The sequence below is a fragment of the Podarcis vaucheri genome (assembly GCF_965113315.1).
Source record: "Podarcis vaucheri genome assembly, chromosome: 3".
NCBI classification, from domain to species: domain Eukaryota; kingdom Metazoa; phylum Chordata; class Lepidosauria; order Squamata; family Lacertidae; genus Podarcis; species Podarcis vaucheri.
The window spans coordinates 34628807-34772985 of record NC_138761.1 but is presented as its reverse complement, the minus strand read 5'-3'; the positions used below and the strand labels follow the sequence as shown (position 1 = coordinate 34772985).

Below are 144179 nucleotides of genomic sequence, written 5' to 3'. Positions count from 1 at the left end.
ATTTATTGCTTTATGATCGGTTCTGTTTTATGTCATTACATCTGCTGTACACCGCCCAGGTATCCTTTGAAAGAGGAGCAGAACGGAAAGGTGTTAAATGAAGGTGCTCAGGCGACAACCACAGTGTTACTCAGCCACGGTTCATGGCTAAGCAAGAATTTGAACCCGGGGCATTTTGGTTCCATTCCAGGACTCTGTTCACATACTGACTTTCCACTTGAGGTTCTTGTGGACCAATTCAGGCACACCAAAGAAGAGTGGAAATATTTTGTTTGCTTTATCCTGGCCTAACATATGAGCTGAGCTTTGAAGGGAAAAGCACATGGCCGTACAGGGAACTGGAGGAATGGATACTCTCTGGAAAGTCTGGTTGGCTTAACAAGCTCTGTGTCACCACTAATGTTTTGTGGGGGAGAAAGCTGGCTTCTTCTATGCCAGCTTGCATGCTTGGGCAAGCAATTCCTCACATACTGAAAATAAGCTATAATTACCATTGCTTTCAGCAGCTTTTACTTTTCTAGGCCTAGCCCAGTAATTACCAAAACAGTAATTGCAACTTTGCTTGGTCAGATTGTCCAACGTCTGAAATGCTCCCCGCCCTGCCCTTTGTCTCTCATCTTGTTGTGTGGCCCGTTCAAATTCCTGTTGGAGGCTTAAAGGCCAACACAAATCAAAGAGGCCCCATTGCATTTCACTCTGGCTTCTTAAGGGAAGTTCAAGCACGACGGGTGAATCTGTCAGTTTTGGTTTCTCTGTTTCAATTTTTTTACAATCTTAAATTAAATTCCTCACATTTCCCCTTCAGACTGATTTTTTTTAAAAAAGTCATCATGAAGAGTCATCAGCATTTTAGTGCAAAGCTCCCCATTTTATGTACTTTTGTCAAAAACCCACACATTTTTGCAAGCGGTTTCCTCTAATATAATGCATTTGTGTAAGTTGTTTTCGTCAATATATGCATTTTTATGCACATCCCCACCCCACCCCACCCCCACCCCCAGTAAATGCATTTTTGTGCGTTACTCGGTTGGAGAACTGCACTGCAAAATTCAGAGTAGTGTGAATGTTGAAGATGGCTATGTTTTGGTTCACATTTTGCTTCAGAAAGTGCAAATTGCATAGGTTTACTTTTAAATGCAGTATGAACTGAGCTTCTTCCCCGCACCCCAAGGCAGAGAGGAGGATTCCTTCTGACAATATGGCCAGCTGCTGTGTTAAGTTCCTCTGAGGAAAGAATGCCTCTTACCCAAGAGCCCTTCCATCTAACTAGGGTGTATGGGGTGGTAAACGTCCTTTATTCAGGTTTAGTACCAAAACGTATCACAAGGAAGAGCCACACTGAGGATGCATCCACAAAACAACTTTAGACAAGTGGCTTATGGAGGGGGAAACCATGGGGAACAGGAACTAAAAGAGCAATGCCCGTGAGCCAACTGAGGTAGTTCTGGTATGGCAACTTAGAAAGGCCATTATACTACAGAAACCACTCTACATGTTATTATTTCACATGTTCTGAGACTGGTCCAGGATCTGAGGCTAACTTTGTGTAATAATAATAGGGGTTGCTCGTGCGTAAGTTGCCGCCTCTCCTGGCTATGTTGCCTGGTTAAACCTTTTCTGTCTGGACAGCCCTTCACTTCGTGGCTGTTTCAGTCGCTAGCAGAATCCGTCAGTGGGCGTTTCTTAAACCTTTTCCAGCATAAAAGCTGTTTGACGCCAAGTCTCCTCCTACTCTCCCTGCGCGGAAGTCTTCTGCGCAGGGAGGGTGTGGGTAGCGGAGGACCCGTGCTCTCCCCGCTGGTCTCCGGCGAGGAGTCCTGGAGCCCTCTCGCCGATTCCCCCATCTGCCCCCCTTTATCCCTGGTGTCACGCTGATTTCCTTCCCCCGCTGATGAGCTGCCTCTCTCCCTGCTGGGCCCTTCTCCAGCATCACTTGGGAGCCTTGCCTCCGCCTCTGGCTCTGATGTCAGTTCCCTGACACTTTGTTTTGGTTTTGGTTTGTAAGTTTTTATTTATAATTTTCATTTATATAAAAACAATTATTCAATCATAATTTCAAACTCTGGCTCCATTCCCCCTCTTTCTGTGGTTCTTTACATTTCTTTTCATCTTCCTACATACTCCAAATTATCTCAACATATTCTTTTATATATCTGTTCCTGCATATATCCCATACATATTTTGAAACTGCAGGTTTTTACATTAATCCCGACAATGTCTTAATCTGTTTACAGCTTGATTGTAAATTCTCAATAAACCATTTCCATTCCTTTCTTTTCTTGATTTCTTATTCTCCCCGTAAGTTTCACCATTTCTGCGTAGTCCATTAACTTCTGTATCCATTCTTCTCTCGTCGGGGCCTCATCTTCCTTCCATTTTTGGGCAAATAACATTATTGCAGCTGTGGTTGCATAAATTTCTATACTGTTTAGGTAGTTCTGATCCCACAATTTCCAAAAGAAAGCTTCTGGGGTTTGTTTTTTTAAAAAATAAGTGTTATCTTAAACATCTTTTTCAGTTCATTATATATCATTTCCCAGTACAGTACGTTTTAACCTTATGGATCTGAGGCTAACTTTGAATCAGACTAAACTATGGATGGGGAACTTGAAGCCCCTCCAGATATTGTTGAACTCTATCTCCCATCAACCCCAGCCAGCATGGCGAGCCGTCAGGTATGAATCGAGCTGTCATCCAGCCAGATCTGGAGGGCTGGGTTAAATGCGGCGTATATGGGCACATTCAAATCTGGTTCAGCACAACCATTACAAACTTGCCACAAGAGCATTGCCTGAACTTTCAACTTGCCCCAGCCTGATCGGTCTCCCTCTCGCTTTGCTCTGTGTGGAAGCATCCCTAGTGTTTGACATTTTGAGAGGGCTGCCAGGGATCCTCATGAATTTTGAAACAAATTGCCTGTATGTGATGGGTGACAGCTTTTGTAAACATTTCAGAGGTGGCTCCGGAAGGCCCCCTGACTCTCTTCCTCCCTACCTCCGCCGAGGCGGTGCCTCCCAGGTCCCTCCTTCTCTTCTCATCAAGCTGCGGTCCAGAGACAAGCAACTTCTCTCGCAGCTGGAAGCGGCTGACTAATGAAGATCTGAGAACATTCATCAGCTCCTGCATTATGCAGCGAGGCTCTAAAAATAGCGAGTGGTGCAGGTCTGAGTCCAACTTTGTCAAGAGAGATTCATACGCCAGATTCAAAAAATGATTAATCACTTGGTGGCCATGGCAACAGCCATCGCTGAGAGAGATAAAGGGGTCTTGGTGGAAGGGGCAAAGGTATGATAACCATCTCTGAGTCCAGAGCTGCACTCCCTTACCCCGGTGTCTGCAAACCATGAGTCCTATTCAATGCTAAGAAGCAGGCTTTTAAAATGGATGAGTGTCAGTACCCTTTGTGCGCAGACACATTGACTCTCCCCAGTCACTGAGGAACCAGAATATACAGGCCCTTCCTACACGCGCACACAAAATGATGCGTTTCTGTAACTGCAGCTCTGTGACACAGGTTACTGTTATAACTGCTTTGCAGATGGAGAACAAAGGTATTTCCAAATGAAGCCTCTTACCTGGGAGGGGGAAATGCTGGTTGATGTGGTTCCGCCCTAAATCAATATTCCCATCTCCACATAACGGAAAGAGCAGGCCTGACTTGCTGTGTGTGTGTGTGTCGTGCTCTGGGTGTAATAGCAATGGCTCAGTGTTTTGTTTTTTTGTTTAAGTGTGTACTGGCAATGTCTCATTTACATGTGTTCAAGGCGCATGCGAACGCACATGTGCATATCACCGCAAACCCACAAGTGGCATGAAAAGGGGGGGAAATGGCCCTTGAAAGAGCATGAAAATGGCAAAAATTATGCAAGAACAGCGTCTAGCAATCCCAACAGCCTTTCTAAGTGCAATACCAGGAGCCCTTGCACCAACCTTTGAGGCCTGTGGAGAGTTGGAGCTTGAATGAGGCAGTTGGGAGGGAGCGACTGCTATGTTTGCAGGCTTTTTCAATGGTGTTCCCAATACAGTGGTACCTCGGGAAACATACGATTCAGGTTACATACACTTCAGATTACACACTCCACTAAGCCAGAAATAGTGCTTCAGGATAAGAACAGAAATCGTGCTCCAGCAGCACAGCAGCAGCAGGAGGCCCCATTAGCTAAAGTGGTGCTTCAGGTTAAGAACAGTTTCAGGTTAAGAACGGACCTCTGGAATGAATTAAGTAAGTACCCGATGTACCACTGTATACGCAATTTAACTTAAATGTGCAGTGCCTCAGAAAGCAACCCCTGCATAAATGGGGAGTTGCCTGTACTGAAAAGAACGAGTACACACATGATCAATGAAGGAAAAGGGAGAAGGATAAAAAATGGGGGGGGGGATTCAGCATGGTGTGGAAGGAGGAAGTGTGTTAAGAATCTTTCTGTGATGTCACAGACATTTAACCAAAGGCATTCACAGCAGTAGGACAGCCATATTCCACATAGCAACAGCAGTGTAATAATTACCCTTTACCCTGGCCTTTGTCACTTAAGAGTTTTGTGGTTTTCGTGAGACCACCTCAATTGCCTGATGTATTTTCTTTGATTAGTTTTCCATTGTATTATTGGATTTTAATATTGCATGATTGTAACCCACCCTGAGACCTTGTGGTGAAGGTTGGGTAAGAAATCTCTTAATTAATAAATCATGCTTTTTTAGAGCAAGCGTTGCAACTTCAACAACAAGAGTTAGCAGTCTGAGTGCTGGTTCAATTATGACCGTACAGCCTTCTCGAGTAAATGTCAGTCTCCTTTGCTGCGAAATGAAATAGAAAGTTAAGACTGGCCATTATGGACAGCAATTGCTCTATTCTGTGCTTACACGGGAGGTCAAACAGGGTCAGTTCCATTCTCATGAGAGATGGATTTCATTTTGCTGTCACTAGAAAATCAAGACAAACCTCAGAAAAGAAAGGCTAAAGAGCATTTGATTCAGCTTGTTCTAAAGATAGGTTCAAAATGAAAAAATCCACCTTCAGGTTTTCAGTTTCAAGAACTTCAGCTTTTTGGTTTATGTTGGGGGTTCACTTTGCTGTGTTTGTCCACACACACACTGACAGCTGAACATTTCTTCTTCTGCCAGCTTGTTTTGTGTGGCAATGACAGTTATAACCTTTTCAGAATTCTTTCTCGGTGCTTTCTTTCTTTCCGAAGCTGGGTGAGAATGGGCCGATCAGTGGAAGGAGGGGAGCGGAATAGAAAACATTCAAGTTAAAAGTAATTGTGAGACAGCTGTTCCATGTACCTTTTACAGGTTGGGCAGTCTCTCCTTGCCCCCCCTCGGATGCCGGAGTGGCTTGAACAATGCAGATGAAATTACCAGCTCCTGGAAATGAAAGGTTCCCGTCTCCTGTAAAATGAGCACTTCAAGCCACAGTGTGTGCAGCGGGGACCAGACACACAGAGAATTCAAATAGGCCCCGGCTGCTCAATCCTATTAAACCATAATGAAATATAGTGTATCCCGGGGAAGTTGTTGACAGGAAGCGCCGTACGTGACTGGGAGCCACGGAGCACACATTAGCCCCAACAGGAGTAGAAAGCGTGAAGAGCAGGAAGGGAGAGCGAGGGAGAAATGGGAAATGAGGGCGACAAGAAGGCAAGATGCTAATGAGAAGGTGGAGAGGAAGGCAGAAGGGACGTTGCTAACAGGAGGTGGCAGGGCTGAGATAAAAGGACATAAGAAGAACAGCTGTTCTGGACATGCCGCCCATCAGCTCTATCTGGTCTCCTGTCTCCAAGGGAAGGGAGGGCATGCGCAGGAAAAGAGAGCTCTTCTGCCTTTAATATACAGTGGTACCTCGGGTTAAGAACTTAATTCATTCTGGAGGTCCATTCTTAACCTGAAACTGTTCTTAACCTGAGGTATCACTTTAGCTAATGGGGCCTCCTGCTGCCACTGTGTGATTTCTGTTCTCATCCTGAAGCAAAGTTCTTAACTTGAGGTACTATTTCTGGGTTAGTGGAGTCTGTAACCTGAAGCATCTGTAATCCGAGGTACCACTGTACAGGGATAGCCAACATGGTGCAGTCCATATATTGTTGGAGTGCAGCTCCATTAATTCCTTACCACTGGCCTTGCTTTTGCGGTACCTGTGTGTGTGTGTGAGAGAGTGTATATATATCCTATATCCTATATTTATTACTATGTAGTGCTTATTGTTATGAATTGTATTTATATGATGGTTTGGGTTTGGTTGTATTTTATGGATATTACTGTATGTATGTATGTATGTATGTACACACACACACACACACACACACACACACACACAGTTTATTATGTTCTATGTTGTCAACTGCCCTGTGGTATTTTGATGACTGGTGGTATATAAGCTTTTAAATTAACAAATAGTAACATCTGGGTGGCGCTATATTGGCTATCCCTGCTTTTAAAATTACAGGTGACTAATAGAGGTGTTAGAGGGATGTGGGTGGTGCTGTGGTCTAAACCACAGAGCCTCTTGGGCTTGCCGATTGGAAGGTCAGCAGTTCGAATCCCTGCAACGGGGTGAGCTCCCGTTGCTCGGTCCCAGCTCCTGCTAACCTAGAAGTTCGAAAGCACATCAAAGTGCAAGTAGATAAATAGGTACTGCTCCGGCAGGAAGGTATACAGTGTTTCTGTGCACTGCTCTGGGTTTGCCAGAAGCAGCTCAGTCACATGACCCGGAAAAACTGCAGACAAATCCCGGCTCCCTCGGCCAGTAAAGCGAGATGAGCGCCGCAACCCCAGAGTCGTTCAGGACTGGACTTAACTGTCAGGAGTCTTTTATCTTTAATAGAGGTGTTGCTCTTCTATATTCTGTCTCTATATGACCGCCTGCAAACATTCCTTCCGCTTCACAGAATTGAAAGTTTGGGAGTCCTGTCCTCCTCTGCATTTGATGAACATTCACAATATTCATCACAAGGATCAGTATGCCTATGGCAAATTTCCTACCACCACTGCAGCCAAATTGTCACTGGTAAATTGAGTGGCCTACGTAATTTTGTTGAGGACACTACACTTGATGTCATGGACAACCATATACAAAATAATGTGGGTTGATGCTGTGGCCAGTCAGATTCAATGGCAGTGAGGGCAACTAGGGTGAAAAGAAAAAGATTTATGCAAAAAAGAATCGCTACCCAGAGGAACAAAAGGGCATGCTAAATTTTTATTCTACTGGTAATCTGTTCAGATTTTTATGGTTCGTAGCCGGTAGCCATTACAATATAATCTGTTCGGCTTTGTTGAACATGCAGATTCTGCAGTGGGCATCAAAAATTAAAGACTATTTGGTAGGGCTTCTAGTCATAACAGCACAGGCTCCTAAAAAGAGTCAGTGTTGCGGATCTCAGAGCATGGGAAGCAAGCAGCATGTGAGAATGCATGGGAATTCTGCATTCTAAGTACACGTGATGTCCTTCACATCCAAGGTGTGACGGGGTTGTGGGTTCGCACCACCCAGCCCCTCAACCAGCCACATGTTTGACCTGTGAGAAATGGCCACTGTGAGAATGAGTCTTATGCACATACATATGTACAGATATAGAGCTACAGATATACAAATGTATAGATATACAAATGTACAGAGTACAGATATACAGATATAAATGTACAAATGTACTGATATATACATCTCTATGTACACAGGGCCCCTTAATACGGTGGCTGAACATGTGGTTGTTGTGGGGCGGGCGGGCTGGTGTGCATGTTGGTGATGTGGGTGGGCCTATGCCAGGCATAGGCAAACTCGGCCCTCCAGATGCTTTGGGACTACAACTCCCATCATCCCTAGCTAACAGGACCAGTGGTCAGGGATGATGGGAATTGTAGTCTCAAAACATCTGGAGGTCCAAGTTTGACTATGCCTGGCCTATGCTGTGCAACCTCATAACACCTTGCAATAGGAGCCCTGCTATTGACTAACAGATCAGATGTAGGGAACCTGTGATGCATCAGATGTAGCTGGACTGTAGCTCTATTAATCCCTGGCCATGGGCCATGCTGATTTGGCCAACAGGAGTTGAAGTTCAATAATGTCTGGAGGGCCGCAGGTCCCCCTGGAATAGTTTACTAAATTTATCTTTGTTGAAAATATAGACCAATTCCAGACCATTGCTATTTTGTGGGTGGATTTCAGTTAGATAATAGCAAATTCTATTTGCGCAATTAAAGTGTGGAGTCTATACTTTTGTGCAATAAGCCCACTTCCAATCTAAATCAGACTTTTTGCAGTAAGGAAGGTGATGGGAAAATTCACTGGGATAAAAATTGCCTGCTGTGACATCACATCACTTCCCCACAAGAAAATCAGAATGCATGCTGAATAAACAGCAGACATTGTATATAACCTCCGCACAAACTTTGTGCAAATGAATCAGGATGAATGCTCAATAAAAATGTCACCTCAAAGAAACCCGAGGCCCAGCATATAGTACTTGCTTTAAAAGTTATTGTTTGTGTCATTGGTGATCATTATTCTCATGAAATATTGTAAAGGCAATAAACATAATCAGAGCTGTCTTTCCCATAGGGTTTAGTGGTGTGTTGCGCCAGGGCGCTGGCCTCTCAGGGGCACCCCAGCAAGTGGGGGAGCTGTGCGGCTTTGCCTCTCCTTTCCCTGCACGCCGCCAGCTTCCCTCCCAAGCCTCCTCGAGAGGAGAGCAATCCCTGCAGAGGCTTAGGATGGAAGCTGCGCCCCACCAACCATATGGCTGGGGGGGGGGCGCACAGCTTCATTCCCAAGCCTCTGCAGGGATCACTTTCCTGCAGCTGCATGGGGGAGAAATTGCACACACACACCCCAGATGGCTGGCAGTGCGCAGCTACAGCCACCCCAGCACTATCCGTGGTAATTTGGGGGCGCTGGGCTGATATTTGCACCCTGGTGCCACATCTGCTAAAGACAGCCCTGAACATAATAAATAGGTCGTGAAATGAAGTACTTCTTTTCTGCAACGGAGCCTTGAATATATCAGACAGTGAGTCTTTGACTCTTCCCCCCCCACCCCATTTTCTCAGGGCAATCTAAAGTGGCACACATGGATAATAACAATCATCACAGCCAGACTTCTGCTTCGGAGAATATATTCAGCTACTTTTTCAATTGGGCTTATTCAATTTAATTTTACCTCACTCATTCAAAATGAGGGAAAGACCAAAACAAATTATTATTTTTTAATAACGCTGGATGGAAAGTGAAGTCCAAGCGATGGCAAATATATCAAAAACAAATGAGTTCCGTTTACATCCTGTAGGCAATAAACAAACACGGGTTAAATTTTTATGGCCTTTTAAAGGGAACTTTATGAGCTTTTAGGGAGCAGCAGTATAATTTTAAGCCAGTGGTGGTGGTGACAATATAATATGAAACATGTGTACCTGGAACATGCTGCTAACATTGTAATATATTATTATATAAAACAGAGAGAGAGGAGCACAGAGTTGTATCCCACACTGTGTGCTTCAGGTTCCATTCCTACAATGGGACCTCTCCTTCTCCTTCCTCCCATCACCTGGCATGCCCTTGAAATCTGCCCCTCAACCCCTCTGGAGCAGATTTTGAGAGTTCCCAGAGGGCTTCAGGGGAGAGGAGAGGAATGGGAATTTCTGTTGTGGAAGTGTGCTTCACTAGCAGAACAGCAACATTGGATACTGCCCAATATTTTGTCCCGTTTGATGGTTCCATGTGCCCCTTATTTTCTCAGTCACGTTTCTTCACTGGCCTTACCTTTATGAGTTTATCCAGTAGGGAGAAGTTACCAGAGTGGCTGCTCCCTCGGGAAGAGATTGGCCAGTAATCAGACAGAATGGGCTGCATGTGGGAAAAGGTGGGGCTGATGAAAGGCTTGCAAGGCTCCTCCTGAAGCAGGGTTTCTTTTTAAGCCAGAACTCACAGGAACTCAGTGCCAGCACCTCTCAGTGGGTGCCACTGCCATTATAAGAGAATTCATATTGATTTATATATATTTGTTACTTTGTATTAATGTAACATTTCTATATGTAACTGCATTTTTGTAATATTAAGAATAAGTTGTCTGTTGCTGCTTCCGTTTTTTCTGCACATTTTTCTGCACATTAAATGGTATGTTGTTGTTGTTGTCATCCATCTTTCCTGAGAGTCAATGGAGTGTGCCTCTGGGGGTGAAGCCAAACCACTGTGTTAGCAGCAGTGAATTGACTTCCCCAGGGTGCGAGTCTGGGGAGTGTGTATGGAGGTCCTGGTGCTATGGAGATTAAATAATCAATTAATCAATCAATCAATTCAGGGGGGAAAGCTCATCTGTTATCTGAGAGTCCACTCCTGAATAGTGGGATGATGAGGTTTAGAAACTTGCTTTCTGGAAACATTTAGAAATCTAAATTCTGCTTTAGTTACCAGATTTCCTGTGCAATCCAGTGTAGTTTAGGGGTGGAGATGAATAGCTCAGCTCACATTTGCTTTGCATGTTTTTCATTTCTGCAGCATTATTCTCATGAGATCCACAGAGCTGATCACTGAGCCCTGAATTCTAAATATGGCTGTCCTGGATGAGAACAGCATGCATTGTCCCAAAGAAATACCTACAATGTTACTAACAATAGCAGGCTTTGGCTCAAAGGTCATCATGCCCAATGTCTCCCACAATGATGATAGGTTGGCCACTGTCCATGACATTGAACCATGTGCCCGATGAGAAAGAGAGATTGGACAAGATTATCTCAGAGGCAATCTTCAAGTCCTTCATTTGCATGCAGACTAAGTCTAGCTTTTCCTAATGCACCTACTCAGCTTATTCTGCAATTATAGAAAGATCGTGTTTAATGCTAGATCACTGTTAAAAAAGAAAAAAGAAAAAGCACTCCTGAATAATCTGTCCATTGCCTAGTGTCCAGCTTTTCTAGCCATAAATGACCTTGAGCTGTGGGTTTCAGTTATTAGTTTTCCAAATGTATTAATAAAGGACACAGAGTGGAAAAATATCTCCACATGACTGCAGCATTGTTTGCTGATGATGATATATTTGGCAGATTCCTGCTCTGCTAGAGGTTCATAAAATAGCCACTGTTGCTGTTGTTTTCTTTCCCCCTCTGTGGCAGAGATTGTAGCATGGAGAAGTCAAAAAATGCTACTTAGAAATTCACGTTAGTAGTACCCACCCATCTGCATGTACTCTAACTGGGACATTGGTTTTCCATGCTGTGCAAAAAGCCTCTGGCCAATGTAACTTAGAGCTGTGCAAGTCAATCCTATGTAAGTTTCCCCAAAAGTATTCAGTGGGGTTGTCTCCTTAGTAAGCATGTTTAGTATTGCAGACTTCCTTTCAATATACACTCAATGGCTTAGCATTTTCTCTACAAGAACACCCCCCTTCTATTGATTTGATCATCTCAGAAACCTCATGAATTGCTTGTGAACCCAAGACCAGAGTAACAGGATTTGCTAAGGCCGTCAGAGTCTTTTCTCCAGCTATTCCTGACTTGGGCAGATGGTGACTGGGAATAAGACCTTTTGCAAAATCTCATTCTTGCATCCCCTAATGCATTGAGGGTGAAGCCTCCTAGCCAAAGCCTGACATCCTTCACTGTGTTGGCCCCACCCCTCATCAACCACATGTTGAACACAAAATTCTGCAAAGGGAGGCCCATGTATTTGCTGCTGTTCTCTTCCAAGTGACAGTCTGAACATGGCAGGGGTCCTGATCCAAGGAAATAATTCAGGTTTGAGCAAGCAGAGGCTAAACAGAGCAAGATCTAGGCTGAGGCCAGGGCTTCTGATTTAGAGACACCCTGGACACCTTCATGTTATACATGTAAGTGCCCTTCTACCACCTCTTTAACAGTCATGGTTTCCCCAAAGATTCCTGGGAACGGTGTAAAAAAGGTGTGTGTGTAAATGGATATATTGATTGATAATCTGGCTGTTAAAATTTCTCTCTCTCTCTCTCTCTATATATATATATATGAACAACTCTGGCTTACAGGCCCTGCGGAAAGATGTCAAATCCCGCAGGGTCCTGATCTCTTGGGGCAGAGCATTCCACCAGGCCAGGGCCAAGGTCGAAAAGGCACTTTGAGAATTGCTGGGTGGAGCAGTGCGCACCGCTACTGGAGAATATATGTGTATTACTATGCAGATGTGGGCAAAGAGGCATGGTAACAGCATGAATAACGTAGCCAAAGCTGCAATCCTGCACATAATTGCCTGTTAATAACTCCCATTTGGTCTCAACAGCTCTTACGTCTGAGTAGTAGACATGCACCATTAGAATGACTTACGGTAGTCCTAATTTTTAGAACTATACACACTGCTTCTCGTGAGCATTTCCAGCTCTCCCAAAATATGCTCCCCTTTCTCAGAATATCATTTTTTAAAATCGCTATCGTTTAAATGGCCTTCATGAGTTCTCATTCCCTGTCACCCTCAGTTACCATATTTTTCCATGTATAAGATGCCCATATGTATAAGACAACCCCTATTATTTTGAACCAAAAATTAAGAAATCAATATTTTAAACAGAGCATGCCCCACCAAGCATGTCAAGCTTTTTTTGGCAGTTCCAGCAGTTTCTTCATGAAAGCCACAGCAAGGCAATTTAAAAAACATTGTCTTAAACATGGAAAAATACAGTATATCGTGACGTAACTATATCTGATTGATTGTATCAACTAAAATGATCCTAGATAGGAGGGTGGAGGTTGTTGGACACTAGTAAGCAGGAATGTGTGCCCATTCTTTAAACAAAAGAGCATTAAGCATTTTCTACCTCTGGCCAGCAACAAACCAAAACAGAACCAGGATGATTTGCCAGAGCTCTGATCCCACCGTCAAATGGCCCAGGACCAAATCCCATTGCTGTGGATGCTGTTCACCAACATCACCCTCTACTTTGGATGTTGACAGCACTGAAGCCGGAAGATACCCCATAGGGTGGGTGGAAAGTAGACCTGGAAATACTGGTAGATCGGAGTGATTTGCAGTAGGTTGCAAAGGCTTCCTGACTCCCGATTGTTTAACAACAACAGCAACAAAGTGACCCTTCTCCTACCCTAAAATATACTGCTGAAATGGAAAGAGGGGGAAAACACCTTGGGCAACAAAGCTTGCGTGAAAGGATTATGAGCTCCATTGAATTGCAAAACTCAAAACAAACTCCTGGGCTCAGAAATCTTTAATTCTATGACTTTGGTAGATCTTGAGATTCTTGTAAAAACAAGTGAAAGAAGCCTGAAGTCTGCCCACGGATGGTGTAAGGGACTGGATTTAATCCAGGGACCACCAGCTGCTGGTGTAGCTGCATTTCCTTGCAAATACTGAAAGATTCACTATTCAACCAGGAAATTGCTCATATGTTGATCCTTTGTCATTTCATTATGGACCATTTGTTATTCTCCCACCAAGTTTCAGTCATCTAGTCAATGATATCCCACAGCCTCCACACACAATGAGCAACAAACAGCAGAAACCAACTGTTAGCCAGGAAATCCAAATTAGTCCAGATTCTACTGTTAGTCTGAATATAGAATGTGTTTGAAGCTGATATGAGTAGTTTGGGAGTGATTCATTAAGTGCTGGTGAGTCCAGAGCACTTTGTGTAAGGTAATAATGAAGGAAAAACAACCCCACTCTGCAAAGAGTTATTAACCACTATGATGGAATCAAACAGGCTTGAATGGAGCTGAGTAATTTTCAGCATATCCGCACAGAAAAGAATTCTTCTGTTTGTTTTCTTACCATCTAACCTACCGGAGGATACAGACAGAATGCAAGGAATGAAAAATAGGATCTGTGGCTAAGGCACAGCTGTTGTGCTGTTCTTCTTATTATTTTTGCCACAAACTTGGGACAAGTTCACACATGAAAGCTCATCATACGATGACTGCATGTGTGAATGGGCCATCAAAAACAACACATAACTTATTTTATGTTATGTCATTTACAGCATTGTGATATATCAAACACAATGGCAATTCCGTGCAATCGGTTCATGCATTCAACTGTCTTCAGGGGGGTGGTAATCAAATGATACATCCATATGTCAACTGTCCCTTTTTTGCAGGCAATCATCTCTTGTAACCAGTATTTATTTATACCATAAACACACACACACCTTTGGGTGTTCTCTGTTTTGCTTTAAAAAAATTTTTTTTAATGTTATTATTGAAAGAAATGAGATATAGAAAAGAACACAGGTGCTGCAGGAGATATGAAATCACGTAGGCATGATTTTGGAACTTTCTACAAAGCTATGTGCATATGAATATCTGAACAGTTGCTGAGAAGAAGAGGAAAGAAAAAGGAAGATGGATCCATCTTGGGCAGGATGGCTGCAGGATGGCTGGGAGAGATGCCTTGGACTCCAAGGCTGCACTGCTGTGGGGTAAAAGCCCCTCTTGAAACGACCATGCAGTAAGATCTGGACTCCCTCCATGCAGACTGAAGGTGTAAATAGGTGAGGAAACCAATTTTTTTAAAGCTACGGCAGTCTGCAATGTGTCTCAGTTCTCCAAAGTACCACAGACCCTGGAACCCCATGGATTTTTGCCACTGCACCCAACCTTTGTAACAGTAACTGCCAAAAGTGAAGAACAGAGATGCAAAGACTTTGGGGGATAATAGGCTTATGCTATCACATCCATTGACCTACATTTCTGGACTGAGCTAAAACCATTCTGAAAATCAAGCGGCTTCTGGCAGAACTTTGGGTTGAGGCCACTCTCTGCATCTTCTTCGCCAGTTCCTGTTCGACCTAGCTGCTTGCGCACTGTGTTGTGAATCACATCAGGTGACACAGACGCTGTGACACACATACACACACTGCAGCTCACAGAAAAGTGCTAATATGAGTAATTATTGCAGTATGTCACTGTGCTATTTAAAGGCTGCTCACCGTGTGCCAGAAAGTGCTCTGTGCAGGGTTTTCATTGCAAGTGTCTGCCAAAGCACTTCCCAAGGGGATAGTGATAAATATAGATAGCAGAGAGCCAGTCTGAAGCCACTGGAGTGAAGAACAGCTAAGCACATGCCTCGGGGTCTGCAGAGCTCATAACCCAAGAGATAGTTAATGTGCCTGGCTCGACTCCCTGAAATGTTTCGGAAGAGTCTGGCAAACTCAAGTGATGGATTTTTCAGGTAGCCTTTTGATATCGTGTAATACCTCAATCTGGAGAGTCAGCTCTCATAGGCATTGCTACCTTTGCCTCTAGTCCCTGATTAATCATTTCTTTCGGAGCCATGAAAATAATATTTTCGTAGCTTTTTCTTATGCCATGGCTCATTGCATTCCATTGTCACAGGCAAACATATGACAAAGAAAGCTGACCAATTAAATGCACCCTTGCTAGCACTGTGGGGAAGGGCCAGCAGTGCAGTAGCAGGATACCATATAACTCTGGTCCTGAAAGATCTTCATTGGCTCCCAGTATGTTTCTGAGCACAATTCAAAGTGTTGGTGCTGACCTTTAAAGCCCAAAACGGCCTCAGTCCTGTATACCTGAAGGAGTGTCTCTATCCCCATCATCCAGCCTGGACACTGAGGTCCAGCGCTGAGGGCCTTCTGGCGGTTCCCTCATTGCGAGAAGTGAGGTTACAGGGAACCAGGCACAGGGCCTTCTCAGTAGTGGCACCCACCCTGTGGAACGCCCTCCCAGCAGATGTCAAGGCAATAAACAACTATTTTTAGTTTTAAAAGACAACTGAAGTTTTTAATGTCTAATGTTTTTAATATTCAGTTGGAAGCTGCCCAGAGTGGCTGGGGAAACCCAGCTAGAGGGGTGGGGTATTAATAATAATAATAATAATAATAATAATAATAATAATAATAATAATTACTTGTACTGCATGCAAAAAGTCCCAGGTTCAATACCAGGTATATTCAAGTAGCACTGGGGGAAATCCCTTGCCTGTAACCCTGGAGAGCTACCACACAGCAGTAGAGAAAACTCACAGCACAGAGCTAGATGGAGCAATGATTTGACTTGATATGAGGCAGTCTTCCATTCCAATCCATCTAAGCAGGAATGATCCTGATTTGCACATAACACCTCAGTCCTGGTGGATTGCTGGTTTTGACTGACTAAGCATATCAAGTACAATGCTTCAGCACCAGTGTTTTGTCTCGAGGAAGGCTATTGCTCCCACATGAATACCAGGCAGTAAGACGGTTGCACTATATTGATTAAAACAATCACTTAAGGATATTAGGTGGAAAGAAAGAATGATAAAGATAGAGAGATCACCTGTGCCTCTTCTGGTTTGTCTAAGTGACTTATTGGGGTCATCCAATGAAACGGATTGGCAGGAGATTCAGGACAGACAGAAGGCAAAAGAGAGTTGGTGATGCCACTGATTTAAATGGCTTTAAAGAAGAATTAGGCAGGTTCGTGGAGGGTATGTCTAGCAAAGCCAAAAAGTCATGATTGCTTTATGTACCTCCAGGATCAGTGGTAGCATTCCATAAAGTTACTGGAGAAGAGAGGACTGTGACCTTCGTGCCTTGTTTGTGAGCTTCCCATAGGCCAGGGGTTGCCAGCAGTTTGGAAACAGGGAGATCAATTGGAATTTTGAAATAGTGCTGTGGCTCCATATAGGTGTAACATAACACAAAATGGCAACTGTGTCTAAAACAGCCAAAAGAGAGAAATGCGTGAGCATGGCCTCACCCTCCATCAGTGGGGGAAGGAACCTAGATCAACCACCACCAACAGGGAATACTCTTTGCACCCTTCCTCTGTTCAGAATGGGACAGTGGATGTCCAATCCTGGCATCCAATGGAACGTTGGCGTGCTTAAGTGGATGTATTCAACATAAGAGAGACTGAATCAGTGCAAACAGGCACTGAGCAGGAAGATCAAATGGTCTCTCATGCACTGTGGATTTTTGATGGGATATATACTGAGACCTTTTGCAGGCACCATAGGAGGAGCAGGGCTCTTCTTATGTTCTCGTATGTCACACAAGAGCACCCATCCTTGATGAGTTTTTCCATCAACAATAAATATTAAAGGCATATGACTGGAGTTCTCTTCAAACCAAAGCATTAGAAAATACATAAGGTTCCGTCTTTAAAACGCAATGAGTATATATTAACAGCATTCCAGGGAGCATTTAGAACTAAGCAAACACACAAGCACACACCCATTATTAGAAAAACTGTCTGCTGTTGCAGTTTTTTGTTCCCTTATGAAGAACCCTTCTCACCTGTTGACAAACTCCCATGGGAGGCTGACTGGTTGTTACTGCTTGTTTTATTTAATCATCCACTTCTGTGAGATGGGAAACAGGAAGAACAACTGATTTTAGGGCCTTCTTCCTTTCTCGTGACCTCTAGAGGGACCATTTCCACCATTCATTCCAGAGAGAGTCCTGCTGTAGGTAATGGAAATGGGCAATGAGAAGAGATAGCCATAAAAGTCTTGGAAAAGTCTTACAAGTTGGAATTGCAGGTGTAGAAGACATGGTAAGTTCCACTGCAGACAGCAGGGTGATGCTCCTCAGACCCATGTTAAATATGGCTCCGGTGAGTTCCATTTTAGGAAATGCATTGATTTAAATCAAGGCCACTGTCAAGGATCGGCATCCTGTTATGGGGCCCATTAACAACAACACACCCTTGAACGACTGTGGTGAGGAGATAGGCGCACTGAGGGATGGGGTTTCATGCAGTGTGTCTTGACCCTCTAAAACCTGAAAATGACACTGAGCAAAATTTTAATTTTTCATTCCTGTCTTACAGATGAAAGACACTGGTTTCATGTTACTTTTATCATATATTTAATTTGTGTGGGGCTGTTGTTGCTATACACCTCGGGTACCTCGGGTTAAGTACTTAATTCGTTCCAGAGGTCTGTACTTAACCTGAAACTGTTCTTAACCTGAAGCACCACTTTAGCTAATGGGGCCTCCTGCTGCCGCGCCGCCAGAGCATGATTTCTGTTCTCATCCTGAAGCAAAGTTCTTAACCCGAGGTACTATTTCTGGGTTAGCGGAGTCTGTAACCTGAAGCGTATGTAACCTGAAGCATATGTAACCCAAGGTACTACTGTAAATAGGGAATGTTGCTGGGCTCCCATCAGTATAGTGAATGGTTAGGGTTGATGGGAATTTCAGTTCAACAACATCTTGAAGCCACAGGTTCCCAACCCCATATTAGGGAACCAAGGTGTTTCCTTTTGTCCTTGAAATATAACAGCATGTGTTTAACATATAATCATCAGGATGCCCACTGCGTTGTGGAATGTACATGGCAAACACAAGTGCTTATATGATTAGCAGAACTTGGGTTTTGCTTTTTGCTTGGTCCCAACCCTCAGAAAATGTGCCTCTGCCCCCTCAATGCCCTGTACAAAACTGAGCTTCCAGGCCCTGGTTTTTCTAGTTGTTGCTCACTCTAGGGTCACAAAACATGCCAGTCTTTCCTTCATAAGAACACAAGAAGAGCTCTGCTGGATCAGGTGAAAGTCTCATCTGGTCCCACACTCTGTTCTCACAGTGGCCAAGTATATGCCTTTTGGAAACCTATAAACAAGGCCTGCTCTTTCCTTACTCCTGAGGTACAGGGGCATACAGATTGGTACCATAGCCAATGATGACACATGCAGTTCCTGGGACTAAGGGAGAGCTTTCTCTTTTGGGGGAAAGGTCCTAATTTGCTCAGACATCGTACATTTACCTTATCTTCCATCTCCGCTTTCACACGGCTCTTTCCCCACCCAATGCTGGCAAAGCAATTCAAGAGGAAAAGGCAAGCAGGCAGATATGTGGAAACATTATTATGTAAAATGACACAAGGGCACAGGGGGATTAACACAGTTCAGTAATGTATTATAGTGTTTGGTATGTGGGAAGCAAATTACAGAAAATTTATTACCCAGATTTTCCTGCTTACTCAAACTTTTCCTACAGAAGGCAGTTTTGGGCAAAAGACCAAGAAGCAGAGAGGCCTGAAGCTGAATCTTGTTCCAGGTTTCTCTGAAACAATCAAAAACATGACATCCCCTTCAAACCACTCAACTTTGTTTGTGTTTTCACTCCCCCCTCAACAATTATGGTATAATTATGGGTCCTTATAAACCGGAGGTGGGGAACCTGTGGCCCTCTAAATGTTGTTGGACTCCAGCACCCATCAGCCCTAGTCCAAGGTCAAGGATGATGGGAGCTGTAGTCCAAACTGCATCTGGTTGGTTGCATTTCCCTTGCCACTGCCTTGTGAAAAAGCAACAATCTAGACACAAGTGATCGATTCTTTGGTCTCATTTCTGCAGTGCTATTTTTCTAGAAAAAGAGGTGTCGGGACTCACCATGAACACCTCCCTCATTCTCTTAGAATAGCAATGAAGGTGCCAGAACTGCATTCATGTGAGTTCCCCCTGGGGGGGAAAAAGCAGCCCTGCCCTTCTGAGAAATTAGAACCCACAGTTCTCCTTTCATCTTCTTTTAGAATTATAATCAGTAATTCCAGGGGCAAATACTCCAGTTCTATATTTAGAGATCACCAGCACTTCATGAATATCAAATTTGTGCTGTTGTTCTCTGCATACAAAGATGAACATAATTGTTAATTGTTATGCGAAATGTTAGGGAAACAGGTTGGAATCCCCCAAACAGGCAAAGAAAAAGATGCAGCACAACCACTAACAGAGTAAAGATATTAATACATCCTCATCCTCATCTGTTTATTTCTAAAGCATTCATATCAATGGCTGCTAACTCGTAACTCTCAGAGGTTGGGGTGGCATACAATAATAGATCTCTTAGGTATCATAGGCCAGGGTAACAAGGCAGTGGCTGGTGCCCGTTGAGGCTGGTAGGGCAGAAGGCAGGGAGCTCAACAGTAGGTTGAGCCAGAGCCAATGACAAGCAGAGCCAGCTAATTCTAGTTTTGTTCCCATCCTTCTCTATGCTGCGTTCTACAGGGGCAACTCTGGCATTAAGCAGAAAGAAGCTGACAGGCAACACCACCCACAACCTGGGGACTGGATGAGAACCAGCCTCTACTGGCATCCTCAACATACAGTGAAAACCAATGAAGGTGCCAGACGCACTTCTTTGGGGAGTAAATTCCAAAGCTATGGGGCTGCCACAGAGAATCTCCTTTCATGCCCCCCTGAATTTTTGAGGGTGGTGGAATTACAACCCCTCTGCTGATCTTAACCGATGGGGTCTGTAGGGATGAAGGGCTGAGGGATGGAGGGCTGTAGGGATGGAGGGCTGGGGGATTTCATGGCTAATAATCCCAAAGCACTATCAGGTTTTGACCATGAAACCAGGATGCAAGACCAGTGAGAGGGCAACGTGTTATTGGAAGCATAGTAGCAACTAGCTATCATTGTAGGGAAAATATTTGTTTAACACTGACTTCAGTGACTCTGAAACCTTGGGACAAAAATAGCTGATCCCAACAGTTTACCAGGAAAAGAAAGAAAGAGTGAACTGCTTTGAGTGGGCCTTGGAGTTATTTAGCCTTTCACCTGTCTCATAAGCTGACATATCTTTCTTTTTAGGATGACATTGGGGGGAGGCAGTGTTGTAAGCGAACAGCCTACTCTTGGAAGAGACACGCTTGTTTGACAAAACCTGAATTTATCCATGTAATCCTTCCTCACATCTCCACAGCCAGATTGGAGCAGCCGGTGGAAAAAATTCCTGTCTATTTTCAGAAACAGATAAAAGCATTCAGATTATGAAGTGCAGATCTCAGCTCAAAATGGCTGGAAAAATCCATTCAGCACCCCTGTCACTGACCCCCATGGCCCCTCCAAGTAATGAATTTCAGTAATCCTAGCTCCCTCCCCTCCTTTCTGGCAAGCTTGCCTCACACTCATCACCACTCCCGGAACCGCTTTATGCACCCAACATCTGCAAAATGTCATAGTCCTGTCATAAGTGTTTATGCTGCGAGAGGATGAAGCAGGGAGGTGTTTTGTAAAACAGCTGGGCTTGCAGATATTGTTTACTAATTGTTTTGAATCCCACCATTCCTCCAAAGGGCTTGGAGTGACATGCCTGAGGTTTCCAGGTGGTCTCTCATCCCAGGACTGCCCAGGCCTAGATCTGTTTTACTTCAGACTACTATGCAGTCTTGGTTTTCCTACTTTCTCTGTTGTCTTTTTAGAAGAAGAAGATAAAGAAGACATAACTTAGCCTGAGATCCTATTTCTAGGATCAATCCCGAAAAAAAGCAAGGGTGTGTTTGCCTGGGTTTTGCTGAATATGCTGGTTCAGCACCTGAGGTTTCACAAGGAAAGTGGATGCCATCTGCCCTGTGGGAAGGAAGGCTGGCAAACAAAACAGCAGGGCCTGCTCTAGTTGGACTGCTCCTCACACAGCACTACCACCCAAAGGGCCAACATTGCATTTAATATCATTTCTTTGTTTTGGTATTTTGAAACTGTAAACAGCTTTGGATGTCTCAGGAGGAAGGCAGTCTATATAACTGCAATACACAAGATTCAATCAGTAATAAAATGACACTTTCAGCCCTTATGGCAAATTGTAGGGCCAACCCTACCGTGAGGCACCTGCCTCAGGTGGCAAATGCCAAGAGGCGGGGGGGGGACAGATGTATGCCTTGCCCTGCATCCCCTGCTGCCCTCAAGTTCTGTGGGGAGGGGGGCTGCCAATTGCCAGAGTCAAAGGAAGATTCAAGTGCCAGTCTGATAGGTTTTTGTACATGGAATGTGTGTGGTGGGGAGGGCACTATCTTGTCATTCACCTCAGGAAGCAAAACATATTGTTCCACCCCTAGCAGATTGGGTAGAATGACAAAATCAACATAGATGGCACAATCTGTCCAGAAAAATGATGCTCAAAATGTAGTGCAAGGTAGTGCTTCCTTTTCTGAGGTAATGCTTTCTGAAGGAGGAGGTGGTTCATTCCCTCCTTTAGATGATGTTCCTGGTGTCGGAATTGGGGGTGGAAAAGCCAGCTGGCTCAGCCCCAGCTAGAGCGTCTCCCCTCTCGGCTTTGCCGCTGCGGATATCCATTGACCTCTGCTCCTCCTACGTTCGTCAGCAACTCAAGCTGCAGTGCATACTTGAGCACACATTACTCAGCAGTGTAAACTGCACAACAGATGAGGCTTGAGGCTTGGACACGTACTAAACTACGCATTTATTATACATAAATCAGGACAAAGAAAACATGGCATCTCTCCTTGCCGTCTTCTTGGAGAGAGACTGAAAAGAAAAGCAATACAGAGAGGAAGTTCCGCTCATGCCAGCAATCTGTGCTGGAATGTAAACAGACATATGACATGCAACAATCCACATATCTGCAGCAAAAGGTGGAATGGAATTCCCAACATCTGGACCCAGAAGTGCTTGGCAAAAGTTGACTGAATGCTAACATCCCTTTCTTGGGCAAAGTGCTTGAGGAGCTGATGTTTGGATGAAACATGCCTCTTTCAGTCTGTCTTCAAGTCTGGTTTAGGGACCAAGGGACCCAAACTGTCCTGGTCAGCTTGGCTGATGGCCTTAGTTGCAGGAGAGAATGGGAAATGCAACCCTGATGATTCTCCATTACCTCTCAGCAGTTTTTCATACCACTGAGCGGCCAAGCTATCTTTCTAGACCGCTTTTGGGAATTAGAAGTTGGGGGTATTGCTTTGTGGTGGCTCTGCTCCTAACTCCAAGGGCAATTCCGAAATGTAGCATTGAATGATTTTTGCTCGGCACTGTGAGAGTTGACTAGTGAGATCCTGCAGATTCTGAGTGCTAAGGCAAATGAGCTACAAATATTATTATGTTATTTTATAATACAATGCAGTGCAGTGCAATATGATATAATATTTATTTATCCTATATTGTTTATTTATTATTTACATTTCTAAACTGTCCTTCAACAATTATAGTCTTAGGGCAGTTTACAGTCCAAAATGTCAGTGCATTAAAACAATAATATTCCAATAACAATTTAAAACCAACATTAAAATGCAACCACAATTTACAATTCAGCAATCCATCAGTGCACAGTTGGTGTCATCCAGATTATCTTCCTCCAAAGGCCAAAGAGAGGTGCAACTGGCACTGAAAACAAACAGTGAAGATGCCAGCTGTACCTCTGAGAGCAGGGAGCTTCATAGATGTTTCAGAGAGCAGGATAGGATATTCATTCATAAGTCTATTGCTGATCTGAATGTGAACCTTTGACGACTGTTCATAATGGAATAATAATCACACATCTGGCAAACAAAAGAGTGAATATGCCTGCATCAAATTTAAATGTGAGCGGACTGCATTTATATACCCCTAAAAATGTCATTGTGGAAGTCTACAGAGACTAACCATGTAAATATTTTTTCCCGCTGCATCGCCAGCACTCCTTTTTATATAATGATTGCATCATAGTTTTATATAATGGTTGCATATGGCAGACCAAAATAATTTTGAATTTAGCCTGCACAATACTAATCTCACTGCCCTCCAGCTAATTAATAATAATAGCAAAATTGGTGGGATATCAAAAATAGCCCATAGTGACTGTATTCCATTATTCTGGAAAACACACATGCCAATTTTGACCTAAGTCTAAATTAAAAGCGGAGACATCAGTCTTGGAGTAGCCAATCTTCTACATAATATAGCTGAAAGATGCACAAATTCAGCCCAGTAGAGATTCTGGATCATGTCATTTTTAAATAACTGGATACATATTCAACTTTCATTGCTTGTGAGAAGAAAGAGGGATGGCTTTGGTCCAAATATTGTCATGCGCTACAGACTGCCATATGCAACAATTGGCCCAAGATAGTGCATAGTGGATAATAACAACTGAGAGAGGAATGATTTCTAAGCTTTTGCAGCTTCTGATTGGCTGCAGGAAGCTCCTGCAGCCAATCAGAAGCCTTGCTTTGGTTTCCAAACATTCTGGAAGTTGAAACAGATTTCGTTCAACTTCCAGTGTACGACTGTACCTTTAATAAGGTACAGGCTTTATAGCAGTTGGTGAAATAAAGGCTATATGTCTGAATACCAGAAATATTTAAAAGCTTCCTGTGAAATGATTTAAGACTTACTGTCTTGAGAAATAAGTGTTGTTGTCAGTTAATTCTCTCTCTCTCTAACACACATACATATACAAGCATTTATACAAAACTATTGTCCAAATTACCTTACTGATCCAATAAGAGTGCAATTCACTAAGGACAGGAACATTAATGTACTGTATAGCATTTGATTTTTACTCCATAGGATTCATGTGCAATATGTAGCATTAATGCAGTAACCCTGTCATCTGCATTGTTTTTGAGGTGAGTGAGGTTCTGTGTACTGTTCTTGGATCTCTCATGGCTAAGTCACACATTTAGCTGGATGTTGCAGTTACAGTTGTACCTCGGTTTTCGAATGTACAGTGGTACCTCGGGTTAAGAACTTAATTCGTTCCAGAGGTCCGTTCTTAACCTGAGGTACCACTTTAGCTAATGGGGCCTCCCGCTGCTCCCACGCCACCGCCGCACAATTTCTGTTCTCATCCTGAAGGGAAGTTCTTAACCTGAGGTACTATTTCTGGGTTAGCAGAGTCTGTAACCCGAAGCGTCTGTAACTTGAAGCATCTGTTACTCGAGGTACCACTGTAATCCTTTCCGGAAGACCATTCAAGTTCTGAAATGTTTGAAAACTGAAAACTCAACAGCTGACAGCTAGGCCTCAAAATCTTGCACTCAACAGAAGCTGCGTGCCATGTTCGACTTCTGAGGCGTGTTTGAAAACCACAGTATTTACTTCCAGGTTTACAGCGTTCGAAAACCGAAATATTCGTCAACGGCGACATTCGAAAACCGAGGTACCACTGTATATGAAAACACATGCATGAGCTAGCCTTTGGAAGGGGCCATAGCTCAATGGTACACCATAGGCTTTGTAGGCAGAAAGACCATGGATCAACCCCCTGGTATATCCAGTTAAAATGATAATGTGATGGGGAAAACTCTGGAGAGCTACAGTCAGGCAGCAAATGTGTCAGCTTGTCTGACCTGGTTTATAGAAGCTACCTATGTTTCAGTGACCTTGGTGATGTTGCTAACACTTTATGCTAACTTTCTCATGGAGTTGTTGCAAGGTTATAAACCTTGGATGCTTCTGACTGAGTGAAAAAAAAGGGGGGGAACCATCCAAGTAATAAAATTATGCCTTTCCCCACAGAAACCTCTGGAATGTTTTCTCCTCATTACAAATTATAATCTATTGTTCCAACCAGCAATATAGTTCAGGGTTGCTCTACATATCATGATTTTCTGCATCAGATCAAGTTCTTCTTGGATGCAAGCCACCTCCCACTGAGCTCACTGGCAAAAACCCCACTGTTTCTGGATCGTATTCCTTGTGTCAAAATTCCATACATTTCTCAAGTGTAGCAACTTTTAATAACAATAGAAATAATAAAGATAATAAGATCTCATCGCTGTTCAAAATGTTCTAAACACGTAAGGCAAACCCAGAAAAAATAAGTTGAACTCTGTCATAACTGTCAAGGGAAAAGAACACATACTGCATGTATTATCAGGTTTACTCGACATATGGGAACAATACAAGCTGTAGAACTACATTTGCATGCAGATGCAAATATCTGCATATGTTATCTGCCTGGATATGAACTTTAAATATTATAGACCTCAGAGGAAATAAGCCATAGAAATGTACTCAGATATCATCCCTGAAAATCATCCAATTACCAAGAACAACATTCCTTGTATATATAAAGATATTTTTGATTTGAAAAGAGTTCCAATGAATATGCAAACACTTTGCAGAAAGGCATTCATCCTTAGTATGGGAACAATAGGCAAAACATCATTGCTATACATCTCAATTTATTTTAGTGGGGCAATGGAAGAGTTTTGCACAGAAAAAGAACAGCAGATGTTCTTAGCCACTTCTGCCCCATCACTGACCTTGCTTGTATGTCATTATAAACCATAGCTAAACGTTTAGAATCATAGAATCATAGAGTTGGAAGAGACCACAAGGGCCATCGAGTCCAACCCCCTGCCAAGCAGGAAACACCATCAGAGCACTCCTGACATACGGTTGTCAAGCCTCTGCTTAAAGTCCTCCAAAGAAGGAGACTCCACCACACTCCTTGGCAGCAAATTCCACTGTCGAACAGCTCTTACTGTCAGGAAGTTTACTTAGCTGCTTTGCTCTTCCTGCTATTGCATGGGGGGGGGGGGACACAAACCATGATCCCTAATTCAGTGTTATGTCCAATATGGGAATCATGGTTTGTTTTTCTCCCAACAACCATAATCTGTGGGCCAAGGTTTTTATTTCAGGCTTACTGATTGTGACTTCTTTTCAAATAAACCACAGTCTCTAAGTTGGATGTAACACTCACCCTGGGGTTATGGTTTGTTTTCCCTACTCTCAAGAGGAGAGAAGGAAAATTGCCTAGATTGGAGCACTCCTAGTAAACCATCAACTATGATGCACTGGGTCACTGTAATATTCCCTGTTTAATGATGAGCAGCTGAACAAGAAGTATTTTTCTTAAAGAACTATGCATAACAGGTCCTTTAGCTGAGGTCCAGTGGCAAAGGCTTTCTGGGGGTTCCCTCATTGCGAGAAGCAAAGCTACAGGGAATCAGGCAGAGGGCCTTCTTGGTAGTGGCGCCCACCCTGTGGAACGCCCTCCCATCAGATGTCAAAGAGATAAACAACTACCTGACATTCAGAAGACATCTGAAGGCAGCCCTGTTCAGGGAAGTTTTTAATGCATGACATTTTAGTGTATTTTTGGTCTTTGTTGGAAGCCGCCCAGAGTGGCTGGGGACAAATAATAAATTATTATTATTATTATTATTATTATTATTATTATTATTATCCTCACAGCCACTGCTATGATCTGTTTAAGTCCAAGAAAGTGAATCTGCTTGCAGGTCAACAGGATACAGGAATACAAACTAATGGGTAATTAAAATAAGCGTTGCAGGACCTGAGCTGCTAAGAAGAAACCTTTGCAAGAACATAGAACCCCTTAAGATTTCAGCTCTAAATATGAGAGAAATTAATTCATTGGCAAATGGCAGTGGAGCATTGCTGTGGCAGAACATCACTGTGCAATGGTTTACAAATTAAAGAATTAGTGGTATGTGAGATCTGGTCAGAGATATCAAATAAGAAAATGAGAAAATCCAAATGAAAATATTTGGGTACCTGAAGATGGACTAGGCAACAGAAGTGGCGTGAACCCAAGAAATGCTGGATTTAGGAACAGAAATGGCAAGTTTGTGATATTTCAAAAGCTGGAGGGCACTGGATAGAGCAACAAGAGATTGCACACTTACTGCCCAAGATTGTGAATCTTAAGAACAGCCTGTGCATGTATAAAAGAACATTCATTTCTCATAATCCATGGAGGATATAGCACTGCAACAATAGGTTATGGTGATGTTGCAGACAATGAAAGAGCTGTTCCACAAGCTGTTACTTTAAGTTATACACCAGGGAGTATTAATACAGTGAATCTCATTCAAGGAGCTGAAAACCTGTGACAAAGGCAGGTAAGCCTTTCATTGTGATTACGCTTAGCAGATGGAAAACATTGCATGAACCGTCTGGGGTCATGCAGTGCTGCTGGGTTTTGCTGTTGTACAATCATTTTGGTCCTGTGTCATGGCTGAAAGACAACAGAAGATGAAATGCACACTAAAAAGCAGGTAAATGACATAAAAGCGAATAAAACAGTAGGCAGGTGTCCAATGCAGCTGAAAGGTAATTGCCTCCAGAGCCTCTTCCAGCCCTACCTAGAGATATTGGGGATATATTCACAGGCAAGATATGTGTTCTGCCACCAGTGAGCTATAGCCTTTCCCTATACTGTATTTATGCACAAAATGTAATTGGAGGTCCACCATCATTTTGCCTCCCTGACCTCCTTTGGAAGGAAGGGTAGGATATCAATGTAACAATAAATTAATTAAATAAACAAATCATTTTAATTGTATTTACTTCTTTAACCATCCTCCACAATATTAACCCAGGGTAGTCTACAAGGCAAATGAAAGCAACAACATAGAATCAACCCATGAAGACCAAGAAACAAGGTAAACAATTAAATATCAATTAAAACAGTGATTCTAGATTTCCACTGTTTCATAGACAGCAGTGTTCCAATACTTTATACATACAAACCCAAGAATAACCCAATGCCTATGATGCACCTAGTTTCATATCTGGGGCACTACAAATGAGAAAGCCTGCTAATTTTGGACTTTCTGTTCATACCATTGTCAAGGGAAGGGCTTAGTGTAACCTTCAGCAAATCTGTCAATGGCTTTTTACCATGATGGCTAGTTGAAAATAGAGAGTGCCAAATATGTCAGTTTTGTTTTTTCTCAGTTTCTCATTTCTCATAAGTTGAGTTCTCTACTTTTCTGAATCATTTTCTTTATACAAACATACACATATATTCGGGACGCGGGTGGCGCTGTGGGTAAAAGCCTCAGCGCCTAGGGCTTGCCGATCGAAAGGTCGGCGGTTCGAATCCCCGCGGCGGGGTGCGCTCCCGTTGTTCGGTCCCAGCGCCTGCCAACCTAGCAGTTCGAAAGCACCCTCGGGTGCAAGTAGATAAATAGGGACCGCTTACTAGCGGGAAGGTAAACGGCGTTTCTGTGTGCGGCTCTGGCTCGCCCGAGCAGCGATGTCACGCTGGCCACGTGACCCGGAAGTGTCTCCGGACAGCGCTGGCCCCCGGCCTCTTGAGTGAGATGGGCGCACAACCCCAGAGTCTGTCAAGACTGGCCCGTACGGGCAGGGGTACCTTTACCTTTACCTTTTACACATATATTCAGCAACATTTTAATGCAAATTTCTCCTAATATACAAATTTTTGTATGTAATTTCACCAGGTGTAGTGGTTAAGAGCGGTAGTCTCGTAATCTGGTGAACTGGGTTTGCTTCCCCGCTCCTCCACATGCAGCTGCTGGGTGACCTTGGGCCAGTCACACTTCTCTGAAGTCTCTCAGCCCCACTCACCTCACAGAGTGTTTGTTGTGGGGAAGAAGGGAAAGGAGAATGTTAGCCGCTTTGAGACTCTTTAGGGTAGTGATAAAGCAGGATATCAAATCCAAACTCTAATATGCACATTTTTGCAAAGCTATTCCCTCAAATGGAATGCACTTTTGGATGCTATTTGCACTAATATCCATATTTATATGCATTTTTAATGCACACTTTACCCTAGTATGTGGATTCCGGGAGAGCAGCAATTGGGAGATGTGCTCTGATAAAAGAAAGAGTGATTTAACCAAGTGAAAGCAAATTGGGCATGCTGATATTATAATAAGGCAATTCAAATATTCCTTGGTGGATAATTTTTCATCATTCACACCCTGTGTTATTGACTACTTCCTCTGTCGGTGCTGACAGAGCTCATTGTTTATGGCTTGCAGTGTAACACAAGGTTTTGGTTGAGGCTGCAGGATGTTCGAAAAACCCTCATGCTGTTTCAGCAGCCAACCTGAAGTTGCAGTGCTTGATTCGGCTAGGAAGGAAGGGGCTTGGCTCAGGCCTCGAGATTAGCTAGAACAGATTCTAGGTCTTAAAGCAGTTCAGGATGTCAAATTGAGATCGACCAGATAAAGCTGGATTTGCATTCTGCAAATTTGGAAACAAATTCTTTTTGGCATCTTCCAAGCAACAATGTGGGCCAAGAGGGGAAGTGCATTTTCCACTTGTCTTCTCTCTCGCTTCCTTCTGGACACACAATGACTATCCTAGAGGCCATTCACAGAAGTGGCTATTGATGCTAGAATGTGAACATTTATCCTTCATTGTGACTTTTAAAAAGTGGCAGCATTGTACTAGATATAATACACAGCAAAGGGCAGGTCATGTCAGTCTTGTCAGATCTCTTAGTGAGAGCCAGATGCAAAAGACATACAGATAGAGCTAAAGAAGAGGGTGTCTCTGAGCACATTTGTTTTTAGTACCAGAACTGAACTCAGCTTATTCAGTCCTTTCACACAAAACCCCCCTTCCTGGTTTACTGTCTTCATTTCAACAGTCTATTTTAGTTGTTTTCCCCTGTCAACCTTTATTAAGTTAAAATGAATACATCCATACAGTATTTGCCATTACAAGCTTACAACATAAGAAAGAAAAGAAAAATGCAAAATAAGGACAAGTGTATAAAAATCAAGGAAAAAAGAAGAGAAAAAATATGCGTAATTATGAGATTCCTCAACACTGAGTATTTTGTTAATACAATGATTATTCACACAATTAGAAATAAAAAGTGCTGCAAACATTTAAAAAGACTTCCAAGTATTCTCATTGTACTTTATTTGTTATGTACATTATACTGCAGTTACCTGTTTCTTGTGATTTTTCGTTATACCTCAGTTACCTTTTATGAATTTCAAGGATCAGTCTAATTCTGCCAGGAGATTTCTGTTTACAGCATAATTTTTTAGGTATTCTTTATACAGTATATTCTCTATGAAAAGAGTGAACTCCTTACACACCCATCTAATGAATTATCAGATTCCTTCTCCATGGGCCCCACCTGCTAAACTGCTTACAGGTATCAGTATAATAATACAATGATAGGTGATGGAAAACAGACAGACTTCAAGAGAACTTCTGCAGAATAAGCTATTTATGGACTTCAGTGTTCACATGTGCTATTTTTTTTTTGTTTTTCCACTGCTTCTCAGTAACTTTTTGATATTACATGAATGATGGCTAACTTTGATCTTCCTCTTCAGGAAAATGCAGCCATCTGTCCCAGAGTTGTTTTAAGAAAAATAGCATTCACTTCCATTATTTGGCAGTGTTTCAAAAATAATAATAATAAAATTCCAGTATTCTGCTGCAGCTAATGTTACCTTGGGGCATTTTTGGCATGCTTCTGATGTAAATGCATTGTACATGTGGCCAGGAAGAACAACATCGTGTTGCATCATGTAAAAAGAAAACACTGTTTCTTCCCTGATCGCTCATTTCCAATCTATATGGCTGAACAAAGAAAAAAGACCTGTCTTGGAACAAAATAATTAAACCCACAAAACAATGGCATGCATGAGGCCCAACTTAAAAGCACAAGGTCAAATCATTCTATGTTTCCCCTCTTTTAAAATTAAACTCTATTTATTATATTTCACTCTTAGAAACCTGACAATATTTTCCTTTTCTTGGTTGACCCCAAGTTTTATTTGCGATATATAGTTGTGTTTTTGTCTAGTATTTAGAAAATGTCCTTAAATGTCATTTGTATTTTTATTCTTGTTCTGTAAACTGCATACAGATTTTAACTAAGCTGCACAGAAACTGTATAACTTAGCTTAAAAAGAAGAAGAAAGAAATAAGAGGCTAGGCTGGCATGTAACAGCAGACCTCTTCCTACTTGGGGGAGTGTCGCCTTATTTATTTATTTCACAAAATTTATACACCACTTACTAGAACAAAAGGCTTCTTCTCAGTTTCCAGTAGACAGTCTAAAATAATCAAAAACATGTTACATAACATTTTGAAAATATTAAATAAAATCAGTAATATCATGTGCTAAAATTACAGGCCTGGGTAGTCTTGCTGGAACAAAAAGGTTCTTAGCAGGCGCCGAAAACAATACAGCGAAGGTTTTCTCCATAATCCAGTTAGAACTGGCTAGGGTGTGTTAGTCTGTATGCCTAGTGAGCACAAGCTGTGTGGTTTTGTTGGTGTCTGTTGTTCTTGCATGAAGAAAATTGAATAAAGAACATTAACCGTTACTCCTGCTGTTTCTTGGCTTGGAGGAGGCTAGTTGGAAGGTCATCTCACAACAGAGAGCACTCTCCTCCATGCCCAGTGGCGAAGGATACACGGGCTTGAGGATTGCTCCTGGGGTCTGGCAGAAAACACCTGTGGCAAAGCTCTGTGCTTTTCTCCATCCCTGTCCTGACATGGTTGGGAGCCCCAAACAAGAAAGCTTTTGTGGTCTTTCCTCCTGACCAAGAGGGCCCAAGGGCTTGCTTGGGTGGCTGGAGACAGTCAAGAGGAGCCTGGGAGTACATGAGGCCTATCACTTCACTTACACTATCGCAACCTCATACCTTCCAAGCACCCTGGGGGAGAAAGGGACATCCCATTATTATTTTTTGCACAAGATCTTGGCAGCCTTGGTAATCTGCACTGGGGAAGGTGAGCATAGGAAGCTGACTTATAGCTAGTCAGACCATTGATCTATTATGATCAGCATTGTCAACAATGACAGGCAGCAGCATGTAGTCAAGACTCTCCAAGCCCTTCCCGGAGACACCAGGGATTGAACCTGGGACCTTTTCCATGCAAAACATGTGTATCTGCTGCAACCCCTGTCAACGCTTCCTGCCTTACCCACTTGAGTAAAAGGCAGTGTGGGGAAACTGGAATGTTGATGGTGTTGCCACATGTTGACAGATGCCTTTCATTCAGGCTGGTATAAGGGTGTCATTGGCAAGTGATCTTGTGAGTTACTAGGGAGCTACACTGTGGAAATAGTTGCTACATCGTGTTGCTACATCAGCACTGGTTTCTGCAGCTGTTGAACTTCTGGCTTTGTTGCTGGTTGAGCAACAGATCATGACTCGTGCCCCACCTACACTATACATTTAAAGCAGTGCGATTCCACTTTAAATAGCCATGGCTTCTCCCTAAAGAATCATGGGAATTGTAATTTGTTAAGGGTGTTGTCAGGAGACCCCCCCTCAAGCTACAATTCCCAGAGTTCCCTAGGAAGAGGGACTGATTGTTAAACCACTCTGGAAACTGTGGCTCATAGCAATCGTCATTTTAGTTGACCCATCGGTTGAATACAAAGCTACCTTATACATCAATATGTATGTTTATGTGGAATTGGAATTGCCACAGCTACTATTCTTTAAATAAAACAAACCAATATTTTGTTTTGAATGCATTTTTCTTTAAACACTTTCAATTGTGTCTTGCAATGACAAACTACTGTTACCTACCATCTCCTCCCACATTCTTCTTTGACCTTTTTGGGATGAAGTCTTCATCCTTAGTATTAGTATAACAAAGCCTTAAGAATTGCACATAAATTCCCAGTCTATCACATCCTTCCTTTTGCCGAATACTGAACATTCTTTTCTTGCCCTAGCTGTTGTCTTTGGCTATAAAAACCGGTCTTTCCATTTAAAAAAAAAATCATGGAGGCTTTAATAGTGTATATATAGTTTCTGAATAAACATTTGCTTTCTATCAAAACAGCTGTTCTCAGTCACTCTACTAATTATTTCAAACTGATTAGTTTATAATCAGTTTTCCAGTATATGTATAAGGGTGCTTAATACTCTCCCCAGTACAGATTCAATTAAAAACCAGATTTCTGAAGTGTTGTGTAAATAACCTTCAGTGTTAAAATTGTAGTGTACTCTGGGCTGAACCTACCATTAGGCAGGCTTAGACAACCTGCCCTGGATGCCAGATTTTGAAGAACCATCCAAGCACAGCAAATAGTCAATAATTGGGTTTAATATAATATATTTTGCTACCATGAGAGAACCTTTTTATTTTCTTCTTTGGGTTCCAGAGTGCCTCAAGACATTTGTATGGTGCAAAGTCAGAGGTGTCTGCATTTCAACTAGTAGATAAGATAGTTTCTGTTTTCACAGTTTTGAACCAGGACTCCCAGATTCCAGCACATTACTTCCTTGGGCCACCAACACTCTCATTTCTGTAGTAAGCCTGATAGGTAGTGTTCTGGACTCCAAGAGAACCTCTTAGTCTGCTAACTCCTAGGATCAATTCTGGTGCACTATAAAGCCCTGGTCTCAAAGGGTGCTCCATCACAAAGCTTAGAGTGCTGAGGAGTAGACAGTCAAGTTGGTTTGGAAAATGAAGTATAAACAACTCAGATAAATACTTTAAAACTTCCAAAACCAGGTTTCTCACAATATCGGTTTAACGCAGGAAATTCTACCCAAGCAATCAATGTAACGGATAGTCACTATAACAAAAATTATCACATTAATTAGCTGGAGAGGAATTTTCTACACCACTCTTCATATTCCCATTTCAACATTTGATTCTTAAGTGGGAATTTGGAGTCAAGCCTCCCAACCCTGCCAAAAGCAGAAATAACATGGCATATATGATGCTCCTTTGGTTAAACAGACTCCACCGGCTATTGCAGAGGCCCCCTTAGAAGGGGAAATTGAAACCAGAAACACAAATCCAGCCATCTTGTGGGAGGTGATTAACAGTTTAAATAACCCAGCTGTACATGACCTGTTCAATATGCCAGAAACTGTATGAATGTGAATTGGACTCACTGCATTACGACTTCAAAAGTAGATACTGACCACACTTATGGGCCCCCCTGATTTAATCTAGTGATGTCATGAAGGAGGAGGCATATATCCAGAGGACAGCATATAATTGTCCCTATGCTACACTCCATTGAAGATCCAGCAACAAAAGGCACAATTTGTTATGCGGCATATCCAATGAACAAGCCAGGTGGTAATGAAAAGAACAGACGTTAGGAGCAATTTGAGTCTAGTGAGCTGCTCATGGTTTCAGATTGGAAACGGCAGGTATGCGTGGGAAGGGCAGGACAATAAAATGAACAAATATTTAAAAACAGATGTTAAGGGAATAGGGACTCCACTCAGGAACACTTACGCTTTGGTTGCTGTAAGAACTATGGATGAATCCCAGTAAAGGCAATGAAGTACCGGATTACTGTTCTTTTATAGTACAAAGGCTGTGTACTGCAGCCCCTTCCCGTGTTATTAATCTGGCTCCTCTTTGGTTACAAATGCAAAAACATTCCAGTCAACATGAATCACAGCATGCAGAAATGGAAAAGACCTAGCAAGCCATCCACTTTATCACTTAAGCAAAGTAGCATTGCTCTTTGCATGGCTGCACACATGCTCTACAGAATAAATGTTATTGTGTTGCTGTTTTTAATCTTGAACGCTTTAGCATGGGAACCCAAAGTCTATACCCAAAATAGCCATGCAGCTGCCAGTTCAATTCTATAGTTTCTTGCGCAAGCAAAAAGGAGGACAGCTTCAAGCTCAAGAGACATATCACCAGTGTCTGTTGCAGCAGAGCATAGAGAACACCCTTCTGGTTTTATATACAGTGGTACCTCGCAAGACGAATGCCTCGCAAGACGAAAAACACGCAAGACGAAAGAGTTTTCCGTTTTTTGAGTTGTTCCGCAAGACGAAGTTCCCCATGGGCTTGCTTCGCAAGACGAAACGTCTTGCGAGTTCGTTTCCTTTTTCTTAAAGCCGCTAAGCTGTTAATAGCCGCTAAGCCGCTAATAGCCGTGCTTTGCAAAACGAAAAAAACCGCAAGACGAAGAGACTCGCGGAACGGATTCATTTCGTCTTGCGAGGCATCACTGTATCAGGGCAAGTGACCAGTGGAACTATGCTGGCATGGCCAAAAGCATGATGATGGTGATCACAATTAATTTATTATTCACCTTCCAAACCACTGTCTCAAAGCAATTTACCCATCTGGCAAATTGCTTTGAGACAGTGGTTTGGAAGGTGATTAATAAATTGAAAGCAATTAAAGCAGTTAAAGACTTAAACTAATGTTGCCACATTTCAATAAGTTAAAATTTGGCATAGTTGCTCAGCTATGGGTAATCATCCAAAGTTGTTGACCTTTTCTAGGGAGATAGGCAAGTGCTCTAAGCAATGTGGGGGCATGTTTACTCTCCACTGGGGTTCTCTCACCAAAGAGTACTTGCCCCAAACTTGGGTTCTGGCTTCCAGGATTTCCAACATGTTGCAAGCTGGACAGTGTTCGCAGATGTCTATCCGAAGGCAAGTTACAAAATCTGGGCCTTTTTGATTTGGAAAAATGTAAGAGGAGACTTGATAAAGTTGTTGAAAGTGTTTTGGTTTTTTTAAAAAAACAACAACAAACAACCCTAGTTAAAACAACAACTATTTTTGTGCTGGAGCTTCTCCAGATATTCATACTTCATCCCCTCACACCATTCTCCAGGGATCATCTCTGATCTCTCTCATCAGAGTGTTTCCAGGAAACAAATGCCCCTACATTATTACACTGGCTACTCTGGAGTTCTTGAAAATGACCAGCTGGAATGAAAACATTTCAAAGACCAGAGGAACTTAAAGTTACTGATATTTCCATAGAACTGATGGAGAAGGCCCTGGAGTCCCATCTCTTTCCAGTGGCTGCTGTAGATGACAAATGGTGGAGGATCCTGATGAAGCCCTTCATACAATTTGAACACTGTCTAAATGTTATGGGGCAAGCTATTTTTTATTTTTTTTTTACAATGATCTAGGCTTCTGTTTTCCCCATTTTTGGGGTGTGTGTGTGTAGTTTTAGAAACCCTTAGAATCTAATGGATTATCGCACCTTTCAGATACATGAGATGCTATCCCTAGTTTGCAAACATCCCCACGTGCACACACACGCAAACGCACCAGTGGAGGTTAAAGATCACGAATTGCTGTAAGTACACGAAGCCTGCCTGACCTTTCAATGGAAATCGCAAATGTGTTGCGAGATAAGCGCAGTGACCATTTACAACAGGAATAACACTCCAAGCTTTGCTAGCTTAACACTTAAGTGTTAAAAATAGGCATAGCAGTCAACGTTTTCCCTTTTTTCCCTAATTCCGAATAGGATTCCTCGCAAGAAAAGGCAAAAGTCGACAGCTATGAAAATAGGTAGTATTTGTGTATTTGTGTGTGTGTGTGTGTGGTGTTAATTTTAATAAAAAAATTCCTTCCAGTAGCACCTTAAAGACCAACTAAGTTAGTTCTTGATATGAGCTTTCGTGTGCATGCACACGAAAGCTCATACCAAGAACTAACTTAGTTGGTCTTTAAGGTGCTACTGGAAGGAATTTTTTTTATTTTGACTATGGCAGACCAACACGGCTACCTATCTGTAAGTGGTAATTTTAATTATACTGCATTGGGGTGGGTGGGTGTGTTTCAGGGCATATAAAGCCACAACATTAAAAGAGGTAATTTTACGGCACGGGATAAATCCTTGTTCTTAATAACAACAACAGAGTGCCATAATTGGGTGGCTCGAGCTTCAGTCGTAAACTGAGCAGGGGAAGGAAAAAGAAAGAAGGTCGGTCCCTTGTCCTTCTATACAGAAGGCAGGCGTTGCTCAAAAAGGGCGCTATCTCTTTAAGAGAATCCGATTCCCCACGCGGGAGAGCGCGGAGATCACCTTGGCAACCGAAGCTCAGGCGACAGCGGACCGGAAGTGACCCGAGGGAGGGGGAAGAGTTCGAAGGTCGAAGGTGGCGGCGGGAGGAAGATGGCGGCGGCGAGGGACTTGCCTTTGCATCTTAGCGGCTGGGACGCGCTGATGGGGGTCCTCGGCAGCCTGAGCCGGGGCTGAGGCGCCCGTTGCTGGTGACGCTTCGGAGCGTCGTGAAGGAGCCGCGAGGGCTGAGGCCTCTTCCTCCTCCTCCTCCAGCTGACGCTTCTGGGTCCGCGCATCAGGTGAGGGGAGTGAGGCTGGAGGCGGAGAGGGCTGGGCAACGGCTCACCCTGCGGACGGGGGCGGGTCGTCTCCGGGTGAAGTGGGGTTGGTGGAGGCGCCAATGCGTGCTCTAAATTTATCCCCCTCCCCTTCCCCGGTACAAAACGGCCTTCGTCACTTTCCTGCTTCGGTTCCACCTCTTTAAACAGGCATTTCTTCCTTTTGCTCTCTTGATAGCTGGGTGTTGCGCACGTGTGACGTGTTTTCATTTCCTCAGACCTTTTAGAAAGTGACGTTGACTTGCATGCTGACGTGTCGGCATAGTGGTGGACGGTGGCAAGGGAAATCCAATTCAACCCCCTGGCCGGCTATGACTTCCTGGGGTAGCTTGGCCGCAATTGTCTTCTTGCAGCCCAGTCTGTTTCTCAGTGTGGTCGTGAAACGGAAACGCCAGCTTGAGATCTTTGAAGGAAGGGCTGGCGACGAATATAGGTGGGATTAAAATATATGCTAGTTTCGAGTCCTTGCCTTTCAATTCCAGATTACAATGGGGTGCTTTAATTATTAAGAAAATTGGGAGGGGTGCCTCATTATGTATGCACTGAGACTCATGCTGTACATAATATAGCATTCTTTAATTAAACTGCCACCTGCCTCAGTTTTCTAATATTGTTTAGCTCAGTCGTGACACTGCTTTTGCTGGATGAAGTAGACTGTTAATATTTCAGATGTTTTTGGACCGACTCCCATCAGCCTCAGTTAGGCTGCTCCGATGGTCAGGGATGATGTGAATTTGAGCACAACAACACTTAGAGGCCCACAGGTTCTCCAACCCTGCTGTATATTTCTGCTGATGTGCTAAAGTAGAACTCGCTCCCCCATGTACACCTGTGTAGTTACTGTCTTGTAAACTCAAGCTCTTGCTGATCAGTGTATACGTTTGGATGCTTTTTCTTCTAGGTCCTTAAGTTCCAGCTTATAACCCAAGACTGACTAACCCAAGGTCATCAAATGAGCTTCATGGCTGAATGGGGGTTCAAACCCCGGGTCCTAAGTCCAACACTCTAACTATTAGGCTACACTTACTCTATTTAGGCTTACCTCTTCAGTGATGCCCATAGCTACCAATCTTACTTAAGCACAGATACAATGACAGTGTCAAAGGAAAGCATGAAACACTAAGAACTTCCCTATCCGGGGCTGCCTTCAGATGTCTTCTAAAAGTCAGTTGTAAACTTGTATGGTTTCAAAGAGAGAATTTTGTCAATGTGTAAAGTCTGTTCTGTTGAACAGCGGACAGCGCTGGCTCCTGGCCAATAGAGTGAGATGAGCGCACAACCCTAGAGTCTGGCAAGACTGGCCCGTACGGGCAGGGGTACCTTTACCTTTTAAGGACATAGTCAGAATAGATTAATATTGGCTTTTTCACTTTTAAATATTTAAAATTTCTCTAATTCAAAATCTGATTGTGATTCATTTGAAAGAGTGCATAAAGCAATTATGTACAGTGTTACCTCGTGTTACATACGCTTCAGGTTACATACGCTTCAGGTCACAGACTCCGCTAACCCAGAAATAGTGCTTCAGGTTAAGAACTTTGCTTCAGGATGAGAACAGAAATCGTTCTGTGGCAGCGCGGCCGCAGCGGGAGGCCCCATTAGCTAAAGTGGTGCTTCAGGTTCAGAACGGACCTCCAGAACGAATTAAGTACTTAACCCGAGGTACCACTGTATTTGTCATTGTTAATGTGTTCCATATCATTATCTAAAGCTTGCTAGATTCATATCCAGTGGCATGGAATGTTCTTACCTTGATCTTGTTTTGCTGGAACAGCCTTTGTTAATCTGGTGCCTTCCAGGTGTGTTGTACTACAGCCCATCAATCCCAGATGCTATGCCTGAAGTGAATTGTACTTAAAAACATCTATAGGGCACCAGGTTGGCAAAGGCGGTGCTTGAGAGTTTGTGTGCCAGCAAGTGGGTGTTCCCTATTTTGTATCTTGATTCTGATTCATCACAGTACTGAGATCATGAGATAAAGCTGGCAGGCTACTTCACAGGCTGGAGCTGAGCTGTTGGACAAATCCCAGTTTGTTACTTTTGCCATTCCATTTCAACATTAGATTATAAACAAACCACTTCTACATATTGCCTTAGGCTTATTAGTATGGTTTCACATGCTGCCCAAGAGCCAATTTCTGTCTATTGGTTAACAAGACGTTCTTATTAACTCAACTATGCTATTCTTCTTTGTTCATTAGCAGTCCACGTGTCAAGGTCTCTCCCAAAGGCAGGTTTTTTTATTACATTGGGAGAGCTTACACACAGATTTACTTTTCCACTGCTTCCATCCATCTTAGTTCATCATGGCTACCCCAGAATTTGGGCTTGGGAGTATTGGATTAACAATGGTCACCCTCCCAATGGTGCCGTCATTGACTTGTAGAAGTTGGTACATGTCATGGCAAGCCCCATTTGCCTTTGGACTTCTAGCACTTGTGGACTTGTGGGTGCCCTTGTGGTCGTCTACATCCTTGTGGACTAGGTCTGCACCAACTGATGAGGCTAGAAGCTGAGAGACCTGAGGTGAGAGTGAGTGAGGCTTGAACTATAGGTTTTATTTTTAAATACCTAGATGTCGGCACCACATCTTTAGGTACCAATTTTGTACAGGAGTGATGAGGGAAAATTAAACTACCTCATTTGCCCATGTAGTTTGGTATGGACGTCCACATACTACCTAATCCTTTTAAACTAGAGGCATTGAGGTTTGGAACAAAGACCTGTATACAAAGCATGAGCTGATACAAAGCATCAGTTTTAGAAGCTTGAGAGACCAGGCTTCTAGGTTTGTTTCTTTCAGCTCTGACACTAGGCTTTAAGGATCTAAGCACACATTCTTTCTTAGGGGAATGGTGTTTCAAATAGTCAAATATTTCAAATGTTTCTTATCTGAGTTATGCATTTCCCCAAAACATGCGTGTCTCAATCTTGTCTTTTTCTTGTCAAGCTTTTCAGTTGGGTTTGATTATAGCTGTCAGCTGCTGTTTAAAACGGCTGTTTCACATTGCTTCATTGTAACTATTTTGTAGCATTGTTTTCAAAGTGTTGCTGCTAACATACAGTGGACCCTCAGGTTACGTTACCTTTGGGTAACGTAGTTTCACCGTGTGCGCATGCGCAGAAGCAGTGCCTCTTCTTAGAAATTTTCGGGGTGCACATGGATCCCCGGAACAAATTAAATTCGTATCCAGAGGGGGCACTGTATTAATGTAAGGCGGTAATGCAGATGTAGTTATGGGATGAGTGCATTTATAGTTTTGTGTCTTTTAAGGTTACTCTCTAATTCCTCTGTTATGGATGTTGGAATCATGTGATTCATATCTAGAAAAATAGTACTAACTTGTTTGTAGGGTTTAGTGTGTATGATTTGAGAAGTCCAAAATATACAAGTTGTAACATAGTATGGAGTTGCATATGCTGCTTAAATAACTGGACTTACTCTTTGACTTAAATGAATGACAGTGAGTGATGGCAACACATGGACACATGTGCTTCCATCTTCTTCACACATATGAGAAGTTGAATCTGTGCTCACTTTAGAACACGGGTGGCTAACCTGTGACCCTCCAGATGTTGGGCTCAACTCCTATCAGCCCCAACCCACATGGCTGGTGTTTAGGGATGAGGCAAGCCGGGGCCTAAGAACCAGCCACAGTTCCCATTGCAAACAACTTAAAAAAAAACAAAAAACTGGCTTGAGATCCTGGTTTGTCCTCTGCATTTGTACATGACATGGAACTGTGGTTTCTTCTTAATTAAAAAGGAAAGCTTTCACTTCTCCTCTTGCACATGAGCAGATGAGGCTGGGAAAGTGTGAAATCATGAAAGCATGCAATGCCTTGCTTGTGATCACCTAAAAACTGTGGCTTAAGTGAGTGTCTGAAGCAGGTCTCTGTCATAAAAATGGAAAGTTTGCAAAGCTTTTTGAAAAGTTTTTTTATGGTTATAAGGCACAAAATAATTTGCACATTGAACATATTTTCTTTACAAAGTTGTTTGTTTATAACATCTTTATATTACTTAGAATAATATTTTAAGCAGTTTATAATAATAATAAATACTAAATTTTGTTTATACCCCGCCCTCCCCTGCCAAGGCTGGGCTCAGGGTGGCTAACAAGCAATAATAAAAACAAGTTGACATAAAAATGGGTTAGTCCCAATGGAAGTAGACCCATTTAAATTAATTGACAAGACTAACTTAGGTCCATTAATTTCAGTGCTCTACTCTGCATGGAATTTAGTTGGATACAGCCCAATTGAAATACAACATGGGGTAATATTGTAAAGCATAACATAAAAACTAGTTAAAATGAGATTAAAAACAAAACACAACTGTATACCACATAGAAAACCAAATAGTGTTGAAAAGAAAATTAAAGTTCCCAAATCCAGTAGAGCTTGGATAAAAAAGTTTTTAAGAGGTGTCTGGCTCAAGAATTCCCCGAGGGGGGGGCATTTTTGAGGGTGGGTGTGATCATTGAGAAGGCTTGCTTCTGCGTTGTCCCCAAGTGGCAATTGACTGATCATGGAATTGATTGGCTGGTCTGCACCTAGGATGTCCTGTTTCCAAGTTATTAAAGCAGAGGCAGATTTAGGTTCAGTCGCACTGGGTGCAGAGTCTTGGGGGTCTGCAGGGGGGGGCTGCAACTGTGATGTAGAATGGAAGGTGAGAGGCAGCCCTGCCCCCCAATTTTGGCATCACACAGGGCACCACTGAAATTTGAGACCCCAAAGTCTGCCACTGGTTAAGACTTTAAATGTCAACAACCAAACCTTGAATTTGCCTTGGTAGCGAACAGGCAGCCAGTATAGATTTTTCAGCACCAGTGTTATATATGTGTAAAGCTTGTTAGATTATTCATTCTACTTAGATGCTTATATCGTGGGATGATTTCTGTAGGATATTTATATCAGTCAAGAATTGCAGTCTAAAATAATTCACGGAAAGGATCCATTCTATGTACAAGCAATGTAGAGCTGAAAAAGATAATTGCATATCAGTGCCAGTTTCATCTTGAAGTATTTAGAAATCAATTTTGGTTTCTCATAATTACAGTGTTTGAAGAAACAGACATCTAAATGGAGGGCAGCATTTTGGAAGACATGTACTTGTTTTTCTAAAGTAGACCGTTTCTGTGGTGACATTTTCCATTCATTTTATAAATAGATGTAAATTTGTAGGAAAACTTTTTTTAAACATGTTCAGATGAGTTTCAGGAACATGCACTGCCAACAGAATCTTGCACATCTCCATGTGTGGAAGAAAGCAGTAAAGAAACTCAATCCCAAAGATTCAGAAACACTGTGGGTAGACGGTTCTCATGTTTGGAGAGGTTTTATTCAGAGCTTTTTTTTCAGCCGGAAGTTGCCGGAATTCAGTTCCAGCACTTCTCAGGTGGGTGCCATTGCCATTCTAAGAGAACAAAGTTCGTGGTGAGCTCCAACACTTCTTTTTCTAGGAAAATAGCATTGGAATCATTCATTCATTACATTTACAGTAGAACCTCTACTTACAACCGCCTCTACTCACGGACGTTCCAAATTGTGACCACGGCAAACCCGGAAGTAACTGGTGGGCTTGCTGCCGTTCACGCATGCGCAGGAGTGGCAATCGGTCTTTGCGCATGAGCAGGAGTGGCGATCGCCGTTCGCGCCTGTGCACAATGGCGCCTCTCCCAGCAACCCGTTTCGCCATAAGGACGGGCCTCCGGAATGGATTGTGGTAGTGAGTAGAGGTTCCACAGTATATACAACCTTTATCTTCCAAGGATCTCAAGGTGGTAGCCATCTTTCTCCTCCCCATGTCATCCTCATAACAGCCCTGTGAGGTGGGCTAGGCTAAGAGATGGTGACACTTCCTGGAAAATAGTAAATGTTCTGCAATAATAAATTGAAGGTAGGAATTTGGGAAAGACGTGCAAGAAAATCATCCGAAACAGTAGGCATAATTCAGAGAGCTTTGTTGGACCCAAGGGAGCTTAATGTTTTTTCTTCTCAAATACCAACCCCCCAGATAGATTTCTATAGCCTTTTGTGCTGTGCAATTGGCTGTTAACGGAAAAATCCAACAGACCCCTTGCATAGAGATACAGTGGTACCTCGCAAGACGAACGCCTCGCAAGACGGAAAACCCGCAAGACGAAAGGGTTTTCTGTTTTGGAGGCGCTTCGCAAGACGAATTTCCCTATGGGCTTGCTTCGCAAGACGAAAGCCCATAGGGAAATCTCCGGGGACCTCTTTTAAATGCTGGCGGTGGGGAGCAAAGCCTTTCCCCCCCTCCAGCCTTCAGAAGAGGTCCAGGAAGGCCGGCGGGGGCCGAAAGGCTTTGCTCCCCACCGCCAGCATTTTAAAAGCAGTCCGGGATAGCAGGGAAGCGCTTCCCGCTATCGCGGACGGCTTTTGAAGGCAGTCGGGGGGGAGCAAAGACTTTCGCCCCCCGCCCGCCTTCAGAAGAGGGACCTCTTCTGAAGGCAGGCGGGGGGCGAAAGTCTTTGCTCCCGCCTGCCTGCCTTCCCGGGAGAGCGCAGAAAGGCAGCGCGTTTCTCCGCTGTCCCGGACGGCTTTTGAAGGCAGGCGGGGGGGGGGCAAAGACTTTCGGCCCCCGCCCGCCTTCAGAAGAGGTCCTGGACCTCTTCTGAAGGCGGGCGGGGGGCAAATGTCTTTGCTCCCCGCTGCCTGCCTTCCCGGGAGAGCGGAGAAAGGCAGCACGTTTCTCCGCTGTCCCGGACGGCTTTGGAAGGCAGCCGGTGGGGAGCAAAGACTTTCGCCCCCCACCCGCCTTCAGTCTTTGTCCCCCCTGCCTGCCTTCCCAGGGGCTTTTACATCGCCCCGGACAGCGGAGAAGTCCTCCGCTGTCACGGGCGATTTTAAAATGCCGCCCGCCAGCATTTTAAGATTGCCCCGGACAGCGGAGAAGTCCTCCGCTGTCCCGGGCTTTTTTAAAATGCTGGGGGTGGGAAGAAAAGCCCTTGTCCCCCCCCCAGCCTTCAGAAGAGGTCGGGGGACAGACTGTCCCCGGACTTGGTCTGAAGGCGGTTTCCATAGAAACGCATTAATTGATTTTCAATGCATTCCTATGGGAAACCGTGCATCGCAAGACGAAAAACTCGCAAGAAGAAAAAACTTGCGGAACGAATTAATTTCGTCTTGCAAGGCACCACTGTAATTGTTTGGATTTTGGTGTATGTGGATATTTGCAATGTGTTCGTGCATATATTGGGCTAGATCCAGAGTTGCTCTTAATGGTGTTCAGAGTGTACTGCAGGAAAGGGGCAGCCCAGAAGTTTTCACCAGTTTCTCCTTTGTCCTGCAGGGCTGTTCTGTTGGACTGAAGGACTCTCAAGCAGCATGGGGTGTGGTGCTGGGGGCTGCGGGGAGAAAGAGGAATTGACTAAAATTGCCATCCCACTCCCCTCAGTGGGAAGCCTTCACTGGATCCTACTTTGCTCTGTGAATGGAAAGAACCCTTTGTTTGTGAAGGGCAAGAATAGTTCCAGTCCATTCACTGTAACAAAATGCTCAGTTGAGAAATATAAATACACTGAACAAATAAAGTAAGCTGCCTTTCAGGGCTATGGCTTCCCTCCCACACATTATGTCCGGATCTTGAATCCTATTTTCCATTGGAACGCATTTCCTTCTGGTCTCCTGAATTTTGCACTGTGCACCTAACTGAGGAGTTCCTGACCTTGTTGAATATAGTGTGATTATGGAAAATAAATGACAGTGAAATATGATAATGTGCATGGAAAATGTTTTTTTGCATGGTGCCTTAAATGCCAATAATTTGTTTCATTTTTAGGGTGTGGGTTTTGTTTGTAATTTGGTACATTCTTGAATTTTTCATTTTGAATGTTTGAAAATTAGTTTAATAATGAAAAGCAGCATACCCAAAAGCTACACTGATAACAGAATCACAGAATTGTAGAGTTGGAAGGGCCTCCAATAATCATCTAGTGACGCCTCTGCAATGCAGGAATCTCAACAAAAGCATCCATGACAGATAGCCATGCAACCTCTGCTTAAAAGTATCTAATAAAGGAGAGTCCACTACCTTCTGAGAGAGTCCCTTCCACTGTCAAACAGATCTTACCATCATCTAGTTCTTCCTGATGTTTAGTCAGAATCTCCTTTCTTGTAACTTGACTCTATTGGTCCAGGTTCTACCCTCTGGAGCAGGAAAAAACAGACTTGCTCCATCTTCCATGACAGCCCCTTTAGATGTTTGAATATGGCTATCCTATTTCCTCTAGTCTCCTCTTCTCCAAGCTAAACATACCCAACTCCCTCAACCATTCCTCATAACTCTTGGTTTCCAGACGCCTGATCATCTTGATTGCCCTCCTCTGCATACGTTCCAGCTGTCAATATCCTTCTTAAATTGGGGTGCCCAGAAGTGGACACAGTACTTCAGTTGATGCATGAGATTAATCTAATACAGGCATAGGCAAACTCCAGCCCTCCAAGTGTTTGGGACTACAATTCCCATCATCCCTAGCTAACAGGACCAGTGGTCAGGGATGATGGGAATTGTAGTACCAAACATATGGAGGGCCGGAGTTTGCCTATGCCTGATCTAATAGGTATATATTACTGTGAGGCATCTCCTTTGCAGCACATAAGCCATCTGCATTCTTGGGAAAAGCCATAATTGAAAAAGTGGTTTAAAGTCCTGTTTGAAAGCATGTACTACACAAACAAAGTGCAATACATTTAGAAGCCACCACAGAAGCCCAGCTGCAAGCAACACACTTCAAATCATAAAAATAAATGAAAGATTGGAACCAAAATAGAATGTACTGTGGAATAACAGATGCTGTGGGCATTCTGGAGGCTCCAACTTGCTTATTTGAAATAATAGCTGCCCACTGTTTGGTGTTCTACAAATGAGATAACTCAGCAAAAGCACATCTTATTGAGTTTGTATATATATTTAAGGTACGTCTGTAAGAGGCTCGTTTATAATTCTATTTTGGGAATGATTCATGTTCTTATGTAGCTGCATTGCTTAATACTTCTGGATGTCCCATGACCATGTTATAAAGTAGTTGTGTTCTGTGTTATAAATCAAGTAGCGCTAGGAATTGTTTCTTTTTGTTTTCAATGTGTTTCTTATTAATTAGAAATTTGGTATGGCACAAGGAAATTTTTATTCTGAAAGTGTGACCCAGATGAAAAGAGAGTGAGAACCACTGGATTAGCAAAAGAAAATTGGTATGGCTCCCAGATCGCATTAAATGCTTTTAAAGCATTGCTCATGCTGTGGAATCATTTGTCAGTACAGATTGTTGACTGTAGAAAACAAACAAAAAATGATTTGCATCTATTGTTGTATTGACCCAACATCCAAAGCTAGCATGTGAATAGCTTAAACACAGATCTCCTTTAGCTCATGCATGAATCTAGACCTAGCCCTTGGTGGTCACAGGATTATTCAGTCTTGTGTTTGGGATTGGCACCACTGCTTGATTCCTGTAACACTGGTTCTGGCACTTGTTTGGGAATATGTTCCAGTCCATTTTGCATATGTTAATATGTGGTAAGGCCTTTGTTCAGCTAGTAATGAGCTCTGGAATTTCAGATGAATATCTTGATATTATGGAAACAACCACATCTTGGCAAAACAGTATGCCTTTGACTGATTCAAGTAAAAAGTACAAAATACTCCATTAAGTTCCAGTTTGAAATATGAAGTGCTTCAGTTAAAACACTTAAAATGCAAAATATATGTAACATATGTAATATGACCATAAGAAGCTGCCTCATGCCAAGTCAGACTATTTAGTCCTCTAACATAGCACTGTTTGCACTGACTGGCAGCAACTCTCCAGGGTTTGCAGGCAGGAATCTTTCCCAGCCTTCCTTGGAGACGTCAGGGATTGGAAATGGAACCTTCTGTGTGCAAAGCATTCCACCCAGTTATGACCCTTCCCCAATGCATTTCTGAAATAAAATACTGTCTTAATCCTGGAATGGTTTGTATAATTGAATCTTCAGATTGTATTGAAATTTATAGTTTAACAAGCACTTAAAAATAGGGTTTCAGAAAATTGTGGTTGGCCTTGGTAGCCCATCCCCTTTTCTTTTTTTCTTTTTGAATAGCCAGTGCTGTTTCAGGGCCTTATCTTGGTCAACGAACAACTGAAATTCTTGGGTGATCTCCAATAGAGTCCATCTGCGAGCAGAATGGACTTCTTGCTTGTGCAGTCCGACTGCTTCTTCCTTTCTTTCCCCCACATGCCCCAAAATTTCTTCCAGACTGCTCTCCAACCCTCTGGAACACATTTTGGAAGCGTTTAGGGGGCTGCAAGGTGGAGGAAGGAGAGGAGAGAAGACTATTGCCTGAGTGGATCTCATCCCCACCCCCAAATTTTAAAGCTGTCATTGATTTTGTTACTTGGCAGTTTTGCCCTTTTTTTGCAATAAATCTAATAAAAGCTCAGAAGTATACAACATCTTACATTTTCTGGTCTAAAACCCCCAAATGTGGAAAAGTTATGGAGTTGGGCCTTAACCTGCCTCTTTGTAAACCCTTTTCACAAAAATTAGATTGTAAAAGTGGAGGGAAAACTCCTAAGCTTGCAGAGCTTCTATTCTTCACTGTTCCCCAATTCCTTTCTTTAAATGATTACCTCTGCTCTGCTCATTTGCCTGCTGCAGCACTGAAATTTAGTAAAATATCAGAGAAATACCTGCCTTTTGCAGGACAGGTGGACAGGAAAGCAGTTGCTCTCTCATGCTGCGATAAACATGTTACAGGAAGACTGCCATTTACAATACTGTGTATCATTTTTTTAAAAAAGTGAATGAGAGGGAGATCTGTGCACTAGTGGATGAGAGCACTGGCAGGTTGCAGAGGCATTTTTTAAAATGTGGTGGTGTTGTAGCAAGTATTTCTTTCTATTTTCCTCTCCTCTTGCTGAGAATGAAGAAGCTTGGTATTCTCTCTTCTCTGTAACTCAACCGGACTTCATCATGCCATATAGTTGCTCATTTAAAATGGCACTAGACTTCACTACTCTCCCCTTTGAAATGTCAAGAGATACATTGGGTTTGTTTGGCGATCATCTGTTTGCCTTCTTCAGTACAGAAAATGAGAAGCTGTCTTGAGGTCTCCCTCTTACTGCTATTGCTCTTTTATGCTGATAAATATTTGTGTATCCGTTGCCTAAAAGTAAAAGAAATGATGCAGATGCAGTGTTAATATACTTGAAAGATTTCAAATACAGGTGACTCCCCACTTATGTGTGTTTTACGTTCTGGGCCCATGTGCACATACAGTAAGTGAAATGCATGAGTGGGGAACTAGGTTGATTTCTTCTGTTACAACACAGAAGCTCAGAGCTATTTGGAACGCTACATAACAAAAAACAACCCATACTGTACCTTTGCCTACAGATTGCCAGAAAGGACAGAGAACAATGTGTTTGAGCCTGCAGCAGTACAGCTTCCTGCCTGACAGCTGTTGAGCAGGGCAGGGCAGCAGCATTGAGAGCTCCCTCACGCCATTTTGGAGCCCATAAGTTCCTTCTTCCTTCCTCCCTCCCTCCCTCCCCTTTTAAAAAAAACCTTTAAAACATATTTGGGCTCTGGGGAGGATCTCCTCGCATGCTATGAGGACTTCCCAGCTCTCTCCTATCATTTCCAGCTTACGTTGTTGTTTAGTCGTATCCGACTCCTCGTGACTCCATGGACCAGAGCACTCCGGGCACTCCTGTCTTCCACTGCCTCCAGCTTTGAATTGATGTAAATTGTTAGATTGATTTCCCACCGCTGCACGTTTATGTGGTCACACATGTGTCGATCGCGTGTAAGTCGAATGATGTCCGTACATGAATTTTCGATACTGTGCAGCTCTAGAAACAATATTTCAGTGGCTTATCAAGATATCAACCTTTTTCCAGTTGGTGGTCCAAATGTAGTAGGTCCGCCTGTCCACCTAGAATGGGGAGACTTGTGAGCGGTAGAGGAAATCATTTTGTTTCTATCAGGGATTGCAATTTAAAGCTTTTTAAAAAGGACTTAAAAGGTGCTGCCATTCTTTAGCAGTACATTCAGCTACAAATGAATTATTGTGTATAAATACAAACTTATAAAGCTTCTTTTAAAAGCCTTGCAATAGACCAGGCCTCTGAGGAGGCAGAGTTGCTGCACTACTAGTTCCATCAAGGGCATTCTTCAATAGGAGCAGTGAGGTAACCACATTCCAAGCAGCATTCACAATTGTAATTGTTCACTCACTGAGGATCCTATTTTTCCTGAGGATGTAATTGTTCCTATGCTGAATTTTTCATGGCATTGGGCCTACTGTTTCAACTTGCTATCTCTAGAAAAGCACTTCAGTTTTACACTATGTTATCTTGGAAAGAACTCTTTGTGAGTTGCAATAAGTTTCTAAAAAATATATATTTCTAATGATTGCAAGTGACAAGAGGATGGCTTTCTCACAAAAACTTGATTTTCAGAGAACAGAGTGTTGAGCTGTTGAGAACATAAGGTTTAAATTTATTTGCCTTCGAATAAAAGTTTCAAAGAAAACTTGACAAGTATCCACTGTTTCCAATGTTTATATCTGGCAACATTTGCATGCCAGAATGGACATTTCAATTTATAATTTTGTTATCCCACATCAGTGGTTATATCTTGGGTTTCAGGCCCCAGAGCTTAACCTTAAAAATACCTGTTTAAGTAGGAACTCAAGCTACTAGAAGCAATCTCTCACAACTTACAACTGCATTAATGGTAGGCATGGAGCTCTTTCATATGAAAATTGTTTCATTCCTTCATTTAACACTGCAGGGTAGCTCAACACAGAACCTATGCTGAGTACAAATTCTTGTTTTGTTCCAAGGGTTGACTCTTATTAAATGTATATAAACTTTGGCCAAAGCAGAAATGAGATTGAATGAAGACATCAACCTGTTAATGAAATGGATGTGTGCTCATTCAGTAGTCTTTTTGTCGTGTTAGCAGTTTGTTGTGATGGTTCATAAAATAGCAAGTACTTATCAGTACTGTAGAATGTTAAATACCGTAACTGTCAAATATACTAATAGAAAACTTGACTCTCCAAATGTCACTGCCCAAGGTGGGGGGGAGGTATTAGCAAGGAATTAGCATGCGCGGAAGTACCAACCCCCCCAACCCCTTTATGGGGGGGGGCGCACTAGTGACAAGAGACGAAGCCCTAAGTGCCCCATTCAGCATGCTCATTGACAATGCTGACTGTTTGGGAGGAATGGGGGGGGGGGAGAGGAAAGCTAGGGTGGGGGAGAGAAGTAGCCTATAATTTCCTGGAACACAGGAGCACTCCCTACTTCAACATTTTGTTGAAGACCCCACTTGTTTTACCTGTTCAAACACATCAAAGGAGCCTGAGTTCATCTCTAAATCAGAGGAAAGAATTCTGCTTTGAGTGCGTAAGGGGAAAAGTAGCCTAACTGATGTAAAATATGCCTGGCTCTTGAACAGTCCTTTCTATTCATTTTTTCCTAATCAGCGAGGTGGGGTGGAAAAATTCTCCCTGCTGTTATTTTCATGGAAAATTTTCCATGTCTTAAAATACATTAAAAAAAAGCAATTAGCAACATAATGAATGGATGCAGCACCAGGTGGAGAATTTTCAAAGTAGTAATTACCTTTTTTCATGTTAGTAGAGCAAATTGTCCCCTGTAATAGCTAAAATGAGAGCTGGTTCATTCACATCCTGGCGTGCAGATTGTGTACACAGGTGCAGGACAAACTCTTAGACTGCAGTCTTTTGCCCACTTACCTGGGAGTAAACTGTATTGACTTCATTTGGACTTTTGAGTAAACCTGTGCAGGATTTCATCCTCCCCGCTTGTAGAGTGTGTTGTGTGATTGAGTGCATACCTGCACACATACTTAACCAATGTGATCTGCCTTCTTAGTTGACCTTATATGGGACTCTTCTTCATGAAGTTATTACAAGACCTCTAGATGCCCCAAACTAGGTATTTTAAGAGCACATGGGAAGCAAAGGCAGGAAAAAACAGGCTATGTAGTTTGGCTGAACTGTGCTGTTCTATTTACGTCAGTCCCAGCTGCAGAATTCTTCAGAATATAGTGACATCAGGAAATTCTGTCTTTAAAGTAATGACTGGCATTTAATTCTTTAGAATTAACAATTATGTACTTAAAATGTCATGTTTTATATTGAAATAAAAATACATAACATCAGATGTTTGTTCCATACAGTTTTACACTAGAACTGCTACAAAAATAAATAGTTTTCTGTTTCCCCAAAATAGAACTTTAGCCAACATTATATCTTCAAAAAAAGTCAGTGGGATATTATAAAATAACATTTTAGAGCTAGTGTATCCCTTAAGACTAGAATTCCTGCACACTTTTAGTGCCTTAACATCTTACACTGAAAGGAAATTAATTCTTGAAAGAATGCTGTGCACAATCCATTTGAGACAGTTTTGGTAAAGAAATACAAGCTGTCAAGAAAGCTGCAGCCAATGTTGAATTATTACAATAACATTTTAAAGGAAGTTTTCATTATGAGAATTCAAAGTAATGTTTCCAGAACTGAGTTGCAGATCTGATTGGAATGCTTCATCAGTTGGTAGGCTAAAAGTCTTGTGTTAGATTAAAGGACTCTAGATGGTCAAAATGTATGAAGGTAGCATGCAGACATCATTCATTCAAAGCTTTAGCTGGCATTAAAGTCAGTGGTGGGGAAGCTTTAGCTCTTGGAATTCTGTGTATCATAGTACGGTTTAAAAGCACAGCAGGCAACCTATGACTAAATTCCATGAAGATCATTGCTGCAAGTGAAAACTCAATAGACTGGATGTAAATTAAATTAGTTGCATTTAAATCCCATTGAAATCAGCAAACTTGGTTACCTCACTAAACTGCTAAAATAATTGCACTGGCTGCCAGCTAGCTACTAAGCTAAGCTCACTTTTATTTTGAGGTACAAAGTCCACTGATGCCATTGATGCTTGACTAGCTGGTAACTGAAAGGACTAAGAGGACTGGCTAAGCTCCAACTTTGTTTCCTGGGCAGCATAAGACTGTACTAGCAAGGTTCTGGTTTCAGCCCTGCAAAGTATTCTAACATTCCACTCCCAGCTCACTGTTTGGTGTATGTCAGGAGATGCGAAAAGAACTACCGTATTTTTCGCTCTATAACACGCACCCGACCATAACACACACGTAGTTTTTAGAGGAGGAAAATCCGTAGGCATGCCACTCATAGGCATTCCCTCCATAACACGCACAGACATTTCCCCTTACTTTTTAGGAGGAAAAAAGTGAGTGTTATGGTGCAAAAAATACGGTATTTCCTTTATCAGGCATATAACTAGACTATCACTCTGGTTGGAGGCAAAGCATGGCCTTTATTTATTTATTTTACAGGCATTTTCTCCCTTCTCTACATGCGTGCTCTCTGTTAAAAATAAGTTGTTTTGGAGTTTCAGCATCTATGCTTTTATCTCCTGAGGCAGTTTTCCAACTCCTCTGAGTCCAGGCAGCCTGGGAAGTGGTCCTCAAGTAATCCTCCTCCCCCCCCCCCCGTTTGTTGTTCAGATTGAAAAATGTCAGCAACATGAACCAAAATAACAAAAGGACGAGAAGGTATGCTTCAGTCATTGCCAGGGTTTACTGAGCAAAAATCCCTTCCTGCCCTCTCCCACCATCAACCATTCTGTAAAAAACGAACAACTTTTCTCTGTCTTCAAAATGTGTTTACTAAGGGTCCTTTCATACATTTACCTTTTAATGAGGAAATAAGTGTCACCAAGCCTCCCTCTGCATCTTTTGGCTTCTGGAAGCAAAGTTTATTTTCCTTTCCAGCTAATACCAGAAGTGCCCCTGAGCACTTCTTTCCCCAACCTTGCCTGATGCTCCTAGAATGAGAAGGTTTCTTAGACTTTCTCCCTCGCACACTCATCCCATATTGGAACTGTTCCCTTCCAATATCCTGTGGTGGCAACAACTTTTTAATGAGCAAACTACTACACTCAACAGCTTTTGAGATTAGGTCGAGGGGTATGATTTACCTGTACACAGTTATCTGTGACTGACATCTGTCTGGCATTTCAAGGAATTGTCAAGGAAATAAGATACTACAAACTCAGGCAAATGTTTTCCATCACCAGTGTTTTCCACTTACCATTAGGGGGTTTCCTTTTCTGATGTCTAATCTCACTTTACCTTTTCATAGTTTTAAAACAATTTCTTCTTGGTCCATTTTCTGTGCTGTTGAATAACTGTTTTGCCCATTTCTTTTAGGAAATATTTTGAGATGCTAAAGACACTCTCTTTCTCTTAGAAGTACCGTATTTTTCGCTCTATAACATGCACCCGACCATAACACGCACATAGTTTTTAGAGGAGGAAAACAAGAAAAAAAATATTCTAAACGAAACAGTGGATGTATGATTTTTGTGGTTCATGCTGTGGTCATAGACATGTGATCTGACAGTGAGTTTGGGGTAGCCCAATGCAAAAATCCTGAGGAGCTATGTGGATCCATGATTTGTAACCACATTTTTGCACCACTGCGGCCCCAGGCAACAGTGGGTGCGTGATTTTTTTTGGGTGCAAGCTGTAGCCCTAGACGTGCTATGTGATCTGATGGTGAATTTGGGGTGACCCAGTGCAACAATCCTGAGGATCCATGTGGATCCGTGCTTTGTAACCAGGCTCTCTGTCCCTCTCTTCTCCCCACTCAGTGGCTCTTCTCCCGCTTTGCTGTTTCAAAGTGAGCAAAGCGAGCCACGGAGGAGGGAAGGAAGGGGAACCATGGATCCTCTGCTCACGACTGCAGCAGATCCCCCCCCCCGCCACCCGTAGGCATTCCCTCCATAACACACACAGACATTTCCCCTTACTTTCTAGGAGGAAAAAAGTGAGTGTTATGGAGCAAAAAATACGGTAATTGGAGTTCACCAGGAGATGGAGCAGCCAAAAATATTCCATTCTCTGTAATCTGAAGTGGTAGAATTGTGCTGTTTAATGTGCCATTTGGCTCTCATATGAACATTTAACTATATTAAGCTCTCTACTGAGGGAAACAGCTTTTACAAAATTTTGTGATCTTCCTGTACAAGTGGCTACAGATATATGATGACTTCTTTCCATTATGCCAAGTTCTTGTAAATGTAAATAGGAGGTAATAGTCCCCAAAAATCCCTAGTTAAGTTTGATGAACTAGCCTTCCCAGCTCTTGCAGGTGCCTTTGAGCTGAGGTCATTGTTTTTCCTATGCATTGGACATTCCAAATTCTCTAAAATTAAATAAATGCACTTTTTACTGAAAGTGGAACAAGTGATGTCACAAATGTAATGCTCATGAAATAGAAGATGTTAGTGACCTGCTGGTTCAACATTTTATTGAGGAAAATGTCAAATATCTAATTGGGGATTGAGCTAAAAAGATGGTTCAGTTAAAAAATATGGTTATTTTAAACACCAGTTAAGGACAAAACCTTATCCAAACCCCATTTAAGAAGACTGTATACTTATATACACTTTATTGCTTATTTTTTCTTCAGATTGTTTGAGATTTCATGAATAGGAATACAGCTGAGAATAAAAATGAGGCTTCTTTCCATCACTCTATTTATGGAGCAGCTGCTTCACTGTTTGACACCCCTTTTACAGCCATTTCTAAATAACTTACCTGGTGTTCTCAATATGGCTTTTTGGTTTAACGCTGCGTTCATTGAGAGTAAGGTCAAATGAGAAGAGGGAGGGAATATTGAGCCATTCATTGTCTTTGTGTGATTTCCTTTCTTCTTTTAATGTGGGCATTTTGTTCCCTACAAAAAAAACTTATGACCTTCTTGATCTGTCCTTGGTATTTGAGAATATAATTAATATTTTCTTATATTTTTTTAAAAAAACCTCTGAGGTAGTTAACAATGTTTTTAATAGAAACACAAATGAAATAACATAATCCTAAAACAACAACAACCCACTAAAACATCTGTCAAATCTGTCAAACATAATATATAAAACAAGGAAAGAACCAGCGTAACAGCATAAAAATCAACATTAAGCTACTGCCTGAGGGTGTTGGAAGTATGTACCAAGGCTGCTTTAAGGTCATATTTGTTTTTTTCAGAAATCAAGATGCTCCTTCCTTCTTATATGTGCCTTAATAAAACACTTCCTGATTTCCTCAAACTGCTGTTTGCCATGACGTCCAAACTGGCAAAACTGTGTGTGACTATCCCTCCAAACCAAGATTACAAATCGGACTCACATTCTAAATCTAGCAGAATGTGCATCACACTTCTGTATGCATGATATAAATCCAGTGACCCACTCCCTTTTTGTCACCGCAATTTAATATTTGAAGAGCTTGAATGGAAGGGAGAGAGAATCCTGCCCAAGTCCTGCTGGGATTGTGATGGGAAGTGATGAAGGCAAAAAAAGGAATAACGGTCTATGCCAGAATACATACTGTATAAGTTGGGACCAACAGATCAACAAACTGGTACAGTGGTGCCCCGCAAGACGAATGCCTCGCAAGACGGAAAACCCGCTAGACGAAAGGGTTTTCCATTTTTGAGCTGCTTTGTAAGACGATTTTCCCTATGGGCTTGCTTTGCAAGACGAAAACGTCTTGCAAGTGTTCTGATTTTTTTTCACTCCCCCCTTTTTCTAAGCCGCTAAGCTGATAATAGCCTTTTAGCCGCTAATCCGCTAAGCCTTTAATAGCCGCTAAACTGCTAATAGCGCTAATCCACTAAGCCGCTAATAGGGTTGCTTCGCAAGACGAAAAAACCACTAGACGAAGAGGCTCGCGGAACGGATTAATTTCGTCTTGCGAGGCACCACTGTAATGAAATGACTGTACGTGGAAGAAGATAAGTAAAACAAAGCATTAGTGTAACACGATTGTCAGAAAATACAAACTATATTCCATGTCTCTAGCATAAATTTCACCCCAAATGTTCAATTCAGGATGTGTCTCACATCTTTTATTGTCTTGCATAATAAGGCAATTAACTATATGAAACCAGTTTTTGTCTTAAGTTTCAGAACTGATTTATCATGTTCACAAAGTTCATAAACCTCAGAAAAGATCGTGGGATTAAGTGAACATAAATTTATGCCAAAATAAATCTTGCTACTCTTTAAGATATCACAAGACTCCTTTGTTCGTTCATCCTTTTTAAACAATAGTACCTAGAGATGTTTGAGAAGAGATGCTGGTTTAGTTCTTGATATCCAGAGAAGTCCAGAAGGGTAAAAAAGTTCAGCATCTGCTGAGGGGAGTGGATTGAAAGATGACATAGCAAAATATAAAGAAACCTACCTAATGATTATTTCAGTTTTTTCGATACTCGGTGGAGAAAATTGTGTATTTATATTCCTTTGATGATGGTGAAGTCTGAGTTTGGGGGTGGGCAGAGATGGGGATTGCAGCTGATTTGAAAGTAGGCGTCTAATTGGATCAATGGTTCTGAAGATTTTTCAGAAGCTGAAAATGCACTTGAACGTAGAGGTCAGATTTTGGCTACCATGCAGCTGCTTGGACATTTCTTAATTTTAGAAACAGTTAAGACTTTTATTTTTAACCAGAACATAGGAATAGATTTCATATTGTTTCATGTATTTCATGGGATGCAATCCTCCATGCGTGCATTCTCGTTTACTGTAGAGGCCAAGATCTTGTTTTAAAGCATTTCTGGAAACCATAAAAGGTTTTGATTTAGTTCAACTGAACTTTAGAATATGGGAAGAAATCATTTTTGCCACAAACTCACAATAATACTTCTCCATGAATAGTAGTAGTAAAAATAAATATCTGAATATTCTCAAGCTAAAAGAATGGAAAATAGATAATCACAAAGACTAGCACTCGCGAAGAATAGGAATAAGAAATTAGTGTCACAGGAAACATTGAGATTATGTTTATCTTTTGTATATAGAAACCTGCCCGGAGAAGCAGGTTTCAAAAAGTTTGACGTGAAACTTTAAGCATGTGATAAAAGTTAAGTTGACATTAAGGAATTAAAGGATTAGTTTAAGCAGCTAGGAACAATGGTGTACTGGTAAATTTTGATGGGTAGGACTTAGAAAGGAAGCTGCTTTATACTGAGTGAGACCATTAGTCCATCTAACTCAGTATTATCTACACTGAATGGCAGCGGCTTCCATTCCTCAACAGCACAGCCTGGGGATAGATGCCAAGGATTGCATCTGGGTTCCTCTGCATTTAAGAGACATGCATGGTTTGCAACTGCTGTTCTACACGTCCCCAAAGGCCCTTTCTAAACATGACAGTCCCATAGCCCATATTCCTAGAGGGAACTGATATACCCTCCACAAGACTTTGAAGCAGCTGGCTCTCATAGAATACTAACCTGCAAAAGGTGGGGTTTTTTAGTATGTTGGAATTTGTCTGGGAAGATAACTCAGATCACTGATCAGTCAGGTGGCACGACTGCTATCCTGTGCATAGGTATCTGAAAAGCATGTTGAGTTTTAACAGAAGAGCTTGAGTCAGCTGCAATGCAGCCTTTAACTATTAATTGGAAATGAAAGAAAGACAGATTGCCTTTTAAACTGCTAGAATAAAGTAAAAAGGTAAAGGGACCCCTGACCATTAGGTCCAGTCACGGATGACTCTGGGTTTGCGGCGCTCATCTCGCTTTATTGGCCGAGGGAGCCGGCGTACAGCTTCCGGGTCATGTGGCCAGCATGACTAAGCCACTTCTGGCGAACCAGAGCAGCACATGGAAATTCCGTTTACCTTCCCGCTGGAGCGGTACCTATTTATCTACTTGCACTGCTTGCTTTCGAACTGCTAGGTTGGCAGGAGCAGGGACCGAGCAACGGGAGCTCACCCCGTCGCAGGGATTCGAACCGCCGACCTTCTGATCGGCAAATCCTAGGCTCTGTGGTTTAACCCACAACGCAACCTGCGTCCCATAAAGTAGGAACCCCATCAAAGAAAAGAAGTCTCCAGCCCCTGCTTGATTATTTTTCCCAGGCTCTGACTTGTTCTGTGCTTACCTGGCACAAATAACAGCAAAACTAAAAGCCTCATTATCACATTGTTCACTTCCCAGAACCAGGAGGGCCTGTTAATTACCCAGGCCTTCTAGGAGTTATTTCAGTTTGACTGCAAACACAGGATGCATGAAAGAGCCAATCAGAGAAAGGAACATTGTGATGCATGGAATCATGACATCCATACTGCACACAACTTGTTCCCACAGTGGAGATCTGGAGAATGGAAATGAGAATTTCTGTCATCTAATCAGAAATCTTATAAAATCATTGCAAAATGGTAATTGACACTCTAGAACCTTAAGAAATTGTAAGAATCCTCTGTCTAATTGCTTGTGGTGTGAAACCATAACAGTGAATTTGATGAATGTATTGTGAAGTTTCTTTTGCATTCTTTTTAAAAAGAAAAATACAAGAAATAACAGGTTATACTGATGAATGCAGTAGCATTTATTTTAGGACACTGGAAGGTTTTTGGACAAACAGGAGGCTGGATTCCTATTCCACTTGTTTAAAATCTACCAAAAAAAAATCTTTCTCAATTTTGGAAGACAATGGAGATACTATTTCTTGAATTATAGTAAACAAAAATTAAAATGATTTGTTCTGAAGAGATGGGAAAGTACAAACCTGAAATTTGGAGTTGCTGAATGACTAGGACTGCAGTCCTAACCCCACTAATATGGGAGTGAGTCTTATTTAATTCAGGAGGACTAAGTGGACATGGTTAGGATTGCACTGTCTGGCCGCATTCTTAACTCATCTAGGAGCACACCTCATTGAAGTCAAGTAGGCTTGTTTAACATTGTACTGTACTGCTGATGGCCTGGTTTGGAAGCTCAGTTCCCAGCTTCCCAATTCATAGTTTAGCAGCCAGGTTAGGAAAGTGGTGCTAAATCACGACATCCCATTTCAAATGTAATGACTAACTTCAGTTTAATTAAACCAAGATGCAAGTACTAAGGAAGGAGGCAAAGGAGTACATGGTATTGCAAGTTAGGAACTGACACTGACTAGATCTAACAATTTGTTAAAGTTATTTTTGGAAGGTTATAGTCTATAAATAGTGTTGAATGATTTGGGAATATTTGTACATTAGAGTTTCTATATAGATTAGTATGCTTTTGATGCTCTTTGAAATATTTTTGTTTTATGTGATTTTGTTATGTGTGTTTTGTATGTTTATTACAATAATAAACACTGGAATAAAAATGCAACTGTTTTGGAAAGTTACTTTCTATTCTTAGCCAAGAATGTTTAAAATTAACTGAAAAATAAAACAAAATATTTTAGGATTTACTGTCCCCTGTTACCTGGAAACAGAAAATGTTTTTCTCTTGCTATGGCAACAAGAAAATGTGAATGTACGATAAACCAATAACTTGGAGTTCTGCCACAGAATAGATGAGAAATCTGTTTAGTGCTGCAGTAGAGTTGTATCTCAAAATTTCCAGCCTCCACTTTGACCTAATTCTTCCCCACACTTCTCAATCTTTTTGTAGAAGTGGAAAATTACTTGGAATAAAGCTTTTATATGGTATTTTAGAAGGTTTGCAAACTTGTTCCTGTTATAGGAAAAGATGGTTGTTGAGTGTAGGAAAAAATGTTTCCCTAAGATGGTTAACAAAATGGACCATATTGGGATGGAGTTGCTTTTGTTTTGTTTGGACAAAGCAGTAGCAATCTACTGAATTCAGATTTTGAATGACTACTTCTATTCTGTCATTCAGGAGTGGACAGACTGTATATTTTTAAATTCTGAAGTAGCCTTAGATTTTGAGAAGCAAGCAGTGGATCATGGAGACCTTTGGGCAACCAAGTATCTGGGTTGAAGCTTTTTATTTAATTCATAGACAGAGACAAAATGACAAAAAGGATGGTAATTTAGTATTTTTCAGTGACAGGAAGGTTTTAAGAATTTATGCTGAAAGCTCACTGAGAGTTTGCACTGTTCCCCAAGTTTACTGAATACATTTTAAGTTGACATGAACATAAGAAGACAGATAATGAAGAGCAGCTACTTTGAACCCAACTGTTGGTGCTTAAAGTTCCTTGTTGTTGTTGGCGTCTGTCTCAAGAGACAATGCAGTGCGCCTCCAGGGGTGATTATTCTTACTTGCAGAAGGTGAAATGAGACAGAGTCACTTACTCAGGCTCTTAAAGGTAAAGGGACCCCTGACCATTAGGTCCAGTCGTGACCGACTCTGGGGTTGCAGCGCTCATTTCGCTTTATTGGCTGAGGGAGCTGGCGTACAACTGCTGGGTCATGTGGCCAGCATGACTAAGCCACTTCTGGCGAACCAGAGCAGTGCACGGAAACGCCGTTTACCTTCCTGCTGGAGCGGTACCTATTTATCTACTTGCATTTTGATGTGCTTTTGAACTGCTAGGTTGGCAGGAGCAGGGACCATGCAACGGGAGCTCACCCTGTTGCGGGGATTTGAACCGGCAACCTTCTGATCAGCAAGTCCTAGGCTCTGTGGTTTAGCCCACAATGCCACCCACGTCCCTCACTCAGGCTCTTACCCTGGCTGTATTCAGAGGCCATGCTTTTGCTTCTGAACCTTTGTCAGCTCGTAAACCATCATTTAGGAGGGTCTTGCTTGAAAATTACAGTTTGTGCCTGCTGCTTGCTGTTATACTGTATATTTACTCACCCCACCACACAGCTCACCCAAAATGGAGATAAATAGAGAAAGAAAGGAGAATGAAATCAACTACATCCAGTCCACACAACTCCCTTTCCTTACCAAGTGCTTTCCTCTTTTCACACTGCACACATGAAAATCATTACGATGGACAAGTACCAATATAGTATGGGATGACAACCAAATTGCAAACCATCAGGTGCCGGTGTGCCACAGAGGTGGGAGTTGCTGCACTTCAAAAATATTAAGCAGAGTGCTGAGCAGATGGATAATGAAAGTGGGCAAGCAACTTTAAACCATGGATTGCCTATTATGTATATGGAAGCATAAGCCATGGTGTCGGTTCTTAACTATGGTTAGCAGAAACCATGTACGGCATGATGCTTGAATGAAACCCATGGGTTGGTTGACACATAACACTTTCCCATGATTTAATGCTACATGGATGAGCCTTAACAAGCCTAATGGCCCGATTGCTCACCAGAACAAGATGGTTTGACCAATCCTGGCCCAACTTCATTGGTTGCCAGTTAGTTTCCAGGCCCATTTCAAAGAGCTGCTGTTCACCTATAAAGCCTTACACAACTCAGGACCTCAATACCCTAAGTACAACCTCTCCCCATGCAAACTGACGCAGACCCTGCACTTATTATCTCTATGTCCCCACTCCTGAGAGTTTTGGGGGGTGGCAACACAAAAACGGGCCCTTTCTGTGGTGGCATCCTGACTGTGGAATGCTTTTCCCCAGAGAGGCTCACCTGGAAACCATTATTTACATTCTTTAGGTGCCAGGGGACATTTATTATGATTATTTTATCACATTGTTACGCTTTTTATTATGTTTTCACTATTGACGTTCTGTAAAACGTGTTCTTAATGCTGTACACCACCCTGGGATCTTTTGATAAATGGTAGTATATAAATTGAAATGATGATGGTGGAAGTGCAAGGCCCCTTTCATCCAGGAGGAGGACTCCTGCCAAGTTTAGTTTCAACTTCAGAGAATCTTGGCTTTGTATTACTTGTGAACCAGTAATTCTGGCTTAAAGCAAACAGTGGTTAGTTTCTAAAACAAGCAGAGCTCAAACCATGGGTTAGCTGGCATGTTTTAACTGCTGATTGTGTTTGCACATGATGTTAAGCCATCATGCTTTGACATTTAAGGTAAACTTGGCAGAGGAGGACAAGGAAAGTAACGTGAGCCTGATGCTTTGTTGAGACTTGCCTCCATAATGCTGAACCATGATTTAGTGTTACATGCAAACAAGCCCAGCAGCTGCATACACCTCCTGCACTATGTGCATGGACAATAAGCTTGTGCATTTCTACCTCCAGTGCAGCTGAGAAGAGGATATCAGAAATTTCTGCTTCCGTCTTCCATTTTCAACTATCCATGTGTTCTTGTTATGCCTGAATCTGGACACACTGTAGTTAGAGTTAGCTATGATTTATCGAAATAAGCAAAGTTCAAAACATGATTATGGACCCTGATCTGTTTTAGTAAACCATAGTTAGCATTGGGCACAAAAAGCTAAACCATGGTTCAGCATTCTGTGTGAACCAAGACAGTGAGTCAGTGGCAGAGGTGGAACTTCATGCTCGTCCTCCCAAATGCAAATTAGGTGGATTGGATAATATTTCCTGTATTGCTTACTAAAAATACTCTCTGGCATTCTGAATGAAAAGCTTGAAAGACAGCCCTCTCCTTTATAAGCAGTACGTGTGTTTGTGTTTTGTAAACAACAAGAGACTTTTTTTTCTTGTTCTGTTATTTACCAAAACTAAAAGCCACAATTTTAGAAAATCTGTGCTTGTTTGACACAATGTATTTGTTAGATAATTCAGTCACCACTCCATTGTACTCGCATCTTGATTTGCTGGAGAGAGCCAGGTACTGCATGTTCATGCTTTACTGGAACTTGAAAATAAATGGGCTCCAATGGCTTTGCGTAATGGGTTGCTTTTCCACTGCTTTTCCTCCCCACTTCCACCAAACTGAAAGCACTAGTTTCCTGTCTTGTGTGATTTCTTGCATGTAATTTTAAAGCTGCCTTTTAGAGAGCTCTTCAGAGTAGTGAACAAGAAAAGCCTGTGCTAAGCTCCTCATCTTCTAAACAACCAATTTAATCCTAAATAATGGAAAACTGGCTATTTGCAGATTCTAATTTAGAAAATTAGTGTTTCCATATTTGTTTAATGATAACAAGGTGGCTGCTATGATGGAAAGTTTCCTAGACAATAATAAGATACTCTTTGGTCCACATTTGGCCAGCAACATTTCTTATTGTATCTAGCACCTTTAATAACAGATCTACATTATGGTTCTAACCGACAGTAGAGCTACTCTGATAGTCTTTTCATAATTTATATTATCTTAATTATATTTATAATTTTATTCTGATTATATCTGAATAGAGTTTGGCGATGTGTTGTATTCATCCCAGTGTCTGTTGCAACGGTGATTTGGGAATTGATGTAGCATTTTTTCTTACAGAGGGGTCAGTTCTGCAGTAACATATTCTGCAGCAGAAGGTGAGAAAATTTTAGAGTAAAGACAGACAGGGAGATATGCTCCCTTGGACACCCTCATTTGAATTCCCGTTAGGCTGAAGGCCAAACTAAATGTTATGCTAGTGCCGTACATGATTTATTCAAAAGCTGACTTGGGGGCCAGAGCTGGACCAGTACCTGGAGGGAGCAGGCTTTAACCCCTTGCCTCTGGCATGGCCTCATTGATAATCGCATATTCTCACCCCCACCTCAGCGTTTCATGTTCCTTTACTTTTTGAAGTAATGGTTTTATTTAATTATTTTAATTCAACAATTTATACACAGCTTAGCAGTGTAGTTTCTAAGCAGTGTACAGTGAGGTTACAAAGGAGATGCAGCAGATAAAACAAGTTAAAATTTTTACCAAAAAAGCTTCCTTTTGTTCACAAAGTGCCTGTAGTTCAGGGAGGCAGGCGGCCTGTTTTGATTTCAACTGGGAGAGAGAATTAGGCTGACAATACTGAATGCACGGCTCCTGGCAGATTATAGGGTGCAAGTTATCTAGGCAGCTGTATTGTGGGTTACGCTGGAGGTACAGAGTGGCTTTAAGAAACTGACCATCTCTGGCCTGAGGCTGACTTGCCGACAAACTGGTTTTCTTCCCCTCTCTGTAGTTTCAAATCCAAAATGTATGACAGAAATTGAGTACCGTCAGTTGAAAAGCTTGGAGAGGAGCCAATTCAGGAAGACATCAACACTGAAGCTGTTTCCATAAACACCTTTCTTTCTCTTTTTCAGAGCCATGGTGTCATGGAAAGGGATTTATTTTGTACTTACACTATTCTTGGGAAGTTTTTTCGGAAGCATTTTCATGCTTGGCCCCTTGCTGCCATTGATGTTTTTGTCCCCATCTTGGTATCGCTGGATCACTGATCGCGTTGTGGCTACTTGGCTTACACTTCCAGTGGTAAGTTGCTTATATCTTATATCTTACATCTTATGAAAAGTCCCAACTGCTCAAACCACCCAGTCTTAAAATACCAAACAATGACTTTTTATATTCAATATTTGGACTTAGTTTCAGGTATAGAATTGCAGCCATGCAACACAACCTTGCCCTGTTCAGTAGACCTTATTATCCTAAGTGTACCTAGGATTGCAGGCATAATCTTCTATGTCCTGTCAGGATAAGCTTCAGAGCTAATGACAGAAGGTGATGGACAACTGTGTCTAAACTTGAGACAGAGATGGGAGGTGTCTGGACTGGAAAGACTTTGGCAGATGGCCAAAATGACAAACTATAGAAGGGCCAAGGAAGAACAGCTATCAGATAAGTTAACAGTACTCCTTGTTCTGTTCTGGAATGGAAAATTCAATTATAATATTCAGCAGTCTGCTTTATTGTAAGGTATCTTTGTTTCTTCATTCTTTGAATGATCCGCCTTTAATTGTTCATCAACAGGTGGTCATGTTTTTTCCTTCTTTTCCATGTAAAATATAGTAATTTATTTGAGAGAGAGAGAAAAAAAGATAGGATTTCCTGGTTGGAATGGTTTGAGATGAACTGCTATGCTTAACAGCTATAACTCTCAGGTTACTTCTTTCCAGCACATAGTGTCCTCAGCCTGACAAGGTCACCACCTATTAACCCTAATATATCAGTGTAATGACAGTGAAGAGTCTTTTAAAAATAATTTGTAAGCTTTGGGTGGTTAGGAGACCAGTAATACATTTTTTAAAACAAAATTTTTACCAGACCTCTTAAATATTACCTATGTGTTTGTTTCACTGTACAGTGGACCGGCCAGTTACGTACTGCTCTGGTTATGTAACTTTCAGGTTACAAATGCGGCAAACCCGGAAGTGTATCCTTCCGGGTTTTGCCTCATGTTCAGAAACGGCGCCTCTGGTTACCTTTTTTGGGGGATGCACACGGACCCCCGGAATGAATTAAATTCGTATCTGGAGGTTCCACTGTATTGATGAGTTTCTTGTTTTTCTGCTGTTTTAACTGTGTGGCTTAACAACAACTTTGTTGTTGTTGGTTGACATGATTTTTGTTTGTAAGCTTACTTGAGGGGTAAGGGGACAAGGCAGAGTAGCCATCAAAGCAATATCCTATGCTGGGTATCTATGTTAATCAGGAGTACATGTGCATACATCTCATATAGACTTTAAGAACTATAGAAAAGAAGCACCGGGCGAATGAATGTGAATGAAGCTTGACTACCATTGCAGCAAAACGCTGGCTGACTATTGAAGGAAGGGAAAACCAGAGGGAATGGAACAGAGTGTCCTGTAAGATCCTGGTTGGCCAGCTGGAACCCTGAACAGGAACACTTCACACTGCAACATTTTGTTGCGGGTCCCACTTGGATTTTAGTGTAATGCTGAAATCAGAATGGAAGAAAATGTATATTTAGGTCTGAAGTGCTGTAGTTCAGCCATCTCATCTCCAGCACTATGTTTATGAAGTGCAGTCTCACAGAAACACATGAACACTGCTGTTCACTGTTTAAAAAACAACAGCAGTGGGGAGTTATAATTGTGCCCTGAGACTGCAGCCCAAAGAAGATTAATTTGAAGCCAGCTCCATTGAACTCAGTGGGAACTTGGTGAGTCTTTGGAAATAAATCAATATAGGTTTTCTTCTGATCATGTATTTGATTCATTTGATTCATTTCCTGAATTTCCTGAATTATCGTAATGCCAGCATTTTTAGAGACTCTACCAGGTGTGCTTCCCTCCTCTACAATTCTATGATTCCTGTCTTCTTAAAATGGATTTCAAATATCTAATAATATTGCACAGAGGCTATGCATTTAGAGGTTTACAAATATTTAGAATCTGTAAATAATCTGTACCATATAGTCACTTACATATTACTTTGTTTTCTCTGAGCAGAGCTCTGAAATAAAAATTCTGGCTAAATAAGAAGTAAATTTCATTTTACTTCTTTTGTTCATTCTTTGGTTCAAGGCTGATAGCATATTAAAAACCTGTTTTTAATAAGGAACAACTTATTGACTGATAGTAGAAGTAGTGGAACTTACAAATATGTCCCATGGTATATGTTTCTTTGTCTGCTTTGTCATGCATAAGCTGTAAAGTGACTAATTCTCTAGTTCTCATTTTTTTCATAAGATGATGATCTCATTTATATCCCACCTTTCCCCAAGGGGCTCAAGGTGACGTAAATGCATAGAATTTTAGGTACAGGATCACTGATTTGTACAGTTGGAAGGGACCCTGAGGGTCATCTACTCCAACCCACTGCAATACAGGAATCTCAACTAGATCACACATGACAGATGACTATCCAATCTCTGAATAAAAACCCCTAGGGAAGGAGAGTCCACCACCTCTCATGGAAGTCTGTTCCAGTCTCAAACAGCCCTGACCTTCCCCATTTTATCCTCATAAGAACCCTGTGAGGTTAATGAGGCTGAGAGGCAGTGAATGGCCCAAGGCCACCCAGTGAGCTTCATGACTGAATGGCTCAGTCCCTAGTGCAGCATTCTAATCACAGCACCACACAGGTATTACATATAGACTGATGACACCCAAAAAATACCTCCTGTACCCTACGTATCTGATCCACTTCCTGTACCCAATGTGATCCAACCATTGGAGGACAAAAGTGGCTTCACGTGGGATGGAAAACTTTCCTTCTGTGGAATTCCTTAAGGTGCCTTATTTTAAGATTTAAGCCATAGAGTCCAGCAATCTTACCTGTATTTAATTATTTAACTTACTACATTTATGTACTGCAAGAAGCTCAGGGGTGTGTATGTGGCTCTTCACCCTCTTCATTTTATTAGGATAACAACCCTTTGGGTTAGGTTGGATTGAGAAAGAGTGGTAGACTGGGGATTTGAATCTGTGTCTCCTGAGTCCTAGTCCATCTGTTGCACCACGATGACCCCACGATGCCTTTAGAAAGCTTACAGGTGGGGCATGAGGGCCACAGTACCCACTCTTTTCCTCTTTGGAGATATACTGCTTCTGAGCGTGGGGGCTCCAGTTATCTATTATTACTGATAGGGAAGACTTCCATGGGCAAAACTGAGGTTGAGAAAGTAGGAATGGTTTTGATAGATGAACCTGGGCTGGGGAACACTTGCAGCACACACACTTGTTGGAGGCACCAGCTACCACTGTGTGTTAATAGTTGTAAGCAACATGTTAATGAGCAAAACGATCTCTCTCCCACCTCGATAGATGGTCAGTCCGAATAGCGGTGCAGAGTTTGCTATGCTTTTATAATGGTTCATTTTTAACCTTGATCAATAATAACATGCCAGTACTGCAGTTAGCTGAGTCATCCATTAATGCTTTATGCTCTTTATATAGTTCATTTCACACAGGGAACTAAAAGCCCTTCACAGAGGTAAGTGACATCTCTGTTGATTAGATGAGACATTGTCTGTCTTATTTCCTTGTTCCTTCATCTTTTCTAATTCTAATGCTGTTTTATATTCCAAACGTCAAGGTTTATTTTGGGTTAGAAGGCTTCACTTTTCCCCTTGGGTAGTTCAGGGAAGAAAATTGGTGTTTTGATTCTATTGTGGGTCTGAGTGCCTTCGTCACCTTTTCTGCCATTGCAATTGGTTGTTTTTAACCATCATCTTTGTATCCCAACCTTTCTCTGAAAGGCTCAGGATTACATGTCCATGGTTACTTTATTCTCGAAGCAACTCTGTGATCAGTTAGACAGGAAGAAAGTTATTTCCTCTATAATTTGAAGCTGGATAACCTTAACTGTTCAAATAGTGTAAATACTATTCACTTGCGTAGTAATTTTAAAATGTCTTTTCTAATAACAATTCAAGATGTGCAACTTTTTTATATAAAAAAGACATAACTCATAAAAATTATAGCAATACCGATTAATTATGTCAGGGGTAGGGAACTTCTGACTTACAAGCCAATATTGGCCCGTCCTCAAGTTGACCCACAAAGCCATTTTCCCAAAGCCGTTTCCACCCATCTGCTAATGTCACTCATGACATCATCTGATGGATGGGAAGCTATGGTTAAATCCTGTGTGGGCTACATTCCTGTTCCAACCAAGGAACAGGGGAGCAGCACAGCTGAAGCAGCAGGATTTGACCTCCATGCTTGTCAGCTGATAAATCCTGCTTGGTTTGGCTGGATTCCATGCAGGACCTTCCTGATTCAGAAAGGGGGCCTGTATGGAAACTCCTGTTGAAATGAAGGGGGGCACTGGCCTTGCAAGGTGCTTTGAAGTCCTGACTTTGGGACTACAAAGCACCCTGCAGCTGACATAATAGGGAAGTCAGGAGATTGACAGGTGGGTTGTCCTGTGAAGCGTATCATTATCAGCCCATGGAGCCGAAAAGGTTTCCAACCCCTGAGTTAAATGATTCTGCCATACAGCAAACCACAGCCTGACCAGTCTATGGACAGAAAGAGCAGTGATAGAGAAAGGCATAAAGAGATTGGTGTGGGATGAGGCTTCCCAGAAGGAGTCATCCAAAGGGTAGATGCTGTCAGGCAGGATATCCCACAGCGCAGGCAAATCTTGCTTCATGCATGGAAGGGTGAAGGTGTTCATTGTTTGGGGAGATAAATGTGACTGCCTTGAATTAATGTGTCGATTTTCTGCTGCTTTCACGATAAACTATAATGGTTCTTCTGAATCATGTGGTTATTTGACATTAAGTCCTTTGTGTATGCAAGGTCTGCATTTTTTTCCTGCAGTGGGTGCTCTGTAATAGTCCCATTGGTACTGTGCAGTTGAACAGTATGCTACTCCTCAAATGCTTTCCCCAAACCATTGTGCTAAATACTTTTTCAAAACTAGGTACATCTTAGAAACATGCACTGGCTACTATAAACCTTTGTTGCAAGATAATGTCTTGATTTATATCATTGTAAATTATTTGTTCTCAGATATTTGCATGTTTTCAAAGTTAATATAAAATCAAATTATTTCTCTTAGGCCTTACTGGAGATTGTATTTGGAGCAAAAGTGGTTATAACAGGTGATGGATTCATCCCCGGAGAAAGAAGTGTCATTATCATGAACCACCGAACTCGAATGGACTGGATGTTCCTATGGAACTGCCTGCTGAGATATAGCTACCTCAGACTTGAAAAAATATGTCTCAAATCTAGCCTCAAAGGCATTCCAGGATTTGGTAGGTCACCAACATGATAAAAAAAATATTTTTTGTTTAGCTTTATATGTTGTTGTAATATTTGCTACCTTATATGGTAGTTCAGAATATTTGATTTTAGCTCTGCTGTTTTTATAATGATGGGTTTCATTGTTCTATTTATTATTTTTTGGCATTATTGTTAGCTGTCTTAAGGGATCTGTGGAGCCATGCAGAAAGAGAAAAATTCCAAAATGATATCTGAAACCTTCTATCTGTTAAGCATGTAAACTGCTTTCCAATTCACATAGTCTAAAATAATTTGTTTTCAAAATGTGTCTTAAAATATTACTCTCTTCAAATCAGATGCATATTTGTTTGTGCTGTCTTGTTTTATTGCACAGTAGTCAAACTCTTAGAAGACAAATCCCATTTCTTTTTCTGATAGACATACAAGTTTTGTGGATCAGGGAATGCTGTGGACATAGTCTATCTTGATTTCAGTAAGGCTATTGACAAAGTCTCCCATGCTATTTTTGCAGAGAAGCTGGTAAAATGTAGTCTGGATGAGGTAACTGTTAGGTGGATTTGTTGGTCGGCTTGATGACCTTCAGCATACAGTAGACAGGGCCCAGACTAACAAAATAAATTTCAGTAGGGACAAATATAAGGTTCTATACTTTGGCAGGAAGAACAGCTGCACAAATATACGATGAGGGACACATGGATTACCAGTAGCTTAACATGAATCAACAGTGTGATGCTGCAGCAAAAAAGGCTAATGTTTTTCTAGGCTGCATCAACAGAAGTATAGTGTCCTTATCAAGGGAAGTAATGGTACTGCTGTATTCTGTCTTGTTGAGACCCACCTGGAGTAGTGTCTAGTTCTGGGTGCCACAATTTAAGAAGGATATTGACAAGATGGAACATTTGCAGAGGAGGGCAACCAAGATGATCAAGGGTCCGGAAACCAAGCTGTATTTGAACAGTTGAAGGAGCTAGGTATGTTTAGCCTGGAAAAGAGGAGGCATAAGAAGCGCTCTGTTGGATCAGACCAAAGGCTGCTTATTTTTTAGCATCCTGTTTCCCATGATGCCTTTTGAGAAACTTGTAAGCAAGACCAATGGGCAGTAGCCCTCTCCCGCAACCGTTATTCTGGGGCATGCTCCCTCTCTACCTGGAGGCAGCATATAGCTATCATGAGTAGTAGTCATTGATAACACTATACTTTTTTATTCTTGGTTTAAAACTTACTAAGAACACTTATTCTTACCTACTCAGTACTGAAGATTCTGCTGTTCACAGCTGTGTTATTTTGATGGAATGTAAGTGACAGAAAGGAAATAACAAAGAGCCCATTCAGTTGTAACGAACCATCACCTTTAAAGCCAGCAATGCACGTTGGGCCTGGAGCTCCGCTCTCCCTTTTAAACAAACCACAATAGAATCTCTGAAGCTGATGTGTGCCATAATAAACTCAGGTTTATTAGGCCAAGTTCATCACGTCGAAACTGGCCTGTGAAGTAGTTCTGCGCTTTCCTTTTGCATTTAAAAGGGGTAGAAAATAAACAGCAACTCTTCAAATGTAGCCGTGGCACTGTCAGCCTCAATCAACTTGAGAAGTCTCAAGGCATTGTTTGTATTCTCTTTATCTTATATAGAGTATATCCTACTGTGGTGATAATAGATAGTGTGGTACACATACCAGTTTTGTCAGGGGCTACGCATGTAGCCTGTGTTGAAACTTTCTAAGCACACAAGTGTAGCCCTCCTGGGTCAGCTCCAAAGACCTATCTAGTCCAGCCTTCTGTTCCTCATAGTGGCCAGCTAGGTGCCTATTATGGAAATCCCACAAGCAGGATGTTCATTTAGCAAAAGCTGTTCACTTCACTGGTTCACAAAAATATACTTTGTTTTATGTGTACACTTGTAAAAATTAAGTTAACTGGCCACCCTCCACTATTTAGAGTTTGCCCTTTCAGAAAAGTTCTGATTGTATTTATTGCTTTCACTCACTATTCCACTATTACTTTGATTTCTCAGCTGATATCATCAGAAACTATTAAGGTACCGGTTGCATTGTGCATACCAATCTTCAGTTTTGTTCTGTTGAACGTATAGGCTCTAACAAGCTTTCACTTCTCAAACAAAATTTTCATCAGTTTAATCATACCCATTTATTGCTAGGTCATATTTACTCTTTCACCAATTAACTTGTGGAATGTATGGTATGGTACAGTTCACTTACCACTGGTTTAACTGTAAGAATGAACAAAGAGTACCTTGGAGAGCATTTGCCTTTTTTCTTTTAATTACTTACCATTCTTAAAACTTAAATTACCCATTAGAGCTTCTGCCAGTAATAAGCAAATATCAGCAAGGACGGCTTGATGATGATAACTTCAATTTGTTTTGCCAAAATCCTGGAGTTGTATTCAATGCTGCTGCAGTGGGTTTCCATGCATGCATGTGGAGCTTCCTTTTTATCTCCTATCCTTTCCAGCCCCCATTCTCACATTCTTATAATCAGCTCTGAAGGTTTGGGGATTTCTTCAGAGAAGATTTTGGGGGTGCACAGGGAAAGAGAGGAAACAAAGGTCCAATTTCACCTCTGGAACTATGCACATGGAACATTGAATACAACCCTTGCTATTTACTGGCTGTTCATTCGTTCAGTCAGTCAGTCAATCAATCAATCAATCAGTTATTAAATCCTATCTTTGGGGATATAAATCCTTCCAAAAAAATATATTAACAAAATCACAATAACATTAAAATGTAACATTTTATCAGTATCCTTCTCAGTTGGCAATTGATGCTAAATGACTCTGTATGAGGAATGGGAACATCGAGCAAGTTCTAAGGTGTTTGCCTGCCCCTCTCTCTCTCTCTTCCTCTCCTGGTTTTCTTTCCACAGCGAAGTGGGAAGTTATATTAGAGTTTGTGGGTCACAGCTCCTTTCTGTGCAAGTGAAACGTGATGTCAGGGAACTGACATCGGAGGAAAGGGAAGTGGTAAGGCTCCCAGAGACTGGGAGAGAGTCAACAGCCAAAGCAGGGACCAGCAGGGGGAGCGCGGGGTCTCTGGAGGAGGATCTCAGTAATGCTGAGAGAGACGCAGCAGCCCAGGCAGGAAGCAGCAGGGGAGAGAAAGGGGTGAGAGACACTTCGAGCGAAAATAGCGGGGAGGTGTCAGAAGCAACTGCAGGGAGACCCATGCTGCGCCGGAAGCTGCCACGTCGTGAGTCCAGGAGACGCGTTTCCGTTAAGGAACTTCTTTGCTGGAAGCGCTTCCGCAGACAGCCACTGTCAGACTCTACTAGTGACTAGAGCAGACATGTCTGAGGAGCTCTGTCACACACAGAGGTTTGTGGGGTCGCACAAACTCTGAAGGGGCACAATTTTAAGCACAAGCAGCTAACCATCCCCTGACAGCAGTCTGACAGTCTCTGTACGCTGCCTGTGCAGGAGAAAGCATCATGAGCAACCCAGTCGGAACCGGAGACGCAGGGGTTGGAGCTGGTCCAAGCTTGGAAGAAAGGTATCAAGCTCTGGAGGTCCAACTTGCGCTGCAGACGGCGAGGCTCGAGGAGAGAAGGGCTCAGGATGCTGACAAAAAGGGGAGAACCACTCAGTTCCCCAGAAAGGTACCAGGATTGGTGCAGAAGTTTGGGGGGGACCCCAAGGATTATCATGCCTTTAGGACTGAGATGCAATATGCTCTGAATGTGCAGTTTGATGAGTTCCCTGATGAGGAATCGCGAGTTGCGTTCGTAATTGGGCATCTTGAGAAGGGGGCGCGGGACTGGGTTCGACCCCTGATGGCAACGCACAACGATATCCTAAAGGACACTATGAAATTCTTTCGTGCAATGGATATCATGTTTTCCAGCGATATTGAGGAAGGGGCGGTACGCAGACAGCTAATGGCTTGCAAGCAGGGAAGCAGATCTGTCCGTGAGTACTGGACTGAATTTACCATGCTGATTCACAGATTGGGGTGGGATTTATCGGCGGCACCCATTCAGATGCTATTTGAAGAAGGTCTTTCTTCAGCTGTGAAAGACGAGCTGGCCAGGAGCCCCAGGGCGGGGTCTATGGATCAGCTGACCAAATCTGCGCTGACCATTGGAGCGCGCCAGGAGGCAAGAGCCTTGGAGAGGCGGGAAGGGAGAGGGGAACGTTGGAAGGAGTTACGCATTCCAGACATTCCTGAGCCAGCTTTCCCGCCGGCAGAGCCGATGGAAATCGGAACAGCCCGCGCGCGCGCAGTTTCAAAGCCCAGTGAGGGGGCGAAGAAGGAGGGAAAGGGAGCCCGGAAATGCTATCTCTGCCAACAGCCAGGCCACTTTGCCAGAGTCTGCCCCCAGAGGAAGGAATGGCAAGGGATGGTGGGAGCTGTTGAGGGGGAAGAGCAGGGAGAAACGGAGCAGGTAAAAGCCAACGCCTGGTTGCCAGCAGGGCACTGCAGCCAGGCCAAAGAGCAGTGAAAGTGCCCCTTCCCCAAGTGCCAGTGCCAGAAGCTCCTCGACCTGCTCTAGTGATTGAAGTGTCGCTAGAGCTGCAAAATGGACACCCCCTAAAAATAAAGGCGCTGTTGGACTCAGGCAGCTCCTGCAATTTCATGAGCAAAGAGTTTGTTGCTGAACACCAGATACAGACTATCCCTTTAAGCAACCCCCTGCAGGTGACCACGATTGATGGCAGGGAACTGTTGGGAGGAGGCGTCAGCTTGCAGACCGTCCCAATGATAATGAGGGTGGCAAGGCACACAGAACTGATAGCGTTTAATGTGGCCACCTTGGGAGGCGCTCCCATTATTTTGGGAATGAGCTGGCTAGCCCTACATGATCCGCTGGTGGGCTGGCATCAAAGAGTGGTTTCCTTCGGTTCCGCACACTGCTTAGAACACTGCAGGGCGGAAAAGGGGTCAGCAGGGGCCCAAGCCACCCTAGCAGGGACGGAAGTGATGGAGAAGGGGAAGGTGCCACCACAGTATGCTGATCTCAGCGACGTGTTCAGCGAGAAGGAAGCGGACCAACTACCCCCGCATAGGCCCTTTGATTGCCAGATCAATTTACTCCCTGGAGCACAGCTTCCTGTAGGCAAGTTGTATGCCATGTCAGACAGGGAGATGCAGGAATTGCGAGCGTTCATTGACAAGAACCTGAAGAGAGGCTTCATCAGAGAGTCCAAGGCAGCGGGGGGTAGCCCAGTGTTTTTTGTGGATAAAAAAAACACGGACAAGCCGAGACTGGTATGTGACTTTCGGGCCCTAAATGCAGTGACAGAGCCGGCGGCTTTTCCTATGCCCAGGATTGATGATATTTTGACCAGGGTGCGAAAAGGAAAGATTTTTACAAAGCTGGACCTAAGGGGGGCGTACAACCTGATACGTATAAGGAAAGGGGATGAATGGAAGACCACCATGTTCACCCCTTTGGGGGCATTTGAATACCTCGTTATGCCTTTTGGATTACAAACAGGCTCCGCGTGTTTTCAAGCCTTTATGAACCATGTACTGGGGCCTTTGCTCTACAAGAATTGCGTGGCCTTCTTAGATGACGTGTTGGTGTATTCGGAGAATGAGGAGCAACATGTGAGAGACGTCAGAGAAGTGTTGAGCAGGCTGCAAGCCAACAGACTGTGGGTGAAACTGGAAAAGTGTCAGTTTCATACCAAGGAGGTGGAATTCCTGGGGTACCGCTTGTCAGACAAGGGGTTGGCCATGGACCCCGGCAAGGTTCAAGCGGTGCTGGAATGGAAAACACCCAAGACCAAGAAGGATGTGCAGAGGTTCCTAGGGTTTGGAAACTTTTATCGTAAGTTCATCCGAAACTTCGCCCACCTGACGGCGCCCATCACGGACTGTCTCAGCAGCAAAAAGAAGTTTGTTTGGACGGGGGAGGCGGAGCGAGCGTTTGAGGAACTGAAAAGGGCCTTCGCCTCTGACGAACAACTTCTACATGTGGATTTACAAAAAAAGCTGAGGGTCGAAACAGACGCTTCGGACAGAGCCATAGGGGCGGTGCTTCTTCTGCAGCCGGGGAAGGAGGGGTCAGAGTGGCGACCGTGTGCCTTCTTTTCGCGAAAGCTGAACAAATCTGAGAGAAACTACACGGTGCACGACCGGGAACTTCTTGCGATTTATGAGGCCTTCCGGAGATGGAGGCACCTACTAATTGGTGCACAACAGAAGGTGCAAGTGTGCACGGACCATAAGAATCTAGAGTATTGGAGAACTGCGCGAGTGCTCAACCAAAGGCAGTTGAGATGGGCCCAGGAGTTCTCCAAATTTAACTTTGAGATTTGTTACGTACCAGGCCCGGAGAACGTTAGGGCGGACGCTCTCTCACGCAAACCTGAATATTTGGAGGGAGAGGGTGCACCCGAAGAGACCCATGTTATTCCCGAGGACCGCTGGGTGTGTGGGGCGGCTTTGGTGGGGCAAAGGGAACTGGTAGAGGGAACGGTGCAGGATGAATACGCCCAGGACAAACTCAGGGGTCTCAGGAGGGAGGGAGACAAACCCGGGGGTTTTGAGGAGAGAAACGGGGCGTTGTACTACAAGGGAGCGTTATACATACCTGAAGGGGAATTGAGGGAAAAGGTACTCAAGCAACTGCACGATAGCCCCACAGCAGGGCATTTTGGGCAACACAAAACCATGTGGCTGGTTACCAGGGAATTCTGGTGGCCCAAGGTCAGGGAAGATGTGCGGGAATATGTGAGAGGGTGTGACCGATGTCAACGAGCCAAGGGGGAGAGGCGGGCACCGGCAGGTTTATTAGAACCACTACCCACGCCGGAAAGACCATGGGAGGCAGTGGCAATAGATTTCATGACTGATCTGCCCAGGTCCAAAGGGAAGACAGCCATTATGGTTGTGGTAGACCTGTTAACCAAGATGGCCCACTTTATAGCCTGCTCACATGCGGTCACAGCAGAAGAAACCGCTAAATTGTTTGTGGAAAATGTGTTTAGGTTGCATGGTGCCCCCTTGAGGGTGGTTTCGGACCGAGGGAAACAATTTACTTCCAGGTTCTGGAGGAAGCTCATGAGCTTATTGCATGTAGAGGTGAATTTTTCCACTGCCCGTCATCCAGAAACCAATGGGCAGGCGGAAAGAGCTAATGGTGTCCTCCAGCAATATTTGAGGTGTTATGTGAATGACAGAGAGAATGATTGGGTGGAGAAGCTGGCGTTGGCAGAATTTGCCTATAACAATGCAGAGAACGTGTCCACGGGGATGAGCCCTTTTTTGGCCAATCACGGGTGTCATCCCCGAGCCTTCCCAGGGGGGGAGGGGGAGAACTGGAGCGTTCCTGCCGCAGAACAGTTCGTTGAAGAAATGGAAGCGATCCATCGCCAGCTCCAACTTAATTTAAACAGGGCGAAGGAGGAATATAAGAGGCAGGCAGACAAAACCAGAAGGGAAGGGGAAAGCATTAGGGTGGGGGACCAGGTGTGGCTGTCCACCCAAGGGTTACCATTTAAAGGAGGTTGTAAGAAGTTAAGACCCAAAAGACTGGGCCCATTTGAAGTCACGCAACAGGTCAACCCAGTGGCTTTCAGACTCCGGTTACCGAACCACATGAAGTTGCACCCAGTGTTCCACAGATCATTGCTGTCACCGTATATAGGGGACAGAGAGGGGAGGGTCAATAGGGGACCAGCTATGGAGGAAAAAGAACACAGCTACCATGTAGCGGAGATTCTCGATTCCAGGTGGAGGGGAGAGCAAGTAGAGTATTTGGTAATGTGGGAAGGGGAGCCGGAGTCGGAAAACACCTGGGTCAGGGCAGAGGAGGTAGATGACGAGGTTTTGATTGAAACTTTTCATCAGAGATTCCCTAGAAAACCCCAGCCAGTGGCGAGGTTCCGGAGGGAATACTTCGCCACCACCGACGACGAAGAAGAGTTGGAGGGGTTCGCTGATTCCGAGGTGGAGGAGGATTCAGCGAGTCGGAACGAAGACCGATGGAGGGAATTGTTCGAGACGTCTGAAGATGAAGAGGATTCTTTTAGGGGTTTCAGCTCCTCACCGCCCAGAGGAGAAAGTAGGGGCGGGGGAGAGGGGGGCCCTGGAGGGGAGGTGGATGTCAGGGAACTGACATCGGAGGAAAGGGAAGTGGTAAGGCTCCCAGAGACTGGGAGAGAGTCAACAGCCAAAGCAGGGACCAGCAGGGGGAGCGCGGGGTCTCTGGAGGAGGATCTCAGTAATGCTGAGAGAGACGCAGCAGCCCAGGCAGGAAGCAGCAGGGGAGAGAAAGGGGTGAGAGACACTTCGAGCGAAAATAGCGGGGAGGTGTCAGAAGCAACTGCAGGGAGACCCATGCTGCGCCGGAAGCTGCCACGTCGTGAGTCCAGGAGACGCGTTTCCGTTAAGGAACTTCTTTGCTGGAAGCGCTTCCGCAGACAGCCACTGTCAGACTCTACTAGTGACTAGAGCAGACATGTCTGAGGAGCTCTGTCACACACAGAGGTTTGTGGGGTCGCACAAACTCTGAAGGGGCACAATTTTAAGCACAAGCAGCTAACCATCCCCTGACAGCAGTCTGACAGTCTCTGTACGCTGCCTGTGCAGGAGAAAGCATCATGAGCAACCCAGTCGGAACCGGAGACGCAGGGGTTGGAGCTGGTCCAAGCTTGGAAGAAAGGTATCAAGCTCTGGAGGTCCAACTTGCGCTGCAGACGGCGAGGCTCGAGGAGAGAAGGGCTCAGGATGCTGACAAAAAGGGGAGAACCACTCAGTTCCCCAGAAAGGTACCAGGATTGGTGCAGAAGTTTGGGGGGGACCCCAAGGATTATCATGCCTTTAGGACTGAGATGCAATATGCTCTGAATGTGCAGTTTGATGAGTTCCCTGATGAGGAATCGCGAGTTGCGTTCGTAATTGGGCATCTTGAGAAGGGGGCGCGGGACTGGGTTCGACCCCTGATGGCAACGCACAACGATATCCTAAAGGACACTATGAAATTCTTTCGTGCAATGGATATCATGTTTTCCAGCGATATTGAGGAAGGGGCGGTACGCAGACAGCTAATGGCTTGCAAGCAGGGAAGCAGATCTGTCCGTGAGTACTGGACTGAATTTACCATGCTGATTCACAGATTGGGGTGGGATTTATCGGCGGCACCCATTCAGATGCTATTTGAAGAAGGTCTTTCTTCAGCTGTGAAAGACGAGCTGGCCAGGAGCCCCAGGGCGGGGTCTATGGATCAGCTGACCAAATCTGCGCTGACCATTGGAGCGCGCCAGGAGGCAAGAGCCTTGGAGAGGCGGGAAGGGAGAGGGGAACGTTGGAAGGAGTTACGCATTCCAGACATTCCTGAGCCAGCTTTCCCGCCGGCAGAGCCGATGGAAATCGGAACAGCCCGCGCGCGCGCAGTTTCAAAGCCCAGTGAGGGGGCGAAGAAGGAGGGAAAGGGAGCCCGGAAATGCTATCTCTGCCAACAGCCAGGCCACTTTGCCAGAGTCTGCCCCCAGAGGAAGGAATGGCAAGGGATGGTGGGAGCTGTTGAGGGGGAAGAGCAGGGAGAAACGGAGCAGGTAAAAGCCAACGCCTGGTTGCCAGCAGGGCACTGCAGCCAGGCCAAAGAGCAGTGAAAGTGCCCCTTCCCCAAGTGCCAGTGCCAGAAGCTCCTCGACCTGCTCTAGTGATTGAAGTGTCGCTAGAGCTGCAAAATGGACACCCCCTAAAAATAAAGGCGCTGTTGGACTCAGGCAGCTCCTGCAATTTCATGAGCAAAGAGTTTGCTGCTGAACACCAGATACAGACTATCCCTTTAAGCAACCCCCTGCAGGTGACCACGATTGATGGCAGGGAACTGTTGGGAGGAGGCGTCAGCTTGCAGACCGTCCCAATGATAATGAGGGTGGCAAGGCACACAGAACTGATAGCGTTTAATGTGGCCACCTTGGGAGGCGCTCCCATTATTTTGGGAATGAGCTGGCTAGCCCTACATGATCCGCTGGTGGGCTGGCATCAAAGAGTGGTTTCCTTCGGTTCCGCACACTGCTTAGAACACTGCAGGGCGGAAAAGGGGTCAGCAGGGGCCCAAGCCACCCTAGCAGGGACGGAAGTGATGGAGAAGGGGAAGGTGCCACCACAGTATGCTGATCTCAGCGACGTGTTCAGCGAGAAGGAAGCGGACCAACTACCCCCGCATAGGCCCTTTGATTGCCAGATCAATTTACTCCCTGGAGCACAGCTTCCTGTAGGCAAGTTGTATGCCATGTCAGACAGGGAGATGCAGGAATTGCGAGCGTTCATTGACAAGAACCTGAAGAGAGGCTTCATCAGAGAGTCCAAGGCAGCGGGGGGTAGCCCAGTGTTTTTTGTGGATAAAAAAAACACGGACAAGCCGAGGCTGGTATGTGACTTTCGGGCCCTAAATGCAGTGACAGAGCCGGCGGCTTTTCCTATGCCCAGGATTGATGATATTTTGACCAGGGTGCGAAAAGGAAAGATTTTTACAAAGCTGGACCTAAGGGGGGCGTACAACCTGATACGTATAAGGAAAGGGGATGAATGGAAGACCACCATGTTCACCCCTTTGGGGGCATTTGAATACCTCGTTATGCCTTTTGGATTACAAACAGGCTCCGCGTGTTTTCAAGCCTTTATGAACCATGTACTGGGGCCTTTGCTCTACAAGAATTGCGTGGCCTTCTTAGATGACGTGTTGGTGTATTCGGAGAATGAGGAGCAACATGTGAGAGACGTCAGAGAAGTGTTGAGCAGGCTGCAAGCCAACAGACTGTGGGTGAAACTGGAAAAGTGTCAGTTTCATACCAAGGAGGTGGAATTCCTGGGGTACCGCTTGTCAGACAAGGGGTTGGCCATGGACCCCGGCAAGGTTCAAGCGGTGCTGGAATGGAAAACACCCAAGACCAAGAAGGATGTGCAGAGGTTCCTAGGGTTTGGAAACTTTTATCGTAAGTTCATCCGAAACTTCGCCCACCTGACGGCGCCCATCACGGACTGTCTCAGCAGCAAAAAGAAGTTTGTTTGGACGGGGGAGGCGGAGCGAGCGTTTGAGGAACTGAAAAGGGCCTTCGCCTCTGACGAACAACTTCTACATGTGGATTTACAAAAAAAGCTGAGGGTCGAAACAGACGCTTCGGACAGAGCCATAGGGGCGGTGCTTCTTCTGCAGCCGGGGAAGGAGGGGTCAGAGTGGCGACCGTGTGCCTTCTTTTCGCGAAAGCTGAACAAATCTGAGAGAAACTACACGGTGCACGACCGGGAACTTCTTGCGATTTATGAGGCCTTCCGGAGATGGAGGCACCTACTAATTGGTGCACAACAGAAGGTGCAAGTGTGCACGGACCATAAGAATCTAGAGTATTGGAGAACTGCGCGAGTGCTCAACCAAAGGCAGTTGAGATGGGCCCAGGAGTTCTCCAAATTTAACTTTGAGATTTGTTACGTACCAGGCCCGGAGAACGTTAGGGCGGACGCTCTCTCACGCAAACCTGAATATTTGGAGGGAGAGGGTGCACCCGAAGAGACCCATGTTATTCCCGAGGACCGCTGGGTGTGTGGGGCGGCTTTGGTGGGGCAAAGGGAACTGGTAGAGGGAACGGTGCAGGATGAATACGCCCAGGACAAACTCAGGGGTCTCAGGAGGGAGGGAGACAAACCCGGGGGTTTTGAGGAGAGAAACGGGGCGTTGTACTACAAGGGAGCGTTATACATACCTGAAGGGGAATTGAGGGAAAAGGTACTCAAGCAACTGCACGATAGCCCCACAGCAGGGCATTTTGGGCAACACAAAACCATGTGGCTGGTTACCAGGGAATTCTGGTGGCCCAAGGTCAGGGAAGATGTGCGGGAATATGTGAGAGGGTGTGACCGATGTCAACGAGCCAAGGGGGAGAGGCGGGCACCGGCAGGTTTATTAGAACCACTACCCACGCCGGAAAGACCATGGGAGGCAGTGGCAATAGATTTCATGACTGATCTGCCCAGGTCCAAAGGGAAGACAGCCATTATGGTTGTGGTAGACCTGTTAACCAAGATGGCCCACTTTATAGCCTGCTCACATGCGGTCACAGCAGAAGAAACCGCTAAATTGTTTGTGGAAAATGTGTTTAGGTTGCATGGTGCCCCCTTGAGGGTGGTTTCGGACCGAGGGAAACAATTTACTTCCAGGTTCTGGAGGAAGCTCATGAGCTTATTGCATGTAGAGGTGAATTTTTCCACTGCCCGTCATCCAGAAACCAATGGGCAGGCGGAAAGAGCTAATGGTGTCCTCCAGCAATATTTGAGGTGTTATGTGAATGACAGAGAGAATGATTGGGTGGAGAAGCTGGCGTTGGCAGAATTTGCCTATAACAATGCAGAGAACGTGTCCACGGGGATGAGCCCTTTTTTGGCCAATCACGGGTGTCATCCCCGAGCCTTCCCAGGGGGGGAGGGGGAGAACTGGAGCGTTCCTGCCGCAGAACAGTTCGTTGAAGAAATGGAAGCGATCCATCGCCAGCTCCAACTTAATTTAAACAGGGCGAAGGAGGAATATAAGAGGCAGGCAGACAAAACCAGAAGGGAAGGGGAAAGCATTAGGGTGGGGGACCAGGTGTGGCTGTCCACCCAAGGGTTACCATTTAAAGGAGGTTGTAAGAAGTTAAGACCCAAAAGACTGGGCCCATTTGAAGTCACGCAACAGGTCAACCCAGTGGCTTTCAGACTCCGGTTACCGAACCACATGAAGTTGCACCCAGTGTTCCACAGATCATTGCTGTCACCGTATATAGGGGACAGAGAGGGGAGGGTCAATAGGGGACCAGTTATGGAGGAAAAAGAACACAGCTACCATGTAGCGGAGATTCTCGATTCCAGGTGGAGGGGAGAGCAAGTAGAGTATTTGGTAATGTGGGAAGGGGAGCCGGAGTCGGAAAACACCTGGGTCAGGGCAGAGGAGGTAGATGACGAGGTTTTGATTGAAACTTTTCATCAGAGATTCCCTAGAAAACCCCAGCCAGTGGCGAGGTTCCGGAGGGAATACTTCGCCACCACCGACGACGAAGAAGAGTTGGAGGGGTTCGCTGATTCCGAGGTGGAGGAGGATTCAGCGAGTCGGAACGAAGACCGATGGAGGGAATTGTTCGAGACGTCTGAAGATGAAGAGGATTCTTTTAGGGGTTTCAGCTCCTCACCGCCCAGAGGAGAAAGTAGGGGCGGGGGAGAGGGGGGCCCTGGAGGGGAGGTGGATGTCAGGGAACTGACATCGGAGGAAAGGGAAGTGGTAAGGCTCCCAGAGACTGGGAGAGAGTCAACAGCCAAAGCAGGGACCAGCAGGGGGAGCGCGGGGTCTCTGGAGGAGGATCTCAGTAATGCTGAGAGAGACGCAGCAGCCCAGGCAGGAAGCAGCAGGGGAGAGAAAGGGGTGAGAGACACTTCGAGCGAAAATAGCGGGGAGGTGTCAGAAGCAACTGCAGGGAGACCCATGCTGCGCCGGAAGCTGCCACGTCGTGAGTCCAGGAGACGCGTTTCCGTTAAGGAACTTCTTTGCTGGAAGCGCTTCCGCAGACAGCCACTGTCAGACTCTACTAGTGACTAGAGCAGACATGTCTGAGGAGCTCTGTCACACACAGAGGTTTGTGGGGTCGCACAAACTCTGAAGGGGCACAATTTTAAGCACAAGCAGCTAACCATCCCCTGACACGTGAGGTTACCAGAGCATGTCCCACTGTGGCCAGTGCAGGAATGGCCACAGCTGATGGGTCCTTTTCACCACCAAATCCACCTGAGCCTCAAGTGGTGATAGCACTGGATTTAGGAGTATCCCCAGACTCTGAACCTGCTGCTTATGGATGAATGCAACTCTGGGAATCACTTACCAACAGCACCACCATCTTGTCAAAATTGAACCTCAGTTTATTGGCCCTCATGCATCCCACTGCTGTCTCCAGACACTGGACTACCACCAAAGCAGTTTCACCTAGTTCAGATGGTATGGAGAAACAGCGCTGGTTGTCATTGATGACATTGAGCCCCAAATCCTTTGATAACTCCACTCAACTTCATATAGATGCTAGATAGCACCAGGGACCACATGGAACTTTGCCAAACCCCACAGCACAATTGCCAAAGGGCTGAACAGAAGTCACCCAATGCTACACGCTGGAAGCAGCCCTGCAGGTTGCAGCGGAATCATTATAATATTATGCCTCCATCTCCCAACCACTGAGATGGTACCATGGCTGATGGTATCAAAACCTGCTGAGAGATTCAGGAGAATCCAGGAGTTGTTCGAGGTGGAAGGCTATGGTGGGATAACTTTTCCAGAAGTCTTTCAGTGTTAGCTATTCCCTGATGGCTGCTTCCCTTGCAATTTTTTTAAGATAATAAAATTCTCATATAGTGACTTTTGCAGGTTATTTTTGAATTGCATTTTGGGTGTTCCACACAATACCACACATGTGGAAATAACCATGGCATGGCGTTAGCTGCATCAGAAAATTGTATGGTTAGACCTTGGTCTGTTTTTCCAAGTTATGCATAATGCAGTAATAAAATTGTGGAAATGGTCAAGTCCACAGTTCCTCCACAGGGAGGCCACCTCTTTCTTTGTGAAAGACAGTATTTGAGTAGGGTCAAAGGTTTCTGTTAAGCATAGGCCTTCCATTATCTAAGTGCTGTATAAATAGCTTGTGGTTTGCTTTGTGGACTGGAGGCAATGGACTCTTTAAGTGAGAGTCTGAGCAACAGTGACATGTGATATCTTCCAGCAATTTCATCAAGGGCTGTCAGACTTAATTACTTTAGAGTTATTTATATTATGAGGTAGCTTTGGGAGTGTTTGTTGGAAAGTGTTCTCTGTAGTGTTATCACTCTTGTAGAATTGTTTACATCAGAAAGATGCATACCAGATTTATTATTATTATTATTTTGGAAGTTGGAACATTAACTCTGCTCTAAATTCGTGCTGGGAAAGGGGAATAAAATGACTATTGTAATAACTTGTAATTCTGCTTTTTATGCTTTAAATAAGTCTGGTCGCATAAAGGTCTGTGTTGTAAGGGAACATTTTGTGAAAAGCGATGGCTTAGAGTAATAATTTGAAGGGACCAAAACACAAAGGCCAAAGGTTTGGTTAAAAAAGCGTTCATCTAGTCTCCCATAAGTAAACTCAGTTCAGGCCAGTGTGTTAAAATCACTAAAACAACTAATTTGCATGTTTTTGCCTGCTAAGCAAATGTGCCAGATGACTCAAGTAAGCAAATCATCTACTAAACATCCTATAAAAGTTTTGTTTATACAAAATAGGGGTGGGGGAGAGGAAATAATATGTTCCGATTCACTTGAAATGTCCATACCTTCCAGCTCAAGCTTCAGAAACATCTTAATGTAGAGGGCAAGGAGCCAATGTACTTACTACCTGATTAACTAGAGAGGTTGGGTCTTGTCGTCTGGGCAGCCCAGGACCTCCATGCACACAGCCCAGGCTTGTACCCCGGGGAGATCACTTGCCAGTAATGACTTCACCCTTGGAGACACATTCCATTGTCTCCTGAGACAGATGGATGCCAACAGCCTTATAGACTGAGAATAAGTAGGCAGACTTGAGGTTGCATGTCAAGCAATGAGACGAGCATCTGGATTAGAGGTGATACTGCACAGCAGAGTTCAAAGAAATAATAGATGGATATTCAGCTGAGGTTTTGTTTTGCTGCAGCAGTCCTTACTGATGATTAAACTGAACCTTACCTGCATGCAAGTCTTCCCCCATTCATTCAAGTCATTTTGTTGGATCCTGGCTGTAGAGAAAGGATCAAACAAGGAAGCACTCGCTTTTCCAGAGATGGCTGGTGATGAAAGATGCTAGTGTCCATGGACATAAAGTAGAATTGCAGAGGGATGCTTTTGCAATTTTTTAAAAATAAGATCAAAGCTGTAGCTTGTGTGACATTTTCTTTAATTCATAGCTAAATTTTCATGTTTTTCGTCTCATATATTCCCCACAATATTGAAGGTTTTCACATTTACTTTCACATAGAAAGGAGAAAAGAAGTAAATGTGTCTTGCACTTTGTGCAAGCTTTAGAAACGGCCAAATTTCTGCTTCCTCTCAAAAATCATCTATGGGAAACAAGCCTGAATATTTTTTTTTCTAGAGAAAAAAAATTATTTCTTTCTTTTGCTCCAACTACAACTATTAATAGTGCAGCAACTCTGCCCCATATTGAATCTGGTAATTGTTTGCCAGGTCACTGAGTTCACATGTGAAATGCATTAATTTATGCAGCACAGGTCAGATTCTGCAAAAAGAAAGGAAAGATCAAGTGGTGTGCATTTCAAGGACTTATCACTTTACAATGATAGGCAGTTGAATTTGCAAATTGAAATGAGAAGGCAAGATGCTTGAGTTTCAGTAATGATATTGAGCTAAAAAGCTGTAAAAATGTACTTCTGCTAAAAAAATATATCTTAATTATAAGAAAATTTCACCAGTGTATTCTTAATAGGTCCCAAGTATGTTATGTTCTAGCTCATGTTTTTAATGTTGGACATGACTCAGTCTCTTAGTGTTATTTTGCACCCCTGATTTAATATCATTAAGAGTAACATAACACCTACTTTTTCCCACACCTTTCAGAGGGGTCACTAACACATCTGACATATTTTAGTGCTACCCCATACACTTTTTTCTATAATAACTGTATTACATGCAAAGTGGTCTTCCCTAAGAAATTGGTTATGTTTTCACATAAAATTATCTGTTTGTTTGTTTTTTAATATCCTTTTTTATTTTTATTTTAACAAAGTAATAATAATAAATAAATACAAATAAAAATGTGTGCCCCCACCCCAAGACCATTCCATTGTAACTATCCAACCTCCCAAATTTCAACACCTCTTGCAATGATTTGACCTCTTTCCATTTTAACAATACAAATTCTACAAATACCTTCCATATTTCATCAAAATCATTTCTCCTGCATATTCCCTGTCTTACCTTAAGAGCACATGGTAATTTATTATTAATAGCTATATCTCACACATCTTTATACCATTCTTCCATTTTATATTCACCTCACCCCTTCCACTTCCAAGATATAACACCTCCTGCAGCTGTCAGTAAATTTGTGAGCAAGTCTTTCATAGCCTGTGAACCTTCCACTCCATCATAAATTGAGAACAGTGCTACCTCTGGACATTTGGCCAGCTTTAACCCAGTGATTTCTGTTATCTCCTTAAACACCCTTTGCCTCTTTTAATTTGTTAAGATTTTCTTGTTCTAAATCTTCTAAATTTCTTGTTATATTTATTCCCAAGTACTTTATTACATGTCTTAATTTTATATCTATTTTTTTTCCTTCAAAGGTTTTTGGTTTACATCTTCATCGTAGTTAAATATCATCATCTCTGATTTGGACCAATTAATTCACAACCTTGTTTTTTCTCCACTTTTTTTTTTTCTAATGTGCCTCTATTGCCTGCATATTTTCCAACGGATTTTTATTTGCTAGCAAGGTGTCATCTGCAAATAAGCTTATTTTCTCTTTTCCATTATTGCTTACTCCTTTTATCTTCTATAATTACATTGACCAGAGTTTCAATGACCAATACAAATAAAATTGGGGAAAGGGGGCATCCTTGTCTTGTACCTCGGACTAGTGTTATTTGTTCTGTTATACCATCGTTCACGACGGCATATGCCTTGTTCCTCAAATATAATTGATTTATTAAACCCTTGAATCGTTCTCCAAATCCTAAGCTTTCTATAATCCTTTTTAACACAGTGTTACAAAATTTATGTTTGATAATTTGAGAAGTTAAGTTATGGATATGCACAAGCAAGAAATTTCCAGCACAGTATTTAAAAGACTCTTCAAAATTGTTCTAGGCTGGGCCATGCAGGTTGCTGCCTTCATTTTTATTAATAGAAGATGGGAAGAAGACAAAAATCATTTTGAAAATATGCTGGATTACTTCTGTGACATTAACGAACCACTGCAGCTTCTCATCTTTCCCGAAGGAACAGATCTGACAGGTACTTTAATTCAATTCTCTCCCCACCAATCTTCTCAGGGTAGAAAAAATTGTGTCACAATTATTCCATTTAAAAGTTTACAATTTAAAATGTAAGTTTGACCTGCCATGTGTTCAGTGGTGTTTTATCTTGAAAAGTTATGCTTTATGGGACTTCTACAAGTGATACTAGTACCCATAGGGCAGGAGCTTGAGAGCAAATACTGCACATATTCTGAAGTGGGTTCAAAACGGCCACAACCTTTTTTTGATGTGGCATAGGGCACAGATCAACTGTGGATCGTCCTTACTGCTATTTGATAGTACAGCCACCCAGCCCACATTGATGGGAGTAGCAGAAATTTAAGAAATTTCTAAGGTTTGAACGACCTGGATGTTGGATGGGTTTAGCAGCTCCCAAACTCGACTGGGTTTTGAAGTGACATCCAAAGGTTCCTTAAGTGGATTAACTGTTTTTAATAATCTTATGTGTTAGTTGCCTTGAAACCACAATCTCCCAGTGGGGACCAGGGAATCCCACCCGTGCTTATCCCTGCTATACATCCAGCCCAGTGCTTCCAATGTGTCTATAATGAGACATTGGCCTGGTTTGCGTGTCACATTAAGGCCAAGCTATGGTTTAACACGGGACGTGGGTGGCGCTGTGGGTTAAACCACAGAGCCTAGGGCTTGCCAATCAGTAGGTCGGCGGTTCGAGTCCCCGCAACGGGGTGAGCTCCCGTTGCTCGGTCCCTGCTCCTGCCAACCTAGCAGTTCGAAAGCATGTCAAAGTGCAAGTAGATAAATAGATACCACTCCGGCGGGAAAGTAAACGGTGTTTCCGTGCGCTACTCTGGTTCGCCAGAAGTGGCTTTGTTATGTTGGCCACATGACCCGGAAGCTGTACACCAGCTCCCTCGGCCAATAAAGCGAGATGAGCGCCGCAACCCCAGAGTTAGCCACGACTGGACCTAATGGTCAGGGGTCCCTTTACCCTTTACCTTTTATGGTTTAGCACGAATGCACAAGTGTGTAGGTTCACTGATAATTTTGATGCTGTATCATACTGTCTGGACTTTCTTTTGTGTAAATCAAATAAAAGTGACTTTCCATGTGGAGTGGCCTTCAGAGAGGAATAAATGCCATTGCTTTGGGTATAGTCACTGCTTCCTGGTGATGGTCTGTGGCTCAAAAGTGCACTTTTGGAATGTGTTTTATAAATGTATTTGAAGTGCTGAATGCTTCCGAGTCACATTCGTACAATCTGAACATTACTACATTGAATTCAAAATTTTGGAATGCTCTCCCCAGGGCGGCTTGGTTGGTGCCTTCTACACATATATTTAGGCACCAGGCAAAAACTTTCCTATACTTTAACTAATTAAACTAGGGTTGCCATATTTCAAAAAGTGAAAATCTGGACAAAGTTATTGAGCTTTTTCTTCTTATATTTTTCTGCCAAAAAAAATGAGCTGACATGGGTTGCCGATTTTCAGAAATTCTGCTTGGACTTTTAAGCTCTCTGTCTCCCTCTCCCTGTGTGTGTGTGTGTGGGTGTGTGTGTGAGAGAGAGAGAGAGAGAGAGATGGGGGGTATTTTATATGTTATTATGTTTGCATTTTTGTGTTTTTATATTGTAAACTGCCCTACGATCCTTGGATCAAAGGCGGTTTAGAAATGTAATAAATAATAAACAATATTTTCTTATGGGGTGAATAGACTTACAGCTTTGTTTTTCACTAGAACTCCAAGATCTACCAGCCAGAGCTAACTGTAATAATAATAATAATAATAATAATAATAATAATAATAATAATAATAATATATAATATATAGTATAGTATAGTATGAAATTAAAGAATGTGGTGTCTACGAGCACATTCTGAACTTAGAAATTTGCTTTCAGCAGCAGAACAGTTAGCTTTCTTCAATTTTAGCAGCCTTATTTAGGAAAAGTTACTTTTTACTATTGTTAAACAACAGGGAATCAGAAATTCTTGTCAATCTACCACAGAGATGTCCCAGTATACTCACATTCATCCAGAGATATCCCAGTATACTCACGTTCATGCCTTTGAGGATTTAGTATTGCACTATTGTCAGGGAACATGGCAAAGAAATATAAGCAAAATTAATAACATGCTGCCCCAAAGAACTTACAGTAAGTTTGACAGTAGGGAAGGGAGCACAAGCTGGAGGGATGGGAGAGGATAATAAAAGAATGGCAGCAGGAAAGAAGCGGCAGAGATGCTTGAGAGAGCAAAGTGTGTTCCAAGGAACTGAGGGCAAAATTAGAAGAGCAAAAGCCTTGGGGATATACTTGGTGCATTTTAAAAATCGGGTCACAGAGTTTGCGTTGGTGTGAATGAAAATGAGTAGCATCAAGATTGGCATGGTCTGCACAACTCGAAAGAAATTATTTGTCAGCAGAGTTCTGGATTGACAAGGGAAAGGGAGGAATTTAACAGTAGTTCAAGATGAGAAATTGGATAGAGAAGACACACTTTTCCAGAAGAAATGGCATTACTTGGTGATAAATTAAATAAAAGCAACAAGAGGAAAGATAATAGAAGAGAGTAAGACCTGAAAAGAAAGATGAGAAGTGCAATCATCTACATACTGAGCTTGGGGTGGCAATATAGGAATAATTTTTTTGCTGCCAGTATTTCTCTCTATTCCTCCTATTCTAGCACTGAAATAGTTGTTTATATATCAAGTGGGGGGTCCTGATGTCCCAGAATTAATCAAGCTGTGAAATAGGTCCAGAAGTTGGTCAGGTTGCTAGGTACTTAAAGACATTTTTTCTGTTATGTGTCTGAGAGTCACAAAGTTCGATTATTCTTAGATTGTGTTGCCAGGCAAAGTAGCGCTGTGTGACAGCAGGTAACAAGTAGCTTTTTTTCTTCTGTGCGCTCCATCATAAATAGAATAAATAATAAACCAAATGCAAATGTTTGCTCTTGCATATAGTAGCTAAGTTTACACGGGAAGTAAACTAAAATGTGTTCCTGTAAGGAAGACAGCACAAACAGAATACTTTCTAATGACAAAGAATATCATATTCTGTTCAGGTTGTTTTGATTATGAAGTTTCACACTATCCCCTTGCCCCCAGAATGTCATGATTTTCCATCACCACTACATATTTCTGTGAAGTTTAAACTCAGTACATTTGAAATATTAAAGATACAAAAGCATTTCAGTACTCTCCTCCCAGATTTTAATTATTTTGTACATTTTGTTTTTCTTTTATACCATTACCTTAGCAGAACCAAGTATTTTTAGGGACTAATAAAAATATTCATTATTTATTTTATTACTATTTCATAAAATGTATACAATGCTTGATTGTTTAAAAAAAATCTCAACGGTGTTTACAAAGAGAGCAAAAGAATAAAATTATCAGTAAAAAAAACAAAACTCTGTAAATCATTCAAAACATAAAATCAACAATAAACTAAAAAGATTCAAATATATATCTGCACATTACATTTCTGAGTAAGCTTGGGTAAGAAAAGTGTTTTTAGCAGGGACTGAAAAACATACAGAGATGGCGCTTGCCTGGAGTAAATAGGCAGGGAGTTCCTGATTGTAGGCACTGCCAACACCAAAATATTTATTTATTACAAATGCAGAACAGGTATTATGTGGTAACTGTGACAGCGCCAGTTCTGCGAATCGAAGTGGTCAAATGGGCATATACGGGGTATGGTGATATTGCAGGTAAAATGGCGCCGGATTGTTAATGGCTGTAACTTGTAGTTACTTATTGAACGTGGCCCGGTAGCAAATCGGCATTCTCTGGGCTCAGGTGTCATTTACTGACAAGGCCTCACTCCTGTGAGCAGCCATGCTGCAGCATTCTGCACTAACTGCAGCTTCTGGATCGAGTGCAAAGGAAGCCCTGCATCATATGACCTCTGTACACGCTGGAAAAAGTAAGGTAGTGTGATGTGTCCAAAAGGGTATCAAATTTGGTTAGGGATGTAGGAGATTTCTCTCCACCCCCCAAAAATGGTTAGACCTAGGAAGAACATGGTGGAGCTTCATGTGGCAAGAAAGTGAAGACTTCCTAGAATCATAGAATCATAGAATCATAGAGTTGGAAGAGACCACAAGGGCCATCGAGTCCAACCCCCTGCCAAGCAGGAAACACCATCAGAGCACTCCTGACATATGGTTGTCAAGCCTCTGCTTAAAGACCTCTAAAGAAGGAGACTCCACCACACTCCTTGGCAGCAAATTCCACTGTCGAACAGCTCTTACTGTCAGGAAGTTCTTCCGAATGTTTAGGTGGAATCTTCTTTCTTGTAGTTTGGATCCATTGCTCCGTGTCCGCTTCTCTGGAGCAGCAGAAAACAACCTTTCTCCCTCCTCTATGTGACATCCTTTTATATATTTGAACATGGCTATCATATCACCCCTTAACCTCCTCTTCTCCAGGCTAAACATGCCCAGCTCCCTTAGCCGTTCCTCATAAGGCATCGTTTCCAGGCCTTTGACCATTTTGGTTGCCCTCCTCTGGACACGTTCCAGTTTGTCAGTGTCCCTCTTGAATTGTGGTGCCCAGAACTGGACACAGTACTCCAGGTGTGGTCTGACCAGAGCAGAATACAGTGGCACTATTACTTCCCTTGATCTAGATGCTATACTCCTATTGATGCAGCCCAGAATTGCATTGGCTTTTTTAGCTGCCGCGTCACACTGTTGGCTCATGTCAAGTTTGTGGTCAACCAAGACTCCTAGATCCTTTTCACATGTACTGCTCTCAAGCCAGGTGTCACCCATCTTGTATTTGTGCCTCTCATTTTTTTTGCCCAAGTGAAATACTTTACATTTCTCCCTGTTAAAATTCATCTTGTTTGTTTTTGCCCAGTTCTCTAATCTGTCAAGGTCGTTTTGAAGTGTGATCCTGTCCTCTGGGGTGTTAGCCACCCCTCCCAGTTTGGTGTCATCTGCAAATTTGATCAGGATGCCCTTGAGTCCATCATCCAAGTCGTTGATAAAGATGTTGAATAAGACCGGGCCCAAGACAGAACCCTGTGGCACCCCACTAGTCACTCTTCTCCAGGATGAAGAGGAACCATTGATGAGCACCCTTTGGGTTCGGTCAGTCAGCCAGTTACAAATCCACTGAGTGGTAGCATAGTCAAGACCGCATTTTACCAGCTTCTTTACAAGAATATCATGGGGCACCTTGTCAAATGCCTTGCTCAAATCAAGGTAGGCTACATCCACTGCGTTCCCTTCATCTACCAGGCTTGTAATTCTGTCAAAAAACGAGATCAGGTTAGTCTGACATGACTTATTTTTCAGAAATCCATGCTGACTATTGGTGATCACAGCATTCCTTTCTAGGTGCTCACAGACTGTTTGCTTAATGATCTGCTCCAGAATCTTCCCTGGTATTGATGTCAGACTGACTGGGCGGTAATTATTTGGGTCCTCTCTTTTCCCCTTTTTGAAAATAGGGACAACATTTGCCCTCCTCCAGTCTGCCGGGACTTCGCCTGTTCTCCAGGAATTCTCAAAGATGACTGCCAGTGGTTCTGAGATCACATCTGCCAGTTCTTTTAATACTCTTGGATGCAGTTCATCTGGCCCTGGAGACTTGAATACATCTAAACTAGCCAAATATTCTTGTACTATCTCCTTAGTTATTCTGGGCTGTGTTTCCTTTGCTGAATCATTTGCTCCAAATTCTTCAGGTCGGGCATTGTTTTCTTTATCGGAGAAGACTGAGGCAAAGAAGGCATTGAGTAGTTCAGCCCTTTCTGTGTCCCCTGTTTGCATTTCACCATCTTCTCCTCTGAGTGACCCCACAGTTTCTTTGTTCTTCCTTTTGCTACGAACATACCCATAAAAGCCTTTTTTGTTGCTTTTAACCTCTCTAGCAAGCCTGAGTTCATTCTGTGCTTTAGCTTTTCTGACTTTGTGTCTACACGTGCTGGCTATTTGTTTGAATTCCTCTTTGGTGGTTTCCCCCCTTTTCCATTTTTTGTACACATCCTTTTTTAATCTTAATTCAGTTAAAAGTTCTTTAGATAGCCACCCTGGCTTCTTTAGGCACCTTCCATGTTTCCGTCTCATTGGTATTGCCTGTCGTTGTGCTTTTACTATCTCCCTCTTAACAAACTCCCAGCCATCATGAACTCCCTTTCCTTTAAGTATTGCTGTCCATGGGATCTCACCCAGCACTTCCCTAAGTTTTATGAAGTCGGCTTTCTTAAAGTCAAGAAATTGAGTCCTAGTATGCTTGGCTGCTCCTTTCCGCTGTATAGTAAACTTCAGAAGAGCATGGTCACTCGTGCCTAATGATCCTTCCACATCTACCCCACTAACCAGGTCATCAACATTGGTTAGGACCAGGTCTAAAATGGCTGTTCCTCTTGTTGCTTCTCCCACTTTCTGGACAATGAAGTTGTCTGCAAGGCCAGTGAGGAATCTGTTTGACCTTATGCTCTTGGCTGAGTTTGACGTCCAACAAATATCCGGGTAATTGAAGTCCCCCATTACTACTATCTCCCTTCCTTTTGCATGCTTGGCCATCTGTTCCAGGAAGGCATCATCTATGTCCTCCGTTTGGCTTGGGGATCTATAGTAAACTCCCACAATGAGGTCTCTGTTATTCTTCTCTCCCTGAATTTTGACCCAAATGCGCTCACTTTGGCTTTGAGGTTCTAAATCTTGGATCTCTTCACAGGTATACACACCCCTGACATATAACGCCACTCCTCCTCCTTTCTTGTCTGGTCTGTTTCTCTGAAATAGATTGTATCCCTCCATTATTACATTCCAATCGTGGGACTTATCCCACCAGGTTTCAGTGATGCCTATTATGTCATATTTAGTTTGCTGTACCAAGAGCTCAAGCTCATCTTGTTTATTTCCCATGCTTTGCGCATTAGTGTACAGACATTGAAGTCCATTAATCATTCCCCCGTGTCTCTTATTTAAGGATTTTTTCCTCCCACCACTAGGTCCGCGTGCTGTTTGCTCCATTTGGTCTATGACATTTGGATGATCATCTTCATTAATTGATAGACTCCTACCTTCAGGAGCACTGTCTCCCTCCCCCACATTAGTCAGTTTAAAGCCCTCCTGATGAGGTTTCTGAGATTTTTGGCAAAAACATTTCTCCCAACCGTTGTGAGGTGCAGCCCATCGCTTGCCAGAAGTCCATCTTCAAGAAACTGCAGTCCGTGATCTAAGAATCCAAACCGTTCCTGTTTACACCATTTGCGAAGCCAGCTGTTCACTTCCACTATTTTCCCCTCTCTCCCTGGGCCACGTCGTTCAACTGGGAGGACAGACGAGATGACAATTTGTGCATTTAGTTGCTTCAATTTCCTGCCGAGAGCCTCGTAGTCTCTTTTGATCTTCTGGAGGCTATTGCTTGCAGTGTCATTGGTTCCTACATGAACCAAGAGGAAGGGGTATTCGTCAGTGGGTTTTATGATTCCTTGCAGTCGTTCAGTTACATCTTGGATCTTAGCCCCGGGGAGACAGCACACTTCCCGAGACATCTTGTCAGGCCCACAGATCACTGCTTCTGTTCCCCTCAGTAGGGAATCCCCTATCACCACTACACGCCTCCTCTTGGGTTTGGTCGGGGTTCTTCCGTGAGCTGTCCGTTCCAAGGTCACCTGCACATTCCCTGAGGACTGACTTTGCTGCTCGTCTTCATATACCTGATCGACTGTAATGAGGGAGAGATCCTCAAATGGAGTCTGCTCTTCGTCTTCCATGCTAGGGGAGAGGACCTCAAAGCGATTGTGTATTTCTAGACAATCAGAGTGGACCCTGGGCCTCCTACTTCTTTGAGTCACATTTCTCCATATATCTGGCTCCTGTGTTGGTGAACAAGCCTCCTTCTCAGGGGAGTCCCCTGTCTCCTCCTTGGTGGGGACGGTGTGCTCTGTTGCTTCCAAGAAGAGCTCCAGCTCTGTAATTCTTTGGAGCGTAGCTACACGTTTCTCCAGTTGCTGGACTTTGTCTTTTAATAGGGCAATCAACATGCAATTGCTGCAGGTAAAGCTGCCTGCAACCTTTGGCAAGATGGCAAACATTGCGCAGGAATCGCAGGCGACTGCAGCTGTTCACTCCCCTTCCATCATGAGATCGTGTTGTTGGGGGTGGCTACAGAGGTCCTCCATCATAAAAAGCTTGAAGACAGGACAAATAACTTCCCCCACAAAAAAAACCCCTAGGTCTCCCCCAACAAACGTTTGAGACTAGCTCCCCTAAATCTAAAAGATGGGTATAACTGCGTGCGCCGCTAGGCGCGCGCCGCTGCCCTACAAACTCTGATAAGCTCCTCCCACAGCTAATCCCCTGCCTCAACAGAAACCCTGCCCCCTCTGACCTTTACACAGGGAAAACAGCTAATCAGCCACCAAGAAACACACACACACAAGAAAACCCTTTTTGCTCCTTCTTCAACTGCTGCCCTACAAACTCTGATAAGCTCCTCCCACAGCTAATCCCCTGCCTCAACAGAAACCCTGCCCCCTCTGACCTTTACACAGGGAAAACAGCTAATCAGCCACCAAGAAACACACACACACAAGAAAACCCTTTTTGCTCCTTCTTCAACTGCTGCCCTACAAACTCTGATAAGCTCCTCCCACAGCTAATCCCCTGCCTCAACAGAATCCCTGCCCCCTCTGACCTTTACACAGGGAAAACAGCTAATCAGCCACCAAGAAACACACACACACAAGAAAACCCTTTTTGCTCCTTCTTCAACTGCTGCCCTACAAACTCTGATAAGCTCCTCCCACAGCTAATCCCCTGCCTCAACAGAAACCCTGCCCCCTCTGACCTTTACACAGGGAAAACAGCTAATCAGCCACCAAGAAACACACACACACAAGAAAACCCTTTTTGCTCCTTCTTCAACTGCTGCCCTACAAACTCTGATAAGCTCCTCCCACAGCTAATCCCCTGCCTCAACAGAAACCCTGCCCCCTCTGACCTTTACACAGGGAAAACAGCTAATCAGCCACCAAGAAACACACACACACAAGAAAACCCTTTTTGCTCCTTCTTCAACTGCTGCCCTACAAACTCTGTGTACTATGTGTACCACAGATCAAAGGTACAGTGTGTGGTACCTGCTCTTCCTCCTAATGCTGTTGCCTTTGGTTGCTAAATGCTAAATGCCCCTAATATTGCCCATCTGCTAGCAGCTTCAACTGGCATACTCTCAAATCTTAGTGCCTGAGAAGGATTCCCCCCCCCCCCCCGATCTTGTTGGTTCTAATGCCTTAGCCCCACCTGATTGGTGACCAGTTGCAGCCTGATTGACTATTGATGAAGCCTTCTGGAGCAACCAGTGTCTCTTGGGAATGGAAGCTGCTGGCTAAGGTTACACTTTTTTGTGTGTGTTTTTGTCTGACTCTTTATCCACACCTTCCTGTTTTTCTACCTGTTTGCCCCTCCCTCCATGGGAGAGCTGGAATAATGTCAAATTGGCAGAATGTTTGCCTCTAGTTCCTAGGGCATCATTCTGCAAAAGCCTTCGGATTTGCTCTGAGTTCTGTTGTTTGAGGCTGAGTCCTACAGCTCATGGAGGAGCTAGCTTAGGGCTAGCTTTGACCCAAAGCTTTGCATCAACCAACTTTCCCTGACTCTCTGCGTAATAAGAACTGAACATGGGGGGGGGGAGGTGTTTATGTAAGAAAGCAAAACAAGAATTATTTCCTGGTGTTATTAATCTCTTATAATCTCCTTGATCCCTTGCTCCACTGATGTGCTCTATGATGCTAAAATGTTCTAAAGCTTAGTCACAACACTGATTTTAATTAATGTTTTTCATGCTCTTTATAGACAACACCAAAGCCCGCAGTAATGAATTTGCTGAAAAGAATGGACTTCAGAAATACGAATATGTCTTGCATCCAAGAACTACAGGCTTCACTTTTATAGTGGAACGACTAAGAGATGGTAATGGATCTTTGGATATGCTTTTCTTTTCTTGTCATCTCAAAATAAATAAAATCTGGTGAGGAACCAATTGCTTTGAGAAGGTTTCTCCAAAAAAAAGAGATTTTTAAAAATGGATTCTACATTCTAAGGAAGAAGAAAATTTGTTACATATTCTGAGTAGTGGCAACATTTCTAGTGTCTTTAAAAATGAAATAATTTGATGAATGAAGGCATAGATATTATAGCAAATTAAATTGCTTCCATTCTATACAATGAATTTTGTATGCTGGTATTGGGAAGCACTTAGATGAGGTTGGCATTGGGGCAAACTATATATTGTATGAAAATGTTTGTAATGAGGCTCCAACTTCAAGAATTACTATTAATGAAAAACAACCTTAGAGCACTGTGATTTTGAAGGGTGAAGGGGGAGCTTGATGCTCTCCCTAGGGGCAGTTTTTCTACTCAAAATAGCACTGAAGCAGTTGCTTTTCCATGTGGGGTTTCAGAGTTATATTTGCAAATACATGAGCTTGTCAGCAGTCACCTAACTTGTTTTGTATCAACTGTTAAAGCTCAGTGGGTCAATGTATTGTCTGCTTTAACAGTATGTCAGACTCAGGATTAGCATGACATTGTGTTTCCATTGTCAGGGGAAAATGTGGGATATTAATAAATATAATAATCATAATAATCATAACTACGACTACAATTAGGGTGTTTTGTTGCACTGAACATTGCAAGAGTTTCAGTTAGTGACAGGTGCCCACTCTTGTGGTTTTTCAGAAAAAGGAGAGAAATTTTGACAGTCAGGCACTGAAAAGCTGATCTTTGTATGTTCTCTGATGCAAAGGGAGGAGTGTATCGGTGTTGTTGTGTCCCTTGTCCTACTCTTTCATTATATCTGGTGTGAAATTCAGTCCTAGCATCTTCATGATGAAATGATGCATTTGTCATTCATGGCACTACTTTTTTTGAAGTGATTCCAGCCTACATAACACATGGAAAGGTTAATTTTTCTGGCAATAAATCTGTGAGCAAAACCTGACAGGGATAATAAATAGGATGCTATTATAATACTGGAGGGAGCAAGTGAGCACAAAATAGGATTTGATCTAAAATGCAGACACGGCCTGAGAATGGGGCCTAGTCAGACAACTACTTGGCAGACCATGTATTCAGGTCATTTTGTTCAGCCAGTGGGTCTTTTTGCTTTTTTTATTTTAAGTCCCGGAAGATTATTTTTGTTGAGATGTTAAATGTATGCATAATAAAGGAATCTTCTGACTGCTTGGCTACGACCACAGATTTCTCTCTACTGCACTATAACAAATAAACTTCAGCAGCTTTTGTGGTGTTGTTGTCAAAAGACATCTGTGCCTTATGGTGGACCTCTTGAATTGCCTTTTCACTAGAGGTGCTAATTGCGTACAGACAACAACAGCAAAAACTAGTGCATTTTGAAATTAAAACCCATTAGCAGCTTTGTTATTTGCAACAAAAATGAAAAAAATAACATTGATGCTACAATAACAAATTCTTCCACTTCCTTGTGTGTGGTTTGTTTTGTGTGTTTTTTCTTTATTTTTTGCAACAAATTCATTTGCTGCCCTTGAAGGTATCTGCTATCACTCACACCTGTCTGAAAGCTGACAGGATTAAGAACACGGGGAAAGTTAATTTCCAGGTTGTTATGGTGAAGTCTTCAATATCATGCCTACATCTTTGCAGACTGTTTTTCCCTTGTGCATGGATGACAACCTTAAATGCCTCATACTTTTCTGTGAATAAATTTTTGGCTCATGGCAGTTTTCCATTCCTCAGGCTGAAATGCATTCCCTTCAGGCATAAGTACATTATTTAGCTCCAAAAATAGGTCAGTGGCGAAGGGGGGAAATGTCATGAGAAGTTTAATTGCTTTTTTAACTTTGCAAAAATTAATTTCATTTGTCAAGAACCTTGATTAATCTGTATTGCAGGCTGTCGTATGAATGAATTACCTGTTATATTATAAATGCCACTGTTATATGAACCGTAAAAATACTAAGGAAGAATCTGAAGTAATAACCTTCAGAAGGGTGTTGCTCTCTCCTTTTTGTATTAAGCATTGGCAACGGTAAAATGACTGAACCTTACTAGGTCTTTATTTGCTGTGGTTTACTCAAAACCACACTCCTATATATTTTCCCTTAGCATAGCTGTCTTTATTTATAAATGCATGACCTCTATAATCAATCACAGCTAAACTTTTGCTGCTGAAGTTTTGATTTCTTGCAGGTATTAGTGGAATTCACAACAAGTACATTCTCGAGGGGGACTGCTCTTGAAGCCACAGCTGCTCCTCCACGTCTGCTTCCAGACATCTTTCCTGTTTGGGTTCCAACACTTTTCTTTTCTTTTGTTTTTACTAGCAATCTCATAGTTCAGAGCTTGTGGACCCTTTACACTTCTGCAGCTTTTGTCCTGGGTTAAATTAGTTTTCACCTGAGGCAGTTGCCATCTGTGTGCAGAATGCTAGAGCTACATCTAGTAGATTCTCACTTGCCCCCTGTGAATTGCTTTTATCCACTGCTTACAGCAAGAAGTAGAGGAATTGCTTTCCAGAGCTAATATATATATATGTACTCAACTCTTAGCCATTCTCAAATATACTCAGATTTGTTTCGCTAGGATGATATGAGAGAAATGGCACCTTTCCATAATTTGGTGATACGACATCTCCTGTGATGGTCTGGGCAACTACAGTGGTTTATTTAGGTGACTGAATTACCTGAAGCACACCTGAGATGGTTGTTTGTTCTCAGAGAGCAAACTTTTGTAATTCTGTATGTAAACTGAGCCTGTTTTCCTATCTTGAGTGGGAAACATCAAACATTTTAAATACAAAACTCTTTTTAAAAAAGCATCTGAAATAACAAAAAACCCTAAGTACAATAGGCCTCTTATTCGGTCCAAAAGGTGGTGGATATAACTGGCTATGTACATCTCCTTGAGCAGGGAGTTTGAGGTGCAGATTTTTACTAAAAAAGAGGCCTAGGATTTACTTAGCTGCAACCATGACACTTGAAAGGAGGGGATGATAATCTGGGCCTCCTCTTGACGATCTCAATACACACTTGAGAGCTTTAAAAGTTTAGCAACATCACTTTCAACTGAGCACAGAAACAATTCAGTCTGTAACACAACTACCCAAGAATAAGTTCTTTCCAAGTCCTTTGGCTTGCCTGCTTCGAAAATCTATGTGCAGCCTCACTCAGTTGGCATTCCAAGTGTAGAAAGGGGAAAGATGTTTCCTGGCCAGTAGGGCACTGTCTGAAAAAGAAAGTGCAGCATTGGGTCCAGTTAGCAGCTCTGAATTGCAAACCTGTTCCTTTAAAATGAGTGTATACCCAGTCCTTCGTCACCTGGCCTACTCCACAACTCTGTTATCTCAGGGTTGAGTTTGTTTATTAGTCCAGTCATCACTTGTTCAGGGGTTCCACTGCTTCACTCTAGTTTGGGGATAGTTAAGTAAGTAAGTAAATTTTTATTTATATTCCGCCCTCCCTGGCCAAGATCAGGCTCAGGGCGGCTAACATCAAATATCAAATACATTAAAACACAATCAAACAATTGATTAAAATACAGCTTAAAAATTAGAATCAGGATAAAATTAAATGACTGCCCACGAATTACAACCATAGGGGCTGGGAACCTCAAGTATTCATCAGGGCCAGCTATCCATGTTGGTCCCACATGAGCTGATAAAAGGGCCAAAGAGGTAACTAACAGGGTCCCATAGAGGGGGGGGGCGTCAAAACTGGGCCTGGACCGAATGCCAGGGCTCTGTCTTGCAGGCCCTGCGGAAGGATGTCAAGTCCTGCAGGGCCCTGGTCTCCTGCGATAGAGCATTCCACCAGGCTGGGGCCAAAGCTGAAAAGGCCTTGGCCCTGGCTGAGGCCAGTTTAACCTCCTTAAGGCCTGGGACCTCCAATATACTATTATTTGCGGACCGTAAGGTCCTCCGCGGGGCATACCAGAAGAGGTGGTCCCGTAAGTACGAGGGTCCTAGGCCATATAGGGCTTTAAATGTTAAAACCAGCACCTGGTCAGAGTCATTGGTTTGAGGATAGTTTGGGGATAGTTAAATGACAGAACCAGGCAGAGGGCCTTCGGTAGTGGCACCTGCCCTATGGAACACCCTCCCAACAGATGTCAAGGCAATAAGCAACTATCTTACTTTTAAAAGACATCTGAAGGCAGCCCTGTTCAGGGAAGTTTTTTTTAAAATATTTAATGCTATATTATGTTTTTAATATTCAATTGGAAGCTGCCCAGAGTGGCTGGGGAAACCCAGCCAGATGGGTGGGGTATAAATAATAAACTATTATTGTTGTTGTTGTTGTTGTTATTCTACAGAGTGTTGTTGATGAAAGTAGTTAAAAACAGGCTAAATTTAACTTTTGATTCCTCGGTAATGGCCCAAGACTTTTTTTGGTAAAATTTATTCTAAAGTTTTTTTTAGGTTGTTCTTTAGTAAAACTGTTGGGGTGTCATATTAAGAATGTGGAAGATAAATCCAAAATTATGCATGGGCTTCAACAGCTAATTAAAGGGGTTAGAGCTAAGGAGACATTGGCAATAAGTTTGCCAATACACATTGCGTGGTACTGCTTTGCCTCATATGAACAACTGGACCTGCCTTATTGCAGGGAGAAAAAGGACATGAAGTATGCTTTGTGACATGGCTAGAAGTCCTTTTATCCTGTCCTTCTCTCTTCTTCTACTGTTCCATAGCACAAGGAACAGATTTGTGTAAAGAGGAACCATAAAGCAATGAAGGTCCTAGAATTTGATTTGTTTAGGGGTGGATTGTTGAAATACTGTTACTTTTACAGCTGATCCAAATAGGCTCAGTGTATGCCGAACCAGAGCTCTTAATAGCATTCTGCTTTCCATATAATCATGGAACGAATTGGCTCTGCAGACTGTGCTATTACCAGTGCGCTGGAATTGGTGGTTTGGCACACCACTGCAGTGAAGTAATGCCTCATATTCCATTATGTTATTTAAAGAAACTGAATTACTTGGTATTTACTTAGTATTATATGCCCTGATGAAGGCATTTTAGCCATCACAGGTCAATCTGAATGTCACATATGTAGCGTGTGACAGTAAAATAAACCATTCTGCATTTTCTGTAGAATGAATGTAATTTAAAGAATTTTGCTCAGGTACTCAGAAATGAGTACGGACTTGTTCTCATAACTCAGTGGTCCTAGTAACTTGCAGAAGAATTTTATTTTCTGTAGTTGCAGGACAGGGTTTATATATAGCAGGAAAGAATGTACTTGTTTTGCCAACGGTTTGAGAACATCTGTTAAAAACTTCCATATGAAAAAACCAGAGAAAGGGGGTTGCATTTTTGTGTGAGTATGTGCTTTGCTACAGTATGGAATTTTTGCACTATTCAGAAAATCGGAGCAATGGGGAAAAGAGGATGCAGCTACAGATAAAGTCAAGGTAGCATTCATAGTTACGCATACAAACATATGAAGTGGCTTTTTACAGTGCTGTCAACACAAACTCACAGCAGCTTCCAGGGTTTCAGACAAGGCTGTCTGCCAGCCCTATTTAGAGATGCCTGTAGTTCGATGTGAGGCCTTCTGCTTGCGAATGCTCTACCACTGAGCAGCCCTTAAACAAACCATCCACTAGTCTTCAAATATTATGAAGAAGTTAGGGGTCATCTCCCTTGTCATTAGTGGCAGGATGAGAGGGTTTTTTGGGTTAATGTACGGGGGGGGGGAGTTTTATACAACTTTCTGTCTGGGTGCAATAAGATAGTAGTGAGATAACGGAAAGATGGTTGGTTGATGTGTTACATTCTCTTGGAGGTGGCTGCAGCTATAAAAGTTCACTATGCCCAGATTACTGTGGAAATTCAGTGTGTGAAATTTTGAATTTCTTCCCTGCCTGCCTGTGAGCTCTGTAGTCAGTCTTGAAAGATTTCCTTGCATGGGTTGCTAGCAGAGTGATTTACACATACGGCAGATCCAAAGGAACTATTCACAGATGATACCTTGTGCCTGCAATCTGAACCTGTGAATTAGGAGCTGTGAACTCTGCATTCTGAAGATGTCTAAAGTTGAATTGTCTCTTCTTAAGTGTAGAGTAGCTTGATGAAAAATGGTACATGTCCCAGATTTAAAGCCATTGTTGTTTTATTCAGAGGAATAGTGGTGTGGCCTTTATTTCAATAAAACAACACTGGCCCCTAGAGGACAATCATGTTAATTTGATATGGTTTTGCTGATATAGATGCTCAGTATGTGGTCCTCTATAGAGAGTTTGCCCCTTGTTAATTGGCATAATTCTGAAATGTAAAATTTAAATCATTTCTTCCCTACATGAGCATTCTCTATATTTTCTGCACATATCCTGAATCTCTAGGGTTTTGGGGTTTTTTATTTATACTGAAACTGATTATAATGAGCAACCCCAGAGTTGTCCGCGACTAGACCTAATGGTCAGGGGTACCTTTACCTTTTTACCTCAGCTTTCAGTAGTTGCCTTGTGTCTCCTCCATATGAGGGCTCATTTTCTTCAGCTCTGTTTTTTATTCCCAGAGTGTACACATTTTGGCCTGTTGTTTTGAGGTGACTCACATTTTTTGGTCTTGATAGTCAATTGCTGGATTTTACTGAAAAGCTCTTGAAAGCATGGGCATATTTATTTTGGCTGTTGGATGTTGCCATGGGTACTGAAGTTGAAATGTCAAAACACACAGGGCAGAGATGCTTGGGAAAAAGTTATAGTGGAGTCAGGACTCCTCTTTAAACAATATATTTACTGAAAAACACAAACAGAAATTCATTACTTTGCCCCTTACAAAACTGTCATATTATTAGAAGCATCATTCTTTTTCCAGACTTATTTTTACCACTCTTGCTAAGATACGTGCAGGCAGGCACATAGGCCCAGACCTAGCCAGTTGCCTTGCTGAATGAACTGAGCTCGTGCAGGAGAATCAGTATTATTGATTTGGGCATTGACAATCACTTTTTCCAACTAGCATGAAAAGCTGATGAACTGTTAGAGCCCCTAGACCTTGACACTGCAGGCAGGACCACCCTATAGAAAAGCTTGCGGTAGTGTACTTAGTTTGCCAGTGTAATAGGCTAAGGTGATGGTCAGGCTGATGGGACCATCCCCCAGTTGAGCAGGTAAGCATAAAATAACAGCCCTGCTGGATCAGGCCCATGGACCATCTAGTCCAGCATCCTGTTCTCACAATGGCCAGCCAGATGCCTGTGGGAAGCCAGCAAACAGGATTTGAACCCAAGTGCACATGGAAAATCTTGCTCCATCCGTGAGCATCAAGCATGCAGCATGCAAGTACGTACTGTATTAAAAATAGCTGAATGCTTTCCCATAATTAATGCCATGATGTATCCTTCCTAGAATTAGTAAAAATGTGAAAGTGATCCTCAGGGCAATTGGAGCTGTACATTCCAGCTTTCGATTGTCACAACACAGTGGTACCTCTGTTTACGAACTTCTTTCTGGAGGTCCGTTCTTAACCCGAAACCCTTCTTAACTTGAGGTGCACTTTCGCTAAGTGTGGTGTAGTGGTTAAGAGTGGTAGACTCATAATCTGGGGAACCGGGTTCGCGTCTCCGCTCCTCCACATGCAGCTGCTGGGTGACCTTGGGCCAGTCACACTTCTCTGAAGTTTCTCAGCCTCACTCACGTCACAGAGTGTTTGTTGTGGGGCAGGAAGGGAAAAGAGATCGTTAGCCGCTTTGAGACTTCTTAGGGTAGTGATAAAGTGGGATATCAAATTCAAACTCTTGTAATCGGGCCTCCCGCTGCTGCGCCACCGGTGCATGACTTCCACTCGCATCCCGGGGCAAAGTTCGCTACCTGGAACACCTACTTCCAGCTTAGCAGAGCTTGTTATCCAAAGCATTCATAAGGAGGGACGGTACAAAACCCAAGGTTTCACTGTAGTACAAAATAGGCATGGATCAGAAACATTTCAGCTCTGTACAACCATATAAACGGTCACCACAGCTTTGTGGTATTCCCCACTGACATTGCATTTAGCAATCCCATCTTTAATAATAATAATAATAATAATAATAATAATAATAATAATTTTTTTTATATACCCCTCCCTCCCCAGCCAAGGCCGGGCTCAGAGCGGCTTACAAGCAATAATAAAAACAAGATGAATGATTACAACTTAAAAACAAAAATAAAATACAACATTAAAATAATGGAACATTGAAATATTAAAATGTAGCCTCATCGCAGGAGGAGAAGGAAAAGGAAAAAGAAAGAGAGGGAAGGAGGGAATCAAATTGGCTCCAAGCCAAAGGCCAGGTGGAACAACTCTGTCTTACAGGCCCTGCGGAAAGAAATCAGATCCTGCAGGGCCCTGGTCTCATGAGGCAGAGCGTTCCACCAGGCTGGAGCCAGAGTTGAAAAGGCCCTGGCTCTGGTTGAAGCCAATCTAACTTCCTTAGGCCCTGGGACCACTAGGGTGTTGTTAAGTTATTTTTAAGTTTCAGTAGCATAATCAGAAGCCTGTAAAGGCCCTCTTAAAGTAATTTTAATTTTGTCATGGTATATGCATTCTGCTGGCCCCATGTAAAAAATCCAGTCCACTGTGAAATTGAATAATAATGCTATAGCAATATTTTTAAATAAGCCATGAATAGTAGGCCTGGTTGGTTGGAGGACGCTAGAGACAATAACACAGAGAGCTAAGCCTTCAACTGAGCTTTAAGAAGACTTAATAGTGTAGTGATCACCATGGGAGGCAGAGAATGCCAGTCCCGCCGCAAGTGGGAAAATTATCTTACAGAATATATCATATTAAAAGAGGTTTGGTGAGTTGACTCCCTTCTAATCAATAAACAAAGGGCCCTGCCCCAAAGAGCTTGGCTGCCAGAGACAATAATTCCATCCTCTCCATCTTAGTGTCTAATTCTGTCCGTTAATTATCATCATGGGTATACTGCATTCAGAGAGTCAAGTTCTGTAGCTCATTAGCCTGCCAAGAACCACCAGCTTCTGCAAAACCACATTGCTTTCGTCTGCTTTCAGCATAGCTGACAAAGCAGAATGTATTTGCTGGAACCAACCAAGTTTATCCACATAATTGTAAGAAGCCGAGCTGGTGTTAACAGGCCCACCTCATTTGTTCAAACTTTCCAAGAAAGCAGATCATTCTGGAAAATAAGAAAAGTCAAATCATCTCAGATCTTTGTCAGTATTTTAAGTCTCCTGAAATTTTATAATCCTTCTAGCTAATGCTTAAAAAAACCCAGCCCCCAAAGAAGCAGCTTACATTCAGCTAAAACCAACTAGTTGAGTATAACTTTCTGGTTCCGAACATATTTTTGAATAAGAGTGCTAAAAATAATCCATTGTAAACTGCAACCACTTGAGAGGGCTCGTTTATCCTTACAGCACATAATAAAAAAGTGGGGCATTAACAGCCATAGACTTCTTAGCCTGTAAATATGATGAAATGCTAAAAGCAACCAATTATTTTCTAACCACCATGTATATTCTTAGTTGTGAGCAACACTCATTGTAATGCTAATGAAAACCTTTTTTCTTTAACTAAAGTACTTGGAGGATATCCTGCCTCTGTTGCATTATTAATACTGCCAAACCACTGGAAAACTAAGTGCAAATGCCAATCCACTTAGTGCTATCATTCGGCTCAACAAAACTTTCCATTTTAAACTATATAGCATGTGTAGAAAAGCAAAAGCAGAATGAAATATACATGTACTTTTTCAGTAGCTAGTTGTCAGTCTTGGAGGAAAAGAGTGCAGTCAACATTCTCACATTTAACAATGTTTCATCTTATATGTTTTTTTAAATAAGACAATACTGGCAAAAATGATAGCAGTTTCTATTAAAAATTCTACCGGTTTTACACATGATTTTCTACACAAACAAATCATAATCCCTCTAATACCAAATTTAGGTAATCTGATACCACTCACTTAAAAATAAGATAGTGGTGTTTATTTAAGAGATTTCAAGTTGATCAAAAGTATATTTGTTTGTTTTCATTTTGTTTCGTTCTACAAACAAAAATAGCTATACAGTGACTTACACTGGCTTCCCAGGACATTGGGGATTTTCTACCATGAAATATTAAGGGTGTCAGTTTTGGGAGGGGGAATTGAGAGAAGATGGAATTGACCTATTTGAGTCACTCACAGCTTATTGTTAGGGGTCTGGGTGTGTGCCATGATGTTCAAAACAAAACAAAATCCTCCTCTCCCTGCATTATGCAGGGATGTTTCTGGAGGAAGAAAGGGACTTCTCTTCCCCAGTCTTTCTAGAACTAAAATGCTCAGGATCAGGATCTGTGCCTGTAAGCAACTACAGACTTGATTCATTTCCTGTTGGGGCCCTAGGGGCACCATGGTGTCCGCCAAGGTACCTTGCCCTTCCCAATTTTTAATTATTATTATTTTTTAAATAAATAATTTTGAAGGGTTGCTTGGGCTTTCTTTGTTTAGTCAGGGTGCTTTGTCAGACTGGGGTCTGGCCATTCATTATCAGTCCTCCTGTGAATTTGGGGTTTTGCGGTGCCCGCAACAGTTTCTTACATTTTCATAAAGCATGAGAGTCTTGTAGCGTCACTCACTGGAAAAAATTACACAAAAGGCATAAGACTTAGCTGTTTGTGCATTGATGTCCTTCACAGCTCCTTGATGGCAGGGACATTGTGTAACTGTTTCTGTAACAATGAAATGTACCTTTCTATTTACTCCTTTAAGTGTGTTGCTTAGGAAAAGTATATCAAAACAGGAGAAGGCAGAAGAAGAATTGCATCTCGCCTATTAAATGGAAACTTGCTGTTATATACGATCATCTTCAGTTTCACTGCTTGAGCTCAGTAAGAGTTCCAGGAACTAATTATTCAGCAATGGCTGGTGACATGGAAATATATTAAATATACATAGATGGTTAGCCATGAATACTTTATTTATACTAAAGTGGCATCATAGTTTATTTTTATGAGCACTGTACAGGGTTTATACTGGAAAAATAATACACAAAAGTGAATTGCAAAGCCGTCCAATATTTTTACATGATTCAAAGCAACCAGTATGTCCAAATATGAGGCTTAGGATACTTTACTTTTGCTTTATACATTATTTTTCAGACTTGGTTTTTGTTATATTATGCATATGTTTTAAGGTAAGACAGAAGTGAATTGTAATTTGCTTAGATCCAAATTCAGCCTACATAGTGGGTTTCAGGGCAGAAGGAGTAATTGGTGAAAAGTGCCTCCCTGTCCCCTTCCAGGATCCCAACTAGATCAGCCCTTTGTAATCTGATTTTTAGAAGACATCTGAAGGCAGCCCTATTTAGGGAAGTTTTTAATTTTGATGTTTTATTGTGTTTTTAATATTCTGTTGGAAGCCGTCCATTGTGCTGGAGCTGAGCATGTCGAAATCTGGTCAGTGCCAGAATGGGAGACCACCTTTGTATGCCATTATGAGCTCTGGGATGTAATTAGGTGGGATAAAGGTAAAGGTACCCCTGCCCGTATGGGCCAGTCTTGACAGACTCTAGGGTTGTGTGCTCATCTCACTCTAGAGGCCGGGAGCCAGCGCTGTCCGCAGACACTTCCGGGTCATGTGATAAGGTGGGATATAAATGTACTAAATATATTTTAAGCATAAATTTTGATTACAGGGTCAGGGAGCTAGTGCATTCAAATGAATTCAGTGTGTCCCCTTTTGGAGCTGTCTTCTGCATTCTGAGCACAAGAAGTATATGGCCCTGAGACCTGTTCCTGATCTCACAATACTTAAAGATTATAGGTGTGACGTTTGGCTGTATGGGCCTTGGGGAAAACCCCTGACTGGGGGAAAAACTGGAGAGCTTTGTTGCAGGAACCAAATTTCTCTCTGAAGCTCCTTTTATCTGGTTTTAACTGCAGCTACCCACATTGTTGGCATTCAGCAACTGCTCTGGCATGCCGAGCGAGCTTGCCAGGAATCCAAACATTTATAGTGTGGTAGGAGAAAATAATACTTTTTTTACACTGGAATTAAATAATAGGCTTCAAACTTTGCTATTTCTAAATTGCTAGTACCATGTCAGTATAATTTATTATAAATATACAACATGAGGCTGTTGAATATAGCTTTCTTTCCTTCCCTTTATCAAATCAGCTTCTTTTATAGCCTCCCACTTAAGAAAAACATCATGCTGACCTTAGCCTTATTGTGATGTAAATGTTATGATTCTTAAAATTCTTTAGGTTCAGACTGTTCGGGCTTATTCCTTAATCTCCGCTTGAGGTTGCTCTCAGGCCTAGCATATGTTGTGTAAGCTACTTTTTCTGCATTTCTTCTATTAATACCTATGGCCTTTAGGTCACCTATGTTTTTCATTCATGGTGTGTTATATCATATAATGTTATGTGTGCCCTAAGAAATATGTGCTATGCAAGTGAGAAAATAGCAGCTACCAGTAATGCGTGGGGAGAGCAGGGTGCTGCTGAGAATGAAGGCAGCGTGTTCTGCCTTTGGGCAGGTCGAGGAAAGAGCCATTCAAAGGAGCTGTCGGTAGAACTGTAAGGTAAGTTGATGTTACGGATATAAGCTTTAGCTACGTGGCAGATTTTCAGTCTCAATAAATGTTCAGCTGTTTATTTAGGAAGCAGTGTTGTAGCCACTCACGCTCTTAAGAACCATTAAAATGTCTTGAAGTAATTGCCGTAGCTCTTAGGAGAATTGCATCCCCCATGGCAGTACAGATGTGGGAGAGAACTTCTAGCCCAGACGTTATGGAGCCAGAAGTGGCCTCCAAAGCCCCACCCCACCAAGAGCCCCTTGTTTCACTTCTCATCAGTTTCCTACCAATCAGCTGTGTTTCGCCACCAACTCGCCCTCAGCTGATCAGAGAAAAACAGTAGAGACAAGGCAGGTACAGCTGCAGAGTCCCATTGGACAGCTGTCTCTGTCTTCTTCATCTGCTGCAGTAGCCCTGCCCACCTCCACCACACATCCTTTATGAACAGTTAGGAAGAGGAGACTCCAGCAAGCTGGCATCTCAGGATGAGAGACCAAAAGCTTTGGGAGTGGGTTGTAAATGTCACAGCACCTGCAAGTCCTGGAAATGCGGGGAGAGTAGATTCATAGAGGCTGAAGTGAGAGATACTAAAGCTTTTAAACAATAGCATAATTTAAGGAACCTTTAAAATGCATATTACCACCCCAGTTGGCATGTGGATGTGCTGCACACTTCTGTGGATGTTGGTTTTTAAACCATTTTCAACTTTCCTGCTACCTCGCCTTTGTTCAGAATTAATTATGGCTTTTTGGAGTGTGTTTTCCTCTCTTTCTATATGGCTGAGAACAGTTGAAAGGAGAAGTATTTTTCATTCATAGTGTGCAATATCATGTAGCATTGTTAAGCAGAGATCTCAGGTGTGACCCTTTCTCCCTGCCACCTGTTCCCTTTGAATGCCTACAAAGCTTCCTTAGATCTTGGTATAATGGGCTTGTGCATGAGATGGACACCAGCACTGGAGACAGAATGAGCTATTAACCAAGATTGCCTATCAAAGAGATATTTCCACAAGGGAATACTGATAGGCTAGGATCTGGACCATGGATTCAAGAAAGGAGATTCTGATGAAACATCAGGAAGAATAGCATGAGCTATTCGACAGTGGAACACACTCCCTCGGGAGGTGGTAGACTCTCTCCTTCCTTGGAGGTTTTTAAGCAGAGGTTGGATGGCCACCTGTCATGGATGCTTTAGTTGAGATTCCTGCATTGCAGGGGATCAGACTATATGACCCTCAGGGTCCCTTCCAACTCTACAGATCTATGATTCTCTCCCTCTCCCCGTTCAGAACCTTTCTTGAAGCAGCTACCACTACATAGGCCTACCACATAATAACAGTACAAGATCTCCAACAGTTAAGGTCTTTGACAGTTAATGTTCTGGCATCAACAGAGATCACAGAAATGTTTGGCAAAGCACAAAAGATAAACAGGAAGACACAGACAGACAGACAGAGCTTTTCTCCACAGGTTGTTTTGGCAAAAATTGAAGCAGGGTAGTTTTTATTCTGAATCACTTAACCCAGAACATTTTTGGCTCTGGCCCCTTTTGGCTCTAGTCCTACCTACCACTGGCATGCAGGCTCAGAAACGTTACTCTCAGAGGTAATGCTAAAGCTGTGGAAACGGTACCCTGTTCCTGCTGCACAGTTTTTGAGCCCCAGTGAACTGCTAATCAGAAAAGGGAGGAAGGAACAGAGAATCTTCTATTCACACCACTTTTTACCAGAGATAAAAAAAAAATTGGAGTGCTGCAGAGACAGGGGGAGGGAAACAATGAATTATTCTCCAGCTTGGTTTTTGATCCAAGCCACAGAATAATTCAGGGTTTCTAAAAGCTCACTTTTCATTAAGTCCAAAGTTTGTCTGAGCCAGGTTTGGAAGAACTTTCCCGCTAATACTACTATACTTTTCATAGTGAGCTTCATGCAGCCCCAAACAGACTGATTACTTATTTAAACTAGTGTCTAAACTAGGGACGCAGGTGGCGCTGTGGTCTAAACCACAGAGCCTAGGGCTTGCCAATCAGAAGGTCGGCGGTTCGAATCCCCGCGATGGAGTGAGCTCCCGTTGCTCGGTCCCTGCTCCTGCCAACCTAGCAGTTCGAAAGTACGTCAAAGTACAAGTAGATAAATAGGTACCGCTCCGGCGGGAAAGTAAACAGTGTTTCAGTGCACTGCTCTGGTTTGCCAGAAGTGGCTTAGTCATGCTGGCCACATGACCCGGAAGCTGTCTGCAGACAAACGCTTGCTCATTCGGACTAGAGAGCGAGATGAGCACGCAACCCCAGAGTCGTCTGTGACTGGAACTAACAGTCAGGGATACCTTTACCTTTACACATCTAACAAACTCATCAGTGAAACATTGCCAGGAGTGAATAACGGTGGAGTAGAATAGGAAGCAAGATTGAAAGTTCAAGAAATGTTAGTTCCTGTAGTTGAGGAAGTACTCTCAGGGTTGAGTCCCTACAGGGAAACACTGCAGGTGTGTATTACCTTTTCATTTCAAATATAGATAGCTGAGGGCAGCGATCAAACTTAAAACATTTGAAAGTTTTAATGAACGATTTCAAAATAAAGAGTAACAAATTTATGGGCAGGAAAGAATTTTTGAATATAACAATGCTTATGTATTGTGGGAAGTATTGTATAATGAAAGACATGAACTATGGAAGTTAGAATTCCTGGTTAATGAAGCCTTTAGAAACAGTGTCACTAAATACTTATCAGGAATAGTTGTTTTAGTAACACTGCCCCGTATGGTTGGCAAGGGGTAATGATCTCTAAAGTGCTCTCCTACTGATTCACTTGTGTGCCAGCACAAAAGAGTAAAATAAATCAAATGTTCTGTTCTCTGGGACTATTATCCAGCCATTTAAAAACATTTAGACCAGAAGTAATAAGCAAACAACACATTTCAAAGGATACTTGTTAATTAAGTGCTGTGTGCCGGGTGTGAACATGAACACAGAGGCACTTCTGATAATATATTGATTTGTACTGCAAGGTACTTCACAAACACCACACAATCTTTTTCAAGAAAAAGGGAGATGTTTGATCTTCATGTTCTGTCTGAACTGAGTTTTTAGTATGTATGAATATGTATGAATACTGAATACATACTGAGTTTTCAGTATGTATTATTTTATCACTTTTCATACACAGAAGAGTGCTTCAAAGTAACATAAAGCATGAAATACATCAAAACGCAATATAAAGGAATAAAACACAATGCATAAATGTGCCTCCACCGGAATATTTATAAAAGTACAAATTTTACCCATCCAACTAAAAGTCAAGTATAAAGACCACAAAACCCCCACTACCCTTCCAGTTAATAGTCAAGGGTATTTTTTAGCCTGGGACCTAGATGCACAATCATGATAATAATTACTGGAAACTGTTTAAACTGAAGGATCAGACTGATTTTAAAAATGGCTTGGAACCAAGTGGCAGAACTGTGACCTGACCAGTCAGCCATTTATACTGAAAGAAAGAAAGGATAATGGAGAGAAATAAGGGATCATGGGTTAAAAGCAATAGTAGGACAAAAGTATTGTGCCTCTCACAAATATGAAAGCTTGTGGGGAAGAGATGAAATTTAAGCTATCTTGTTTTCTCCACCTTGCTTTGCTTAGTTCTTATTTACATCCTTCTAAGAAAACTACAGAGCTTGTGCATTATGTACGTCTTCTCTGATTTTTTATACCCTAAAAGGCTTTTTTTTAAACCGTTCAACCATTGCTTGCTTCATTTGGACTGATTCCTACAGGATTACACTTTGAGCCTTCTCACTGCATTGACAAATTGGAAAATACTGCCCTAGAACATAGGTTACCAAATAAGGGTTTTGTTGACAGAGCCAAGGGGGTAAAATTAGCACATGTTCATTTTATTAAATTTATGGCTTCAAAATATTCAACTTAGTATTTTGCAGGAAAGCCAACTGACCCCCATCTTGCTTGGGCTGATGGGTTTTAGAATGCATGCCAAATACTTTCAGAATTACATATTTCAGGACCTGTTTTTGCCTCTTAGAAACTTGAAAACGTCTTTCTCATTTTCTACTTTTTCTCCAGCATCTTGGTCTGTGATTCACTAAAAAAGTTTCCTTTATTCACTTCAGTCACTTTGAAAGTGGCATTTCTTATACATATGATTTAATTTCTTCAGTGTGGCCTTACATTCTTTATTAGGAAAACACCTGGTTTTATTTTTAAACCGACCTTTAGTTAATAAAACTGGTTGGTCTTAGAACCATAGAAAATATTGATAGTATTCCTTCTATAATGGCAGAAATATCTTTAGGGGTGAAAGAATGTAAAGTGTTTGTTTTCAGAATACAATCCTCCTGATTTAGTAACAGTTTTTGTTCTTTAAAGGGTGGGGGAAATAGCTTCCAAGAGAGAGATGATGTCATTCTTCTCTGTAGGAATTTTAACCATATTAAATATTAAACTTAGCTTCAGTATTTCATCCTCTGAATATCAACAGCGTTTGTAATTTTAGTGAATCATTCTTAACACTGACATTCTGCAGGGTAATGTTATCATCCGAATTTGTTTACAAAGTCTAAATTTATGATCCCGAGAGGTTTACTTTCTGTATTCTAATTTATGGGTTTAAATTGCTTTGTAGTTTAAAAATGCTGTGATTAAATAAAGCTGCCGTTTTCAGATGGGCTAACAGTATTTTCTCACAGCTTATACTAGTGTTGCTGAAAACTCATGCCTTATATACTGTTATTGGATCTAGTCCAATGCTGTCTATCTTGGGTGGCAGAGGATTCTTACAGAGGTCTGTTTGTATTTGCTGTTTGAGGTCCTTTTAAAGTGGAGGTGCAGGGAATTGGAGACACACAAAAAAGAATATGACCCCAACTTCTGAAGATGAACTGAAATACTGAGTTGGGTGAGAACAGAAATAATAATAGTAAGTACTCCCAAATAGCATGAGAAAATAAAATACAACTTTAATCCCACAAAAGCATGTTAAAATGCAAGAAGGGTATAAATAAGAATGTTGCCCAGGTCAAGGCCTGACCAATGTGACAAACAATAAATAAATTAAGCCTATGCTCTGGTCCATGGGGTCACGAAGAATCGGAAACAACTAAACAACAACAACAATGTCTGAGGTCTCTCTCAGTGATCAAAATATTTTTAACAATGCATTTCCTTCCCTCAGAGAACCCCTTCCAAGTCATTCCCCAGCCCCATTGCCTTTTCAGTTGATGAAAAACATTTGGGAAAAGCCGCCTTGTCCCTACTGGCTCAACCATAGACCAACATACACCCTAAATTGTTGTTTTGCATTCGCTAACAGCTTCTTTAATAACCAGTACAGTGTAGTGGTATCAAACCCACGTGATCTTAATTTTGGTCTAAGATAGCCTTTGCCAACTTGTAGCTCCAAACATCTGGAGGGCACCAACACCCAGCATTTCTGACCACTGGCCCTCTGGATGGGTCTGATGGGAACTGTAGTTCAAAATGTCTAATTTGTAAGGGCGCCAAGTTGGCAAAAGCTCATATAACATGGTAACCACTTTCCAGACAGCTGCTGCCCCTGAGTTCATCAAATGTGTGAGTAAGAATGCAAAGACTTCTGGTATGTCACATTGCATACAATTCTCTCTTAACCTGGGTCTATTGCTTCATATGAATGTATGAAGTTATCTCGAATACTATCAGGCCGTCTAGCCCAGCCTTCCCTAACTTTGTGACCCAATATGCTACTAGATTACAACCCCATCACTCCAGCCAGCATGGCCAGTCATTGGGGTGGTTCACAACATATAAATACAAGATAGTAAAGGTAAAGGGACCCCTGACTATTAGGTCCAGTCGTGGCCAACTCTGGGGTTGCGGCGCTCATCTCGCTTTATTGGCCGAGGGAGCCGGCGTACAGCTTCCGGGTCATGTGGCCAGCATGACTAAGCCGCTTCTGGTGACCCAGAGCAGCGCACGGAAACGCCATTTACCTTCCCGCCGGAGCGGTACCTATTTATCTACTTGTACTTTGATGTACTTTCGAACTGCTAGGTTGGCAGGAGCAGGGACCGAGCAACGGGAGCTCACCCCGTTGCGGGGATTCGAACTGCCGACCTTCTGATCGGCAAGTCCTAGGCTCTGTAGTTTAACCCACAGCACCACCTGCGTCCCAAATACAAGATAAAAAGCACTAAATACATAACAACAAACAAACAAACAAACCAGTATCCCTCCCTCTTCCCACCCAACCCCCCTCAACCACATTAAAAACACATAATCTGAGAGGGCCAAGGTTGGGTAAAGATAATCTAGCCTATCAGAGTCTACTTGGACTAGCAGTACTTCTCAAAAATCGTAGGAAGAGGTCTTTCTCAGCGTTGTTGAGATCTTTTAGCCAGAGATCCTGGAGACTGAAACAACAGGGAGTAGTCACTGAGTTATACATACTGACCAAGGTATTATTTCCTTTATAGGTAAGTAAGAAGTTGGCCGCTATATATAAGCACAAATATATTGAGATAAATTTGTGTTTAGAGATGCTGAGATGGTCTGGTACACATACTTCTGTACAACATTTCTGTGTATTTTTTAAAAGTATAAAAATGTGGGGCTGGCGGGAGGGGAAGAAAGCCCCATTGTTTCATTGTTGCTTTCTGTTCACTGAAGTATTTTAAATCAAGCTTTTCATTGTGCTTACGTTTGAACAGGCTACTAACCAGCCTAGGCATGTTTGCACACAGCAGTGTCTTCTCATTTAAATTCAATCACAGTCACAAAACAAGCCTGGCTTAGACTAGCTGAGGATATAAACTTCATTTTCATCTCATTAGGCCACCTGGAAGCAGCAATCAGTGAGTAGTCCTGACGTCAATGGTCTCTCTGCTTCATTAAAATGTTAATTTCATGGCTTTAATTCCTTTTGTAAAACGTGCTGCTGTGGGACACTGATGATTCTCCCCTCAACCCCCAACTAGACTGATCTCCATGCCATATTTCTTTTTATTGCCGAAGGGATTTTTCCTCCTGTTTTATTTTTTTAGTTCTCTAAGAGGACACTGAGGACATTGGGCACATGTAAATATTTCTTGAAACAAGGAGTCCGTTAAAAAGCTTAAGAAGCTCATGAATTAATCATGTCAAAGCTATCTAGGTTATATTGTTCTTTCACTATTTTGAAATGATCACAGCTTTGATAAGCATTTTACCCAACATTGGATCACTGAAATAAATTTACTATAGAAAAGATCCTATGTGAACCATTTCTCTGCCAAGAATATTGTTGGAAACCTTCTCTATGTGTGCATTGTTTGTTACTACCTCTAAAAGGTCCAGTCCCAGACAACTCTGGGGTTGCGGCACTCATCTCGCTTTACTGGCCGAGGGAGCCGGTGTACAGCTTCCAGGTCATGTGGCCAGCATAACTAAGCCACTTCTGGCAAACTAGAGCAGCGCACGGAAATGCTGTTTACCTTCCCGCCGGAGTGGTACCTATTTATCTACTTGCACTGCTTGCTTTCGAACTGCTAGGTTGGCAGGAGCAGGGACTGAGCAACGGGAGCTCACCCCGTTGTGGGGATTCGAACCGCCAACCTTCTGATCGGCAAGCCCTAGGCTCTGTGGTTTAACCCACAGACCTCTAAACTCAAATGTTATCAAAATTCTGTTTCAATATCATCAGGTGGAAGTGCAAAGCAGCCACAAGTGCTTCATGGTTCAGGAGCATTTGCCAAACACCCCTTAAAATGTATAACCACCTAGTGGTGATTATAGAAAGGTATATTATTAAGAAAGGTTAGAATATAGAAACATAGAATCTTAGAGTTAGAAGAGACCCCAAGGGTCATCTAGTCTAACTCCCTGCAATGTAGGGATCTCAGCTAAAGCATTCATGACAGCCATCCAACCTCTGTTTAAAAACCTCCAAGGACTCTACCACCTCTCACCGGAGTCTGTTCCACTGCTGAACAGCTCATACTGTCAGAAAGTTTTTCTGAATGTAAGATATTGTTGGTGAACCTGCCGGCACTTCTCACAACTTAATGCAGAAAGTATTTTATTTCATAAGTATAAATAGACAGCACAAAAAAGAGTTGTAATTGTGAGAGCTTTATGGAGATTTTATAAAAGTATTATTTTTCACGTCAAATTTTACCTTTCTCTCTGGAGTGAATATTCACCTTTTCATTTAAGGCTTCATTTGCTTCTGTAGTAGTTTCTTCAGAAAATAAACCTTTTCCCAGTTCTTGGTCAAACCAACCATGGGAAAAATTAGCTGGAAAATTATGTGAAGGCACCTTAGAACCTATTCTAAAGGAAACCACCGAAATATCATGAGGAAAGCCATATGAATAGAAGTGGGTCTCTTTCGTGAAACTGACTTCCTGTATAAAAGAAGGGATTTTTTAAAGCCAGGATTTGTGTTTGTGTGTGTGTTTTGTTTTAAGATTGGACTGGAATCTGACCAACTCTATTTCACCTTGGGAGGTTGTTGTTGATGATGAGACTCATCATCATCATCACATGTCCATAATGCTAATATGCACAAGTATGTAACTTTTTCATATTCCCTCCCCTCTTGTTCCATGTTCACAGTCCTACTGTGTTTGGAATTCTACACGTTCTAATAATACATTAATTGAATGAATGTGCATTCATGATAAAGAGCAAAAACAACTACCATGGAATAAACTTTGGAGGCAAATTAACTGAAAATGGCAGCTAAAACAATACAGCTTTCAGTGCCTGCTTAAAAGTTGGCAAGGAGGTAGTCTGGAAAGAGTCTGGGTTCCATGATGAAAAAGGCCCCACCTAATCTCTGCCATCTGAAACTCTGTCAGAGGAGGGTTAACAAGAAGTGCCTCAGAAAAAGTTATCGAGCAAGTTCACATATGAGGCAGCGGTTTCTGATGTACCAAACTGTTCCCATCTTGTTATAAATAAATTTTATTTAGTTTAAAATGGGAAAATATGCTAGAAAACATATCCCTTTATCCATATGAGGGGTGTGTGTGTGTGTGTGTGTGTGTGTGTGTGTGTGTGTGTGGAAATCAAGCCTTAACAGAAATGCTGGCTTGCATCCTAATATAAATGAACATGGAATTCTAGGCAAGGAGAATTTCTAGTCCCTTCCTCTTCTCAGCATCCCCCACTCCTGATCCCACAGTCTTCAAAAACCAGGGGGCGACCTTTCAGAGAGGTTGTTCTGATGCCTACCTCGAGTGATATCCAGTTGTGGCATCCCATCTGTGCAACAGGCTTCTGCTTTTGAGAGCAAGACTTCCCATTCCTCTCTTCCCACCTGCAGCTCCCAACACATCCTCAAATCTGCTCTAGTGGGTTGGAGAACCTGCAGAGCAGATTGGAGGGGGGAGAGGAAGTCCCACTGTGCCCACTGACTATCGCATATTTGGGACGGGGTGATGGAATTAGAGTCATTCCCCTTAATAAATATTGAAATGTGTATTGGCAGGCAGCAACATCCTCTTTAGTAAAAATACAACTGGACTCGCTTTCAGTGCATCCTAATTCTGTCTGTCTCTCTCCTTTATATGATTGCATTTTTAAATGGCCTAGCACAGCCAATGAAAAACAATTGTACTAAATAAATCATATGTGCTACAAAGCAATATATCACAATTAGAAATCCATTATAGTTTAATTAGGCATTCCATTATTAAGTTGATGTATTTGGCTTCCTCCAGGTCTCTGGCTAATCCTGAAACAAATTCTTCTTTGTGGATAAATATTAGTCAGTCATAATTAAAGAGTGTTTATTGCAGCCGAGACTTTTAATTAAATCCCTTTCTGATTAAGATGGCTCCCTGAGTACTGGGTTTATTGAACTTAATAAGATTTGTCCACTTGTGTATTGTGGCATGGCAGAAACTGTTTCAGTGCCAGCAGATTAGCAGCTATAAGATCGTTTCTCCTCCTGTCCACTCATGGATTTAAACACCTGTCATTTTGAAAACTATGTATAAGCTGCAGTCTGATCTACCACTTTATATTATAAGGCTAGCAGGCTGTTCACACAGTGATATATATAAACTATAATGACTGCATAGGGAACTTAATGTTGCCGCATCTTTAACGCTAAGTGTTTTTTAAAAGAGCCCCTCTTCTGCCGATCAGGGAACTGGATGCACGTTGAACACAAATAGTTTATCCTTCTGAAACTGGTTTCCTTCAGAGGCACATAGATGAGCTTGTTTCTGTATGATGCTCACCAAGCTCTGCTGGGAATGTTCACTTACTAACACAACTTATTTGAATAGTTTTAATGAAACAGCAAGAAATTTAGGCAGAGCATTAACTGCTTGAAGGAGCATGGGCCAGATTCCGTCTGATTTGATTTAAATAACTAAGGAAAGAGCTTAAGAGATTGATTAAACTCCAAAATTAGTCATCTTAGATTGGATGACAAGTTAATGCCTTACTATTAGTTGTATTTTCAAATGGTTTTGACAGAAAACGTGTAAGATGTAAGCATTACGAAGCAGAGGAGAACAATCAGTTACACCACTGTTTACATGCTAGGTGAAAAAAGAAAAGTTTTAAAATCTGCTCATGGCTTCTTTCCAATAATTGCTCATTAAGCAGTTTGGCAGTTTGTATCATTCCAGTAAAGCCAGTATATGTTATGTCTTGGGAGGGATAAGATTCACAAAATAAAAACAAAAACACTCATAAGGAGCCATTTCATGAGTTATACAGTCATTTTCAGAGCTTACTTGAACCCGAATCCCCCAAATGACGACTATGTGCTTGAATGTCATTAGAAAAATTCCAGTGTTCCTAGTTTAAACTTATTGTTAAACTTACCCTTTTTTATCTCCACTGGAACAGCACTATTCTAAAGACCTACTGATCTAATGGAGCTAGTTGCATGGTTCTTTGGATCCTAGCTAATGTTAATAGCCTTGCTGTTCACAGTAAAGCTCTCTGAATTAAAAACTGTTTTGTTATTTTGTTTGCTGCAGCTAATCTGTCATATTAGTGAATACTGTAAATGAATCGGTTCTTAACTTTATAGCTGTTTTCCTAAGCTACCAAGGGCCAGAAGGGTCCTTAATGATGTCTGAGATACAGTTGTGAAGATCCCTGAGCAGCTAAAGAGAACTCTCTAGTGGTTGAGTTGGGGCACTGATGAAAAGTGCAGAAATGAATTTTTGCATGGAGTATCTGGCAGCAACAAACTCTTACCTGCATATCTGGTTGGAGGGTGGTATCTCCCATTTTACAATGAGACTTCCAAGTGTGAGTTCTCTTTGAATAAGATTTTGAGATGGCCTCTAATTACAAATAGCAGATACTTAAGCCTTCTTAAGAGTAGCAAAGGCCACTGGTTTGTCAGGCAATGTTAACTCTTGCTATTACCTACACATTATCTCACTTAAACAAAAAACAAAAACACTTGAACTGTCCATAATTCAGGACATGTTAAATGAGATAATCCACTTTATCGTAAAAAACTAGGAGTATGCACTGTCATCAAGATTTGGTTCAGTTCTGGATTTGCTACCTCGGGAAGTAGCCCACTTCACCCCCAAATGTGTTGTGGCCTACCCCATTCAACTCTGGCTCCAGAATCAACTTCATGAATTCCCTTCATGAAAAATGAAGCTCTGCCCCTTCCGCTCTGACAGCCATTGCTCTGACAAAGGTAAAAACCCCACAGGACCTAAGCCAATCTGCCTGCAGGTAAAAATTCCTCCTTGATGCTGAGAACAAATCACCGACCGATGTCCATAGGAACGTTGCAGATAGAGACCTCCTTCATGGAAGAAAGTCACAAAAGTTATAATTATATACAGTGGTACCTTGGTTCTCAAACTTAATCTGTTCTGGGAGTCCGTTCAAAAACCAAGGCGTGGCTTCCGATTGGCTGCAGGGGATTCCTCTACTCATGCGGAAGCCACATAGGATGTTCGGCTTCCAAAAAACGTTTGCAAACAGGAACACTCTTTTCTGGGTTTGCGGCATTTGAGAGCCGATTTGTTTGGCAACTAAGCCATTCGGGAACCAAGGTTCCACTGTACAAAGAAGGGCAGGTGGGGAAGTTAGAAGTCCCTGACCCACACAGGAAAGGCCGGCTGCTTCCACTCCACAAGCTGTTGGGGAAGCCAGTTGGGGAACTAGGACGTTCAGCAACGTGAAAACTATTGTCAAATACGTGGCATGCTGGATTTGATTGCAGCAATAGGCCTTCACCCCTGGAATTTAATGGTTCACGCAAGCAGACTAATTTCATGAACAGGGTAATGTTGAGGCACATTCATGGTTTTTTCACACAACAGGAGGGATTTTGTGTGAGGTAGTGACTCTGTTGTTACGCTGATCATATGAGCAAAGGGTTTTGTTCTTTTTAGAGGCGGTGCAGGACATGGGCCTATTGTCAGAACTCATTTTCTAAATCTTAGAACAGGGCTATTTCAGTCTGAGTGCCACATTCCCTTCTGGTCAGAGGCGCCGAGTTGGGTGGGGGGTGCATGTGTGTGTGACGTAACTGTTTCAGACACTGTGTGGCCAGGGGCAACCTCCAGCCAGGCCGCTCCAAGCCACACTGCCTCCTGGGGTGTCCTCCTGCCAGGCTGTGCAGCGACGTTCTGCTAGACTGTGCCAGTCCTCACTGCATCTTCCAGTGCTGTGCGGCCTGAGGCAACCTCCAGCCAGGCCGTGTGGCATCTCCCAAGGCGGGATTGCGGGAGAAACGTAAGAGGAAAGGAGAGGATGGGCTCAGCCTGTTCCACCCCCTCAAGATTGGTGGGTTTTGGTCCCGTCCCAACAGACTTTGTGGGAGCTGGCACCTATGCTTCTGGTCAACCTTTCAGGGGTTGTATGCCAGGGGTAGACAGGGGCAGAGGCAAAAGTAGGCAGAGCACCACATGTAAATTTTACCCTTCTACAGCAGGCTAGTTTCTGCACACACTCGTAGACATTTTTCTATCCTCCGCTCAGACAAGCAGGCAAGAGGCAGCAGAGTTTAAGGACACATTCCATCTTTGCAAAAACACTTGAGATGTGAAGGAGAGCGAACGAGAAGAGGAGTTAATTGGGGTGAGTGTGGAAGGTTGGATAAAGAGACCTCAGTCCTGAGCTTCCCTGCCTCAGACGCAGGCAAGGTATCATGATTTAATATCCAAAATCAGTTTAAATGTTTCTACCTTATAATAATATGTGCATTCAGGGACAGCAGCACATATGCAAGTTCTCCACGTGGCATGGATTTACGCATTCGCTTCAGTGCCAGTAAGTGTTTCACACTGTCCATTGTACACTGAAGTGAAGGGGGGCATTGTTGCTTATGTAGGCCATGCATGTGGACTGAAGCTGCCAAAGAGCTCTAACTTTGACCATGCACCATTTATTTTACATCCCATAACTGTGTTAACAGCGATGGCTGTGAGAACTTGTCTACATAGATTCAAAATTATGTGGTCCTGAGAAGGGAACAAGTTTGCATAATTGGGAGAAATGTGCAGTTGTGAAGCCTGTAAACTGAGTTAGATAAACAGAGTCCATGAGTCAGTTCTGCCTGGTCATCCTGAAGAGGCTGAAAATAACTTGTTTTTCCACCCTTTTGACCTTCTCCTATCCCATCACTTTTTGTATGTTGTCTGTGCTTTATTTATAGCTCATTCGCTTTGTAATTCATAGAATAGCACTTCAGAAGCTGCAGGAGAAAGAGAAGCATTGCTATGAAGGCTAAAATGCAGCTGCCAGGTTGGCACTAGGATGAATGCAGTCCCTGAGTTAGAATATTACACATCACAACAGCTGATTTTGTCCTGTTGCCCATATCCTTTATGTGCCCAGCCGTTGCTCTTCAGTGAATCCTTTCTCAGCACACAAAAGGCAGCCTTCAAAGGACAGTTGTATGGGGGGGGGCAGTTGACATTGTTTGAACTTTGGAGCAAATGAAGGGCTTTTCTGCACAAAGAATGCCTCAAATGCATGTTATCCTGGACACAATAAGCTTGAAAACCCTTATCTCGTATCTCATAAGAGAGGAAGAAGAATAACTATGCAGTGGTCCACTTCCTTTTCTAACAATTTAGGTAGCGTCGGCACTGGAAAGGAGAAGTGCACAGCCTCTCAAGAACTTTAAACACAAATAAAAGCCTAAAGTGTAGGGATGGGGAACTGATTGACCCCTAGATGTTGTTGCCCTCCATGTCAACCAGCATGGTACATGCAGCAACACCTGGAAGGCCACAGGTTCCCCATTCCTGCCTTAAAGGGTGGGACAGAAAAAATGAGTTTAAAAAAAGGTTGCACTCCTAAGTGGGAATAATTACTTACTTGGCACAATAATACAAGCAGTAGGAATTTACTGCTGACTAAACTTGCATACGATTGGGGTGCATTAAAAAAAAAAAGACAACCATTAGCAATCTGGCCAGGGTTACAAATTTTCAGGACATAGGTGGCAGATCTCTTGTCATGTAAAGAAAGGTGGGGAGATAATAAGGGTCCTGTTGAACTCTGCTAATATCTGGGTAAAGTTGCTTCTTGTTGCAAAGGCAGGAGTGCACAATGACATTCTTAGGCGCGCATTTAGGATTCTTTCCTTGCCTCGCAGTTGGCCTTTGGCAGAGGTTTCATCAGCTTTTGGCAGTTAGATTTTGTTCTGGCAAGATGCCAGGAGTACAGTGCAACCTCATTCGTCTGTATGGCCTGCAAGACACCCAAACCCTTTTGATAAACATGCAATTGAGAAGGCAAAAGTGCTATTTATTTTCCATGCAGATTCATTTACATAGCTTGCCAGAAGGGACACATCACAGCTTTCGATAGCTAGACTTTCCTGACAACCAGAATGGTTACCCTGTATAATGTTCAGTAGCATCACTATGGCATCGTTAAAGCCGGATTGAATGATTGGGTTTTAATTCTGCAAATTGTGTCTTTTCTCTATGGACAGGCGTATATCGGAGCCTGAAGAGGGGATGGGAGTGAGCTAGATGCTTAAGGCTTGGTTTCACCCAGTTTTCTTTAAACCTACATTCTCAGAGCTGGAAGGGACCACGAGGATCATCTAGTCCAACTCCCTGCAATGCAGGAATCTTTTCCCCAACATGGGTCTCGAACCCGTTACCCTGAGATTAAGTCTCATTCTCTACCAATTGAGCTATCGGGTTGCTGTGTAATGTTATTGATGTTATTACTGAAATGCTGTTTGAAGTATATGCCCCCTTTACCGATTTTGTTTCCCCAAAAAACTACAGGTTGTGGCTTCTGCTTGCATTGTTCACCAACCCCATCTACCCCCTTCACCCCCACCCCATTGCCAATCCCCCCTCTTTACATCTCACCCCCAAACCCCTCCTCCTCATCTCCTCGCATCTCACCTTTTCCCCTTTCCATCTCGCTCACAATTCACCCACCCCTTCCCCATCAGATTGCCCAACCCCTTCCTCATAGGTCACACCCACACACACCCAAAAAGTCCTGCATCACGACTCCCACATATTGCCACCCGCTGGACCCCCCACCAGCTGTGCTTTGCACTCTCCTCAAGTGTTTTGGCCTGTCTTGAATGCATCCTTCAAGTGTTATGTCTCTTGCTTTCATGGATCGAGAGATGAAGGGCAGGAGAAGGGGTGGAAATCTCCAACTTCCGCGCATCTAGAATGTACCCAAGTATACAAAAGTAAAAGTCGTATCCATTGCTCTGCCCGAACTGGAATGTGGCTTCTGGGAAGGTTTCCAACTGTAGCCCTTGGGCTGACAAACTCTCCTGGTTTAGGCAAAGAGAACAGCCAGCTTGGTGATCCATTTGGAAGGCATATGCTGCCCTGGATTCCACCTCAATAAGCCGGTTGCAATGTAATTTTGACCACTCCAAGTCTTAACTTCTGCTTCCCAAGATCTTTGCAGGCAAACCTACATTCCATACTACATCGTTTGGATTTTTTCACCCACTGGCTTTTTTTTTAGCCACCTCACAAGATTAATGCGTTATTTTCATAAACCAAGTAAAGAAAAGCTTTCAGATACATCTTAAGAGCTTGATATGTGCCAAGGATGAATAATTTCCCGTGATAGTAAGAAAGAAATTTAACCAATGAAGTTAAATTTGTGTAAATTCAAGCAAGATGCTTTTAATAAAAGGAGAATTTCAAAAATCCAATGCGATAAAAGTGACTTTTGTTTGCTTTTGAAAATGCATTTAACTGAATAGAGTGATTTATTAGGGAAGCTTTTACTTTGGTCACAAGCTTACTTAGAGTTTTGGGAGTTGCCTTTTGCTGGCCTCAGACATAATGCCTAAAACAATTAGCTTTGCATTGTAATTATTGAAAGATGTGATGTCTGTAGATCCTGAAATATGAGCGACTTTAAGTGGAATGCAAATAGGTCAAAAGAAATATTAATAGAAAGGAGCCAGACAATAATGCTTTCTGGATTGTCTTTTGTTTAGTAACTTCTAAGTAGCTGGAGCCAGTGCCCATTTTAGTGCTTTATCTTTATTAGGAATTGTTATGCATGAGTTCCTATTAGTTTGCCAGCCGTGGAATACTGATGCTTCTGTTTTCTGAGTTGCTCTGTTCTGAGAAGTGTGCTAACTCCAGATACAAAGAGCATTCTTCTGCTTAGTACATTCATTCGGAGGGTAGATTCATTCTATTAAATTATTAAGACTCCATTAGTCAAGATTATGTTAGAACAGGCAAGATTTTTCACTTCGTTTTTGTAAAATTTTGACTAACTTTTTACAAATAAAGAAATTGTTTAGATAGATGATTTGAATGATGTGTTAAGTACCAAGCTGGATAAACAGTGGTCCAAGGAAAGAAAGCATCAGTGAAATTCAGGTTACCAACCAATGTAGGGTTATATATGAAATCCCTGTTATTAATAGATTGTGGGAGATATTGTGCTAAAGAGATTGTGCTTTTTATGCTATATGACATTTCGCTAAAGAAGAGATTATACATTTTATTCTTTACCTTATTACACGTACTTAAATAATCACATTATTTGGATTGCCCCTACTATAGTGTGGGAAGTTCATCAAGTAATAATAGCAGTAGGTACAATGGAGTTCATAATCTGGTTATACTAGGAAGGAAGGAAGGAAGGAAGGAAGGAAGGAAGGAAGGAAGGAATTTTCAATGTACTATAGTGGTAGAGAAAGTACAAAGCAAATATTCTGGAAATCAAATATATTGGTGAAATCGTATGCATGTTTACTCAGAAGGATTCAGTGGGACTTCGTATGAGGTAAATGTATAAACCAATGTGGCCTTAAAGAGTTGCACTGAAGACAAGCTAGTATGATCTGTTCTGCAGGAGTTTTAGATTGTGCATTCTGTATCCTTAACAAGTAGATCTTGTTTAACAAGACTGAATGTTCTGGATCTGTAGGGGAATGTGGACAGGGCTATTTTTCAGCTGGAACTTGCTGGAACTCAGTTCCAGTGCCTCTCATGTGGGCGCCATTGCCTTTATAAGAGAACAAGTGAAGCGTTTGTGGTGAATTCCAGCACCTCTTCTTTTCTAGAAAAACAGCACTTAATATGGATCACAAAGAGCTTTTCTTGTGAGACAGATCTTAGGACGTTTCAGACATACTTGAAAACTGTTTTCGTTCTCACCCGAGGCATTGTTACAGCTACTGCTGCTAAGGCTCATTTACATTTTCTTAGTTTTCAAATGAAGGCTTACCGTGCTTTGAAAATTCATGCAGGCTGTTGCAGGAGAGGGCACAGCCCCACTTGTTGGGACAAGAAAGTATGCAGGTGTATGCTATTCATGTTGGATGGAGGGCCAATCATTCATTCCTGATGCTCTCATAAGTGACATCCAAAGCACATGAAGCTTGACAATTCAGTTGTAATTTCTGTTCCTTGCATTGACCTCAGTGAAACTCAACAGTGGTTTTCCTGCAGTTTTCAAAGTGTAGTAAAAGTCACGCAGAACCACAAGGTGATTTTAGCAGCATAGATCTCCATGGTATTTCTTCAGATGTACCGTCAGGAGGCTCTTTGAAAGCTGCCTGCCATACTTGAGGAGTATAGATTTCAGCTTGTAGCAGAGTGGTAGCACCAGAAAAATATGTGAAGTGCACAGAAGGAGCACTGTATGTTTTGGAGAAAAATGGGAAGGGACCTTACTCACATTTTAGATTTCTGAAAGAGATTCACTTTAACACTTCCATCCTTGACATTTTCTCTATAAGTATTTTCAATGGATTTGTGATGAAATGTCAAGTAACTTTGCTCAAAGTTGAAGCTTTACTTTAATTTATACTTTATAATTTGTGTGTGAAAACTTGTTTTCCTTCAACTAACCACAGGGATTTCCAGTGACAGAAGGAGCCTATGACATGGGGGACCAGTGTGGCACCCGCTAGATGTTTTTGACTAGAGCTCCAATCATCCCTGACCATTGGCCATGATGGCTGGGGCTGATGGGAATGATAATCCAAAACATCTGGAAGACACCACATCGGCTACTTCCGGGCCATAACATCTGACAGAATGTGGAAATAAAATCCTATGCTAAGAGTGGCTGTGCCGGCACATAAATTTTTAGAACCGGGTCATAGCAAAGGTACGCAGTCACAATACTACAAAGCATATACTCCCATTAGCATTGCAACAGTGTTGTGATGACATGGGAGAGGTATGCCGATGGAAATATTTGACAAAAATGCCAAAGAGCAGAATTTTGAAAGCAAAGAGAGAGATATTTTATACCCAGCTATGCAACATGTTGCCCATTTCCAGTATGTGTACAACTATAACAACAACAAAAGCCCTCCTGAAGTAGCCGGCCTGTATTTCCAGACAACCATTGTTTTAAATCTCTAATGCACTCAGCTCTACCCCAGCCAGCAGACTGAAGTTTTAAAAGGAAATGCAAAATAAATTAATGTGCTGGCACAGCTTATCTTAAACGTCATATCCAGTGAGTGTGGCACCCACATCGAATTAGGCAAGCTGACTTTAGATTGCATAAAAATAATGTTGTATTATTGCTATTTATTATTTATTTAACTTACTCCTCTTTTTGAATGAAAAGTAACTCAAAGCCACTTTTTAAAAATCTGGGACACTGTTAGGCAAAAAAGTAGTGCGCTGTGTTAGAGCTGGCATTGGTGCACATACTCAGAATGTGAATAATACTGTAGACCACTTTCCATCTTAAAAGGAAGCCGCAATAGAATATACCTAGATGACTTAGCTTGCAAGTCCTAACAATGCCTACTCCAAAGTAAGTAGTATTGAATTCAGTGGGACTTACTCCTTGATAAGTGGGGTGAAAATTGCAGACTTTGCTTCGGTTGAATTTTTGGAATGAAATAGATAAGATTTTCAAAAGTTCTTTCGATTGAAGAGGAGAACACAAATGGCAAAACATAATCTTAAAGGTTTGTGGCCTATTTTCCTGGACCTGGAAGACAGAAAATGACATTTTATAATGAATCTCTTAGATTTTTAGGTGATTCTGGTTTCAGTTGTTCACAGTATCTAATCAGTGCACAGTTCCGTGAATACTGACTAGCTGTATTCATAGTCTTTATCTATTTCCCCCTAGGCAACAACCTTGATGCTATCCATGACATAACAGTGGCATATCCTCAAAACATTCCTCAAACCGAGAAGCATCTTCTGTATGGAAACTTCCCAAAGGAGATTCATTTTCACGTCCGGAGATATCCAGTACAGTCTCTGCCAACCTCTCGGGAAGAACTGCAACTCTGGTGTCAGAAGCGCTGGGAAGAAAAGGAAGAAAGGCTTCGTTTGTTTTATGAAGGCAAAAAATACTTTGATGCAACTGGAAGAAGCAAAATTCCACCCTGTAAATCTGAGTTCAGGGTCATGGTTGTTAAGTGCATTTCACTCTTTTACTGGACATCTTTCACAATGGCTATGTTTGTGCTGCTATACTTGTACAGCTTTGTGCGGTGGTATTTTGTGATTCTTGTTGTCATTTTTGTTATGCAACAAAAAGCATTTGGTGGGCTTGAATTGCTGGAACTTGCATGTCATCGGTTTTTTAGTAAAAAATTACGCAACTCAGAAAGGGACTAAATTTGGTGTATGTTGTGGGGAGGGGGGTTAGGTTTGTGGACATTTTTCAAATGTGCCACAGGGTTTGCAAAAATGGGAGGAGATTTTGCATGAGAATCATTGGTCTGTCTTAATGCTGTGGTTGATTAATACACTGTGCACTTATATTGTAAAAGGAGAAAGAACAGTCATGTGAATTTTTGATTTTTGAATGTATTTTCAGAGTTTCTCTCTTTGGCAGCTAGCATATACAATGTCTCTGCAAAATAATTTGCCAACCAATCACATTTTATAGCTCTTGAGCCTTTCGGGAGCTATAAATAGCTAGGCAAATTGTCGTGCTAAAAGCAGTGGCCTGTGATCCCTACATGGCCTTGCCATAAATAAATTGTGAAATTTGAAAGTCCCGACTCATTACATGGTCCATATTGCCCTTTCTTTAGCTCTTTCCCCCTTTCCCTTTCTGTGAGAGAATCATCATTAGTATCAGCAAATTTTCTGACCTGCAGAATGAGAAAACAAAAGATGTTAATTTGGGTCTATTTTATTATACTCCATTTTTATATGCCTGTTCTGTCTGTTGATTAAACTGGTACAACTTGTACACCTCAGTTTTTAAACAAGCTTTGAAACAAGTTTTGAACATGTATTTTGAAACAAGTTTCAGTGAAAATCAGTTGTGTTGATCTTGAGGTAAATATTATGGCAAAGGATTTTCATGAAGTTTCAACAAATATTTTGTCAGCAACCCACCTAAGGCTGGCTGTATTGAAGTCCTGTGAATGGTTTGTAATATTTTAAGATAGTAGGCAATCTCATGTTTGAAACTGGATTGGCCTACAACATAAACACGTACCAAACCATCCACAAGATAGGAAACAAGGAGCCAGCACATAACACGATTGTTCAACACCAACAAAGCATCTTTATGCCCACACAATTAGAAGAACCAGTTAAATTTTTATTTTTTTAAAAAAAACCTCCTATTTGGATTGTGATGAAACATGAGAAAAGTTAAGAGTTTTTGTTGTTTGCTTGTTTGCTTTAATGTGTTTTTAGATCACAAATGGCACATGTAGATATGCTCACCTCACAAAGATTCACATGATAGGTGTCATCACTGGATCACCCCTCATTTCCTATCCAGGTGCTGAGAGTATAAAGAGAATGGACATTGGCTTTGCAATTAAGGAAATCATACAGATGTACAGGACTTGAATGTTTGAAAAACATGATGGGTTTTCACACTGTATTAGAAGCATGAGTTTCAGCATTGCTGTGAAGAATTTCACCTTGATTATGTGAGAGAAAATATTTTTATTTTTTGTTTCGCTGCTTAGTTCTACTGGTCAACATTTGGAAGCCCCAGCCAGTAGGAACACCTTTACCTGCTAAGGTTAAAGTGGCATACTATAGATGGCAAGTGAAGTTGAGGCATCATGTCCACAGTCACTCCACCCACCCCAGTGTAACTCCCCTACAGCAAAGAAACAGGTGGCTGAAAAATGACTCCTAGAATGCCAAACAGGACTCTCACAGTGCCACCTACCCTTTGCTCCAGAAAGTCCTTTGCACAGGACCACTTCCCAGTAAAAGGGGATGCCTGAACAACTAGTGAGCCAGCGAGCTAAAACAAACAAACACCAAGAGCCACCTATCCACCAGGGAGACTGATAAATCTTGTGTTTGCTGCCTGCCAGACAAAATCAGGTTGTCAAGCCCCTGGTAGGCCGCAACATGTGGCTGGTTGGAACTTCTGTGGTCTTGGAAGGTCGCCATTCTCAGTGTCTCAGACACTCTGGTTTATATCCTTCTTTCATGAACTGCTTCCTGTTTTCTAGAGCACCTGTTACCTTTGCTTTTGACATAAAAATAAATGGGGGAGCCGCTGCCATGCAAACTACCAGAGTGGGGAGAGCTTTCTAGGAAGAAGAAACCGATCTCTATTCAGTGGAGGGAAGGGGGACCTGTGACCCTCCAGATATTGTTGGACTACAAATCCCTATATCCCTAACTGCTGCCTGTGATGACTGGGAATTGTAGGCCTGGCTACATGTTGGCTGCCCCTTCTCTATTCACTCTCTTGGCCACTCTGGAAATAACCCCACACTTGCTAAGAAGCAAGCTCCCTACTCTCTCTAGTGACTTGAGACTACATATATTCCTTGAAATGTCCTAGCTTAGTTATACGTCATCTCTGTTGACTAAGCACTTTCCCCCCAGCACTTTTTCTTAGAATTACAGTGAACTCTTTTTACGGACTGTATTTGTCATCAATTGGTTATAGCTGACAAAGTTCCCTTCCCTGCACTGAATATAATTAGTAAGACGGAGCCATAAGCCAACACTTAAGGTATTTATTGTTGATCTCATTAAGTGTCATGTCTGCTTCCACGTCTTCGTTCAAACCTTGTTGCTTCTGCAATGCATTTTTATAGGTTCATTTTATAAATAAATTGTATTAAGAGACAACTGGGGTACAAAAGGTCTCCAGACTAGCCTTCGTTTTCAGGTTTTACCAAACTGTTAGAATGTTTTAGCCACAAACGAACAAACCTATTCTACAGCAACAATAAAAGAATTTCAAATGCACATTGGTGTTATTGTATTCCTTGGTATAATATCCATGGTGAATTAGACCCTTTTTCATAAAATGAAGACATTGCTTCTTTCTGCAGCCTTTTACTGAGAGATTGATTTACTATTAAGGCATCCAATCTCAAAGGTTCAAAGAGGTTGTGATATTGCATTGTAGCAGAATAATAACAGCAAAACAATTCAAATAGGGTGAGAACATGGCATGAGAAAAGCCTGCCAGATCAGGCCTGTAGCTCAGCTAATCCAACCTCCTCTTCTCCCAGAAGCCAACCAGATACCTATGGGAAGCCAACAAGCGGGACCTGAGCACAACAGTACTGTCTCCTCCTGTCGTTTCTGGTATTCAGAAACATAGCACCTCCAGCTGTGCAGGGAGAACATATCCATTGGGGTTCATCAACCCATCAACAGCCTTATCCTCCATCAATTTGTCTAAGCATCTTTTAAAGCCAGACAATTTGGTGGCCATTGCTTTCCCTTGCGGGAATTAATTCCATAGTTTTAACTACGTGCTGTGTGAAGGAGTAATTTGTTTTGTCTAGCCTGTATTTCCATCATGGAACAACACTGGATGTCTCTGAGTTCTGGTCTAATGAGAGAGGGAGGAAAACTTCCCCCTAACTACTTTCTCCATACCATGCTCTTGCCAAAATCATTCTTGGGTCGGCATACAGTCATACCTGTTACAGGTATGACTGAAGGGTTAACCCTGGTATAACCCTGAAGGGTTACAGACGCTTCAGATTGCGTTTTTTTGGGGGGGGTTACGGACCCACCAAAACCCAGAAGTACTGGAACACTTTGCGCTGAATCGCAATCCCCGCATGCGCAGATACGCCACTGCGGGTTGCGAGCGTGCACCCCACACGGATTACGTTCGCAACCCAAGCATCCACTGTTCTCTAGGACTATTCAGGCATTATCAGGCTTACAAAAAAATATGTTTATAATGAATATTTTGAGAGCATTTCAGCAGTTCAAAAGAAAGGTTTAGAAATGTATTTTTCTGTTGACAGTTTAAATCACAGATTAATACAAAAACAAGATGGATGAATATATGAAAAAGTGACACAGAATGCAAATGGACTGATTTGCACAATTGCTCTGTAAAATGGGTGATTACCCAACTGCAGTCATCAAAATTACTGTGTGTCTCCTATTTGCTTCTTCAGTGTTCACAACAGACCCAGAGGCCTTTTAAGCTGGAGAAGACTCTAAACAAGTTTTCTGTTAAATGACACAACATTATCAGCCAACATTTCCCGTGCTATTCAGTTCCAATGTTTGATCTTTGATGCAGTCCGAGTGTAGTTTTTCTTCTTTGGATGACCATGCTGAGGCAAGATGGTGGGCACCTTGAGCCGGTAAATACACAACTTTGCTAGGCAGTGACAGAGATGCAGCTCATTCCCTTCATTCCTGAGGCTTAAAAATGCAACCTGTGTCCCCCCCCCCTTCAGTATAATGGAGACAAAGTGGTATTCCAATTTGTGTTTTGTGTTAGGTGTGAAATCATCATAAGCCATAAGTAATTTATGTCTTTTTCCTTGTAGATTTTTCACTACCTGTTTCCCCAGTTCCACTTTCCAACAGAAGTGGAAATAACCGCACAAGTGCCAGTGCTGGCATAGTTTCACCTTTGTTCTGGGGGCATGTCTAGGAAATGAGGGGGACTTGATCTGGCAGATCCAAAGGCTTCCCTTGGATGAAACTGGGCTGCATTTAGAACACAAGAGCCCGGCCTGGAACAGGCCGTCTCTCCTGGTACGCCCCACGGAGGACACGGTCAGAGAGACGAAACTGCCCCAGAAGGAGCTTCAGCTAGGGAAAGCTGTGTGTATGGGGAGCTGTGAGGTTCCCCTAACTGTGTCCCTATATTACATTTAAGCTCAGTCAATCAGCTTATAGAATTCATGGTCTGGTTCCAGACTTAAGCTCTCTCAATGATGCACAGGGCAGTAAGATTACTTGGAACCTGGAGTTCTTCCAGGGACAACTGAAATTACTGAGTCATTAATTAGGTAAATGTGACAGGAAGTCACGAAAAGACTAAGATACTGAAACAATTTAAAACAACAACAAGAAGGAGAAGGTGACGCATCGTTTTTCACTTGTGACGTAAGTACTTTGTACGCGTGCCCAACACAAATAGGAGGTTGCTCACCGGACTGGGTAAGAAGCGAAATCAAAACACATCTATATTTATCAAGGTTGCATAACACGTGGATATAAGGTCAATTCAGGAACTGCTAGTGTCATAGGTGGAGTCAGCAAAGCTGATGGCCTAAAAATGAGCATATATTTAGCTGACAGGCTGTCACAGGGTTGTCTGTGTGAGAAAAATGGGTCCTTTAATAACCACAATGCTCTGCTTTCTTCAGGCCCCTCCAGATGTCTTGTTCATTGAGCCGTCATCATGATTTGCTTATTCAGAGGTTAGGTCTTTCTTAGCATTTGTTCTGACTTATGGCATAGTCATATGAGCAAAATATCCCCCTTCCTTTGCCACTGGGGCTTCTAAGCTCTTGGCCACTCTACCCCTCACAAGATCCCATGGGGCAATATTGCTTCCTGAGGGCTCTTGTGAGGATAGAATGACCAGCCTCATATAGCCAACATGCTTAAGTCTAATTAATGTATGAAGGGGTTAAGACCATAGAGTAAGCTGTCCTGCCAGGCTTAACTCGCCTTGGGAGGGTCTAGGTGATCAAGACTTTGTTTCCTTTCAGTCTACCTGAGAAGCTCAGCATGTGAGGAGATCTGAGCTGGCTGCTGTGTGTGAGACCACATGGTTCTGACAAGCCACTTTTGAGCTGCTATATCATTAATTTAGGAACATTCAGTACCCTAGCAGTGATGGGGACTGGTGTTGACTCACCTCCTATTGTAAGGAACGATCACTGAAAACACACATGAAGTGCTTTGACCACTTAGGAAAAAGCACAAGAGAAATGCTAAGGGTGGCTATTATCAGATCCTCGGCTGGGCTTTCTCTTTACCTTTCATGTCATATAAAAATGTCATGTTAATATGCGGTAATTCAATAGTTGCTCAGAACAGACATAAAGCAAATGCAAGGAGCCATGTTTGTCAGGCAAATATCAAAGATGTATATTATTCAATGCATATGGTGCTCTTTGTCACTGTCTTTGTTTTTATTGGCCTGTTCTTAATTTTATTGACTTACTGCCCTTGAGACACCTTGTAAAAGTTTACCATAAATGTATTTATGGGGTATGAATACATTAAATAAAATAAATATGTGGCTAATGTATTCTTACTTACTTTGGCTTTTAAAAAAACAACCCGTATCCTTGAACAGTGATATATATTAGGAATATTGTGTGGGCAAGGAGTGGGCACTACAACAGGGTATTGCCTGAATTACAAAGAGCATCAGGGTGACTTGGGGAAGGGTTTCACGTTTCCAAATATTGCAACAAATTTTTGCACAAAAAGAAAAGGTAATAGACTTCCCTTTTTTGTTGTTGCTTTTAAAAAATAAAAGTTTAAAGTTGTGTTGCCTGTAACCTCCTGTATGCACCTATCCAAAGTTGAGGAAAATATTTTAAGGGTTTCCAAAAGTAATTACAAATTGGACCTCATTTGCAGCCCGTGAGGTGGGGTGGAGCCACAATGCCACCCACCCACCCCCCGCAATAATGAATCTTACCTAGATGGGGCTGTGGTGAGGTAGGGCAGTGGTGGGAGTCCGGACATTGGTGGAACCAATCTAGCACTACCTCTACTGCCATTGAACAACCCTGATGTCCTCTAGATAAGTTGACGGAGGCTAATCATGGTTGTAGTCCAAAACATCTGGAGGGTGGTGGTGTTGTTTAGTCATTTAGTCATGTCCGACTCTTCGTGACCCCATGGACCAGAGCACGCCAGGCACTCCTGTCTTCATCTGGAGGGTACCAGATTGGAAAAGGCTGCTGTGGTCATTAAACTAAACTGACTACCCTGTGAATTATGAGGAAGGGCCATAGCTCAGTGGTAGAGGATCGGCTTTGCATGAAGAAGGCTCTAGGTTCAATCTCTAGGTAGGGCTGGGAGAGAGCCCTGTCTGAAATTATGGGGAGCAGCTGAGAGTCAGTATAGCAGACTAAGACAGCTTCCTAGCTTCCTGCTACCACGCCAAGCCTGGCCTTAGCCATTTTTTGGCACTATGGGCAAAACATTAAATTGACAAGGGCCCATCCTACCCAAACTTGTGAACATTTCCTGAGCAACCATTTAGAAATACAATGGACCGATTCAACACTTACAAAACAAGAGGTGTCTTGCTCTGCCCCTTCGACACCCAGAAAAGCCGCCCCGCACCCCCGTGCTCAAATTCTATAGTAGACCAGTATCACCAGTATCTTAATGGGAAAGACGGCACTTTCTACTTCCTCCATTTTAGCCCTCACTCCTCCCCATAGGGTGCTGGCTAATGACTCAGATAACTGGCAAACCATATGGAAAGCTACCGCATAGTAAAACACAAAAAATGTATATGACCAGAAGACAGATCAGAGTAATCCGTGTACTTCAGAAATTAATTTTTTATAATAACATTTATTTTTAAAAATGCTACCTCCAAATAAATAAAAAGAGGGAATGACGCATTGTGCAAGCTAGTAACGTCTACCGAAAGCCACTGACATTTCAAATGTGTTCATACTAGGAGTTAAGAGCCCTGAAGGATTTCTCCTATGAAACGTCCCCACGTTAGGGGGGGGAAAGAACCTTCAAAATGCGTAGCAGATCCGCATGACCCTCTCTTGGTAATTCCTACAGCCATCTCAACTCAAGAGCCACTTCACTAAATTCAACATCATTTCAGTCCCAAGGGATTAGCTATGAATATATCTCGGTGTGTGTAGTTATTCAAAGACATTTAGACTGGCTTATATCAAGTTCAACATGGCACTAGTAATTTAAACCATCTTGACGACTCACTGCTTGAAGCCTGTTTTGAGAGACAGTGAAGAGGGCCAACACTATATGACTGTGGCATTTCAATGCCGTTCTCGGCCTTCAGTTATTCCCCTCCACTTCATGGTGTTTTCTGAAGTGGGTTGGGGTGTTTTAGTTTAGAGAACAGGTGACTGAGAGTGACACGATAGAAGTTTATAAAAATTATGCATGGCATAGAGGAAGTGGGTAGAGAAAAGTTTTTGTCCCTGTCTCATATCATTAGAATGAATGAATGAAACTTTATTTGCGTCGGCCATTGGCCATAGCAATAAAACAACAATACGATATACAAAGAATAGAAATAAAAAGTCAATTATATAAAATACATTTTAGGGGTTTTGAATCAATAGTCAAATAGTGGGTCTTATTCTGATTGCCCCAGTTAAAAACCTTGCAACCTTAATAACACTGGAGCTCAGGCCCTTGCAGCCTTAATAACACTGGAGCTCAGGCCCTTGCAACCTTAATAACACTGGAGCTTAGGCCCAGGGTGTGTGTGTGCAAAAATCATACCTCTTCACTCTGGCTCTGAGCGGCTAAGAGCCCACCTGCCTGTCCGTGTCATCCCCAGGCCACACCTCTGTGTCAGGGACTGGACTGAGGGGGACAAGACTGAAACTTCCAGAGAAGAGGAAGGCAGTATTGAATTACAGCAGTGGTTTGAGGAAGGTCACAGCTCAGAGACAGGCAAACAGAAGATGTGGAAGGTGCTGGGAGAAGAGAAGAGAGAGACAGACAGAGCAGCCAGCTGAGATGTTATCACCGAAGAGCATTTCTGACCCCCCTTTTCCCAGAACCTGTCGTGCATTGAAAGTGGAAGAGCAGAGGACTCAGAAACAATTAGCCCCTGGCAGCCACCATAAAGGGAAGTGCTGTTGCTAGGAAGGGAGCGGGGAGGAGCTCAGTCGGAGCAACGGCATTAACCTAAGAGGCAGCGTACTGAGGCTTCTTGCTGTGAATATTGAAGACTCGGTAAGAGCTTCCCATCTACCTTGGCTGTCTGCAGTTAGAGGGGGGAGGACTGGAATTCACTGTAACCAGACACCCTGCTGCTGTGGACACCCAACATCTCCTTGTCAAGGGACAGGGGGACACAACGATACAGCTCTTTGCCAGGGAAACAAGGGAGCCTATGTATGCTTCTGGACAAGATTTCCTGTGTTTCTATTTAAATTGCCACAACGATTTCTAACCTAGCATCTCTGCATATAAACTAGCCAATGCAGGTTCTATGCCAATCTGTGTCCCCTCTTGTCCTCTTTTTTTTTGGTGACGTGTATGTGGCCATCCTAAGGGACGCGGGTGGCGCTGTGGGTTAAACCACAGAGTCTAGGACTTGCCAATCAGAAGGTCGGCGGTTTGAATCCCTGCAACAGGGTGAGCTCCCGTTGCTCGGTCCCTGCTCCTGCCAACCTAGCAGTAGATAAATAGGTACCACTCCAGCGGGAAGGTAAACGGCGTGTCCGTGCACTGCTCTGGTTCGCCAGAAGCAGCTTAGTCATGCTGGCCACATGACCCGGAAGCTGTACACCGGCTCCCTCGGCCAATAAAGCCAGATTAGCGCCGCAACCCCAGAGTCGGTCACAACTGGACCTAATGGTCAGGGGTCCCTTTACCTTTATGTGGCCATCCTACAGAAGGAAGGCCCACCTTGACAAAGGTGTCAAACCTTTTGCATTACACAGCAAAATGACCCTGTTCTAGCCTGGTCCGTGCTGCCCAGCATATTTATGCAATGGGACACAACTCAGTGCAACGGAATAAAAATAACAACCAAGCATCATTTATGAATTAATAACAGAAGAAAAACTCTGCTGGGGCTAGTCCAACATCCTGCTTCCCACAGCAGTCAACCCTTTGGAAAGACCGCAGGCAAGGACTGATGCCAACAGCCTGCTTTGCCCCCCATCCACCCAATCTACTGGGATTCTGTGGCATGTGGCCTATAAGCATCAAGTTTCCAGCCCCCTGCAAGCTGGTGTCTTCCAGATGTTGTTGGACTTGCACAGCCAAGGGATGATGGGAATTGCAGCCAGCAGCATCGCAAGGACCACATACCCACCCACCCCGATGTAAGGCTTCATCCATGCACTTGGCAAGCGTCTTTTCATTGATCTCTGACAGGATTGTTGTTGATGATCATTTGTTAAATTTGTTTACCGCCCTTCTTCCACAGAGGAGTAGATCAGTCACCCAGGAGGTAAAAGCGGCGGTGTTAAGAGGGAAAGTGGCCCAGATTATTTTAAAAGTGGTTGTGGTGGCAGAGAAAGTGGAGAGGTTAGGTGAGGGTAGTGCGTGAAGGGAAAATGGCTGGCAAGTGTGGAGGAAGGGAAAGAGAGTTGGGAAAGGAGGGAAGAGTGACCAGCAAGTGTGGGGATGGGAGTGTCTCTAAGTGGTTGTGTGAAACAGCAGTTCTGTGAACAGAGCAGTTGTTCATACCTAGATCCCTTTTAGCCAATGGGAGTGTGTGACAAGTTTATCACCTGAGCAGCATGGAAGACAAGGCCAGAGAGCATATTGCCTCCATTGATGGCTTGAGGGAACAGCCAGGGCAGCAGCCTCTGGTTTCCCTGGAGCTACTGAAGGGCAGACATGCCCTAAGGGGAGGCAGAAGCCAGGAAGCCCAGGCCAGGTCCCTTGTATATCATCAGCCTGAGGGCACTCTGTCACTCTGCATTTTAATATCATTTATTGGTTTTAGCATTTTAAAATAATAAACTGCCTTGTGTGGGCCTTGACAGAGGGGCAGTATATGAATGCAGAGCACAAGCAGACAAAACAAGCATCTCCTTTATTTTCTCCAGGATATTTTTCTCCAGACAGTTTGAAAAAGAGAGTGGCCTAAGTGCTGGAGAAAATGGCCCTGATAGTTTTGTTCAGCATCCTCAGTGGCATCAGCCGGGCAATAAGGCTAAGCAGGGTCCTCTTACCCTGGTTTAATCCTGCACCAAAATGAAGTCTGGGGTGATGTGGCGGAGTAGAAATGGGATGCACCTCACCATGGCAATGAAAGGAAAGCCAAGAGTAAACAACAACACCGTGCCAGGCCTCCTGTAGGCTTGTTATTTCTCAGAGAGCCTCATTTATTTGGAGGAAATATCTTTCATTTTCTTGGCAGAGTTCTCTGGGTCCCTTTTTTGCCGCCATTTCTCTCCCTGGAGAAGCGAGCTGTTGCACAGAGGCTGCTTCTCCGTCTCGCTCTCCACCCCTTTCCCACTGCCTTCATTCTTTCCCAGCATGAAATTGCAAAGACTGTTTCTTCCCGGCTCTGCCTGATGAAATTGCTTTTTATTTTTGTACACCGAGATACAAAAGATCCCCCTTTATCGCTTGCCTGCAGCTCCCCGTCTCCTGATTAAGCGACTCTGCTCATCAAGCGCGCCTGACAGGCGACGAGTCATAGGAAGTAGCCTCCCTATGAATAGGCAGCTGAGCCTCGGGTTTTATTCTCCAGCAGGAGGCGGCGAAGGGGGAAAGGTCTCCTCCATTAGTGGGCATCTGTCTTCCTGAGCAAACAACAGCGCCCCTCCTGTTCCATTTCATTATAAAGAAGTTGGGAGGAGAGAGGCTGCTTTCACCCAAGCCTTGCGACTACTGGAAGAGTTTATCCTAGGATAAAGAAAATTTGAAAAATGCAGCCTCTCTGCTGATTTCACCTGATGTTTACACTCCAAGTCATACAGTGTCAAGTTCTGACCCAAGTTAGCCCTCCAAAAAAGAGAGACTGTGGTTGTTCTTGTATGTACAGTTGTGTGTGGCCATCACAATGTCAATGATATTGATATGCCCTTCAGTGATATGTTTGTCATTGATGATCCACATGATCTTTCAGTATTTTATTTTTGTGTTTTTATATCGTAAACCACACGGTGATCCTCAGGTGAAGGGGAATATAGAAATAACAACAACAACTATGATGATGGAATAGCTCACTACTAAATTCGGTCCAGCTTATCACGTACTTCCTGCCGGTGACTGACTGATTCATAGAATCATGCGACAGAGTTGGACGGGACCATAAGGGTCATTTGATCGAAACCCCTGCAGTGCAGGAACCTTTTGCCAATGTGGGGGCTCAAGGCCACAACCATGAGATTAACTGAATTGACTGGAAAGCTATTAAATCACTCTTAAGCAGTCCTTCTCCCCCCCTAAAAAATTGTTTAGGGGTACTCTCATTTCGCCTGCTCACCCTCGCCCCCTTCCTCCCCCCAACTGCCTCCTAACCCCCGGGCAAGGGAATCGAGGTGGCAGCGGCGCTGAGAGAATGGCGGGGTCGGCTTGAGCGAGAAGGGGCGAGTGCTCGCCGGCTGGCTGTAGCCTGGCAAGAGGAGGAGTGCTATTGCCTCCACCGCAGCCTCCCTAGCCTCCCCTCCCTGGGCACTGGTGGGGAGAATGACAGAGTTCCAGTCCGCTCTGCTACTGTGGAGACAACTGACATGTTGGTCGGTTGGGACAATACAAAATGTTTAGGGGTACGCATACCCCTGCATCCCCCCAGAAAAAAGCACTGCTCTTATGAATGGAACAGGGATCATAAGCCACTTACGATCTTGGACCTTGCCAACAAAGGTCCGTATAGTTAAAGCTATGGTTTTCCGAGTAGTGATGTATGGAAGTGATTGCTGGACCATAAAGAAGGCTGATCGCCAAAGAATTGATGCTTTTGAATTATGGTGCTGGAGGAGACTCTTGAGAGTCCCATGGACTGCAAGAAGATCAAACATATCTATTCTTAAGGAAATCAGCCCTGAGCGCTCACTGGAAGGACAGATCATGAAGCTGAGGCTCCAATACTTTGGCCACCTCATGGAAGACTCCCTGGAAAAGGCCCTGATGTTGGGAAAATGGAGGGCACAAGGAGAAGGGGACGACAGAAGACGAGATGGTTGGATAGTGTTCTCGAAGCTACCAACATGAGTTTGACCAAACTGCAGGAGGCAGTGGAAGACAGGAGTGCCTGGCTTGCTCTGGTCCATGGGGTCACAAAGAGTCAGACACGACTAAATGACTAAACAACAACAACAACAAGCCACTTAGTGCCCCTCCAGAGTTGGAGAAGTGGAACTGGATGTGAGCCAATCTGCAGCAGCACTGGGCAGATGATTGTGTATTGCACCCTAGTCTTGAACAGGAAGCAACTTTATGATTCTATGATTCTATGAAATTTATAAAGTCCAACCCCCTGCAATGGGGGAATCTCAACTAAAGCATCCATGACAGATGGCCATCCAACCTCTGCTTAAAAACTTATAAGGAAGGAGAGTTCACCACCTTCTGAGGGAGTGCATTCTGAAGCAGCTTACTTCCACAGAAGAAATATATTTAGGATTGCAGCCTTTTAATTCTTGTGTACCAAACACTTTGGTACCGTAAATAAAACATAATTTCTCTTATGTGTTTCACTGCATTGTTTCCCAAAGTGATACTTACTACTCCTCACATGGAAATAATACTAGTTTTAATAATTTTATCTATGAGAAAGCAAAAACAAAAAAGTTACTGGTGTGTGCACTTTGAAACCTTTTCATGTACCCCCATGTATGCATTTGAGACATTTGCATGCACAAATGACAGCTTCGGGAATAGAAATTCTGGGGTTTGTGTGTGTGTGTTACAGTCATGAGGAACCCAAAAGGGTAATGTGCACTGGGTAAAGGCATTCCTGCCCCATATCTGATGCTCACAACACCATGCAAATGTGGCCTGGGACACAGCAGGGCAGGAGGCTGATCTCACCGCATTTTAAGTCACCAGTGTGAACATCCTACAAGCGTTCACCTGTACATCTTTGTGATTTCTTCTCAGTCAATCAGCAAAAGCACAAAGACTCCTGCACTGTCTCCTTCAGAGGAAACTTCCCATACAAAGGTCACCACGGAACTCCCATTTTTCAGCAAAGAGGAAATGAGCAGATTCTGCACAGTGAATATTGTACAAACCTTGGGTGATGCTGGGCAAGGCACAGACAACTTCTCCACCTACATCTGTTCCTGTCCCCTTTTGATAATGCTTTGATGAATGAATATTGAAATTGATAGATCAAAGAAGAGAACGTACTAAAATTCAATTGAAAGAGATGAAAATAACATTATGCATCATTTGAGGCAGCCAGAGATGTCACAACAGAAAATGAATGTAGAAAAATAAGGCTATTTTTTCCCTCCTCCTAAGGAGCCTGCATTAGAGTGTGCCAGGCTTATTATTCAGTAGAAATGTATTGATTTTGCTTGACTAATTGGGCTGCTCATATTAAATATAATCTCAGAAATGTAATCTTTGCCATTCCGTTAAATGTCAGCCTCGTTTGCTTGCCTATGCTTGCTAGGATGGCCA

At 42.8% G+C, this 144179-nt stretch overlaps 1 protein-coding gene across 1 annotated transcript; it reads left to right on the top strand.

The window, feature by feature from the left end:
* The first annotated feature begins 37093 nt into the window (after positions 1 to 37093).
* On the top strand, positions 37094 to 132872 carry LCLAT1 (lysocardiolipin acyltransferase 1). The gene is made up of 6 exons (XM_082214868.1): positions 37094 to 37446; positions 64432 to 64600; positions 69599 to 69797; positions 87612 to 87758; positions 97567 to 97683; positions 129805 to 132872. Exons 2-6 carry the CDS (start codon positions 64436 to 64438, stop codon positions 130299 to 130301), a joined length of 1125 nt encoding a protein of 374 aa, XP_082070994.1. The 5' UTR covers positions 37094 to 37446; positions 64432 to 64435; the 3' UTR covers positions 130302 to 132872.
* Positions 132873 to 144179: the final 11307 nt, after the last annotated feature.

Bases quoted from the DNA above. Each gene is read 5' to 3' on its own strand.
- LCLAT1 (XM_082214868.1), top strand. From the start codon at position 64,436: ATGGTGTCATGGAAAGGGATTTATTTTGTACTTACACTATTCTTGGGA. The intron at 87,759-97,566 runs GTACTTTAATTC...TGCTCTTTATAG, and splicing joins CGAAGGAACAGATCTGACAG to ACAACACCAAAGCCCGCAGT. The intron at 97,684-129,804 runs GTAATGGATCTT...ATTTCCCCCTAG, and splicing joins AGTGGAACGACTAAGAGATG to GCAACAACCTTGATGCTATC.